Here is a 144,179-nt window from a genome sequence, read left to right as displayed (position 1 = left end):
GTCTTTGCATACAGGCTGTGATAAATCCCCCCCCCCATTTTGTATGATATATACATATTCCTCTTTTAACCACATCCTAAGCACACATCTCAAATATTAAATATTGTACAAGTATCCACCATACAAGTGTACACCTAGATACACATGTATACGCATTCCCTACAGTTAAACACAACACATTTTCACTAGAGATGAGCGAGCACTAAAATGCTTGGGTGCTCGTTATTCGGTACAAACTTTTCCCAATGCTCGAGTGCTCGTACCGAATAACGAGCCCCATTAAAGTCAATGGGAGACCCGAGCATTTTTTCACTAACACAACACATTAAAAGAACAGTAAATAATAACACATTCCACATGTTTCCAGATGTTTTAATTGTAAGAATACATTAAAAAAACGCTATTCTTCACTTTACAGGTGTTCGCGCGTGTCTCCTGCTAAGTTCAGAGATGTGCGCCGAGCAATGTGAAGAATAGAATAAAAACTGTGAAACCACAAGCATTTAAGTGCAGAACACATTCAAATAACAATATTCTTTACATTCCAGATGTTCGTGCACATCTCCGAACTTAGCGGGAGACACGCGCGAACACCTGCAAAGTGAAGAATAGTGTTTTTTTTATGTATTCTTACAATTAAAACGTCTGGAAACATGTGTTATGTGTTAAAGAACAGTGTAAACACTGTTCTTCACTGTCTTTTATTAATTTAATGCTTGAACTCGAGCCGACGAGATACTTGTCAGAGTAACGAGCCAGTCCGAGTATGCTAATACTCAACCGAGCAGTATACTCGGACGAGTATACTCGCTCATCTCTAATTTTCACTCTTTACTTGCACATGTGCACATTGAAAAGCTGTACTGTATATTCATTTTACATGCATAAACAAATTAGTGGGAGGCATAGGTTCCAAATGTTTACAAATCGATTACTTTATTCATTTTACATGCAAATTCAGATTACTCAGTTATATACACATGCATTACATTTATATACAATCTTCATGAACATTTACATATTCTACATGAATACACATATATATTCAGCTTTTATTCACACTAAATACTACCTGTACATAAACATTCCAAATACAACCTTACACTACATACACATCTACATTCCACATGCATACATATTAGACACAGATATATATAGTACATTCATACTCAAGTAAAAGACAATACTTAACTTTCTTCCACAATGGATTTTGTAGCTTATGTCTTCACTGTTGGGCAGTAGTTAAGGCAATTATAGTAGATGTTTAGCTGGGGAATAGAGGGTCAAAGCAACAGCTGAAGGAGGGGGTTAAACAATTAGATTGAAAAGATGAAGGGGGGACATGGAAGTAAGTATATGGGGGGATATATCACATAAGTATACAGATGGGGGGCAGGGGTTAAAACATTGAAGTAACCAGCTAGGGATTGAGGATCACAGGATTGAGCAGCTGGAGGTGGACACAGGTGGAAAAGGAAGTGGACAAGTAAATAATATTCAAGAAAGAGCTACTAATGAGGTTAGGAGAGGCTGAGTACAGTAGAGATGAGGAAGTAGCTTGCAGGAAACTGTTGCATAACCTTCCTTTCTTCTGGCTATGTTCTTTTTCCTGTGTCTTTCTTTCACCCTTTCCTTCCTGTCACTGCCGACTGTATAACAATTTCATCAGAACAGTTATGGAGAGTGAGTTAGACTGGATTGTGAGGATAGTGAGGAGCCTGTTGTGAAGCAAGAGTGCTAGCTGTATTTAAGTGTGCAGTTTGCTTAGAGTGCTCACAATCTTCATTAATCTGGCACCCCCTAAATTGCTTGAAAGTGTGGACCAATTTTTGGTGCACTTTGTTAATGCTGCAAAATTGTGGCACAGACAGAATTGTAGTGCACGTCGCAAACTCCAACTAAGCACTAACATGCCCCTTTAGGTGCACATTTTTTCTGTCTTGTTGGATACAGTGCAGCCGTGACACAAAATTGGCGCAGACATTTTATAAATACATTTGCAAGCAGTTTGATTGTTCTTTTCAGTGCAAAGTCAAACAGAAAACTGTCTCAAACACTTTAGTGTCTCTAACCATACATATCCCAATTCATCCACTCTTGTTGATCACTACAAATAAAATGACATTGTTTTTTCCTGACTAACAAGTAAAATACAAGTGCCAGAGACAACACACATGAATCCAACTGTTTCTGAACAGAATCTACATCTGGCTGTAATGGCTCGCTGGATATTATGGTATAACCAGTTAAACAGCTGCAATGACTGTCCATCTGTGCAAAGTGCATCAAAATAAGTGTATGGAAGATTTATGTCTCGTGTCACATACAATCTAAGAAAGAATCCTTTATCCCGAGTGCTTTTTTATTGAAATATGTCAGATCTGGACTAACCTCAATGTGACAATTGTTTTGTTTATTGATGCCTCATTATTTCTAAGATAAAATTGGAAGAAAAATATAGTGCATTAATAAGAATAATTTAATTAATAATTAAAATTGAAATAGCACAAACACAATTTCATGTTTACTTCTGCAACTTATAAACAAATGTAAATTATGAGATTTTACAACAGCTAAAGTGTTACTGAAAATGCTTTTCAATGTATCATGCAATTTAGATCAATTTTAGTTTAAAACAAGAAAGCAATGAGCTCCTGGTAAAGCAAGAACAAAAATCTGCTGCATTTTTAAGACAAATGTAGCCAAACCATCTATTAATATAGTAATATGTGCAGCCATTATGGAGCTTATTTACTAAGGTCCCGCGACCGCATTTCCGTCGAGTTTTCCAATGTTTTCACACTGGGGATTGTGTCGCATGCCGGCTTTCACGCCACAAAAATCGGCCGACGGACGATCTGATGGATTCAGACAACGGCAGGATTTAATATTTAAAATTGTGTCGCAAGCCAAGCACTTACATGCAATGGGAAGAAGAAGGTGAGCTCCGGCGGACCTAATCGGGGAAGCAACAGATGCAGGATATCAGGCGCACGCTGACAGTGAATCGCGGCAGTTGTTCATTCTCGTCGGGGAACGCACCACGGGGATCGCGCCCGGACAGGTAAGTAAATCTGCCCCTATGTTCAGCCCCAGAAGACAAAGAAATTTTTGAGAAGTGATCAAGAGACATAAGTTCTTGATGGAAAACTATGGTCTCTTCAAACAACTGGACAGTGGGGATGACAGGTTCCGTACTCCTACTTATCTCACATTGATGAAGCCTAAAAATAGGTCATGAGTATCTACATCCTTTCCACAATTATTAACCATGTTGTAGTGGCCATCTATACTACCAAAAAGAGCATTGAGCATGGATGTTCAGTTTTAAACAGTGAATACTTGAGAACGATAATAAGTAACTCTATACATTCCATAATTATATGACCTTGAGGAAGAACAAAAAATACATGGTTATCTAGAATTTTACACAGACTATCAATACAAAGGTAATGTTTATATGTTGGTGTCATATAGAATGCAATGCTTGAAAAAACATATTTCACTTAAATTAAAACAAAATATTGTATATAATATCAGTCCAAACACATATTTTTCAATAACACAATGCAGAGAGCAGAAGTTTAGGAAGCAGTAAACTTTGGCTTCACTTGCTTTAACAAAAATGATGAGGTTATAACTGACATTTTATAATTTTCAGTTAGATATTTGGAGATAGACAAACAATGCCTTAATGTAATGCAAAGGAATGTATTTTGAACATGAGTATTGGCTTAAGGGACTATATTATGTTTTTGTGCCAAGAAATAAAAAACACAGTCGATCTTCTGCCAGAGGCATGGGAAGAAATATGATTCAAGCGTTACCGGAATTGAGGGTGAATGAAATTATTATAATATCTTTATGAAAAAACTAAATAGTATTTCATTTTATTGTCGGTTTCATGGATAAATTTGGCTAGAGGCCTGCCTGGTATTAAAATACAAACTTGAGAAATGTGTATTGTTTTATGGATTATTTCACACCAAATATTTCTTTAGTCTGAGAGAAGAGGTGTAGTTGTTAAACTTAAGCTTGGCTACAATTTGGAGTCTCCACCCTCAACTTGTCTTCACCCTCAACTTTTATTGTACAACAACATTAAGTTAACTAAAAATCCAAAATGTAAATTTAACAAAAATTTTGACTTGAAGTTAAAAGAAAATATATTTACCACAACTTCACTTATTTTGTTGTACTTGGTTTAGGATTTTTGAAAATTAACAGCTTGTAGAACTTCCCTTGAACTTTGAACAAACTATTGGTTCTGGTACCTGAACTTGAACCAAATCCCAATCGATAGGGGTTTGAAATCAATAGGGACCCAAAATATATAACAAAAAATGGCTGTAAAATTAAGGTAATAAGGTGTAAAAGGATGGGAAATGGGAGTAATAACAGGGCAAATGGGGTGAGGAATGTGTCATGAGGACACTAGATAGAGCAAGCAAAGAACCTTTTTTTTACCAGCAAGCGGATAGTGCACATGGGGTATTTATCAGAGTATGATTTGCTCTGAGCGAGCTGGACAGATCTCTAAGAGTGTAAGTATTTTAACTCTTGCTGGTTCAGAGCAAAGTTTGCAGAGAGAGGGGTGAGGTAATTTCAATCAGAAGTTCAGCCAATAGAGCACTGTCAGACTGTCGACTGCAATCAACCAGATGAAATTCAATGAAATGAAATGTTCTCAGCCCGTTAAAACAAACTGTGGAAGACCCTGACATAGATGTAACACAAGGTACTTAAAATAATAACATAAAATAAAAAATCTAAATAAATAAATAAATACATAAAAAAAAATAAAAAAATTGGTATGGGTATACATACGCAGGTACTGTCACTGCACTATAAAACGGTATGAGTATACATACAGTTAACATCACTGCATTATAAAAACAGTATAAGTATACACATGCAGCTCATGTTACTCCGCTAAAAGATGATTTAGGTATATACATGCAGTAACTGCTACTTCGCAATTAATGTCACTGCACTATCTGCACTAAAAGACAGTATGAGTCAATGGCAGATCTTCATATAGGCGGCATGGGTGGGAGCGTGGGGGTTTTTTTGTTTCCAAAGGGGCCCATGCCTTTCCATAACTGGGACCTATATGAAGATCGCTGCGGCTAGGGACACTTAATAAACCACTGGTATGATTATACACACAGTTACTGTCAGTATTATAGTAGTTATATTCATGTACATAGGAGGCAGTAGTATAGTAGGTCTTTTTTTTGTCATTGGAGCAGTACCGTATTATATTAGTTATATTCTTGTACATAGGGGCAGTATTATAGTAGTTATACTCATGTACATAGGAGGCAGTAGTATAGTAGTTCTTTTTTTATATTCTTTTATGTAGGTAACAGTATTTAGAAGTCATATTCTTATAAATAGAAGCCATAGTATAGTATTATAGAATGCACACCGGATGCAGGTTACGGAACGCATGCATTTCAATGAAAACACATGCTATCAGGCCATGAACCACCCCGGGTTGTTTGCATTCTCCACGTAAAAGAAATGGAAATGCCATGTGTATCTGCATCCTCCCATATTAAATTCAAGTAACTTCACATCCAAAAAGTTCGTAGTTCTTTAGGCCACATTTAGATGATGCATTTTAGATGTGTTTTCATTGGCTTTTGAAACACAGTGCAAGTACATCAAGAATAAAACATCTTTGACATGCATTTTCTCACTCCAAAATGAATGTGTTTCATGACTGCTACCTGCAGACTTGACTGATGACTGGTGCCTGTGTATAGAGAGAGACGAAGGAGCACAGACATTTGAAGGGTTGTGCAGCAGCCATTGGGCACAGGCTGCTCTTCATATATAGGAAGAGCCTCTGCTTCTGGGTTGACTGTCAAATAATCCAGTGATGTCACATCAGCTCCTTGTCCGTGACAGTTGGACAGCCAAGAAAGAGCAATGTAGAGCCTCTGCCCTCTCAGAGATTGTGTGAAGTGCTTTGTCAGCAATTCACCACAGCACAGTGGCCAGATGGGTCTGGCAGTGCTGAATCTACCTGATTATGTACTTTAAGACACAGACACTTTTAGCAAGACTTTTTCTTCTTTCTAAGAAGTGTAACTTATAGTCCTATAAGTAGAGTAGGTATGCATTCAGAAAAACAATTGCATCACACCAAAGGGCAGGGCTGGGTTTTTGTAACCTTAGACACATTTGTATTACTTCAAACCAATGATTAATTGGCTTTCTTCTCCACAGAATATATCAGTGTGATCCTTCCCTAATAAACCAAGTTCCCTTGCTGCGCAGGGCATAAGACGTGTCTAAAAACATAATAAATGCAGTCCAGATAAGTCAGTAATAAGTCAGTTTTTTGGTGGTGAATCTGCTCCAAGCTTAAAGTGTAATACAAATTCAGAGCACCAGTTTGTTTAGAGAATCACACCTGCATAGGAGAATTATTTACTTACAGAAAACCCTGCAGTCCATTTGGATACATTAAATAGACCTCTAGGTATGGCCTTCATCCATATAAACTGCTAAGGAGACTGCATTAACACATAAACTACGGTCATACTCTCTCTGCAGTCACTGGGATCACAACGTTGGAGAACATTTCGTGATTAGTCATATAAGCCATATTTTTTTATGTTTCAGGAATTCTAAATGAATGTTCTGTTTTGCCACTGGGGTGATTTAAATGTAGTCAAGTGACAACTTGTGAAATTAAAACAATCTGTATCCAACATTTTCCCTGTGAACATTTTCCCTGTGAACCTAGAGTTGGGCCGGTATCCAATAAGATGTTCTCTATTGTCAAGTCCATTAACAAACTTCAGACCATAGGAAATGTTACTTTATCTGCTGTATTTAAAGGGAACAGAAGACAGTTTTTAGTGACATTATTTACTTACATGAGAGGATATTCTCCTTGTGGGAATATCCACCAATCTATCATTTATCACCGATGTACATGGTGTACATAATTTTATTTATGGCAAGGAGGTTTGGCTTCACTAACTTCTTATAGTATCTTGAATGTTTACTAAACCGGTAATACACTAATGCGATGTATTAAATGGATGATTTTTCATCATTATGGGGCAGATTTATCAAGCTGTCTGAAAGTCAGAATATTTCTAGTTGCCCATGGCAACCAATCACAGCTCAGCTTTCATTTTACCAGTGCTCATGAATATTTTAAAGGGGAGCTGTGATTGGTTGCCATGGACAACTAGAAATATTCTGATTTTCAGACACTTGATAAATCTGCCCCTATGTGTGTGTTTTAGGAGGCTGTACATGTTTGTTGCATCTACTGGACATTTTATCTAACTTTCTGCATACCATTTGCCTTGAAATTGCCTTTGTTGCAATTGTTCTTGCAATATAAATGGAAAAATTATTTACTAGTGCTATAAAAATTAAGGGAAAGTTGGTTGGGGCTTTATAAATTTAAAGAGTCATGTTAATGACCCTATAGAACTCTGCTTTATATCTCCAATAGGCTTGATTAAAAATCAGCTTATTTACCCCTTACATCTGCAGCACAGAACATTGCTAATTAACTCTCAGTGCCGTACATATATGATATAGAGCCACTAGAAGTCCAGCACATCACTGGAACTGAAAAGGCACTGTCAGCCATAAGAGGTCAACTGTAGCTAACAGCTGACACCTCAATATAACAACCACAAAGAAAGAGTGATCTGATTGCAACTTTTAACCCATTTAGTGCAGCAGTCAACTGAGTACCTGCAACAGGCAAGATCTTACAATCTCTAGCTAAGCTTATGTCTCTTTATTGGCTGACTGTTAGAATACCCGGCAATACATCAGTATTGCTGTAAATTGTCATGAACAAGCAATTTGATCATAGTAAGACTAATAAAACAGACCTGTACAATTAAATTAAGTCATTAATGAACCCATACGATCAACACTGTAAAAAAAAATAAGTAAAAATTGGAAAAAGTATTATTTTTACATATCTCGTCCCACAGAAGATGCAATAAAAAATGACTAAAGAAATATATCTACTCCAGGATGATACTGGTATAAAGTACAATGTGTCCCACAAAATTCAAGCCCTAAACCAGCTCATTGCAAAAACTATAGATTTTTCCAAACCTTAAGATTTATTCTGCAAATTTAGTAAAATATAAGAAAAAATGATATGGTGTATATGGTAAATATGGTATTGCTGGTATTATAATATTATAATGTCATAAATCAATTGCCATCAATTGTCAAAAATCAATAAATCCCCCACAAAAAAGTTAACAATTTTTCACTAAAAAAGGCATTGTCATCCCAAAGTAGCGTAATGGAAGAAAAAGAGCTCTTACATGGGCATATTAAGAGAGAAACAAATATTTCATATCTAACAAGAGTGTAAAAACTGCTTAATCCTATAGGGAAAAACTGGCTGCAGGGTCCTCCATCACTTAGCAGTAAAAATAGTATATTTTTCAAAGATCAATAAAAACAAAAATCCCTCAAAAAGTAAATTTTGAAATCTCCTTGAAAATCCATAAAATTGCTGTTCAATTTGTAAGCCATCTTACATTGTCATAAAATATAGACATTTTAAAAATATTACGATGGCTTACCATATTTTTTGGGCTATAAGGCGCACCGGACTATAAGGCACAGCTCTAATAAATGCCTGCTAAGACATCTAGGTTCACATATAAGGCGCACTGGAGTATAAGGCGCAGGATCAAATGCAGTACCTAAAAATGACCAGCAGGTGGCAGACATGTGCACAGTTCAAGCCAGCTACACTTCCCGGGAAACTTGTCTTCAGCGTGTCAGAGAGCTCCGATCTCAGAGGTATGGGCTGCTGGGGGTTAATGCAGGGTGATGCAGCAGGGGTTAAGTGGTCTCCCTCTGCCCCTTCTCCTTCCCTCCTCAGCCAGGGTATTATTCCTGTGGGGTTCCCTGTGGCTCCTTCTCTTTCCCCTGTTACAGGGCTGTCAGTATGGGGGATTGTTTACTGATGATGATGATGATTGCCTCGTGGTCGGCACTATGGCGGCTCCGGTCTAACCGTGCTAGGGGAGGGCAGGATGGGCACAATGTTAGTTGTGATGCCAGGGCACTTCAGGAGCTAGGGACCCTGTATACTGTGTGGGAAGGTGCAGGAAATTTCTGGGGATGGAGCTATTAGACACTGGTAAATGTACAGTACATCTTGTCTGTAGTACATTTCTGTATAAGTTCATATATAAGGCGCACCGGCCTATAAGGCGCACCTTTGATTTCTGAGAAAATTAAAGGATTTTTGGTGTGCCTTATAGGCCGAAAAATACGGTATATTGTTAAGCTATCATACTTGTTTTCTGTTTAAAAGAATCAATGAAAAAAATTATTGAAAAACATAAAGAACAGCTGCATGCTTCTGACAAATGTTTATATGTAAAATAAACATAAAGTTACAAAATTAAATTTTTTTGTTTATTTCTAAACATAGGTTATAGAAATTTTGACAATTAATCAATTCATGAAACAGATTTTGGTGCAGAAAATCCACCACGTAATATAGTAACATTAAAGTGAATGTGATTTGGAAAAAAATCATATATACAATGTGTTATAAAATAAAATAATGATCATTTTACTTTTCTTGTGCTTTCTCACAGATTTTTGCATGTTTTTTTCCCACATTGAAGTTTATGGGAGAGTGAAAACCTGCATCATTGTGCAGTTTCCATGCAGAATTCTCAGTCATAAGGGATGGGAAAAAAGAGGAAAAAAATGCATGAGGAAAATCTGTATATAAAAATGCAGGTATTTGATGCAGATTTTGCACATGACAATCTTTAACATGTGCAGATAGACTAACACACAGTTTTTACCTATATTTTAAAACCAAAATAAGAAGAAAGTGGATTTATCAAATGTGTCTGTGTCTGATATTTATGCCTACTCTGTAAAGGAGCACTTTTGAGACTTTTTTGAGACATTTTTTAAAACTTTGAATTTCATAAATTAGGAAAAACATCTGGATTCCTAAGTTAAATAAGGCGAGCTTGGCTAAAAATTCATGTGTTGCTTACTTTTGGAAATTCTCAAAAAAGTCTCAAAAAAAGATGGTACAAATACATACTGGAGCCAAAAAAGTTGCAAAAAAAGATGATAAATGTTTTAAGCTAGCATTTGCGATTATTTCATGGCTCCTACGCCACTGATGAGGCCCTGATATATACCCCCCATTGTATAGGGAAAAAAAATAGCAAAACTTGGAAATGCAATGGAGCATAAACGCTATCATAGGGCTATCATAACTCGGAACCGGGATAAAAATCTGATGTATCAATATTTGGTCAATATTTACATTCAGACATGATAAAAGAAACAAACATCTATTTTATTAGCAAATTTTAGTGGCAAAAACAAAAATCAATGGGGGAGATTCATCTTTTCACTTTGTCTAGCTACTTTTTTGTCTAGTTTATCAGTCTAATTTGTCTTAGGTGGATTCTCCTTGTATTCTCTTGTTTCCTTAATTTCGATTTATTGACTTGTTATTACAAAGGATAAAGTTTATGAAGTAAAAATCATGGCTCTTAGCATACTACTTTTTTGGGTCTTTCTTTAACAAAGGGCAATGTGAACAATAAGCAGGTTATTACCCTCATTACTTAAGGGATAGCTGACAAGAAAAAAAAACATGATGAATACACAATTTTGGACCTGACCTTCTATTTCCAATGAACCAAAAAAAAAAAAAACGAACTTTTAAACTAAATAGACTTCTCCATGTCACAGAGCAGTATTGCCTTGTGCCAAGATTAAAGACACTTTCTGGGAAGTCAGGAAAAAAAATATTCTTTATAAATGACAGGCCAACAGAAAAAGCATTTATTAACAGTTGGTTAAAAGCAAATGTATCCCACCCTCTTTTGTGGCCCAGTCAAGTGTGACCCTTTTTTCATATGGTAGTCTGGAGATATTCACAACAATAACCTGTCTATAAGGTCTAACCTGTAGGCTGGGAACAAGAATATGTCTGTTTTCTCAGTATTTAATTTCTACCACAGAGCCCTAACATGAGACAGTAAATTTTCTACCAAAGGCCAGTTCAGAATGGGAGTATTTGTGCTATTTGTGTCCAATACTGGTTGGAACAAAATCAAAATTCTTGTTTTGTTCCCACTGATTTAATTCTCATCTTCTGCTTGTTCTTAGGAAATAAATATGGTTGGGAGCACTCTCCAGGGCTAGGAGGCATGAAGGTCTCTGAGACAAGCTGGTGGGAACAAGATTCCAACTTTATAAATATGAATTATTGTTAGTATTTATTTCATGGTAAATTTAAACATAGCAACTTGAAAGCGCATAACTATGATGAATGCAACTATGTCAATTTATCAGATGGAATTCAGCACAGATTAAAATAAATGGTTGGCATATTAAACGGAGTTATTCTGTATTTTACCATCTACATAATTTAGAGAAATTCAATTGATTTGAAAAATGTTTCATAAAAAAGTCCTACCATTGGAATTTCTTAGAGTGCATAAGTTTAGTTAGTGAGAGGTAAATATGGATTTAGGAATATATTTTCTATTTACAACTTTATCTACATTTTCAGGCCTGTTATTAAGTGAAAGAGATTTTTTTCTGTACTTTGATTTTGACCATTCATAATTACATTACATTACAGGAAAGAGTTTTACTCTGCTTGAGGCTACCCCAAGTTATAAGGTAGACCAGGATAAAGAGCAAAGCACAGAGTTTACAAGCAACAATAGAATCCAAGCAACAAATTCCAGCCTATTCCTGTTTCACAAACTGGGCCCATGTCAAAATTCTAATATGGCAGTTTTTTGGAATAAAAAAGAATATAAAACTACAATTTCTGACCCATGCCATAGAAATTGAGACCTTTCAGCCTTTTTGGCATATGTTTGCCTTTTAAAAAGAGTGTGTACTGCAGATTGGGGAACAGGTCAGATCAGGACTGGGACACCTTATCCAGGAAAACTTGATATAACCTTCACCTGTAAAGTGGCACAGATAATGGCTGAACTCTACACCAGCCCAGGAGTGGCATAGAATTCTGTCACACAAGTGCAGCACCATAATTACTAAGGTCAGAACCTCTTTGGAACTCAGGCATGTTGCATACCTACTGTACACAGACTTTATACATTGGCTTCTTTTTGATGCAGTTTTTTGTAAACCCAGAAGTAGGTTCAGCTGGAAGTACACGTCCTTCCTTAATTTACATTTATTTAGAATCCTCTTTTGACTCTTTTGTATGTACAGGCGGTCCCCTACTGAGGAACACTCGACTTACATATGACCCCTAGTTACAAACGGACCACTGGATATTGGTAATTTATTGCACTTTAGTCCCAGGATACAATAATCAGCTATAACAGTTATCAAAGGTGTCTGTAATGAAGCTTTATTGTTAATCCTGATTCTTATGACAACCCAACATTTTTAAAATGCAATTGTCACAGAGGCCAAAAAAGTTCTGGCTGGGATTACAATGATAAAATATACAGTTCTGACTTACATACAAATTCAACTTAAGAACAAACCTACAGACCCTATCTTGTATGTAACCCAGGGACTGCCTGTATAAAATTTGTTTAGAAAATGCCATCCAAGCAGCAGCATTTGTGAAACCACCCTAATAAATAATGAGTGGACCCTTAAAATAATTTCCACTAGTGGTCCCAATGATCTCCTGTTTTACATTTGAATATAAGACTATTTTGGTTGCTGTATTAAGAACAAATGGTTTATTTTAATTAACTATTGAATTCACAGGACACACAGGAGCAAAGAGAAAACCTAAACCCCATCAATTCATGCCAGAAAATAGGACTTTTACTGTATTCAGAAACAATATATACATAGATGTTTTCATTGTGTCTTTTCTAACCAAAAAGCAGTAATGTTATTTACTCAAGTGTGTAATTATGTGCAGGCCAAACAGCCAGTATATAAGCAAATGGAGAAACTCAGCTGCACATAATTGTTTACTACACTGTAGTAAATGTCTGCAGTATGTATAAAAGGAATAAACTGATATGATTATTTATGCCAACCATGAGTTGTATAGATATGTGTCCACATGTCTACATTTCTCATACAGTAAATGTTATTCCTATGTTTAATCTGATAAACAGATGGCACGAGAGCCTTTAGAATTCAGAAGGTAGGAGGTCCACATGAATCATAGAGCGACATAGAAACATTTCTCATGTTCAGAGATGAAGTAGGGAAAATGTTTCACTGTATAGTAAAAATCACCTCCTGTACCAATAATAGGGCAGTTTAGCGGTCTTTAAAAGGGGCAGAAAATAATGAGTTGAATGAGGTAAAATAAAACTACCCCAGTTTTTCACATTTGAGAGTGCTGCCATTTTTATGCAATATTTTACCTATTGGACTTTATCTGGGAAAAGAATTAGGGATGGCACCCTGATAACCTTATATGAACCCGGACTGTGCTGCTTTTTGTTTCTGTTATACAGTATACAGGTAGTCTCTGACTCACAAATGTATCCAAGTTACAGATGGGCCTCACAGGCATCTGTGACCTCTGTCAAAGTATACTTGTTCTGTATATTCAATCTAACAACAAACCTATATGCCCTATCTGATTTCTATAATACCAATGGAGGTATATAGGACAAAAAGTCAATCCACAATCACAGACCAGAAAGCTGCTTGTTGGGAATAAAATATCAACAATCTTTATTAACACATTACAGCAATCAAGACAACAATAAAAAGTTATTTAAAAGATTCCACAAAACACAAAATAAAGAGTGTGGTGGTGGTCCAAAACAAGTCAACATAAACCTATCTGATTGGTATTCCCTATCTGATTTCTAACCCTGGACTGCCTGTATATATACATATATATGTCCTGTAACAGTTAAATTGAAACAACGATAAAGCAAGTATATGAAAACAACGTGAAATGCTTACGTGCATGTTCCTACTTATATGTAATGGTGTTAAACAAAGGCCTCACAAAGATCTTCTTAAAGTGATTTTACAGCTGACTTTAAAAAAGTGGTAATATTATGTTTGTGTCCACAGCCAATCACTGGCTGATTATGTACAGGGAGATCCTGAGGCCAGACCACATGTGACCACATAATAAAATGCCACTACTCTCGGTCTGGCAAAGACTAAAATGGCAAAGACAGTTCTAAAGTCTTATTCATGTCGAAGGTGAGTTTTTTTAGTTTTCCAAGTGCCAGTTTTCTGTCAGACTTTGCACATTCTCTAGTGGAAACTGTTTGCACAGGTATTTAAGAAGTTTCTGCACCACTATTGTGTCGCATGCAACCATTTTGTGGGGCAGCTGCACAAGGCATCATGCAACACAAATTCCGGTGCTCAGTCGGACCGTGCGCCAGAGTTAACATGCAAAGTCTGTTGCACGCCCAATGATAAAGGTGCACCACAAAAAAGTTGGTGAACTCTGTCGGGCAAGTTCAGGGAAGCGCCAGATTCATGATTTCTGGTGCACGTTTTTAATGAATCTGGCACACCGAGCATTATACATGGGCAGAGCACTTTTAGTGCAGTTTTCTACATTCTTAGTAAATGTTCCCTCATGTATTCTTGCACTTTCCAGATGAAGCGGGAGAGATTTATTATGTCTTCTCTGCCAGGAAACTGGTGTATAAGATACATAAATCTCCCCATCTCCAACACTTCATTGGAGTATTCTGCTTTGCACATCATTTGAGCATGATGGGGCGGAGAATAGGCCAGACAGGAGGCAGGCAGGAGACTATAGTTCAAATATTCTCTAGGACAGACTTGGTCTAAACATGGCCGAGATTGCACCAGGATCACTAAGAGGCACCTGGATCTACTAAGTACGTATGAGATGCTGAAAGGAATTTAAGACTGGCTTATGAAATGCTAATCTTAATAAATTCCCTCAAGTGTGTTTTAAACCAAAAACTATTCCAAAACTGTTAAGATCCAAAATGTTGTATTCATGGCATTTTCTTTGATGCAGTACAATGTTTAAGTAACAACTACTTTGAATTAATATTCGTGTTCTGGTTGGATCACAGATGTTAAAAAGCTTCCAGCCTAGCAGGTGCTTTACCACCAGGCTTGTAATACTTGGTTATTTTATCAATTTAACTTTGTGGATTGTCTATATACTGCTTTGAACTTACCTAAATCTTACTAAAGGATCTTGAGCATGATCGTGCATGTTTAGATGGCCTATGGTCAAAAACTAATTTCCATATTAAAACATATATAAACAGAAATAACACCCGAAACACTGTGATTTTTGTTTTCTAACAGAAATAGATATGGGTGGGAGGGAATTGTAATTGTAATTCAATAGATGTGATATGTCATGTTTTGTTTTTGTATTTGGATTAAATAAACATTAAAAATAAAAGGAGGACAATCACATTTATGGAATATCTGGAATTGGAGATAACTCAATCATTAGGCCGGATTGATCATAAGGTGGGATCTTACTTGAGTTAAAGCAGTACAGTGATTTATGTTTTTTGTCTGTCAGATTTTTTTAAAGTGGCTTAGACAGCCTGATAAATGTTATGTCTGCAGCGGATCTGCAGGTTTTTGGTTAAAACGTTGAAGCAACTTCCTAGATTTTTCTTATGCTGCTGAGGGTTCGAAGTGATTTTGCCCCTCAAGTTTTGAAAAGTCACACTTCAGAAATATCTGGCTTCACATATAAGTATAGAGTAAATTGTATGAAAAGAGAAATGTAAAGTGGGTTGGCAAAAAGTCTCAAAATAGGAGACAATTGTGTGACACTTTGAAAACAGAAAACTATTGAAACTTTAATAGTATACCCCCACTAAGTTAAATTCAGGGGGCATTGCTAACTGGCAGTGATGATAGGTTGAGATGGCAGTTGGGTGGTTAGCAATGGCCCAAAAATTTTCATCCCAGAACAAGTATTGGGACAGGTTTAGAAGCCTTCCTGACAGGCATAATAGAAGAACATATGTGTCTCAGAGTTTATAAGAGAGTACATGAACATCTAGAAGTTATGGTTCTTTGAAGGTTGTAATCAATACTGAAAAACTATAGAACGAAGACAGATGATAACGGCACTACCAGCAACTATTTCAAGTAGATCAATATATGGCACATCCACTAGGTAGCTCCTAAGCAGGTGTCGTGAGTTTCAGGTAATAATGGTGCTCAAGTCCCAATGTAGCATAGTTCATATGTAGAAAAACAAAGTTATTCTGGAAAGGACGGCACTCACCAATATCCTGTTTCAAACTTCTTCAACTTTATTGCAGAACAAGTAATAGTCACAAAACAAACGGATAAGCAAGGGAGGGAGTGGGGGGATGATGCGCAGCTCGCGCTTCTCCCGGAATTCGTGCATAGTGATTAAAACCTTGAGGGGGGTATTTATTACAGCTTAACAAATGGCGCGACACACCTGTAAGCGTGTTGTGTCGTAGGGTGAATTTTTTGCTGAGTATTGCTTGTTCTGCAATAAAGAAGAAGAAGTTTGAAACAGGATATCAGTGAGTGCCGTCCTTTCCAGAATATCTTTGTTTTTCTACAATACTGAAAAACAATTGCTGTGTCAGGAAGGCCAAAACTGGTTACTTTAATAAAGGGTTGTCAGTGTACCAGATTAAAGTAATTTTTTTATTTTAGCGAAAAATCAGTTTTAATATCTATACAAATTAGCCCTTGTTGTGCAACAATGACTAGGCTATGGCTGTTGTTACCCCCTTTTCTTTTTATGCAACCCATTACCAAGGAGCACCAGCTTTTGTACAATACTATATGTCTTGCAGAAACAAGGCGCATAAATAAGAAAAAATATTCACCAGCAAATATGGCACTCATTGAGAAGGTAACTATATGAATGGATTTTTCTCTTACATGACAGAAGGTTAATAGAAGAGGTGTTTCTGGAAAACTTAAAATACATCTACCAGCAAGATGAAAGATTGTAAACCAAGCACAGTGTCATAGGTGTTAATGAAGCTTGGAGGCCCTCAGGCTCATTTGTAGAATTTTAAAAGCTTTTTTTTTGTAAAAAACCAGGAGCAGTAGCTAAAAGAAGAACAGATACTGCCAGAGGGGGCATACACCAGTATGTCAGTGTGCTTGGTTTGCAATCCTTCATTCTGATAGCAGACGTCCTTTAAAAAATACCCTACCCTGCTTTTTTGAACTGCCCAAGGGCCATAACTATATGGTGGCCAAAACCAGAAGCAGATGTCCCTATCTAATGTGTAGTGGTCATGCAGAGTTACTGCAGACTTGACTCCCAATGAAATGAGTTGAGTCTCCAGTAACGCCACATAGCCAACATTTGCAGAGCCAAAAAATGGCTGAAAATGGTCGAAAACAAGGTATATTTATCAATGCATAAATCAAATGGGATCCCATCCATTCCTTCCTCATAGTGGAATCAAAGAATAAATGATTACCCAGACCTCTTTGTACCCGTGGGATTTTCAGAAGTCAGACAGCAGGTATATGAATGAGTACAAGTGACTCTTAGCCAACAGGTGAGAATGGAGTCCTATAATAAAGTTCTTGTTGGTTTAGTTGGAGACCAGACATCTGCTTCCTCTTCAATGCCAGAGTACTTGTATTTCAATGGTTTGCTCCTTTCTTCTTTGTACACATAGCGTGTTTCCTTTTCAATTGAAATATAATTTTGAAACTGAAATAGTAATGTGAGTAAACAGATAAACAAAAGAGGCCATGAGGCAGCTGTCAGAAATGAATGCAAGGTGCTGTTCAAAAAACAAAGAGGCCAGTCATACATGCAGGAGTTGAGATTAACCCATCAAATACCTTTATTTGAGTAAAAGGTAAAAAAAACTTAAAGTAAAAAGCTACAATTAAAACAAAGGAAATAAGGAAATTTGTGAACTTAACGTAGAATGCAGTTTAATCTCAATCTATGGTTGAAAACTAAAAAAACAAAAGGTTGATATATAATTACCACTTGTACTTAGTTTGAGCAATTCCCCAGTATCCCTCCTCCATGCATCAATGGTCACAGTCATACATAGAAAAGGAGGAGGGAAGACACTTAGGTCAAAAAACACAGGTTAGTAAGTGCGCGCTACCCCTATGACTAGAATGGAGATGTGGACTCTGAATAGTAGAAATTATTTTATTATTTTTTCAATAGCGGACGGCACGTTTCAAGGACGTATTGTCCTCTTCATCAGGTCCTTTAACATAATACACTATTTATATCATTACCCCCCCTCTCCATTTTGTTTAATGTCTTTTTAGTGTATTATGTTAAAGGACCTGATGAAGAGGACAATACGTCCTTGAAATGCGTCGTCCGCTATTGAAAAAATAATAAAATAATTTATACTATTCAGAGTCCACCTCTCCATTCTAGTCATAGGGGTAGCGCGCACTTACTAACCTGTGTTTTTTGACCTAAGTGTCTTCCCTCCTTCTTTGCATTGGATCACAGGATCTCCTTTGTGCCACAGGGTATGCTGCAGCCCCCCACACCTTTCTTCCCCCCACACCCTCTCTCTAAAACCACAGACCCCTCTACTTGCAATATGATCAGACAATCTACCTTTAGGCGCCATGTGTCTCCCTCTTTTCCTAATACATAGAAAAGGACACACTGTGGCTGAAAAGGTTGCAGAATAAAAGCAGCCTAAGGTTAAGATAGGATAAAAATTTAATAATCCCATGTGGGGAAATTGTGTTTGCTACAGTATATGCAACACAAACATCATATAACATTTATATATATATTAAATAATTTATTTGTATTCTTTCAGTGGCCAAGGACCCAGCTACCCACCAGTCGGAACAAACAGTTCCTACATTCAGGGCCGGATTATAAGGGGATAACTGGAAAGCGTGCCCTGGGGCCCCCACCAAATGTGAGTGATTTAGTTGTCCCACCAAATCTCCCACAGTACATTTGAATCAGGCTTCCCACCAAAATGTGGGCGATTCAGGCGGTTGCATGACAATGTACAATTATAAGCTACTTCTTTAATAAAACACTTCAGTAAAATATTTGTTAGATGAAAGTTGCATATATAGCATTTAATGCATTGTATTCTCATCATATAAAGGAATTGCCAAACCAATCAGTGGCTGAGGTTGTTTATCACCACTATACCACTATATAGTGTATACCCAGACAGTCTGTGGGATGTAGATCCTATAATTTTATTATAATGTGACTGGTACATTTTGACTGTATTTGCACAAGCAATACATTTGTTCTTGAAATTTCTGCAAGTAATAATCTGATTTCTCTAAATGCAGCATCCACATTCGCATCTGTAAATATTTACATAAATTAGACGCAGATAAAATATCCTTATTTTTATAATGCAACGTGAGGAGTGAGCTGTATTTGAAGATTGACTACAAGTAGATATGTTGAGCCATGCACATTCCCCCCAAATGGTAGACTATTTTCTCATAAAAGTATACCTGCAACATGCAATTGTTTTTCTCAAATTCAGAATGAATGGGGGCTAAAGTACATTGAATTTACTATCTAAGTAGTATCAAATGAAGGTTAGAGATACATTTTATTTCTAAGTAGTAGTTCATTTGTATATTTTTTATCCTATGGGTAATAGCTGTAGAATAACGTCACATAAATTACCAATATTAATGCTATAACTGTTCTAATGTCCTCTCTCTAAATTTTAAGAACCCAAAACAAAATACATAAAAATTTAGGTGTAAAGCAAAAACCAGGTGAAATGCCCATCACTCTTTTGGAAATAGTAATTATGATTTTTTTCCATTTACATTATGAAAAAAATTATCCTCTACTTAGGAAATAATAGGAAATATTGCACAGATTTTGGTTATTTTATCTTCAAATTTCTTAGCAACCAACATAGACAAAGTAAAACTGCAAAATCAGCGGATAATCCTCCTGTACAATGAGACATCAGTGTCCCTAAAGGAAAGTCTGCATAATTAGATCATAAAACTAATGTTGTAATATGTTGACATTTACATGAAATAAAATTTATGACTTGGTAACGTGTGTATCTTATTTGGAAAGGATTTTCAGAATGCAGATTGAAACACTTCAGCTAATCCTGCTCCACAAGTAATAGATTTGTAGCCAAGGTGATTACTTGTACTTACCAGAATCTGATATAAAACAGGTGGTAGGAGCATAACATTCTTATGCTCTCACAGTCACTTCCTCGTGTTTTGGATTCAATCATAAATATCCTGTTTATCTGTTTATCTAATAAGTCCTGATCATTAACCGCTTAATGACTTTTGTATTTGTGTTTCCATTTTTCACTCCCCATACCTTTTATATTTGTCCATATACAGAGTTTATAAGGCTTGTCTTCTGTGTAACAAATTGTACTTGCTATTGACAGCTTTAAATATTCCATGCCATGTACTTGGAAGTGGGAAAAAATTCCAAATGTATGGAAATTGACAAGAAAAATGTATTTCAGCCATTTTTCTGTGGGTTCTCTATTTACAACTTTCACCGTTTGCTTCAAATAACAACTGTCCTTTATTCTTTGGGTTGGTACAATCACTGTGATACCAAATTAATATAGGTATTATTATGTTTTAAAAGATTTTTAAAAAATTAAAACCTTTGGTACCTTTTGTAAAACCTTTTTGTGTTGTTATGTTCTGACGCCAGAAACCTTTTCATACGTCAGTGTATGGAGTTGTGTTAGGTGTCATTTTGCTGGGCAAGATGATATTTTCATTGCTACCATTTTGGAGACTGTACAACCTTTTGATCTCTTTTTATTCAAATCTTTATGAAATTCAAAATGGTGAAATAGTGGTAGTATGGACATTTATACACAATTTTCTGTTACAGAGTTCACTGGCAAGAATAACCGCTTTTATAATGTGATAGACTGGGCACTTAGGGACACATGGATAATTAATATGTTTATGATTTTTTTTTTATATTTAGTGGGTGAATTAAACTTTTAGGTTTTTATATACCATACTCGAGTATAAGCCGACCAAAGTATAAGCCGAGGCCCCTAATTTTAACACAAAAACCTGGTAAAACCTATTTTTTTTACTCGAGTATAAGCCGAGCTTGTGGTTTCAGCACTTTTTTTGTGCTGAAAAACTAGGCTTATACTCAAGTATAAGGGGCAGCAATTGAATCCAAGAAGGTGGCATGCTGAGGTAAAGTATATATGCATTCATGGAACAACTGTTCTTATATATGAGCTGAAAGACAAAAGTAAACTTTGTTTTAATTTTTTATAATAATCATAATAAAAAAAAAAGTGAAGCAGGCTGCACCAGGTGCCTTCTTTTCAGTGCAGTGTTAGACAAAAAAACTGAAGCAGTCATTTTAATATATCTGGGCCAATGTTTGTTTGGTAAAACATCTATAATAATCTTTTTTTTTACATCGCAAATTTTGGTGGAAATAAATCACAAATTTCACTCCTGCCAAGTTTACCACCTAAGACCTGTTGAGCTATTAAGCCCTTTTTTGAGAATTTTTTAAAAGTCACAGAAAAACATGCCAAAAGCAAACTGCTCAAAAATGTGTGACTTTTTTGCACTAAAATTGAAGATAAATAAATTGATAAATCTCTGCCAAAGTGTGTTGATAATTCGTACACCAGAATTTAGTTCACACTGGGAAATTTAAACCCTATATGGAGATTTTTCTAGATAATTTTTTTTCATATTTTCTTCTCTGAATGTAAACAAGAAGGTTCTTATTCACTGCTGGAAAATAAAATTTATGTTTGAATCATCAGTTCTTGTAACCATAGGCATGACATTTGCTGTACAATTGTACTGGGAAACTGGATTCAGATGCATGTTTCCTTATATTTCATCCAGCCAAACAATAACTCAGTTTAGGATGATGAAGGACAATCTCACCCAACCAGTCAGTATCCTGTTATTTGGAAAGTCTTTGCTTTGTTGATTCCTTCACTAATTTGCATCTTTTTCAATGTTCACCTTTTCCATGGAGCATTGGTGTTAAATATGGTTCTAAAAGTCACGTTGATCAACTAAATAGAAAAACAGAATCATGGCCTGCATCAACCTCTACATATGTACTCAATGCACCACCTGGTTAGCCAATAAAGGCACCTTGCCAACGCAAATAAGGTTACAGGTACTGTTGCATATTAAATTAAATATTAAAATACACTGTTGGGATTTTATTTAAAACAATATGCTCAATAAAGTAGTTTATTCTAACTTCTTTTTTAATTTTTACAAGATGCCTGGTAATTTTTGCTGTTGCAGTCCTCTAAGCATCTGTTTAGTAACAGTGAATAATGGCAGCCTAAGATCCGAATGCCAATGCAGAATTTGTGTGTTTGGTTCCAAGCCATATATATTCATTTCTTATTGAATGAATTCCACACACATCTGCACCACAGAAAAGAAGGAACCTAAGAGACCTATTCAAAGGACAGAGCACTTCCCAGCAGCAGGATGGAGGAGCTTTGGGAATATGAACTTCAGTCCATTTCACTTGGCATTATTATGAAGCTTTATCAAATTTCTGTTATTCTGTCATTTCTCATCTTTCCAGCTTTACCAGTAAATATTATGCTGTGTCTTAAAGCAAGTTAGATTTCCTCCATAAATTCTTCTTCATTCTTGCACTTCTAAAAAGGAAATTAAAAGATTCCTCCTAAATCATGCAGAGATTGGACCAAAATGATAATAGAGGATATATTTTAGAGGGAGCATTTTCTAAGGCTTTTTTAAGTGATATCTTTCTATTGCTAGTAAATGGTGCAATTCCAGCTACTGGAGTCTTTGACATATTTTAAGTTTAGATCCAGCTAAAGTGAAAATCAACTCTTTAAATTTTTGTATCCAGCAAATGCAGAATTTAATTTAGCTGGACTCTCTGAAAACTACTGTGCTGACTTGAGGAGGAAACAGAGTAGGAGGAGGAGGAGGCAACTGGAGGCAAGGAGTGCTGTCCGATGTTCCTGGGAAAAGGCAGAATGTGAGCCAAAACACTTCCTTGTTTTTTGCTTTTTAACTATTGTTACAATTTTTTCATTATATTTTATATCCCGACCTGGACACAGCTAAAATTAGCATTTATTTCATATTGTTATATGTATGTTTCAATTTATTAAGTAATTGTACTATACACATTTTCATGTGCTTTCTGAAAAACAGCACCTTTCAGTTGTAAGCTGAAATAAGGAATAATACACTGCAATATAGAAGTTCTTCAAGGCAGTACCTTCTATCCAAATCAATATTAGAACTAAAGAAATCAAGTAAAACATTTAACAGGGTTTAAAAAAAGTGCTTGGTCAAATGCTATTGAAAGTGTAAGGGTAGTAAGAAATAGATAATACAAAGTTTAAGCCAACAAATAATTGTTGGAGACTATTCAACATTCTCATCCTATCTAAAATAAAAACCGCCAAATAAAGAACTTGCAATAAAGAATCTGCTCAGACGTACAGTACTATCAACAAACAAAGCAGATGTTTGTAAAGCTGCCCAAAAACTAGAAATGTTCTTGGAATTATGGTTTTTAGGAAGAATCAAAAAAAGGGAGGGGCCGAACTGCTCTGGAAGTGGAAAGTTCTAAAACTTTCAAGAATCTTTAGTTTTTTATAAGTTTTGTTTAAAATGTAGTTGGGGCATCATTGTGGCTCAGTTGTTATTTGTTGTCCTATTGACCACATCAGCATACAATAGGGCACATCTACTGAAAAAGTGCAAACTGCACCATGTTCTATGCCTATGCATGCAGAGTGCGCCAGGTGTGAAAAAAGCTGGATCATCATTGGAGCTCCTGTTCTGGCCGAACAATTCTTCCTGGTTAAAAGGCCCTGGAGTAAAACTACAATAACATTCAGAATTTCTCCTTTATACTTTATTAGTGTCCTTGGGATGCTGATATGATTGACATTTTTAACATAACAACAGCAAGGAGCAATAAGTTACATTTTTTAAATTACCGTGTTGGCACTTTGTGATCAATAAGTTTTGTTGTATTTTGGCCACTTGGCCTCTAAAAGGTTCTCCATGACTGTTCTAGGATGTTATGAGGCCTAGAACTTTATGTGCGTTTTTTCTCATTTTTATGAAAATCAAATTTTTCTCAAATCAGCTTTCAAGTGAATTTAAATGCCTAAAAAGCAGCAAAACCCCATAAATTACACCACTAAAGAAACTACACACCTCTACGTATGTAAAACAACTTATTTTAAATCTATTAACCTTTTAAGTGTTCCACAGGGGTCTGATTTAGAAACTTTTGAATTTTTGGGGAAAATACAAGGCCATTTTTCTAATGAATTAAATGCTGAAATGCTCTGCAAAGTTTTATGCCAAATTCCTCCCGAGTGTACCTATACTCTATATGTGGTGGTAAACTGCTTTATGGGCAGATGGCAGGGGATGGAATAAAAGCAGCGCCATTTACAGCAGATTATGCATTGCCACATTGTACAGGCTATAACATTTCATAGCCCCCAGTTATGTCCTCTGCACATCCCACAGTAATGTCCTCCGCACACCCCACAGTAATTTTTTCCATACAGCCCCCAGTAATGTCCTCCATACAGCCCCCAGTAATGTGCACCACAGACCTTATCAATGTGCCCCACACAGCCCCTAAGCAATGTGCCCCACACAGCCCCCCAGCAATGTGCCCCACACAGCCCCCCAGCAATGTGCCCCACACAGCCCCCCCAGCAATGTTCCCAACATAGCCCCCAGCAATGCGCCCCACACAGGCCTCCATCAATGTGCCTTACACAGCTTTCAGCACTATGCCCCATAAAGCCCCCCAGAAATGTGCCCCACACAGGTCCCCAGCAATGTGCCACACACAGCCTCCCAGCAATGTGCCCCACACAGCCCCCCAGCAATGTGCCCTACACAGCCCCCAGGCAATGTGCCCCACACAGCCTCCCAGCAATGTGCCTTACATAGCCTTCAGCACTATGCCCCACACAGCCTCCCAGGCAATGTGCCCCACACAGCCTCCCATCAATATGTCCCACACTGCCCCCCAGTAATGTGCCCCACACAGCCCCCATCAATATGCCCCACACAGCCCCTCAGCAATATGCATCACACTGCCCCCCAGTAATGTGCCACACACAGCCCCCAGCAATGTACCTCCCACACACAGTCCTTAATAAAAAGTAATTATACTCACCTCAGTCTTCCCTTCCTCTACTTGACATGTACAGCTGGATCACCTGGCATCTCCAGCTCCCGGCAGCTTTAGTGAGTGTCACTGTCTCCTGCTCTCTTTAGTGGAGAATGGAACTGATGCATCCATTCTCCACTACAGTTCTCAACACTATCTACGCCCTGGGTACACAGATAGTGATGAGAGTGAGGGAGATGCCCGGACAGCAGGACAAGTGTCCTGCTGATCTGGGGAGAGTCGTGACTCTAGGCAAAAGATCACGGGCATGGGAGCAAAGATCTGTCCCTTTATTTAGAGACTTTCTGAAGCATTAGTAGCCTATGTTAAACCCTTGTAACCAGTACTCCATTTGCCAACAAGTTTAGTACCTCTTTTAGAGCATACAAAGGTTGTTGGTAATAGCTAAAATCCACTGCAGTACCTTTCCCAGCCAACCAAATAAAACAGGTGCAGCCACATTTAACATAGTTTTATCTTTATTTTAGTAAACATAACTTTCAAGCTTTGGCTATTAACCTCTTTAAGGTTTAAGCCTCTATCCATCTTTACATTTAGATATGTCCCCTCCTGCATTCCACTTCTACTTTTTTATTTTTCCATCTACCCAGCCGAATGAGGGCTTGGTATGTGTGGGACAAGTTTACTTCCTAGTGGCAGCATTTAATAATATTTATTTATTAAATAATGATAATATTCCATGTAATGTACTAGAAATCTGGAAAATATATGATGGAATTCCAATGTGCTAATATGGCTTAAGGGGGTGGGCTACTAATTAATAATAATCTGTATTTATATAGCGCCAACATATTCAGCAGAACTTTACAAATCATAAGGGACATATACAAATATAATATTACATTACAGAGTACAAACAGTCATATGGAACAATAGGAGTGAGGGCCCTGCCCGCAAAGGCTTACAGTCTGTGAGAATTGTTAATATTATACATGCAGAAGTATATCAAAGATGAATATAAAGATCACTCACACTAATGTAGAAGGTTGTTAGTAGCAGTAGGATTGTGAAAAGATCAGTCCCTCCCCTCAGCTCTGAGTGAGTGCTAAACTAGGCCTCCAGTCAGATATTATTGCTATCACTTACAGGATTAATTCACTTGGCCTGATTTGGGAGATAAAGGAATTTGCCCTTAAGGGGAGGTAAACAGTTTTTACCTATGTGGTGTTTTCCCCTTAGTCTTGATTAACTCTGTAGGATTACAAACTAAAGTGTACAGTAGATTATGGTTACATCTTTACATATTTACAATGAAAACTAAAGAGCAAGTAAAATGTATTTAAAGATCCATGTACACAACAAAATGAACAACCTTATCTTTTTTTTCATCTATAAATACATTTTGTTGGATCCTATCACTAAATACTTGAAATGATAAATTTCACTTTTAATAGAAAATGAACATACGTGTAATATTAATAAAAATGATAATCCTCATTGAGTGACAGGTATACAGTAATGCAGGTGAAAGATGGACACATCAAGGGCAGCTTAGTATTGAACATAGATTGTAGTTCTTTGTGACCTTGAGTTTATCCTCCTACCTAGCCTGGCTGCAGGCATCACTAAAGTCTGTACAAACTAAAGCAAATAGATAATTTGACGGTGGCTTTTTACAGTGTTCTTGCAGAAATGTATATTTAAGTGCACTCTTTTCATTAAAATGTGCATAAAGAGACACATACAGTATATAAAGACATGCAGCACATACACACACACAGCACACATACCATACATACACACACACATACACCATATACACACACACACCCCATATACACTCAAACAGCACATGCACACAGCACACACACACTCAGACAGCATATACACATAACACACACCATATACATACTCATAGTGCACTCACACCATATATATTCACAGTGCACACGCACAAACTCACAGAACATACACAAACAGCATATTTAATCTCACAGCACAAATATAGAGAGACTTGCTTGTATCTTTAGTAGGCCGTCTTGAGGGTGTCTGTGGTTTTGGGCAGTCAACTGGCTGTGGCATCAGGCGGGCAGTGTGTGGGATTGGGTTGGCAGGCAGTGCGTGGCATTGGGTGAGTGGGTGAACCATGGCATAGGACTGGTGGGCTACGGGCAAGTGGACTCGCTTGTCGTGTCAGAGGATGGACAGGCTGTGGCAGTAGTCGTGGCTGCAGGCGTAGCAGCAAGTGGGTGGGCCATGGCAGCGATGGGAGGGCTGTGCTCATTGAATAGATATCACACCATGGCACCACAGTGCACCAAGTCCTGCTTCTATACTGGAAATTAAATGTTTTTTTCACAGACCTGTTGCTTCTAACAAACTTCCAAAGTATGCATACACACATCTTAATAACTGCTGCATAACAAGATCTGTAGCTTTGTATGGTCAAAAGTCAGACAGAAAACTGGTGCAAACACTATAATAATGTGGGCCATTGTATTAACAATAGCATAGTCTTGTGCCTTTGCACATCAAGAAATGTAGTATTGAAGTCTTATATTCTGTGTTGCTCAAACACAAGGTAATGCAATAAGCTAGGCTCGGCTCATGAAGACATAAAACTGTAAGTGACTGGCAGCAGCAATGTATCTCGCTTTGGGTTTGGCATCTTTCATTGAAAGATTAATCTGACCACACTGTAATGTAAGAAATTATCCTGTCATTGAGTGTTGACGCCTTCTTAGAGAGTTCTTCCACATCTATTAGTAGCAAATCAAGGAAGGAAAAATACATCCTCTGTGTTTAGGTGTTGAGTGATGAATTGCTAAATCTCTGAAAACCTCTTGATATATCTATTTTAACTGTTGTAAAGTGACATTTATTGAAAATTTACTAAACCAAGTGAGCTGTGTCCAATTTACTCAATGCACGCTCCTGTTCATCCTTCATGTTAGAAATATCTGCTGCTTTCACCACCATCATTTTAAATAGTCATGGGCAATTACTGAAGGCCTTTTTCCATACATCTCCTTACCTGACACATCTATTAGTAAGGGTACCATTCGCAGCAGAATTAATCATGTAATAAGGTTTCTAGAGCATGACTTCATATTGTTCAGCAAAGTTCATGCCACGGTTTCCATATCTTCTGGATGACAGACAATATGTACATAATTATCTTTGTGTGCTTGGGATGATTATTAGTGCGACGTAGCTTCATTATTAGGTTTTTGGTAAATAAAGACTTAACTTATATACTCGTGTATAAGCCGAGTTTTTCGGCACAAAATAATGTGCTGAAAAACCTCACCCCGGCTTATAAATGAGCCAATTAAAAAAAATAAACTTAATGCTCACCCTCCGGCGCCCTGATCTTTGACACAGCTCCCGATTCTTGGCGTGGGTCCCGGCGGCTCCTCTTCTCTCTTCTTTCTTCTCTATTTCTTCTCTTTGCTGTAATAGCCAGCACTGTTGCGTCCCTGCGATCTGACGGCCGGCGCACACTATGATGACATCATCAGTGTCGACAACAACGCATCATAGTGTGCGCTGGCCGGCAGATCGCATGGAAGAGGAGCCGTTCCCAGCATCCGGGTGAGTGAGTATCACCGGAGGGTGAGTATTAAGTTTATTTTTTTTATGTGCTTGGCATACAGGGTGCTAGCTGGCTATATACTACATGGGGCTGGCTGTATACTACAGGGGGTTGGCTGGCTGTATACTATATTGTGCTGGCTGTACACTACTTTGTGCTGGCTGCATACTACATGGTGCTGGCTATATATTACAGGGGGCTGGCAGGCTGTATACCACAGCTTATATTCGGGTTGGCTTATACTCGAGTATACGGTGACCACAATGAGGTATTTTGACATTGCCATAGTCAACCATTTTTAACATCTTTGGCCAAGACATTGTCTGTCCCCCTCATTTAGTCACTTAAGGACATCAAGGATCACCCCTAGTTACTTACTAAAGAAGATCCCGGCACTTATCAACTAGATGCAAACAGATTTTATTGTAAGTACAACTTACAACATGCTGGGCAGGGTCACAAAGAGATGGGAACGCGTTTTCGGCTCAACACACGAGCCTTTGTCAACCACATTTTATCTCCGGACATAACAAACTTAAATACAAAATGACAAACTAAGTCCTGCCCACTGACGTCACATCCTACCGGAATCCTCCGTGGTGTGACGTCGTGGCTTCAGGTATTTTCTTCATTCTGGTTGCGCTTCTGAAAGAGAGATAAAAACAAAGTAAACTACACATATGAGCAAAGCTAACAAAAGGTAAAAGGATCTAGATTAAATTACATATGGTGATCATGAGAAAAGACTTAAATCGTAATCGCGATTTAACCCTCGCGGTTCCAAGGTCCCCAGAGTGTGTATCCAGTACGCCTCACGGCGACGGAGAAGATTTTTAATATTTCCTCCTCTTCGGGGAGTTTCGATCTGCTCGATCACTTGAAATTTCAGCTGGGATATGGAATGTTTTCTCTCATGGAAGTGGTACGGGATGGGTAATAGCCTATTGTTGCATCTGATTGTCGATTTGTGTTTGTTGATACGGGTTTTGACAGGTTGTATTGTTTCTCCTATGTATAGATACCCACAGGGGCATTTGATAGAATAAATCACATTTTGTGAATTGCACGTATAATATCCCTGTATCTTAAAAGGCTGTCCAGTGTGAGGATGATATAGTGTATCTCCACGGAGTACGTTGGTACACTCGGAGCAGTTCATGCATGGAAATGTGCCTTTCTTCTGTGTCGCTAGGAATATTTGTTTAGGTAATCTTTGTGTGCTACCTGTGTCAGCTCGTACCAATTTGTTATGTAAGTTTGGAGCTTTTTTATTACAAATTAAGGGTGAATTCTGAAACTCCTCCACGTCAGGATATGATGTACGAAGTATGTGCCAGTGTTTCCTGACTATGGTGTCAATGTTACTATTTAGGGGATGAAACTGGTGACTAAAAGTGATCCTTTTTTGCGCTTGTACCCTAGGTCTAGTGGTACCTGCAACTGCTGAGCCTCTCGCCTCCTTCAATAGATGCATAGGATAACCTCTGTCACGGAACCTAGACTCCATCTCATCTAATCTCTCTTTCCTCGTATTTCCATCTGATACAATTCTACAGACCTTTTGGAACTGAGATTTGGGCACAGATTTCTTAGTAGCATAAGGATGATTGCTACGATAGTGTAAAACACTATTCCTATCTGTAGTTTTCCTGTAGAGGTCTGTACCCAACGTTCCATCTATTCTTTTATAGACCACTGTATCCAAAAAGCTGATACTATCGGTATTACTAGTCATGGTGAACTGTAATTCGCTACGTCTTTGAATTTAGATGTTCAAGAAAGACCTCCAGGGTCCCCTGTGGCCCCGCCCACACGCAAAACACATCGTCAATGAAGCGACGCCATATTTTGACATACTCAGAAAAGAGGGGGTGAGTATACACATATTCCTCTTCAAAAGCCACCATGTAACAGTTTGCGTAGGGCGGGGCCACATTGGACCCCATCGCTGTCCCTCTCTTTTGCAGGTAGTAATTGTCCTCTACGAGGAAGTAGTTTTCAGACAGGACAACCTCAAGAAGTTCCAATAAGAACGATTTAACTTCCAAAGACATGGAGGGATCACAACTAAGTATTTTGTCCACTGCTTGGATGCCCAACCTATGTTCAATTGATGTTCAAATCTCAGTTCCAAAGGGTCTGTAGAATTGTATCAGATGGAAATACGAGGAAAGAGAGATTAGATGAGATGGAGTCTAGGTTCCGTGACAGAGGTTATCCTATGCATCTATTGAAGGAGGCGAGAGGCTCAGCAGTTGCAGGTACCACTAGACCTAGGGTACAAGCGCAAAAAAGGATCACTTTTAGTCACCAGTTTCATCCCCTAAATAGTAACATTGACACCATAGTCAGGAAACACTGGCACATACTTCGTACATCATATCCTGACGTGGAGGAGTTTCAGAATTCACCCTTAATTTGTAATAAAAAAGCTCAAAACTTACATAACAAATTGGTACGAGCTGACACAGGTAGCACACAAAGATTACCTAAACAAATATTCCTAGCGACACAGAAGAAAGGCACATTTCCATGCCTGAACTGCTCCGAGTGTACCAACGTACTCCGTGGAGATACACTATATCATCCTCACACTGGACAGCCTTTTAAGATACAGGGATATTATACATGCAACTCACAAAATGTGATTTATTCTATCAAATGCCCCTGTGGGTATCTATACATAGGAGAAACAATACAACCTGTCAAAACCCGTATCAACAAACACAAATCGACAAACAGATGCAACAATAGGCTATTACCCATCCCGTACCACTTCCATGAGAGAAAACATTCCATATCCCAGCTGAAATTTCAAGTGATCGAGCAGATCGAAACTCCCCGAAGAAGAGGAAATATTAAAAATCTTCTCCGTCGCCGTGAGGCGTACTGGATACACACTCTGGGGACCTTGGAACCGCGAGGGTTAAATCGCGATTACGATTTAAGTCTTTTCTCATGATCACCATATGTAATTTAATCTAGATCCTTTTACCTTTTGTTAGCTTTGCTCATATGTGTAGTTTACTTTGTTTTTATCTCTCTTTCAGAAGCGCAACCAGAATGAGGAAAATACCTGAAGCCACGACGTCACACCACGGAGGATTCCGGTAGGATGTGACGTCAGTGGGCAGGACTTAGTTTGTCATTTTGTATTTAAGTTTGTTATGTCCGGAGATAAAATGTGGTTGACAAAGGCTCGTGTGTTGAGCCGAAAACGCGTTCCCATCTCTTTGTGACCCTGCCCAGCATGTTGTAAGTTGTACTTACAATAAAATCTGTTTGCATCTAGTTGACGAGTGCCGGGATCTTCTTTAGTATTTATCCAGGCGCAAGCCCTACCCGAAGCACCGTCCCTATACGGAGTGCCGTCCACTTGCTATTTTACTCCGTTCATCTACGGATCGAGCACCTGTACTTTAAATGTCTACTACAACGCTTGCTTTTAGCGAGGATGAAGCTGCCAATATCGTATCGCAGGTGACCAATTCAACAGATTTCCTCAATATACCACAAGAAACCTTCAAGAAGAGGGATTGGGAGAGGGATCTGAAAAAACTTACTGCCTTTGAGTTACACTTGGTGACATTAGAGGAGTTCCACAAAGCGAGTCGTATTCCTCGAGGTTTGAGGATTAATCTGCGACCTACCCTCTTTGCTGAGGATGAAGATTTCCGCAACAATTTTGAGAAAATACTGAATAAGTGCTCTCTGGACTTGATTGTGCTAACAATATCACGCCTCCAGAAGGGGATTGAGGAACTTCGTACTAAAGTGGAAGCAACACAACAACAGCTGCAGGACTGTTTGAAAGCAGAAGATTTTTCCTCATTAAAATCCTCAGTGGACACCCTGATAGCCAAATACCGAAAAGAAACGGAAGACGTCAAGAGAAATAAGTATCTACGAGACTTGGAGGATTATAGACTCAACAGAGTCTATAAATGGCGCGACTTCTCCGGCTGGCAATTTGGCGCAACGAGACCTGGAAGACGGAACGACCAACGTTCTTCAAGTTCCAGCAGCGACCGCAGTACCAACCAAGGGAGACGTCGCCCTTTTCACAAGGGTGGATACAGGGAACCCCCAGGAAGACCCGTCGCAGGGGCAGACACCACCGCAGGAACTGCCAACCTAACATCGAGGATTCCAACAGTGACGGCACCTCCTCCACAGCCACCGCTCACTCGATCTCAGGTACTGTACCCAGTCTAGTAATTAATATTTCTTCTAAGAACTTGGATCCAGCCCAGTTGAGTCTATTACAAAAAGGACTGTCCTTCAGCCCGGTTGGAAAATATGACTCGTTTCTGATGGACTTGGACCTACAAAAGTTCTTCAGAAATGTTAGACTAAAAGCATACTTTGCTGATTCTACAAATGTCGATGTTGTTACTGTACCTTTGAATGTTACTTGCTCTGATACAGTGCGTCCTCTGAGACTGAGTGACCTTGAATTAAGAAATAAAAGTTCATTCAATCCCCCCAAAAGGTTCCACCCAGTGGAGACCTTCATTGAAGTGGTTAAAAGGGATGTTGCTATTACCAACCAACGCCTCAAATTAGGTGATTTTGATATCTCCAACAATCTTACGGGAGATGAATACAGGGCTCTTAAGTCCCTTTGGTCAGACAAGGAGATAATTTTGAAGCCAGCTGACAAAGGCGGGGCCATTGTCATTATGGACAGGGGAGCCTATAATAATGAAATAAAACGTCAACTGTCTGACCAAGCGACTTATGAGAAATTATCATCCAATCCTACTGCCCGGATTAAAAACAAACTTCTTTCTCTGGTCAATATGGCCGAACAAAAGGGGCTGATTGACAACAATATGGCTAGGTTTCTAATCAACCATGACCCTGTCATACCTGTTTTATACATTTTACCAAAGGTCCATAAGACCTTGGTCAACCCCCCGGGGAGACCAATAGTGGCCTCCACTAACTCTCTCCTGACACCGCCTTCTAAGGTACTAGAAAGAATATTAACACCCTATGTGAATAAGACTGCCTCGTTTTTGCTAGACACGACATCGTTCCTCAATGTGATTGGAAACCTAGATGATATCGCACCCACTGCCCTACTTTTCACAATCGATGTGGTCAGCTTATACACATCAATTGAACATAGGTTGGGCATCCAAGCAGTGGACAAAATACTTAGTTGTGATCCCTCCATGTCTTTGGAAGTTAAATCGTTCTTATTGGAACTTCTTGAGGTTGTCCTGTCTGAAAACTACTTCCTCGTAGAGGACAATTACTACCTGCAAAAGAGAGGGACAGCGATGGGGTCCAATGTGGCCCCGCCCTACGCAAACTGTTACATGGTGGCTTTTGAAGAGGAATATGTGTATACTCACCCCCTCTTTTCTGAGTATGTCAAAATATGGCGTCGCTTCATTGACGATGTGTTTTGCGTGTGGGCGGGGCCACAGGGGACCCTGGAGGTCTTTCTTGGACATCTAAATTCTAGATGTAGCGAATTACAGTTCACCATGACCAGTAATACCGATAGTATCAGCTTTTTGGATACAGTGGTCTATAAAAGAATAGATGGAACGTTGGGTACAGACCTCTACAGGAAAACTACAGATAGGAATAGTGTTTTACACTATCGTAGCAATCATCCTTATGCTACTAAGAAATCTGTGCCCAAATCTCAGTTCCAAAGGGTCTGTAGAATTGTATCAGATGGAAATACGAGGAAAGAGAGATTAGATGAGATGGAGTCTAGGTTCCGTGACAGAGGTTATCCTATGCATCTATTGAAGGAGGCGAGAGGCTCAGCAGTTGCAGGTAGCACTAGACCTAGGGTACAAGCGCAAAAAAGGATCACTTTTAGTCATCAGTTTCATCCCCTAAATAGTAACATTGACACCATAGTCAGGAAACACTGGCACATACTTCGTACATCATATCCTGACGTGGAGGAGTTTCAGAATTCACCCTTAATTTGTAATAAAAAAGCTCCAAACTTACATAACAAATTGGTACGAGCTGACACAGGTAGCACACAAAGATTACCTAAACAAATATTCCTAGCGACACAGAAGAAAGGCACATTTCCATGCCTGAACTGCTCCGAGTGTACCAACGTACTCCGTGGAGATACACTATATCATCCTCACACTGGACAGCCTTTTAAGATACAGGGATATTATACGTGCAATTCACAAAATGTGATTTATTCTATCAAATGCCCCTGTGGGTATCTATACATAGGAGAAACAATACAACCTGTCAAAACCCGTATCAACAAACACAAATCGACAATCAGATGCAACAATAGGCTATTACCCATCCCGTACCACTTCCATGAGAGAAAACATTCCATATCCCAGCTGAAATTTCAAGTGATCGAGCAGATCGAAACTCCCCGAAGAGGAGGAAATATTAAAAATCTTCTCCGTCGCCGTGAGGCGTACTGGATACACACTCTGGGGACCTTGGAACCGCGAGGGTTAAATCGCGATTACGATTTAAGTCTTTTCTCATGATCACCATATGTAATTTAATCTAGATCCTTTTACCTTTTGTTAGCTTTGCTCATATGTGTAGTTTACTTTGTTTTTATCTCTCTTTCAGAAGCGCAACCAGAATGAGGAAAATACCTGAAGCCACGACGTCACACCGCGGAGGATTCCGGTAGGATGTGACGTCAGTGGGCAGGACTTAGTTTGTCATTTTGTATTTAAGTTTGTTATGTCCGGAGATAAAATGTGGTTGCAAAGGCTCGTGTGTTGAGCCGAAAACGCGTTCCCATCTCTTTGTGACCCTGCCCAGCATGTTGTAAGTTGTACTTACAATAAAATCTGTTTGCATCTAGTTGACGAGTGCCGGGATCTTCTTTAGTATTTATCCAGGAGCAAGCCCTACCCGGAGCACCGTCCCTATACGGAGTGCCGTCCACTTGCTATTTCACCCCTAGTTACTAACGGAGCTTTCTGCCCACTGTGACCTCTGGTGAAGCTCCATGGATGCTTTTCTTTAGTCCCAGGCTGCAATGATCAGCTGTAAGGTTTATGTAATGAAGTTTTATTGGTAATCCTTGACAGAAACAATTGTCAAAGGAACACAATTCTTTTTTGTCTGAAGCTACTATTATATAGTATACTTGTTCTAACCTACATACAAATTCAACTTAAGAACAAACCTGAAGAACCTATTTTGCTTGTAATTTGGGGACTGTCTGTATATTGCAATTTTGAAAAACTGTAACAGTCAATGTGGATTAAGATTTATAGGATTGCAACTTATTTGTTTACCAGTAATTTGTTCAGTAAATAGTTGTATAACCAGAAACCTTTTTTTGTGTCTACAACACACAATAACTGCACTGCTCTTCTCTCTCACCTTGGGTTTACTTCTACCCTCCCACATAAATTGGATGCCCTCACAAAAAGGTTCCTCTTTCCATTTGGTTCCATTTGTATTTGTACTTGCATTTTTCTTGTCTTAGAACTCTTTCATACAAAGTATAAAAATGGCCTTATGCTACCGGTACCTTAACGTTTTCAAACAGGTAGCATATGGCCACATTCATTTCAATGGGCAATAAAGCGATCTATTTACATGGCTGCATTGTCCACCATTCCATACTGTACCATGAGTAAAACATTTTCGTAAGCCCCATAGAATTCTATGGGAATGTTTAATATATACATGCAGTATCCAGAAGATTAGAATTAGCATTCTCTCAACCAGCCAATAGTAAACCATCCATCAACCAGCCATCATTTTCAGCCCACCGTATTTTATACAGGTTTGCCCAAGGTATGGATACAGTGCCATATGTGCACATGTGGATGAAAAACGTCACATATATACATTCATACAGCACAGAAATACAGAACTGGAGAAATCATATGTTTATTTGAAAGAGACCTTACTATAATGTATGTGAACCCCTTATTGATTGACTTCAAAATTTTGTCACAAGCCAAGCATTGACATGCACCAGGAGGAAGATGGTGAACTCCGACGGACCTGAGCGGGGGAGCGACACATGCAAGATATGGGATGCACAATCTTAGTGAATCGCGCCAGACTGCCTGATCGTCGGATCTCGTGAACTCAAGTGGCCGGGTAAGTAAATTTTTTGTTTATTATATCTATATGTATTTGTTTATGTTTGTAAATATGTTTATATTTGTAATTGCTTGAAATATTAATATATCCAAATGAGAGACCCATACTGAATATATTATCTGAGTACCTTGGATATTTGGATAATTTTTCTAATTTCCTATGCAGCACTTCCAACCCAGATCTTGTTTGATGGATGGGTAATGGAAGGTTTATCCTGTGGGAAATGTTAGAAATACTATTTGACACAGCAACAGGTAGATAGAACTGGTAAACACACTCATAAACAAACACCTTTTGTCAGTGTACACTTTTTAGGATGTATAGCCTTTTTGGTTTTTACATGTTTTATCTAATAAATAATCTTTTTAAATATAACCTTAAAATAGATTCACATGGATTTTGACATGTATAAAACAGTCTAATATATTTCCACTACCTTTCCTAAGTGTAGACAATTTTTTTTTTTTTTAAGTCTTATACCCACAAAAAATATCATCTTTTTAACTCCTTTTTCAGATTTTGCCTTTCTGGTCCTACTTCTCTAATTCCTTTACTTTTCAAGTTACCAAGCAATATATGACAGCTTGTTTTCTGCAAGACCAATTATACTTCCTAGTGGCACCATTTAATATTCCTTGCAATATACCGATAAGCAGGAATAAAATTATAAATGCAGTAAAATTGGCTGAAAAACAGTTTATGTCTTTTACTTTGCGGTCTAAATTACATCCCCCCTTTATTCTTCAGTGCGATCACAGAGATAGTATTGTTTTAATAAAAACCATATGAAAAACAAATTCTGTATTGCCACATTCTAACATCCATAGCTTATTTCTACTTTGATGGACACAGCTATTTGTTATATGTAATTGTTTTCTGGGCACAATGACGTTTTCATTGATACCAGGTTTGGAAATATGGCAAGTTTTGATCACTTTTAAATACATTTTTTATGGGAGTCCAAATGGCGAAAAGCAAGTATTTAAATGTTTTTTTTTTCCATTACAGGTTTTAGTGCCTACGGGGATAACTTTTGTATGTTGATAGATGTGCATTGTTGGATGCAAGGATATGTGACATATTTAGAATTATGTTTGTTTATTTGTTACTTTATTAATTTTTTTTTTTTTTTTTTTACATATTGTTTCACTATTCTTTAGGCCTCCTGGGGATATATATGTATTATATTACCAATATGCCGAACAGAGTTTTGTAGTTATCTACAATGACGGAGGGATAATGCTGGGTCCTATAGTTCTCCACACTGACGCCAAGCTCTCTTACTTCCTCACTTCCTCACTCTTTTACCACCTTTCTCTGCTTTGCCTAGCTTAGCCATTATCTTAGTACAGAATACATGCCTTCTATTAATCTTACATGTATGCCAGTATATTTAAAAAAAAACATTAAAATGTTTGTAAAAAAATGCCCTTAAACAAGGTATTGGCCAGAAGGTGATATAGTGGCACACAATACTTACAACAGAATATACTGAAGCCATTAGTTTTAAAGTTTACCATATACTGCATTCATATGGCATTATATTATATGCAGTGGATATTACGGTAACTTGTGAACTGAACATGCTACTTTTATTCGGTATTTCTTATAAACTATTCACATATAGTAACATTTTCACTGAATAAAATAAGGAATTTAGTGAGTTTCATCAGAATCATATGAAATATGCTTCCAACTTGAATCTGTAATTGGGATTTGTGTTCTCACAAAATAATAGCAGCAACTTTATAAAATATATAATTTCTTAGACAAAATCGCCCACTGCTCCAGCAGTCCCTGAACCTTGGAGAAATTGATTACCATATCAGTATATGAATGTTGCAGCTACTCACTAGAGTCAGTAAACAGGGGCGGATTAAGACTGCCATAGGCATTGAGCTATACGAATATTATAGCCCCTACAAATCTGGAGTTCACTTCCTACATGTGGTACTAGAATGAATCAGGGAAATGAGTATGTGTCCTTTCTTCCATCTTTCAATTGATGGTTTGAGGATCTTTGGAGGATCTTCATTTCAGGACCTGAAATCGCTCTTTGTATTGAGAGGAACAATGTACAATGTACAATTGAGATGAACAATGTACAAGGATTTCATGGGTGCAGGACCTCCTGAGTGTAAAATTTGGTGGGTGGTTTGGGTGACCTTGGGCCACCTAGAAGTCTTGGGTCCCAGGCTACAGCCCAAAGCATCTATATTATAATCCACTGCTGCCAGTAACCACATACCTTAAGCTACCTGCACATGCAACTTGTGCAATATCCATCCACAAACATCAGACCCATTGATCCAATGACAGTAGAAAATGACTGCCCGAGTTGGCTCAAAAGTGGGTCTGTGTGAGACCATTGAAGCAGAGTGGAAAAGTGCTATTTAACGAAACTATAGCCTCCATGTGGCCTAAATGCACAATTGTGTCACATTCTCAGAGTGTAAATAAAACTCCTAAAGAAGAAAACTGGTGAAAATAAAAAGAAAAAAAGTAAGTTTTAAGAATGGTAACTGTACTTCAGCCTTAAAGTGAAAACGTACTACAAGTTTGGCTCAAAGTTCAAAACTTTTATGGTAATACAATATGTCAGATAATGAATGTGGTGGGTTGTGACACTTAATCATGTTCCTTCTGGGAAATATCTTATATATGTTATCCAACGTGTATTAAATCTTAACAACGTAGCAATTTTTCTTGCCTTTTGTACACATATCATTCTCAAGTTGAGAGAACAAAGTTGCACAATGCGGCAAAGCATGCTGGCTTTGTATGTTTTTTTCTCAACTGAGGTATGTTTAGGGATTATGGGAGTATTATATAAAATTTTGGCAGCAGATAATAAACCGCACGCTGAGGCTCCAAGGATGCTGTATTAGGAGCTGCCAATTTAGTGTGAGCTTGCTGAATGACATGTAATCTGTGAGCGATGGGTTTATATAGGAGAAGTAAAAAAAGGCTGTATGCAATGCTCAGTGTGATACAGTGTTGAGTGCTTTAATTTTTCTGATCCTGTGCTATGCTAATAAGGGCAAAATATGCTAATAAGGGCAAAATATAAGTAGAACAGATCCCAAAAAGCTATAGGGACATATTACAATGTAACACAATAAAGACTTTAATATACAAGAGGATCTCTGTAAATGGCTACAGCCTGTCACAACAGCCTGCTGAAGCTATAAATTGCTGTAGAATCAGAAACGGTTTGAGTACAAGGAAAAGAAACAGACTTAAGCTACTTTTTTCCTTATCTCTTAGTTAGGCCCAGGGCGGATTCTAGCAAATTTGCTGCCTGAGGCCAATATTAAAATGCTGCCCCCCCCCCCACACCTGTTCCATTGCCCGCTCCCTGTTCAGTAAATGCTGAAAACTTTACTAACAATTAACATCCCCACAGACAGGCTCATTGACACTGTGTGACTGACTACAGGTTCTGAGTCATTAGTAGCATCTAGTACAGTGATGGCTAACCTATGACACGCGTGTCAGTGCTGACACGCGTAGCCATTTTCACTGACACACGGCTGCCTGAGAGTTAAGTTTCATCCTACATGACCAGGTGCAGTAGCCGGGAGGCTGAGAGATTGCACTGAGCTTCCAGCACTCCCCCTCTTCCTCCTCCCCCAGACTGGCCCCTCCCCATGTGTGAGCTGTGCCTAGTGTCTCAGGTCAGCACAGGTATCAGCATGGGGCACAGCAGGAGAGGTGACCCGGCTTTACACCCAGGAGGCTCCTCTGCAGCTCCTGATAGTTGTGGTGGGGGGAAGATGGCAGCACAGTCAGAGGTCACATCGCTGCTGCCTTGTATGATGTCCCAGCAGCTGCCACCTCTACACTGACCATCTCCACAGCAGGGGAAAGGGAGGACAACAACTCTTATCATATAGTAAGTAAGGTCAGTGCACTGTATGATAGAAGGCAGTCATCAGGGCTTGTGTGTCAGTTGTGTGATGTACAAGCCCTGAAATAATCGCAATGCCTTGCAAATTGCCAGACATTGCGATTATTTTGCTCCTCACACCTTATCCATGCCAAGAGGGCGTGAGGGAGATGCAGACAGCGGTGCCTGCGCCCTCGCTATAACCTGTGAACTTTCATGACAGAAAGTTCACAGGTTACTAAGCATTTCCACACCTGTCTGATTGTAACCGATCTATTACAATGTGCGATTTGCACATAGTAATAGATGATTGGGAAAATACCCATATACTGGAATACTGTTGTATGGCAGTACATGGTAGGATCAATCAGACAACCTAGGGTTAAAGTACCCTAGAAGTTAAATAGTATACATATTTGTTATTTAAACTATAAATATCACAAAATTATGTTTTTTTGTCAAGGTGACACACCACCCGAGTTATGCTTGGTTTGTTTGGAGAATTTTGACACACCAAGCTCAAAAGGTTGCCCATCACTGATCTAGTACCTTATAGATGACAATCTCTTCCATCAGGAGGTCTTTATTCCGGGTTCTCCCATCCATGATGTATCACGGCTGAATTCACAGCCAGATACCTTCAGCTCCATGCAGCACATCTCCACCCGGCGTCCCTAAAACTACCACAGTCACTTACAGTATAAAGTCTGCTGGAGAACAACACTGAACACCTAAATATTATATACCCCTCACAACACAAGTGACCGCATGCTATCCCACATTTAAAACATCCCTTCATTATATATAAATATTCTACTGGAATTATAGCATGCACAGCACACCAATCAATATACAACACCCCTAATTTATTAAATACAGCCCCCCCCCAAAAAAAAAAAATTTGGTTTACATGATGCAAAGTATTATATTATATCCTATAACTAATATCGGTATTAATATTCAGTGCTGCCCTGACCAATGTATATATAGAGCCCCCCCCCCAAATGAATATGTACTGTATGTATATATATGATTTATTTATTTTTATAAAGCCCTGCTCTAATATATATTAAAGGCCTTGTTATTAACCCCCTCCCCAATTAAATTATATACGGCTCCCATATTCATCCCCCCAGCTTAGTAATATACTGTATCCCATAAACAGCCCCCCGAGCTTAGTAATATACTGTAGCCCATAAACAGCCCCCCAGCTTAGTAATATACTGTATCCCATATACAGCCCCCCAGCTTAGTAATATACTGTATCCCATATACAGCCTCTCCAGTATAAGAAGAATTTGGCCCAAATATAAACATACACAGCCCCCCCACTCCCAATATAAGAATAATGTGGCCCCATATAAATATATACAGCCCCCCCCACCCCCAGTATAAGAATAATGTGGCCCCATATAAATATATACACCCCCCACTTCCAGTATAAGTATAATGTGGCCCCATATAAATATATACAGCCCACCCACACCCAGTATAAGAATAATGTGGCCCCATATAAATATATACAGCCCCCCCACACCCAGTATAAGAATAATGTGGCCCCATATAAATATATACAGCCCCCTCACCCCCGGTATAAGAATAATATGGCCCCATATAAATATATATAGCCCCCCCACCCCCAGTATAAGAATAATGTGGCACCATATAAATATATACAGCCCCCTCCCCCAGTATAAGAATAATGTGGCCCCATATAAAAATATACAGCCCCCCACTTCCAGTATAAGAATAATGTGGCCCCATATAAATATATACAGCCCACCCCCAGTATAAGAAGAATGTGTCCCCATATAACTATATATACAGCCCCCCACCCCCAGTATAAGAAGAATGTGGCCCCATATAAATATACACAGCCCCCTCACCCCCATTATATACAAGCCTCCAACCCCCTATCCCATTATATTAGTATTTGGCCCTTACATATATTTAATTAAAAAGTTTCTATGAAAAATAATAAAACTCATACTTACCTCGAGGCTCCTGTCGGCTCCACTCAGAGACACAGGGGGGTGTGACGTCACCACCCGCCCCCTGTCTTCCTGCATACTATGGAGCGACACCAGCAGCCTTAAAGGCGGTGCGATGCTCCAAATGTAAATCGCACCTGTGTCTTAAAGCAATTTAACGGTGGTGCCCAAATCGTCCACACTAGAGTGGCAAAATGCCGCTCTTAAAGGGCTCCGCATTCTGCCGTCCGAGGCAAGATTTTCATCTTGCCTCAAGGCAGATATGGCCCTGACTAGCCCTCCAGCAGGATAATCAACCCAATCCCCACATACCCCGGCCAAAAAAAAAGTTTATTGCTTTTCCATCATCTACAGTGGGTAAAGAGATTTTCAAACCTTACTCTCAAGGTATATTTACAAGCATTTTGCAGGTGGTGACCGTGGCTGGTGGAGAGTGGGCCGATGTAGGGGGTTTCTGTTCTCACACCAGCGCAGTCGCTAATGCCGCTGAGTTTTTCACTAAAGCTGCCAAATGTGAAAGCCCGGAGCTTCCCAATGTATCTGGACGTGCTGGATTCTCGACTAGGCTATTATACGCCATCAAATGAGCCATTATGTATAACATATTATGAATGTGACTTGCCCCATTCAGAAAGACATTGTCAAAAACAGCTTTAAAAGTTTGTTTAAAAAAGTATATTAACATATTGTAAAGGAGATTGGCCAGTATTTAGTACTAGGAGCTTACTCTCGACATAGGCTATCAATACTTTATCATGGGAGACCAGCACCTAACACTGATTCAGCCTGTAAACATGAGACATGCAGCCAGAAGCAGTAGACTTCATGTCCCTGTAATGGCAGAATATATGAATGCAGACACGCTTCACATTCACTTTCAATGAAAGCTGAAGCTACCGTTGTATTTTATATGTGATACAGGTACACTGATCTACATGGAGATCTTCTATTGCCTGAATCCTCAACATATAGTCACGCTTCAGGGCAGGCTACAGGTGGAAATTTCCCAATACACAAGCTCCACCCCGTTCACTCTCTTCCCATAAACCAATCACAGAGGAAAAAGCATCCAGGCTTCTCTCCTCATCTTGCCCCACTAGCTGCATCAGTGAACCCATCACACCTTGTACAGTCCCTCTCTTTCTCTCTTCTGGTGTATTTCCCTCCTCTTAAAAAAAAAAACTCCATAGACCTATGTAGTGCTGTAAACTCCTCTCCAAAACTGTAACACCTCTTTTACTCTTGTCTAACCTTGTCTGTTATGCAGGGCCAGATTATAGGAGGGGCTCCTGGGGCTCTAGCCCCAGGGCCCCCACCACTTTCACTTTTTAAGGGGCCCCCACCAGTTTCCAACAGTCAACGTCTCATCCTAGGGGTCTAGGATGTCAGCTTTTGTCAGTGAGACACAGCTGCCATCGCTAGGGGAGTTCACCGATGCACTGTTTTGGTGGCAGCAGGTCATGATGGGACGCTGGCAGCAAGTGATGACGACATGCCGTTGGCGTCAGATCACTACATGCTGCTGTGTCTTCAAGGGCCGGCTGCCTGAAGAGTGAGGAAGAGCCTGCAGCGGCGTGGGATCACTGGAAGGGAGGTGAGGTAAGTATGAAGTTTATTATTTTGTAACCATTTTCTACAGGGGACTGGCAGATAAATTCGACAGGGGGCTGATGGCTGTATACTACAGGGGTCTGCAGGCTATATACTACAGGGGTCTGGCAGGCTACATACTACAGGGGTCTGGCAGGCTACATACTACAGCGGGCTGGCAGGCTACATACTACAGTGGGCTGGTAGGCTATAAACTACAGGGGGCTGGTAGGCTATAAACTACAGGGGGCTGGCAGGCTATATACTACAGGGGGCAGGCAGGCTATATACTTCCAAAAAACATTGTTGGAAGGGCCCCCACCAGTTTACGCCCAGGGGCCCCCACCACCTTTAATCCGGCCCTGCTGTTATTTCTCCATTAACTTTCTCCTTACAATCTGGTTTCTGAACTAAGCATTCCATTGAAACTGCTCTTTCTACAGTTTCCAATAATATCGCAGCCAGATCAAAAGGTCATTTATTCATTCCTCATTCTTCTGGATTCTCTGGGACATTTGTCACATTGGGGCAGATTCGCTCGATGTGCGGATTATCTCTGGGTAGGTGAATTGTGTTCCCCCCATATAGGTTTCCACTCACCTTTCTGTGTTGTGCAGGTGGCACAACACACTTAGTGGTCAAATAGTGGTAGGAAGAGATGCTGCCGCGGGGAGTCTCTCTCAGTAAGAATACTGTCAGAGCTGAAGAAACCTTAAAGGATTCCAATCTTGGTATCAATTTGATACTCCCGTATTCCCGGCAAGGATCGGGTGCTGTCACCTCCAGTTTCAACATTTTTTTATTTATAGTAAGAACTTGTTTACAAACATGAACTTAAAATTAAAATTAAAATTAAAATGTCCAGAATACGCGTTTCAGATCCGGAACGGATCCTTCATCAGTTGCATATGCACAGTTGCATATTTCAGATTCGGAACAGATCCTTCATCAATATGCAACTGTTGAAGGATTCGGAACGGATGTATGAAGTGTCTCTATAATGTTGCAACGACTATAAGTAGGAAATGCTCTATATATTCCAAGCCTCAGGGTTTATAATATGTAAAAAAAATATTATACTTGTTTTGGTGAAATCTGAAATTCATGTGAGTAAAGATTCTCAAAATTCTATTGTTCAACTTATTTTGGAGAAACTATAATATAAGAGGAACTCATTTCTCTCAAATCCACTAAAATATTCATTCTGCTTAATGTTATCTGACTAGTAAAAAGAGTCAGAAACACTTGATTCACATTGTGGATCCTGACAGGAGCTAGCCAACCTTTACTAATGTGTAATGTAAGGAGAGTAAACATTTAATCTTACATTTAACATTATTATTAGTTATTTATACTTTATAACATATTTTATGTAGTTTTTTGGTCCTTGAGGCCTCATGCACACTACAGTATGTGGGAACTTGATCCAGGCCACACAAATTGTGGCCAGATCACAGTGTCCATAGATGTCTATGGCACCCGCTCATGGTGTGGCTAGCACACATTGGGGCACATTTACTAAGGGTCGCGGATCGCACTTTTGTCAGACTGTTCAACTTTTTTCGGATTGCACGGCTTGGACAGTTATTTAATAGGTGTCTGTGCTGGGATTGTGTCTCACGCGATTGTTTTTTGGCGCAACGGCAATGGCTTCCATGCAACATAAATTGGGAGGCGTGCTGTCGGACAATCCCACTGATTCAGCCTGAGCGTGGGATTTAACTTTCAAATTTCAAGCTAATGCACTTACATGCGCCACAAAAAAGAAGATGAACTCTGTCGGACCCGAGCGGGGAAGTGACACATGCAGGATATCGGGCGCACGATCCTAGTGAATAGCGGCAGAGTGCATTATTGCCGGACAATGCACTTTTGGTAAACTCCAGCGGATGGGTAAGTAAATCTACCATGAGTTAGGGTTGCATGGAAAGGTGTAAAGAAAGATCTGTAGATGCACTCCATGTAAGAAAACAAAGAGGTATGTTGGTATTTTTAATCCTTAAAACACTACATATGAAATATACAATTACAGAGCAGGTGGAAATCATCAGATACATATAGTTTTATGAGAAATAATATATAATTTATCAATGAAAACTACAATTATTTTGGGTTTAGCAATCCAGTGGGAGTTTTTACAAGGGAGACTGTAAATCACTGTGTAGGCCCACCCACCAACTTTCCAAGCACAAAATAAATCACATTTTTAATAGATAATTCATTTTTCTTTGAAATGTGGTTTTTAACACAATGCCCTATTTTAGAGAACTGCACATGCAAGCTATACAAAAAAGCATGTACCCATTGATTGTCAAAAGGGGGAAACTGCTACTATATTATATATCAGAATGCCCTTATAAAGTGATGCTAGTAGCAAGTGTTAAGGATATGTTGCCCCTATGCATCATATTTACTGCATTTAAATTGTTTGTCATCCTGTAAGGATTTGGTAGTAAAAAATAAATGAATTCTGTTAAAATATATTTTAAGGGTTTTCACATTAAATGTGCTTGTAAGAAAAGGGATCCATCACTGAAAACAGAACACAGCAGGACTGAAACCTTAACCAGGTTTCCAGTTTCAATGGATTAGGTTCAAATCCTTTTTGTGGAATTTACATTGGTTTATGCAGGTGGACTTTCCTTTCTTTCTTTGGTCAAAGAAATGTAACCTTTGTCTAGAGCTAAAGCTCAGAGTCACAGGCAGTGACCTGAAATTGATGCTATTACTATGAACAGACCCTCTAGACAATGTCTCAATTTGACATATTCCTGTTGGAAACCCTTCTTTCGCATGCCTCAGATATTGATGTCCTTCATATATCTATGTTTATGTTTCTTTAAATTTTTATAGAAAAACTAAAAATTCACCTGATAACATTTGCATAAAGCTCATAGTCCGACATCAATAAATAACTAAAAAAACATAGAAAGGTATAATAATCTGACCCAGGGATAACCAGGAAGAATTATACTGGTCTCTATCTTTCATCTTTGAATTAAAGTTTTTCCCTTTTCTTACTTCATTTGAGACTAAATCACATGACATCCATATGTGTTGGTTTTCTGTTCTAGTTCTCATGACATAGTAATTGATAAGAATATTACAAAAAATTAGGCCAACCGTAAATCTTGACGGGATAATAAGTATGTACCCATTAGGAGCTTCATAGTGCAAAATGTTAGTTTCACACAGTAGTTATACCTCAAGTCATAGACCTCATATTTACATTGAAATTATCTTAGATACCCAGGTAACCCTATAACGATATACCGTAAAGGGGTATTCCCCTTAGAATACCATGATGCCCCTGCAGAAGACAATGCAGAGGAAATGTTTGGCTGGCTGTGGCCCCTGCTATTGACCTCTGGCCAATCATGGCACAGATTCCAACTCCCACAGCAGCAGCAGCAGCAGCAAACAATGGGGCAGATTTATCAAGCTGTCTGAAAGTCAGAATATTCCTAGTTGGCAATGGGCAGTTCCCATGGCAACCAATTACAGCTCAGCCTGCATTTTACCATTGCTCATGAATTTTCTAAAGGGGAGCTGTGATTGATAAATCTGCCCCAATGGCTCCTGACATACGTACACACACATACACTCAGCTTTATATAATAAATAAATATATATATATATATATATATATATATATATATATTGAGAAAGGTGGTAACACACCGAAACGTCGCCACTTTTGGAATTAACTCTTCTTCACTTTTACCTGCTTGGATTTGGAGTGCTGCTTCATTTTTTGGAATATATATATATATATATATATATATATATATAATGTTTATTATTTTATAGAGTGTTCCACAGTGTACATAACATTGGCATACAATGGCCCACATTTATTAAAGTGTCTGCGCCAGTTTTCTGTTTTTACACTGAAAAGAACAGGGAAACTGCTTGGACATGTATTTATAAAGTGTCTGCTCCAGTTTTGTGTCATGGCTGTACTGTGTCCGACACGAAAGAAAAAGTGTGCACATAAAGGGGTGTGTTAGTGCTCAGTCGGACCATGCACCGCATTTATTACTGATGTGAGCCCTAATTCTGCAACATGAATTAAGTGCACCAAAAGATGGAGACCACTCCCAAAGCAGTGCAGATGGCACCACAGATTCATGAAGAACGTGCACCACAATTCATGAATAAGGAGCACCCTGCACACTCCACAGGCAAACTGCACATAGTACAGACTGCACTGTTTTTGATAAATGTGCCTAAATAGAAAGGGAGGAACTATACCTGGGGGCTTGTAATAAATAACTTATCTTAATCTTCATGCTTAGACTTCCTCATATTACATTTCTTGTGATCTTCAATGGCAGCGACCAGGGACACACAATCTCTTACTTGTAGTCCCAAAATTAGATGCCCATCTGCTTATGTTTTACAGTTCATATAAAAGAAGTTGAAATATTGTACCAGAACAAGTGCCATGGGATAAGCTGAGAGGAAGCGCACTCATAGATATCTTCTCAATAGATAAGAACGCTGCGGAAATAGCAACTCATATAAGTTCATAGAGTGTAATATAACGGACTTTCTCCAGAAATACGTGATAAAGCGGATAGTGGTTGCTCTTAGAGAAACTTACCAACCACTCCAGCCGATAACACAATTAGAAGCTTACATCTCCAGGACCATGCCCATTAAAGGGAGAGTGGCCTGGATCTATCGCACACTGACTAATGAGACACAAGGTAGGAAACCAAAATACATCCAGCAGTGGGAACAGGAGTTAGGTGAAGAGTTCTCGGAGTCGGACACAAAGCCCATATTAGGCAACTCTCTGGGTGCATCAGAATCCAAGAGAATTCTTTTAAATTACTATCTAGGTGGTACAAAACTTCAAGTTTTCTGCATAGGATCAACCCTGAGATATCGCCGATATGCTGGAGATGTAAGAGAGAGGAGGGCTCATACATGCATATATGGTGGGAGTGCTTCTGGGAAATAGAGGACATCTGTCGCTTATGTATACCTAGAGCCCCTGCCTAGTTCTGTTTTGGCTACCGACGGAGCTCTTCCAGCCAAAAAGAGACAACCTGCTGTTGTCAGGCAGACTATTAATTCCAGCATTCTGGAAACAAGATTAAACCCCCTCCCTAGAAACTTGGAAAAATAAAGTTGGTGAAATCTTCTGCCTGGAGGAACTGGTGGCCTGGGACAGAGGAAATAGGGAAACATTTTTGAAGATCGGAGCCCATGGAGAGCTTATGCACAGAGTAAATGACTGAAGTGAAGAGAGACCTAATAATCCCCTTCCCCATTTACTTGCTACAAAATCCCCCTCCCCCCATCCAGGCTCCAGCTATATGTTAGGTGCCGCAGTACCTCATAATACACACATTTTCTGCTGCAGAACCTTGTAATATAAAGTTTGTCTGCTGCAGAACATCACAATAAACACTTTACCTGCTGCAGAGCCTCATAATACAGACGTTATCTGCTGCATAACTTCAGAATGTACACAAGCTGCTGCAGAACATCACAATATACACTTTACCTGCTGCAGAACATCACAATATACACTTTTGCTGCTGCAGAACATCACAATATACACTTTTGCTGCTGCAGAAAATCACAGTACAAACTTTAGTTGCTTGGGGGGTTTCATAATACATAAAAATGCTGCTGATTTTCCACACAGGAATTCTTCAACATTTCTGTCCAGAGTGGATATATCCTTCTTCTCACAGATGAAAGATCCTTTCCAGCATATCCTAGAAATATGTCATTACATTATAGGGTCATCCTGTATAGTATGCACAAAAGGCTGTCCATTATAGGGTCCAGTTTTATCAGTGTTAATAGTTTCCCTTATCTTCTTTGGTTACAGAAATACAGAAAGTGATTGGACGGTTTTTCATTCTTCTGTTATTTATGGTAGAACAAAAGGATCCTTCTGTCATGTTTTTGTTAATTATACAAAAACTATAAAAAACAATTCAAGCCAAATTCATGTGTTTTTGTTAATTATAGCAGCGAAAATTACTGCCATTTTAAGCAAAGGAACAGGAGGATGGAGAACGGAATTCTCCCCTACATACATAAATAATACCATTACAAACATATCTATGGATTGTGCATAATCCAGGTTGCAGAAAGTTATGTGGTGGCAGAGGGGATACACAAATAGCCCCAGCTTGTTCTTCCTGTGTTGCTGGAACCCAGAACTCTCTTCTGCTACCCTTCCAGCATGAGGGAAAAGAAAGCAGAGGGATAGAGGATACTCTGTAACTGCAAAAGTACCCATAGTGCCCAGAGCTCCAGGTCAGCCGGGTGGGGCCCCCCTACAGCACAAAAGCCAGGAGCACATTGTTACTCCTGTCTTGTATCTGTCTTGAGTGCTGTATCAGGGGGTCCACGACAGGAAGAAGGGAAAGATATTGAACAGTGACAAATGTGGGTCCCCCTTTTCTTGTGGGCCCAGCCACGGGCACATCCCCTGCAACGGCAATTGTTACTCCCCTTTTCACACCATACACTGCTAAACTAAATCTTGTCCTATATTCAGGATATTACTATTACTCTCCATTACTGTTGAAATGATTAGGTAAATGTTTTAATATACAGGCAGTCCCCGGGTTACATACAAGATAGGGTCTGTAGATTTGTTCTTAAGTTGCGTTTGTATGTAAGTCGGAACTGTATATTGTATCATTGTAATCCCAGCGAGAACTTTTTTGGTCTCTGTGACAATTGGATTTTAAAAATGTTGGGTTGTCATAAAAATCAATATTAACACTAAAGCTTAATTACAGACACCTTTGATAACTGTTATAGCTGATTATTGTAGCCTAGGACTAAAGTACAATAAATTACCAATATCCAGGAGTTAGTTTGTAACTAGGGGCCGTATGTAAGTCGAATGTTCTAAAGTAGGGGACCGCCTGTATATATATATTGTATTATATATTCTACTTTCTGTCCTACTTGTGAAAGTGAAGGACCTTGGAAACAATATTCTCGGTGCATTCCTTCAGGATATAACTACTGTTGATAAATGGTGTATTAAACAAAAACTGGATTGTTCATAAAATGTTACAGCATGTAGCAATGAAATGTCTGAAGCAGTGGGATCCAAAATTGAGTGGGATGCAAAACTATGAACTGTCCAGATTGGATGACACTAAAGAGCTTAAACATTGGGATACACAAGCAGCCCAGATATAGAGTACATAAGTACACCAAACATAAAGAAGATTGACACTATTCTACAATTATGTAGCAAATATGAATCAAATAAGCAAGGGTTGCCTTCAGAAAGATGCAGCCATTGGAGTCACAATGAGGTCCCTATATACATAATGTAACTATTTCTTTGTTGATATGTAAAGCTTGGTTCAAATAATGTTATATGTGTCCGCCAGGGGAGCACCCAGCATATAAGTTCAATGTATCAATAGACACTGAAAGATGGAAGCATCCGTTTTGCCTCCAACTGCTCTGTAGATGTCACATCCAGAAGAAACAGCAGCAGACTGCATTTATCCATCCTACTTCCAGCTGGAGAACGCAGTATATAATCAGCGGAGACTATAATGACCTACGGGGGACAGATACAACTATATTGCATCCATTTTGTTCCCCAGCTGAGCGTTAACTCTGGATGTTTCCCATATAGGACTGTTATATCATGCAGGAGACACCCAAAACATCATCTGCAGCAGAGAATAATTGGCTGCTGCAGAGTTTTGCTACTCCTCTCAATGTTTGGGACAAGTTCCGAACCGAAAGACGTGTCCCACTGAAGCCATCTGTTATAAGGATATGTTGTGCATCTTTACAATGGAGGGGGAAAAGCACAATGTAAATCTAGTCAGTTGTACACCTTGTTCTATGCTCTAGGTGTATTTTTTTTTACTTTTTAGGTGTATTATTGATATGATAGAAATATTATTCCTTGTCTGCAGCAATTATGACCTATGCCATCTATTGGTGATATATATTAAACATTTGATGCCTGACAAAAGAAAAAATGGATCATAGTTCTTCTATATTCAATTAAAAAATAGGGATGAAAACTGCTGAAAACTAAAAGAGTTTTCCTTTTCCTCAAAACAACTGAGGAAATGTACAGGGTACATGTGGATTAATTGTTATCCTTAATGGTTGCTTTCCGACGGTGGTCAAGAGGGCTTCAGATTCATCTATGGTTTTCAGGGTAGTGAATGGATCGATGAGTGCTTACCTAGGGGTGTAGGACCTAGATTAATTTCCAATAAGCAATAGTCACATTTGATATTGAATGATATCTATAAAATGTGTAACATCAGAAATTTCAATTACCACTACAATCCAGCAATCTATCACAGTGCATTGGTCATGTCTCTAAATATTTATTAGTGTTACTAAAATATCTATGTTATGTGTCATTTCATTGTCGACTGATCTTATAAAATCACAATCTTTCTGCATTCATGGGCCATTATGTATCTTTTTTTATCAATAAATGAGTGTGTATATTCTACACTTTCTTAGTTATTGAGCCTTCTATGGTAATTGATATCCTGCAGAGGTATTCTATGGAGAAGACAGAAGCAGATGCAAAGAACAGAAGGAAATCTGATGAATCCATTGAGAAGGCAGGGTTATTGTGTGAGACTGGATGGATGAGAGATTCCTTATTGATAAGCAGCCATGTGCTATAGAAGTACAAAGCAGACAGAACATGCAGATGTTTCAGTGGCAGAAAGTAACATTTGAAAACAAAGCTAGAGCTAAGCTACATACATCTTCCCTAAATGTCAGGAAATCTGCTATATTATATTTTGTTTGTTTTTTAGAAAAATTCATTTTGTATGAAACAGTCCGTGTGTGATGCTTTAATGCAGATAGGTGCCTCCACATGGATTTTATCAGCTTCTAATGAAACCCACAGCAATTTTCTGTATACACAAAAATGCTGTATGTTAAGCTTGCAGCCAGCAAGTAATTTAGAAAGGACAATATTCAAGTTTTTTCCTTTTATGGTTGATTTTTCATTCAATCTGGAAAAATTATAGTAGCATGCAAACAAAGCAACAGACTGGCGATGCTGGATGCTCCCAGAGCAATGCTTTCCTGCTGTGAGAAAGAGTTTACATGTTCAGCTGGTTTGAATTATATTCTTCTAAATGTTTTAAAGCTTCTTTTTTATTATATCTACTTTTTTGTCATAAAAATGGAGAATAAAAGGATGTAAAGGTGTGCAAAGCGAACATGCCTACAGGTAACAGCATACAGAATACCCTAGTGGGGCCCTATAGCAAAATTTAGTATGGCGACCCTACTACATAATGACAAGTTCAACAGTACATTTTAAAATGGGTTAGACAATAAACACCATCATGTTAGAGAACATAGATAATCAATGCAGGGATGTCAAAGTACATAAATAATCAACAGAGTGATGTCATAGTACAGGGATGATATACACAGTGATGTCACAGTACACAGATAATACACACAGTTATATTGCAGTACAGTGATAAAACACAATGTAATTTCACAGTTACACAAAAATAGAGTGATCTCTACATATAGTGATAGTGATAAAGAGAGAGATATATATCATAGTAAAGGAGTGATGCACGTATTGATTCCATATTACTAAGATAATGCACACCAAGTGGGTCATTTATCAATTTAGGTGCAAGGGTGGCGCTGAAAGTATGCTTTTCAGTGTGATATAAGTTTTGTGGCACAAGGGATTAATGATTTGGCACACAAACCAATATATTAAGAACTATCTCCATGTTCATGAAGGTGCAATAGAACTCTGTAGACCAGCTTTTAGCTGATCTAATTATGCGACAAAAATTGAGCCACAAAACCAGGGGGAAAAGTAAAAGAGCTGGAAGACACAATTTTGCGCCCAAAAACAGTTGTGAGTGTCGGAAAACAACCAAAGTTGTGGCCTGGATACTTCATAAATTATGCAGAAGAGTAGCAGTTTTCTGTTTGAAAGGCAATGATAAATACTCCACATGAGTTTAGGAGTATTGGAAAAAGTATTATGCTGCAGTGAAGGTATAATTGCTACAGTTCTGTAAGAAAACTAAGCGAAATTTTGCGTTCCACCTTCATTAAAAAATGTTCCCTATATCTAAGCTGATATGTCCCCTTAGTGTCTTCTTTATGCATGCTACCCTAGGAATGCCCACAGGCCCTGCCTCTATTTTCTAACCCCACTGCCAATACAAAAACAATAATCATTTTTATAAGTTTTTGGTTGTCCATGACCGGATCCAAGTCTGACACGTATGCTAAATTTAATTTAATTCTTCATAGTTTCCCAAAAAGTAACTATGGTAAGCAGTTTTCCATAGTCTGTGAGTATTAAGTGTACTATAGTCAGAACATATATTGGCCAATATATTAATCCACAGTTATGCCACAGTTGAGGTAATAAAAACCTAAGATATTAAAAAATAACTGAAGGAATAAATGCTTTTATAAAATTAAAGGGTGGATAGGAGGGATCCATATCAACTAAGATTCATATAATCACATTATAAGATATGTAAGCTGGGGTACAGTAACCCTGCAATGTAGGTATTACTGTAAGTTACGAATGTGAGGAAATTGGAGGAAGTGAAAATAGAGTGTTATACTCTGGTTTTATTTCGGTGATTTTCTCTTTGTAAAGAATTTAGAAGCTCTTATATCCCCCTGTAATTCTTTATTCTTATAAAAAGGGGAAACCTTAGTACTTTCTAAAGATAATATACACTCTCCTCTGATATACTCTTAGGAGAAAGGTAGTTCTAAGAGTAACTTCTGTAACTTCTTCCAGTGTCAGCTGGAAGCATGGACAGATGATTCATCGCATCTCATTCCATCATTCCAGACATCATTTCCCAAACTTTCAATTTTCTGTGTGACAAAGCCTGTGAGTAACATATAAGTAACATAAAAGAGTAAGGACATGTCTCACACCTATGACTCAGCAAGGCAATACACATAGGTCACACAATTTTATAACTTATATTACTAATGAATTTTTCTCAAGAGAAAAAATTCCATTGTGATAGACATGAATTTTAACATGCTTGATCATTTATTATTAGGAGAGAAAAAGGGTTCTTCTCCTGTTCTTTTTAAAAACATGCGATCTGCCGAATCAAGCAAAACATTAAAAAGTGTATTATTGAAATATGTAACTCAAGGCCTGACTGCTCTATTTACAAACATTATAAATCAATGAATTGTTAGCAATAATTATACAAAATATGATGTTTTGTATGACTTTGCCATATTTTACATGTTAGCACACATTTCATACTTTTTTGTTTTCTGTATAATGGGCGTGATAAAACTGGAAGAGTTTCACCACTAGGAAATCCATGTACACAGTACACGTCCCCAAGTACTGATCATCAGGACTGCAGCTGCAAATATTGTAGGACACTTCATAAATCTGTTACAGTTCAAGCTGTAGGAAATCATCTATGACAGGTCTAGCGTGTTGTATGTGTGATATTATTTTGTCAGAATGTTGACATAAAGCCATATATACCCACAGTTCAGTGAATATCGCCATTACTCCATTTGTTGTCCTTGAAACATCAGCCCTATTTTATATTAGAAATGTAGCGTGTCAGTTATTAAACACTTAGTAGCAAGTTAAGGCTTACGAACCTTTTTCAGATTACGGCTAGACCAGGGATTATCTGATCGCAGTAAATCCATCCTTAAAAATACCCTACAATCAGCTGTTACAGCTGCAGGGAGGCTCTGGCTGGTTACAGCAGTAGAAATCTAGAATTAGATAAATGCCATTCAAATGAACGTGACGCTTTCGACATACACAACCTACTGTAGGTTACAGGTTCCTTTTTTCAGCTATCTCTTCAGAAGAAAAAGAAAACTTGTGCACTCACCCAAACTGTGAATATCTTTTTATTCAAGCCATACACGGAGCAAAATTATGCCAGACACCAGTGAACAACGGACCGTTTTGCGCTGCCTGCGCTTCTTCGGGTTCCTTTTTTCAGCTATATACTGAATACGAAAAAGCAACTTCCACTTCCAAAGCTCTTCTAATACCAATGAGTTTTGAATGAGGTTTTTGCAAAAATCATTAGTTTTTTATGAAGTTTTGCCCAGGTTTTTCAGCCTCCCATTGGTATTGAAACAAAATTTTCAAATATGCAAGGACTTCACACAGAATACTTCAGAATCCTTTTTTTTAATTTGAGAAAAATAAAAATTTCCTTTGAAATTAATTGGAGACCTTATGCTTGCATGTGTGAACATGATCATTACTGGCGTACATGATCTAGAAGTACCATTAAACGGAAGCTTCTAATTAATCAATGCCTGGCTTTCAGACAGACATGCCAGTAAGTCTCTTCCAAAAGGAATAGACACCCAACCCTAGGGACTATAGGGGACATTTATTTTTGGCTATGTGTCCTTTTTATGGTGGATGTTTTTTTTACATTTTATGGCCATATGCGCCATATTTATTATATGTCGGCACCGCAATTTAACTTCTTTTCCAATACTCACGCCTTTTTTTGGTCACACAATTTTGGCGCAGCTTTTGAATCCGGACAATTTTTTATGCACTTACACTCAATGGACACCGAGAGTGAGAGAGGGAGAGTAAGGGAGAGAAGGAGAAAGACATTGTTATAAGAAAACTGAGAACTGTACCCACTCAGTTGTTGCTATTTTATACCATGAAAGATACTCTGTTATAGGAAAACAGCTTGAATACTTCAATGGCCTATATATAAATAACGATTATTATTAATATTATTATTATTTTTATTAGTATGTTCTTAAACATGACATCTCAGAATAAAACATAATAATTTTTTTTTTTTTTTTTTTACAATCACATAAAAATATAGGTAGATATTGCAGGATCTTTGATTTCAAACAAATGTATAGCTATATAATACCGGCATTTATAAAGGCTTCACATTAATATACAGAGAACGCTGTCATCATCAATATAATGCACATTTGAGCTGTACGTGTTTAGACTTCTGTGTTATCTTTATGTCATGTTACATGCTGCTATCCCAATGGCAGCAGACGAGTGAAAGCTACCATTTACTTCCCACAGGGCCTCTTATCTCGAGCACGTCAGAATAGGGTTTTAAGCGGAGGGTGCCATTCACGAGACCAGACAACGATGCTATAAATACGCAGTGAGAAATGAAGACTGCAGAAGGCTCTGGCACATTGCACACTGTAGTAATTCTATAATGAATATACTCCAGAAGGACAGAAAGAGGAAAAGACACAGGGAAGATAATAAAACACAGGCTACAGGGAAAATAACTGAGTCTTGTTCTAATTGTCTTTTTGTCCTTGAAGAGTGGGTGTTCATCTGTCTGGCTTGTAATAGTGGGTGGATTTGGCTCTGGTTGCCCAGACACTTTAATGCCTTCTTTTACATGTTATGCACTAGGGGGCGAAAACACACCAAGCTGATATCTACAATTAGAGTGATGTATGTATTTAGGAGGTATGAAATCACAAGAACACCATTTCAAGAATAAAGAAATATATCTCTTACAAATAGCATCTTGAGTATTTATATGGCTTAAAGACTGGTAGATATTTGCATTCAGTAAAATGTTGTATTATCCTGATTATTATAGACTATAGACCATTAGGCCAGCTACACTTTTCAATGAAACTGTGTGCTGACTGCAATAACATTGATAACTATAAAGCCCAGCAACCCCACTATAATGCAAAACAATGTAGAATAGCAGAAACATTAAAGTGGTATTCTCATCTAGGCATTGGCATTTTATTTAATTTATCATATATATATATATATATATATATATATATATATATATATATATATATATGTCACTTCTGTCATGTTATAATGAACACTGAATACAAGTGGTCAGGTAGGACTCAACAGTGTTTGTCTGGCCATTGCTACAAGATTGTGGAGGTGGATGTTTTCTGAAATAATGTTTTCGAAGAAATGTATATATGGTAGATTAATTTAAATAAATGTGAATACCAAACTGGGAACATCCATTTAAGTTAGAGCTGTTTTCATAAGCTGTCACTTAAATGTCAGGATTGGTACATGTTGTTCTTTAAATTCCATTTGAAATGCAAATGCTTTTATATTAAAATCTAAGATCTATGACCTGGTTGTCTGATATAATCATCGAGTTTAGACAACATATTTTAGGTTACAAGTTAATGGAGAACCTCAACTACCCACCTCTCTAAACCAGGTTAATCACAATGGATTAACAATGCTAAAACTGCCATGTTGTCCAGTGAAGCCATTATCTCCATTTCATGGTCTATTTACTAGACCTGTCTAAGGGTTCATGCCCACAACAACATAAAAAGGGTCTTTTTGTATGGATGACTTCTGAGTGCACTAAGTGTATTACTTTTTAAGGGATCAATACCAAGGGCCATTCCTTTAAAGGTCAGGGGCGTAACTTGTGGGGGTGCAGAGGGTGCGGTTGCAACCGGGCCAAAGGGGCCCATAAGGTGTCACTTTCCCATATGAAAAGACTAGTACTATAAACCATGCATTATAGTCAGGGGCCTGGCACAGACTTTGCCCTGTGGCCCATCTGCTTCTAGTTATGCCACTGTTAATGGTCCATGTGTTTGTTCTGAAAGAGAGCATGTCCTAGTCTGAACTGTTTTTTGCAGGTCATTTATAGACTAGTTAAAGCAAGATGCACATTACTGTGCGCAATATAACTGTCTGGGTGCCTGCAGGTTCCGCTCACGCTACCCATGTCCACTCAAATTGTCCAGCGCATACACGGTTCAGTTAGACATGACAGCCTCACCGCACTGTGACGGTGTACAATAGAAGTCAACGGGGATCGTCAGCTAGCTGCAATATTTGGGGCTAGCTCACAGCCTAAAATTCAGTTGTGTGCATGAGGCCTAATAGTGAAAAACGGATCCCAAACAGATGTAAAGTAGCCCTAAATCACCAACATTAATGTCTATTTTCCACAACCAAAAGTAGGCTTGGTCCATGCCTTAGATAGCATCACACAAGATAATCTGAGGATATAACACATTCATTAAATAAGACCACACTGACTTATTATAGATTTTTCAGATTACACCAGAAGTAAGACATTTTTTTCTCAAAGTGTCAGCTCGATCAAAAGACTGGAGCTCACTAGTAAGGTGTATTTTAGTATTATTATTATTATGATTTTTAGAGCACCATTAATTCCATGGAGCCGTACAATCAATAAGGGATTCATATACATTACATTAAGAAAAGAACATATGCACATGCAAAATACAAAAACTACAGTGATCAGGAAACAAATGGAAGGAGGACTTGAGGGCTCACAATCGACATACTTTGCAACTAAACCACGACTCCCCCCCACCTTCTTGCACCAACACCAGTCAACATGTCGCAACTGTTGCTCCAATATGTAGATACTGTAAAAACTATAATACATATTGAACACATAAAAACATTCATCTCATTTTTGGTTTGCGTAGACAGGTCTACCATCTGTGGCATCAGCACCACATCTATTAGTGAAAATAGGGTATGTGCTACTGATACACTGGATTGGTACGGGGGGTGAATAATTGCACAAGCGAAGGCTGACATGCTTATTATGCTATGTTTTGTAATGTTATTTAGTCTATTAGTTTATCCTGTCTAAACATCAACATGTGTACATAGACCCTTAGGGCCTGTCAGTAAATATGTAATTTTGTACCACTGTGTATTTGAAGGAAAGGGTGGAGAAGAAAGTAAATGCCACTCACTCACAGCATACCTAGAAGCTATTTCTTCACGTATCATACGTAAATGTAAAATTTTACATGCTTTATAGTCAGAATCTATGTTCTAATCCATTTTCACTAGAATAATCTATTTAAAAGTGAGTATTAAAGCTCCATCATTTTCAGACACAATTTCCCATGTTTTAACTCTCTTGGGAAAATTCTTTCTGCTTGGCAGTGCGTGAGAGCGAAGATAAATGAAGGACCTGATTTACCATAATCCAATGTTATAACCTTATAGTAGCCATCACAATCATAGAAATCTCAGAACATAAATATGGAATATATGTATGATCTATGAAAAGATCTATAGTGTTGTTTGGGTATTAGACCTTCTGGTATGTGTAGGCAAGAGCTTTTGGACATAATATGGTTGTAGAAATACATCTGAATAAAAGGGGTTGTCCAACCAGCTCTTAAGGTTCCACAGTTTTTTTAAAAGAAGTTCCATTTGGGGCAGATACCCCCTTCAGTCAAACACAGCAGTGGCCACTACACAATTGGCACATCATTGCTGACATTAGTGATGGCTGCAATTGGAGAGGTCACCACTCAGGACCAGCAATTGTCTGCAGTGGTGACTTGCTCCAAATAGCATTTCATGTGACCGCAGTCAAATAGGAGCTTTAGGAGCCATCAGCAGGCTATCATAACTAGAACAGCGGAAAAGTCTATCAACTGTGGGATACCATCTCTAGAACAGAAGGCAAGCCTTTCAGCAACATCAGAAGACTACTATCACTGGAACAAAGATTAATCCCATTTCAATAATTTTAACAGAAAGCTTTTGCACTAAAGATTATGTAAGGGATTTCCATAACCAATTTATTATTCCCTGTTCCCACTAATGATCCTATTTTGGCGTATTTTTAGTTTTTTCCTGAATCCATATCTAATCTAATAATTTATCTATCTTGCTTTTTGCCTATCTATTTATCTATTTAATTTCTATCTCCCTATCTATCTGCTATCTATTATGTATCTTATCTATCTTATATTTAACTATCTATCTTTCCCTCTATCAATTGATCTTCTATTTCTCTCCTACTGTATCTATCTCTCATATCTATGTAGACAAAATGAGACTAACTAATCCGTAAAGGCAAAATAAGTGATGAGTTTATTCCATGTGCGACGTTTCGGTGGATAACCAGCTTTCTCAAGCCTTGATAATGGTGGTTATCCACAAAAACGTTGTGCATGGAATGAACTCATCACTCTTTTTTGCCTTTACGGATTGTGCTGTCTCATTTTGTCTATATATCCAAACTCCCTGTTTGGAGTTTTAGGCTTTGTGCCCCCTCCCCTTGAAATTTAGAGGTGTTTAACACTGTGTTCTGCAACCCAGCAACGGCAGCAGTGAACTATAATTATGATTATAGCAGGGAAGAAAGGACTCCATATATTAAATATCACCATGATACGCAGAGGCCGATCCTCTACATTGTGGTTGGTCCGTGAAGCCGAACACTAGATGGTCCACGATTCATGGACCAACCACAGAAGTGTGAAAGAGCCATAAGGCTGAGGGCATACACACTGCTGAATTACTGAAAGTTAGCAGCATGCTTTCTTGAGAGCTACTATTGCAAACAGAGCCCCTTTGGGCATTGCAAAGGTTGGAAGGTTAAATGCCAGTAGGAAGGTTTTGTTAGTTTTGGCTTTCAGCGTTAGCAGTTGCTTTTTTGTTGAAGCATGTGGATGAGTTTTTGCATAGTTCTGTACAACAGAACAGGTTAGAAGATAGGGATTGCACTTCACATGTAACCTTACAGGCCTGTCTTTAGAACATTATATGAAATACAGACTATAAAATACAGACTGTGTTGTATCTTGGTTTTCCATCTAAATTATGGTTATTTACAATGCACCACAATGTAGTCGTCCTACAATTTCTCCCCAGTGACTATAGTGCTGTAATACTTTGCTGGTGCGCGGTGATCTGTCTTTTTTTATATGCACCATATTACAAGACATATCAAGGATGAATCCAACCTCAGGTTCAGGAGTTTGTAATGCAGTTTTTGAAACCAAACTAGTAGCGTTTTTTTTTTTTTAAATCAGAGTACCATCTGTCCATTATGTGGTCTCGCTATTTTTAATCCACACCTGGTTTTTCCTTCAAAAACCTGAACATTTGTCCTTACCTTAAGGACAAATAAACACATACTGTAGCAGATTAGTTTCAGACATTTCTTCCAATTCATCAGAATGGCCTAACTGATCAATATGTTTACTGCAGAAACAATCCTATTGACATGTTTAGAACAGATTTTCAATCACAAAAATTTCTGCTTCACATTTCCCCTGTGTGAATTCAGCCAAAGGTAAATGCTGTTGTAATGATGATGAACAGTTAGTAATTGCCATCTGCTGGTGTAATTAAATTCCTTTAATAAATATTACAAGGTAAATGATACAAATATAATTAAATGTGCAGTTCAATGAATTATGAATCATATCTAAAATTTATGAAGCTAAAATGTGTCACCATGGCTCGTTGAACAGATGCCGAAAAATGATTGGAAATGGCATGAATCTGCTTTTGACAGTCTTAAGGACAATTCCCCTCACATATCAGCAGGAATAGTGATTTCATTGTCCTGAGATTATTCTTGATAAGCCCCTCCAGCAGTGGAGGGGTTAAGCCATTGTGAGTGGCGATTATTTGAAAACACGACTGCTGGGATGAAGCTGATAGGTTCAGACGTAATCCCAGTTTAAACTCCGCAATCACTATAGGGGGTTATTATCAGCTGTTCTTCTGCAGACGAGAAGAGGATGCGCTCAACATCTGAATGTTTATGCGGAAAACCTCTCGGTTTAACTTCTATTTCTATTGCTTAGATATTTGCTGGGTTGAATTTGGAGGATTCTTGCACTGACTGAACGGAGAGGAATAGAAGTGAAGAATGTGAAACACACCTGGTTTATGTCAGAAAGGCACTAGGACCTTGAAGAACAGTCCTGCCTTATGAGTCAGCTTTAGATCTCCAGCTCACAACTCCTGAAACCAGTGAATGAGAGGACAGACATGTGAATGGCTCAGCTGGGTTTCAAAGCACTTTGTGGACTGGGCTGTGAGAGGCTAGAAGACAACTGGATCATCCAGGATTTCATCACCTTGTGACTGTCTGAGCTACCCAAGAACAGGTGAGCATCAACCTGCATGCTCCAAAACCCACTACTTGTTACAGAAACTTTTCTATGGGGAACACTGAAACTACTTTACATTTCTGCCCTTGTTCTGCATGCCCCTGGCTTCATCACTTGCACTAGTTAGGGTCAGAAACTCCTTACCCTGAAGCTTTTGGGGGGTCTATGGACTACAATTAAGAACATGTGTAGACAGAAGTCCTATATTAGAACATTTTTGTATTCCTCTGGCTGGTGTTCTCCTTGCACTTACAGATGTAGCAGTGCTAGATTTGTTATTTAACTCTTTATAGTTCAAGTACCATAACTATTGAATTCAACACAGTAGGCTTAGAGGACCAAAAGGCAAATCCATCTTTGCTATAGGTATATTCCTGTTATATATAACTCCTATGAACAAAGGCTTCTGCGGCAGGTGTTCCTTCACCTTTTAAGCCTTGATGTTAGTGATGCTTTATTTTAGCCTAGTTTTAAGCAATATTTTGGGCTCAGTCCTGTTGCTTACATTTTAAGAACTGTCTCATCAAGAAGGTGTGGTGCAGGTTCAATGTTTCTGGTGTACTGGAAATGTTTGTGTGTATTATTAACCCCTCAATGTGTACATGAAAGTTTTTTTTTGAGAGGGGGTGAACTAGACAGTGTTATCAGAGTCTATTTGGGATAAGGGCACAGATTAAAGAGTAGTCCTGTGCATCACAATTCCCTGAAGAGTTAAGAAGCGCAGGCTATTAAGTGGTTCCTACTTTCCGTAATCTTCTTTGGTTGCCAACGTTTAGCCTGCAAAGCTGGTGGATCGAAAAGTAACTTCTTACAGGATAAATATTGGGTGTTTTCACGCCTTAAAGCGCATTACGTTAAACCTTGTGGAGTATTAGTCAATGTAAAGTCTGCCAGCTTTAGTCTACACACCAATAGTGTCCCTGTACTGTATAATCATATAAACATGTAAAGTGTACACATTTGGCAGATAGCAACTTGTAATTCTGGTTTTAGGAAGCAATGTTTACTGCAAAATACCATCTGAGAGAGTGAAGATCTGTTGCGTTTTGTAGAGTTGTTTTGTGGCCAGATGTTTCTTTAAAGTCTATGGTGCAATCAAAAATGTTTTTTGAAGGTGAAAATCTGTGCACTAGAATTATAGGATCAAAAGGTGCAAAACTAATTTTTGTGCTTTAGGGTCTCGAAATTTGTCACATTTTTACACCGTTAATTTGCTTTTCAATAGTGAGTGGGGAAGTGGGCATGGTTAACCTGGCGAGCTGATCTACGCCAGAAGCATTCAATACAAAATAAAACAAAAAAAGAATTGTCACAATGTCTGTCCAGTAGGGATGGTGTATAATATGAAATAACATCTTAGGACAGAAGTGTTTTATAAGATGCTCAATTTTATGGAGAATGTTTTTGTAAGTTACAAGTACATAGACTGCAACAAACTTACTTTGAAAACTCTCTTCATCGTTTTGTGACATTTATAACACAACATGCTCAGAGCATAGTATTTCTATAAATCTTTGTGATAAGATGGTTTAAAAGGTTGAAAAAAACTGCAAAAATTACCCAATTTAAACAAAAACTACTACATTTTGTGTGCCAAGGTATCTTTACGTGGGGTCTTGCTTGCATATGCTATCTTTTAGTTTACAGTGTAACTAATTAAACTACTTCACAAACCGTGTGGAATCGCATGAGCTTCCGAGTCCTACAGGTCAGATGAAACATAAGGCTAGTCAGTAAGATAAATAGGCTGGCAATGTTTAGTTTATTTTTATAATAAGTGAGCTGTTTCGTAGTAGTTTGCTCAGCAAGTGTGCCTATTGTATACAACACATGCCTGCAAATAACTCTTCTGTTGATGCCAAAGGCACATATCACTGCGTCCTTTTCATTTTTTTTTCTTTTTTTTTTTAATGTGAATCCGTTGCAGGCAAGAGTAACAGAGACAGCTTGGGGGATTGGATTGTTCCCATACTAACCCTGTATACCTTGCCAATAGTTGTTAACCCTGATTCTGCCAGGCATAACACAGCATCTGTCAGCAGGGGTATTATAGGTGTGTGAGCTCTTTAAAATCCAAATCAAAAATCTAAAAGACTGTACTTAGAACTGAATGAATTTATGATGGTATGAACATTTTTGAGTACAGTTTTGCTATAATTTATGGTAATATTTAGGTTTATATTATCTTAACCAATAATAAGTAAGTTTTACTTGTTTAGAGAAGGCATTATGCTCAGTGTATAGTAAAATCTAAAACTATATAGGATACGTAGCAAAGCTGAGTGTGTTGTTTTCTACAGCTCTATGAAATCTATATAGTAAAATATTTAGGTAAAAGCAGTAATTCTATTTAGATTTTTACAAGCCTTCTGTGTTGAGACATGGTTCAATTTTCCCTGTGGGAATAATCACCATGTATCCAGAAGCAGTTAAAAATACCTTGGAGCATACTTAGCTAGTTCCTGTCTAAAAAAGGGAAAAATAGATAGCTTCCTGACTCGAGGAGAGTACAGCTGGATCCAGCCCATTATCGATGTTCTTACTGTTTGAACTTGTTTACTGCATCTTTTTGTCTGTAGTTTCAGATGTTTGGGAAAATGTGAACCCATAAAAAGAATGGGTTGTCTGGATTATCTGATGGGTGCTGCATACAGATGTGTTAAGATATCATCCAATGTATAAATCTGAAACTCTAAAACTTAAATGGACAGTAAAGCGGATGGCCACTTTACCTCATGTTTTTTGTAATGTGTGGGGGGCAGGATATTAGGTATTTTACCAATATACATCTATTAAAAGTTCTGCTCAGATTTCTTGATATCTAAATTGAAGCCCCCTGTCTTTTTCCTTCTCAGCGAGACATTCCTGACTATAAAATGGCCTGGGGAGGTGGGGAGGTCATGTGATCTCCATCTGTACATGAGCAATTGCCCTGCCAGGACCTTGATCTAATATTCATAAATACTATTGTAAGGTCCTGGCAGGGTAATTGTTCATGGACAGGTATAGATCACATGATCCCCCATCTTCGTCCATTTTATGGTCTGGAATGTCTGGCTGAGGAGGAAAAGGACAATTTGCATATCAAGAAAGCAGAGCACAACTTTTAATAGATGTATATTGGTAAATTATCTAATATTCTGCCCTCTCCCCCCACACACTTACACACATTTCAAAAATATATTTACAATAATATACCAGATTATACAGTAAGTACAACTGTTGCAGTTCCTATAATTTCTGTGTTTGATTTGTTTAAAATACTATTCATTGGCCGCATGTGGCAACATAAAAGAGAATGCAGTTTGATGTGCAGGTAGCATGTTACAGAGCAGGAAGAGCTGAGCAGATTGTTATGTAGTTTTGTGGGAAAGGATTCTGTATAATTAATACTGTATATTGCAATTTATGTGAAATTTAAGGAGTCCAGTGTATGATTGGGAGACAGTGGATGAGTAAAGAGATAGCAGCCAGTCACCAATAAGAACCACTCACCAAAGAAACAGAAAAAATCAGTTGAATAAATGATAACATTTTACAGAATCTTTCCCACAATCCATAAATCAGAATTGCCTCCCCCTGCTCTATAACATACTTATAGATAACATGTTGAACATATCAGGATTTCCTTGACATGAAGAAATTTCACTTAATAGGATGTTTAGATTAGTATTGGAGATTTTAATTTTCCATTATTGGACTAGACGTAATATGAAGTTAGAATTTTTATATTATTCATTTACTTGCAACAGTATTCTAAGATAAAGGGCAAGTGAGTTCAGTGAGTTTGAACAGGCAAATTTCCCGTTTGTGAAACTGGCCTTACTTAAGTTAAATGTAATGCAAATTTAGTTTTATCCCAGTCAATGGGGAGATTCACATCACATTTATTATGTGTTTAAAAAAACTATTTTGCCTTATTCCCCAAGGGATGTGGCTTAGCTGGAAAGGAGACATGGGAGAGAGTCTTAAGTAGGTTTTTTTTATCTGGTGAAATTTGATACTGGTTGAATAAAAGGGAACCTGTCAGACACATCTTTCGTCAGTCAGTGTCAGGCTGCAACACCCCCTTCAATCCACTGTCCTTTTGTAAAAGCCCCCTTATGGCTTCTGTATCATTCATACCCCTTTCTGTGCTGCAGATTAGCAGGAGGGGTGTGCAGGGGGCAAGTTCACAAATGGACAGAGGTGAAACGGGGTGTTGCAGACTGACTCGGCTCAGCTCAGGAATACCCAGCTGACTCAGTTCACAGTAGTGAGAGAGGGGGTGTCATCTTATAATTCAAAGGAGCTGCTGACTCCTTTCAATATCAACATACAGAGCAACTAACTACAGTAAATGAGGTAGGACAAGCATAGATACTAGTATACTGTTCAGAAGCTAAATAAAAGTGTAGATAAACCTTGTGCCCTGATAATCTAAGCACATTGTCAGTCCACATCATCTCAAAGCCCAGAGGAATCATGAAGTGTCTGCTCAGCTAGTGCCCACCCACACTCCAGATTCTTACACTGATCAGTCTAGGGAGTGATAGGACCAAAAACACCAATAAAACTGACTAAAATGTTAAATTAAGGGGTTACAAATTATCTTTATTGTGTAAATATGACTAAGGGATTAAAATGTGAGAACTTTCTTTCATGGGGGAACCCCTAAAAAGGGGTTTTCCCCCGAAGGAAAGTTAGGCCCTACCCAGGGGATAGGGCTTAACTTGCTGTTCAGTGGGGGCCTCAGTGCTGAGACCCCCATAGATCCGTTGGACCCTTCGTCGCTCCTAGGACTAATGGAGCAGATGGAAGCGTGTGAGATGGTTCTGTTCGCTGAGCGCCACGCCGAGAATATATTTTTTATATTTGGATAGAATGGGCATTATGGGATGTGGTGATACCTAACATGTTTGAGTTTTACTGTTTGCTTATTTTATATGTGTTCTAAAGAAAGGGGGGGTGATTAAATTTTTCCTTTTTTTTTCTCTATTTTTTTTTGCTTTTATTTTTACTGTTATCTCAGACCCTCTAGAGTATTTGTTTAGCCTTGCAGGGTCTGATTCCTCATACTATATACTGCAATACTACTGTATCAGAAGGTTGTTAAAGATCTCTATTCATGGCAGGCCCACGAATCTCGATGGCAACTGATCAGCGCCCTTTTATAATGTCCCAGGGGGTGCAAATGGGCATCCAAGATGGCCCAACAGCAGCTCTGTTAGGTGCTGTGGTCTAGTTTGCCAACTGCACTTAACAGGTTAACTGCCAGTCCAGACAGTGGCAGTTAAAAGTGGGTGTCAGCTGTGTTTTACAACCCCCTACTGTGTTTGGAGAGAGCTAAAGGGGTTAAATTACTCCATATTCATGAAGGTGAAATAAAAAATTCTGGCGCCAACACATCATAAATATGGCACACATTGCAGAGCTGCAAAAAAATATGCCAATTGGCTGAAAGCCAATACTAAATGCCCCCCAATATGTAACGAAAAAAATAATCTCAAGATCACTTTGGTAAGTTAAAGTTTTACCCTTATAAAGTGACGCATGAATGAAGCTGAACCTTGATATACAAATTGGCTGCATCTGGAAAGGTATAATCACACTTATAGTACTTTGCATAACCCTGTACAACTACACATATTCACCTATCACGTTACTAGCCTGCTGTCGTCATACCACATATATTTTTATCCCATTCCCATTGTATGGCTTTGTACACTCATATTGTTTCATTGAACTAGACCACCTGCTAGTAGGTGACACTCATAGTCCAAAAAACTTTTACTATCGGAACAACTGGTCATTGGACTATCTGTATCTTTTTAACTGCTTTTACTAATATTGCACATTTTTTATTTTAAATACAAAAAGTAGAGCAACAGTCTCTCTACGCATGTTTAATGGCAAAATATTCGAAAGGAAGAATTACTTTTTTCTTTTTAAAGGGGAGATTCAGTATAAAACAATAAAGTGTGTAGTTCGGATACTCTTTATTGTGCACGTTGCATGTTACAGCAGAATATTGACTGGGTCGTGCATTTAATTTAGCTGCAATTGATTTTCCTCTGTACATTGATTTATAAGCCAAGGTTAGGACACATCATATGTGTATGATCTAAAGTAAATCCATTTTAATGACATTTTTCTGTACTTCCATGTCACCTAATTATACTGTTGAGATATTTAATAGTTGATCTTTTACATATACTGTATGTTTAAAAAGTAAAGTGGTGAAAATGAGCTTTTGATTCAGATCTTAACAAAATTATCCCAACCCACTGATTTATTCAGGGTATCCAAACCATCATATTGGTGTGTGTTGCTTCTGGTTTTATGCAAAGTTAAACATGCTCCATATCAACATGTGTAGTCCTTTGTTCTGACTGTTCTGGTTCATTTCCCTCTCGCTGTGTACAACATATACATACTCAGTTTAACCAAATCTATATGAGAGTCAAGGAGCTGCTCAACAAACCTTCTGCCAAAAGTTAATAAAAGTGAAACAGAAACTACTAGAAGGTTGGGGAAGTGGTAAAATAAAGTATGAGGGTCCATTAACTGTCACAACCAATCGCTGGACTCAGATGTCACATGAGCAAGAACAGTGATTGCTGATGACAATGAATTGTGTTATGGTCATAGGACCCAGACACTTTCCGATTTGGCCGTAACCTTAAACAAAGGAAATGGAGGCTTTACTGATGTTTACCTAGGACATTGCAACTTGAACTGAGTTTCAGTACCGCATGCAGCATAGGTCTGCTGCTGTTTCTGGAAAGAAAGTCTAGCTCTTTAAATTTTAGATCTGCCATATAGCCATAATGATGTATAAAGTGTGGTTGGTCTATTGATTCTAAATACTAATACATTAATGAAAGTTCAGTATGAAGACTTGTTTCAGAATTTTAGGCAGATTACATCAATATCAACTTTTTGGCCTTGCATCATAGTTGAAGTTCATATGTAGACAATTAATTCCAGACACTTCTGCCACTTTTCCAGTCACGTACAGTAAACCCATATTCTTGCTGCCGAAAATAAAGCTCAATGTATGTTTAATGTATGTAAACTATTTTCAGATGTAGAAATGTCTGTGACACATCTGCCTACTACCTTTTATTCATCTAGTCAAGGCAGTAGTATCATGAAAGTGTACACTTCTGTATTTTACCCTATACCTAAATATTCTGTATTATTGGCTCTGGTGAAGATTTGAGGACCAGTGGTTGAATGCTTACATACACATTGTGTGCATTAACCTAAGCAATATCTGACAAATTAGAAGAAGGATATTTTCTGGTACTGTATACAGGCAGTCCGTGGGTTACGTACAAGATGGGGTCCGGAGGTTTGTTCTTAAGTTGAATTTGTATGGAAGTCAAAACTGTATATTTTATAATTGAAGATCCAGACAAAAAAAATTTTGGCCCCAGTGACAATTGGAGTTTAAAAATTTTTTGCTGTAATGGGACCAAGGATTATCAATAAAGCTTCATTACAGACATTTTACAGCGGATTATTGCAATCTGGGACTATAGTAAAGCATTCAGAAAGCTTCACTAGAGGTCAGAGGGGTCTGTCTGTAACTATGGGTTGTCTGTAAGTCGAGTGTCCTTAAGTAGTTTTACTACTTAACAGATAAATACAAAGGAATATAAAAATGCTTTAATAACATTATTGGTTGTATACCATGTATTAACATTAGCAGTACTGGGAGCACCTCGACGTGGATCATGGTACATGCAACATACTGACTATAAAAGATTTATCATCACTCCATGTGTGTCTAAATTACTACATCTGTTTAGCATCTGTGCAATGAAATATGAACACAGGCGGTAGACCCTCCAATTCCTGTCAGGGTATCCGAGAAGATGTTCATAGATGTAGCTGCAATCCATCTCTCCTCCTCTTCCAATTTGGCTCCTACTTATGTACATGTTAATGCCTATGTAAAAATAAAGGGGAAACGGTACCTCCTGTTGATAATACTTGGACTGAGTGGAACTGTTTTTGCCCTGATGAGCTAAAAAGTTATTCAATGCTGGGGGAGGTTATTTGTTGTGCTTGTCTATATTTTGTTAAGAGATTTTCCTTATTGGCTTTCTGTTTTTTTCCTTGCTGCAGCTTGTTGGCCATATTTCTGAAGTGTCAGCCCCACAATAATGGTCCTTTTTCAAGACTTGCACCTTTTTTTAAAATTTTTGCTAGCTCAATTTGAGTGCAGCTTAGTAAACCTTCTCTTGCGCTTCTCGGTTTTCAACAATTTTTGGCACACAAATAGATGAGCTAAAAAATGGTCTATGAAGTTCTTTTTCCTCTTAATGAATGTGGGGACCAGTCAGAACCCTTAGTCGTCTGCCAATTCATCAAACCCTTGTGGCAAAATATTACATCTCAGAGTAAATTTCTGCATTTGTGCTCCAAAACATGGACCATGCACCACAATTGATAAATGACCCCATAGTATCTCATTTTTGTGACAACTGAAGCCTGTTGCTCACAAACGTGTTTGGTCCAACAAACTCACTCCTTGTGATTTCAGGATTTCCCAGACTGAGCCTAGATGGCGGGTTACTGTAACAAACAATAACTGATCCTTTTGTAGTATAGTATGTAATGGTTTATACCAACGAAAAAGTGTATTGTTTTGGTAGAAATTTTAGAAATTTCCATTTAATTAAATATTTTTTTTCCATGCTGACCTTAAGTGTTCCACTTTAGATATCAGCAATGTTGGCAGGTATATGTGTGTCTATGTCAAATACATATGCAACAGGTTCATTCAAAGCAAATTAGATAAAGCCATGTAGTAATATTTCCCATCATTTACATTGTCATGTGTCGTGGACTGGTCAAACTGTAGACAGGCAGTGACATAAACAACGAGTCAAAGTGACACATTAGCTTTTTATCTACTTTGTACAAGATTCCAATGGGCTTTGGCCTTTGTATTATTACATATAGCACACTCATATTGTTGTTCTGGAGTCAGCCCTTATAAGCTGTTTTATTCCCGTCAGTAGAAGTACTACCACATTTCCATATAACCAACCCTGTGATAGGGACACCAGTCACATATAACATTCCCATATATTCCAAAGCTCTTAGAAGATCGGGAACGCTTCTCCATAGTTTGGAATGCCAGCTGCAGATAAAGATCCAGTTCCATAGTATGTCTTTAATTCCCTGTATCTCAGAACAACAAAATATTAGATTCTCTTCTGTAATCTGATACCAGAACCATAGTTCTTAGTGCTATTAAGCCCAATATACGGGCAACTAATAATAATAATAAACTTTATGTAGCGCTTTACAATTGCAATGATTACACCACTCAGTCCTCTCTGGTCAACTCTGTCAAAGCTGAGGGGCTGGAGGGGGAGAAATAATTTAGATACAACTATATCTTTGGCTTTGTACCAGCTAGACATGGCATTTATCAAGAACTTTAGGAAATTATTGTTAACAAACATATTGCATATATGTTATTGTATCTGTTTAAAAAAAAAGAAAACTAAATAAAAATTACTTTAAAAAAAAACAAAGGTGGTAATTGCATTGGAATTGGATCTTTATCTGCATCACGCATTCCGAACTAGGAATTTACCTGCCCATATCTCTGGTTTTGTAGATCACAGAACTACATACCAGTGTGATTTAAAAGATAGAATTCTCCTCTTTAATCCATTACCAGAACCCTTGATCTAACTGCTATCGAACCCAAAACATAGGTGTCTAAATTGATACCCTCCCTGCAGTCTCTCAGCCTGACTTCGCTTTGGCAAAAGTTTTCTGCTCATTTTTACTTGACTAAGAGAAGATCTTTTTTTATAGCTAAATTTGGAAAATTCTAGAAAGGATATATCATAGCCTACCTCAAGGTGCTGACAGTTTAGTGAGGTATTAGAAGGTGGCCGGTTCCCTGCTGTATGTAAGCTCAAGCTTAGCACATCTTTGCCAGGAGGCAAATGCATAATAGTAGTGTATGTTCATGTTCATCTGAAAAAAAAAAAAAAGTTCATAGATGCTTGGGAGAAAACTTAGATTTTAGCTCCTATTCATCCGAATGTCGTCCTACTGTAAAACGGATGTATTGTGGTGATTAATGGCTTTATAAAAGTGATGCTACTGTACAATGCATCCACCTCCGGGCAGTGTCAGTGGTTTCATGCGTCACTTTAGGCATTTCCTCACTATAATACTACTTTAATTGTCCCATTGTGGTTACTGCAAATTGGTTATCAGCAATACAAAATAATTATTTTACTATGACATGAAAATTGAATCTTATGGCTTCTGTTTCTTCGTGATGACTAAACCTAGTTCTATACCGGTGGATATAAAATGTTTGTAGGGAGCTGTGCATACTGCATTACAGATACAACTAGAAATGGTGAAATATGTCCACAGGTGGAATAAAGGGAAGGAACAGCACAATGTCCGATGTGTGGCTGCATTAGAAGAGTATGTCTGACATGTGGCTATAGTAGTAGTCAATGTATGTTACACTATTTTATGTCATTTAAAGGGAACCTGTCACCAGGAGACCCATTTTTAGCACTCCCCCAGTCCCCACAGAGCATAGTACATATGCTGCCAAAGTGTTTTTGTATTAAAAATTGGTTTTACAGAAAAAAATATATCTTATATTGTACCGTTCATTACCATCTACTGTGTGACTAGGCAGTTGCCAAAAGGGAGGGTCTGGTAAGGAGCAGTTCCCCCCACCCTTGGGAAATTGCTTCTCCATGTGACCTTTTCAAATATATGAAAACACCCATCACTGAGCTGAACGACGACCCCTGCTCCTCTACAGCCAATCCCGAGTGAGGGGAGTTATTCATATATTTGAAAAGGTCATATGTTTCCCAAGGGTGGGGGGGGGGACTGCACCTTTCCAGCCCCTCCCTTTTGGCAACTGCCTAGTCACACAGCAGATTCTAATGAAAGGTACAATATAACATATCTTTTTTTCTGTAAAACCAATTTTTAATACAAAAACACTTTGGCAGCGTATGTACTATGTGTCACACACAGGCTGCAGTTGCCCCCTTCTTGGACTCACCTCATGCTGCTGACAGCAAGACAGGTAATGTGAATTAATCTTCTATAAACTATTGAAATGATTCAGAATGCTGACAAAGACACCCAGCATCGCATAGGCTATTGGAACCTGCCACCAGCTAAAAATCACATTCCTTGTGACAGATTCACTTTCAGTATTTTCAGTATTTTATGAGAATAAAATGTAAAAGAAAAGTAGGTTCCTAGAGATTTGCAATCTCACAATGTTTAGCCATTTTAGGAATATGTTAATTATTCCTGTATAAATCTTCTGTAAACTTGAATATCTTGAAAATAAATTACCAAATATACTCGAGTATAAGCCTAGTTTTTCAGCACAAAAAATGTGCTGAAAAACCAAACTCGGCTTATACTTGAGTAAAAAAAATATAGGTTTTACCAGGTTTTTATGGTAAAATTAGGGGCCTCGGCTTATACTTGGGTCGGCTTATACTCAAGAATATACGGTAGTTGTATAGTAAATGAACAGCAGAGGTGCAATGCCATCATTTTCTTTTGAAGCTCATTACAGGTTTATGACCCACCAATCTACAGAGTACCCTGGTAACATTGCAAGGGAGATGAAGCAAAAATATGCCAGATTAGGTGGTGTAAAATATTGTGCAATCACAGAGGAAACGCCCATTTAATTTGTAACACGGTCACGTTGCAGTGAGGCCGCCATGACGCCCATCCCTCCCAGCTCTCCCAGGCTGTAATTTGCTGCAAAAGGGGAAGATTGTCTGAATATGTGCAGCCCATGGGAAAGGACTAGTGATGAGCGAGTATACTCGTCCGAGCTTGATGCTCGGTCGAGTATTAGCATACTCGGACCGGCTCGTTGCTCGGACGAGTATTTGCCCTGCTCGATAACGAGCATTTAATAAAAAAAAAAAGAAGTGAAGAACAATAAAAAAATACAATTAAAACATTTAATTTAATCGTTTAATTGAAGAAAACAGTGAAATAGCACGCGTGTCTCCGGAGCAGATCGCAGATGTCCCGGAGACACGCGTGCAGAACGGTGTTCTCCGCAATAGTATTTGAAGAACAATATGTGTGAAGAACAACTTGCAGATGTTTACAAACATCTGCAAGTTGTTCTCTACACATATTGTTCTTCAAATACTATTGTGGAGAACACCGTTCTGCACGCGTGTCTCCGGAACAGATCGCAGATGTTCCCGAACATCTGCAATCTGTTCTGCACTGTGTTATTTCACTGTGCTCGGTCAGTTTGTCATTTTACTGAAAAATGCTCGGGTCTCCCATTGATTTCAATGGGGCTCGTTACTCGAAACGAGCACTCGAGCATCGGGAAATGTTCGGTTCGAGTAACGAGCACCCGAGCATTTTAGTGCTCGCTCATCTCTAGAAAGGACCCATATATTGATCAATTCCATGGACTTAACACATAGCACAGGACAGGAGATCTTGCATCATACAGAAATGTGATGCAAGAACTTCTGGTCTGCCGGCCAAATTACAGTGGGATTAAAAGGGGGAGAGGTGTGGCACATAGCAAGAAATTGAAATTTGTATGCCAGAAAACTGTCGTGCAAGCCATAGTAGAAAACCCCCATGGAGACTCATGGGGGGGGGGGTGCAAGAGAAGTAGCAAATGTTAAAACTAGAGCAAAAGATGTAAGCTTTTATTCAGGAAATAACATGGTCAGTACGTACACAGTCAGATTAAAAATAGTTGGTAAAGGTTTTTGGTAGAAGGCTCTGTTCTTCTTTAAGACAGCTTAAACTTGCTTGTTGTAAAATATTGTGTAAAATATTCGACAAAGAATTAATGTAGGATTTAATGATTTCATAGTTTTTTTCTTTTACTTGATCTTGGAATTTTTAAAAATGTATCAGTACTGTATATTAAATCCAGAATGTTTATCTAATGTGACTGATTTCTGTATTTTCTACAAAGTAAAAAAAAAAAGGTACTTATTGCAGGGGATTTATTAGCCTCTGCCATTCCCGCTGCATCTATTAGGAGGCTCTGGCCTTCTGCTAAATCCGCCACTTGGGAAGACCACCTTCATGCCAGTACAAGGTGTACAAGCCCTGATAATTCTACACCATCACTTGTAGAGTGATATTCCATTTAATTTAATTGCAGTGACGGATATTTTTTTCTGATATGCATGGATTTCCAATGAATTTTGAATTGTATGGAATAGTTTATGATAGGCTATTATAGTGATATAGATTCCACCAGAACCCCTCAGTGCTGCAGCTTCACAGGCTGTTACAGCGTGCAAGGAGCATACACCCACTGTGGAAGGAAGGAGGCCAAATATTAGATATGAGTCAGTGCCCATGGTCATAAGGGAATTTGATGGTAGATTTAAAGAAACGCTGACATAACTAACCATAGATGTAGTGTCTTCAAAGAAGCTATTACAAGTAGATTTTATTTGGTATGCACATGGCACCTCATGAAATTGTAACAATTCTACCCTGATGAACATCATAGAGAAATGGTACCAATTGTTTACTTAAAAAATATATATACCCATGATAAACCAGGGACCAGGACTGTGGTAATCTTCTTATATTTGTTATCCATGGCCTCCTTCCTCCGTGCTAAAGCTTCACAGACCTCATGTCTCAACCTCCCCCCTCTATTCCCTCAGCACTTTTTAATGAAATCATTTAAGCAGTTCACACACAGTACAAAAAAAAAATATTCAGTAGGCAGTATGACTAAGGAGATGCCAAGCATGTACAGATTTTCCTATATTTTACGGCTTTAGGAAAAAAAACACCTTTTTGAGAAAAACTCATTTGATTATGTATCGCTATATTCTAAAAGTTGTAACTTTGTTATTCCTTAAATTCCCTTGGAACAATTTTTTTGTATATACAGGCGGTCCCCTACTTAAGGACACCCGACTTACAGACAACTCATAGTTACAGACGGACCCCTCTGCCCACTGTGACCTCTGGTGAAGCTCTCTGGAGGCTTTACTATAGTCCCAGACTGCAATGTCCAGCTGTAAGGTGTCTGTAATGAAGCTTTATTGATAATCCTTGGTCCAATTACATCAAAAAAAATTTTAACTCCAATTGTCACTTGGGCAAAAATATACAATTCCGACTTACATACAAATTCAACTTAAGAACAAACCTACAGAACCTATCTTATACGTAACCCGGGGACTGCCTGTACAACTTTTTGATTTTTGGTTTCATGAAATCTTTTTATAACAAGCATTCAAATTAGCATTTTTTTTAATGCCATTCTCATTATGGTTATAATAACATAATATCTGCGTAGCCAAGGTCACTATGAATGCAACAATACCCATTTTGTGCTTTTTTTTTTAAATAAATGTATTCTATTTTCTATCCCACTATGTAGGGTGATTTATGGGGTTTTTTTCAATTTATAATTTGTTTAACTTTAAATCTTTATTTTTACTTTTTTTTTTACTGACCCACTAGGCTACTTACACTGCGATTACCTTAACACTGTACTGCAATGTGCTGTATATGTCAGTAAAGCATTGACAGTTTGCCTACTAGGATGAGTCCTAATAGGCGCCTATTGTACATGACAGTAACAGAACTATTGTTGTGACCTCCAGTTACCATGGCAACACGCAGTACTCTGGCAGTGGGCTGGGGGACTGTTGTGGGGTCACAGAGGGAAACCTGTTTGTGTTTGATTGTGGCTGTTAAGGGTTTAGTTGCATGGAACAATCTCCAGGATGGGCATATTAAGCAGCAGAGACAAGGCTCTGTATCACTCTCGGTCTCCTGCTGCTGATTGGGGTGACTCTCTCACAGTGCAGCCCGATTATTAGGACAAGCATATTTGTCCTTTGGCCTTAACATGTTGAGGATGATATAATTTTCATGGGTAACAAAAATATAAAGCTAAAAATTAAAACAAAACATTTATCAGTGTTATAAGGTAAGAGTGAGTTAGAATAGACAGCCTTTTCCTGCACCAGGTTTATCATTGTGTCCGATAGTTGATGATAAATCTGTGATAAAAAATAAAGACTATCTAGTCATACTTTGCATTTCATATTAGTTGGCTTGGGCCATGCCAGAAAGCTGCACCAAAATTCTAGTACATTAGCATTAATTTTTGTGCATTGACAAACTATGACAGAATTGTGTTGTAAACAGGTTGATAAAGTTGGTCCTTATTTCTAGAAGGAAGTTGCAAATTTTTTTATTTTTTTTTTTATTCTTCAATGTGAAGAGGGGTAACAGGAACATATGAAACACAGGAATAAACCAATGTGGTTAACTTGTACTGTAAGGTGAGCAATAAATGAGAAGAATAATACATTTAAGTTACTAAAACACAAAAGTAGCAATGAGGCATTACAGAATTATAAGGAGAAAAATAAATCTTGTAAAAAAACAAAGGCAGCAAAAATAGAAACTGAAAGAAAAATTGTCATGGAAAGTAATAATAATTCAAAATTATTTTACAAATATATAAATAGTAAAAAACTAAAAATGCAGAGTGTGGGCCCCCTGAGGAATAAATGGGGGTCATGGTGTAGGAGATGAGGAAATGGCCAATCTGTTGAATGTCTCCTTCTCAACTATCTTTGCCCAAGAAAGTCCCATGGGAAATCACATGATGAGGAATTATGTAAATTCTCCATTGAATCTCCTAAAGTAGACAAATCCCCAGGCCCTGATGGCATACACCCCTGGTACTGAGTTATATACTGTGTTAGACCATTATTTCTAATATTTGTTGATTAATGAAGGACTGGTTCTGTTCCACAGGGCTGGTTCATAGCAAATGTGGTGCAAATATTTAAAAAAGGGTCAGAAAGTGATCCTGGAAACTACAGACCTGTGAATCTAACATTGGTTGTTGGAAAAATAATTGAGGGGTTTATTAGAGATGCTGTCTTGGAGTATCTCACTGTGTATAACCTTATAACCCAGCATCAGCATGGGTTTGTGAGGGATCGGTCCTGTCAGATTAATCTGATCAGCTTCTATGAGGAAGTAAGTTCTAGATTGGACCTGGGGAGGCTGTTGATCTTGTATAGCTGGACTTTTCTAAGACCTTTGACACAGTGCTGCATAAAACGCTGGGACTAGGGGTGAATCTTTGTATTTGGGTAAGCAAATGACTTAGAAATAGAAAACAAAACAAAGGGTTGTCATTCATGATGTCAGTATTGGGGCCACTTTTTAAAATATTTTTATTAATTACCTCTTACAAATTCTACTTTGTAAATCCTCTATCTTTGCAGATGATAGTAAGCTCTGTAAAGTAATTGTACAGAGGAGGATAGTATAACATTACAGAGTGATTTGTGGAAACTAAAGGCCTGGGCTGACAAATGGCAGATGTAGATAAATATAAGATTATGCATTTGGGTTGAGGAAATGAAAATTATAGTTATGTGGTAAAAGAGGAAATTCTTGATAAAACTGAAGGAGAAAAAGACATGGGGTTATCTGCGGATAGTAAACTCAATTTTATTGATCAAAGCCAGACATCTGCTGCTAAAGCAAATAAAGTTATGGGATGTATCAAGAGATGAATAGACCCCCCCAGATGAAGCGAGGTGTGCGAAACACGTGTCGAGGTTGGAACTTACTACTACTGGTCGGTATTTGTACCTATATTGCTACAGGTCCCCTATGTGTGCTTTATCTCTCTTCTTTTCCACTTTATGCTATATCCTCCACCCATGTGGGTTTGAGAAGGGGTTATGTAAACTCATTTCAGAGTGGTCAATTACTGTGTGCTCATAGGGGAACCACTGATTATTACCAGGGTACTATCTGCCTTTTTACCTGTTGTTGCTCCAATGTATTGGTTTTATTCTATATGCAGTTTACATAATAAAGATTACTTGTATACTTTACTTTGTGTTATGAATTACTCGTGGTAGATTAGGTTTTCCTTTTCGGTGTATTATTCAGTTAAGATAAAAGACGACTGAATGGAGACCTCATTACAATGTACAAATGCCTGAAAGGTCAGTACAAGGATCTCTCCAAAGATCCTTTTTATACCTAGGCCATTGCCATAGACAAAGGCAATGAGACTACTGAACTCTCTGTCACAAGATCTTGTAATAGCTGATAATTTGAACATGTTCAGAAGGGGTCTGGATGCCATTTTAGAGAGCAATAATATAACATTGTATGAGAATAGAACCTTTTGTTAGTAGTTTCTGTTGATACAGGGAGTTATTCTGAACACCATATTAGCGGTCGGGAAGGAATTTTTACCTGCTTTGGGCCAAATGGCATCATCCTTGCAGGTTTTTTGCCTTCTTCTGTATTAACACAATATAATGTAAAGGTTGAACTTTATGGACAGGTGTCTTTTTCTAACCTCTTTTTACTATGAAATAACTTCTAATCATGCACAGAAAAGTCTTTATAAATATTTGAGAGCATTCAAAAGTGACATGGAAGATTCAGGTTGCCCAATGTAAAGGGATTTTTTTTCCAGCAGATTGAACCTACATTTGTTGGATTACCTAGGTGTTTTCCAGCTTGTAAGCCACCACTTATATTTACACACACAATAAAATACCTTGTACATGTCTTATTCTTAATAAACTGTTTAAAAAGTATACAAAATAATCTAGTTAACCAATGCTGGCATCAACCAGCATACTCTATATATGTATATAATTACGACACCTTCTTATGATGTCATGAATCCTATAACTAGGCTTACACACAGTGAATTATCGTACATATTGCTAGTTGAGTCAAAATGCTATAACTCATTAGTCTATGCACAGAAAATTTGGTCTAAAGCCTTTTTTGCATGTTTTTTATTTCCAAGCTGCTACATTAAAAAGATTATGTGGATAGACTGCACGTAGCTCTGTCTTCTTTATTTTGTCCATTGGGCTTAGAGGTTTCCAAGAGTATTATCATATAAAATCTATTAAAGCAATTTGTAATTCATGACCGGATTCTAAACACAATTACCTCTGGACCATGCATCACCACAGAGCATAAGCAGTCTAGCCTCCTTACTACGTTCTTTCCAGCATTGGGTAAACTGTCTTTGATTCCTTGTATAGTCATTTACTTCAGTGTTATAATATTTTATTCTTATCCAATAGCAATGTTCTGCACAGCATGAAATCTCATATTCACATCATGCTGCTGGCTATTGAGTACAACTAAAAGTATGTTACTTGTAATCCAAACCTTTTATTCATTATTGGGACCATGTTTCTCAAATGTATTTGTATGAGTGATAAAATAGTGGCTATGCTGTTTTTAGTAAAAAAATTGTAAGCGCCATAACATATCAATTCTTTAGCATCTTGTCATGGTAATGAATAATTAAGAGCATACATGAACGTTAACTAGCTGTTAGAATTCCCCTTATAAATAGAGTGAAATGTGCCTAAGTACCCCAGCACAGTCCCGTCAGAACTGAGTGGCAGATTTTGTTGGGTCACCCCTTACCAGGAAACACACATAGAAACACATTCATAGAAAATTGGTAGTAGTGCAGTACATGAACAAACTAGACACATGGTGCAGTATTCTGTTTTCAGAATATTCTTTTTTACATCTCCCTATATTATGTGGGTACTAAACGGTTAAAGCAGAAAACCTTGTAGTAAAGAACAAGACCATCAAAATGCAGAAGCCCTGTAAATACCTCAGACTTGGCTGAAACTGGAAGACATTCAGCACAAGCACTAACACATTCTCTTCCTCAATAAACCTTACTCAATTGGCTTACCTCATAAAGCAGGTCATGGATAACACAGTTGAGGTTATGGGGAATATTTTCTATACACAGTCAATGGTAAATAGGTCAATGCAATAGGTCAACCCGGATGAAGAACCAAGAGCCTTCCACATGGCTTCCCAATCTCTCAATTTGTTGGTCGTCCCTAACCAGTAAATAAAGTTGCATTGACCAGATTAGTGAGACCGATACAAGTAATAGGGGGGCACAGACGCCATGCACAAATGGGTTGTTTTGAAAATCAAATAAAACCACAAAACCGGGAAACCAAAAACAAAATGTAGAATTCATAAAATGACACTTTATTAGATTAGTTAAAATAAATCCATTTAGAAAGATAACATACACAGAAAAGGTCCACCAATAAATCACTATAAGCTTGTATAGAAGGTTTAGTCCTCAGTACTAGTCAAGGGATTTGCTTACAAACAAGTATTGCACATTACCCAGAGTTATAACAGAGGACAGGGAACACACGTACAAGTATATACAGACCAAAGGTGGACACCATTTGTCACGTGTTTCGCCTTGCTTTATCAGGGGTATGACAAAAATGCAAGATACAAGACAAGCTGATTCTCTCCTCTAATCCTACTAGTGCTGTCAGGATAAATTTTTAAATTCTGTTTAAAATAATCTAAACCTAGAAATCACTGCTTCTCCTGCTCCATTACATCTGTCTTTCATATGGAGAGCCATACACTAAATTACCTAAAAAGGTCTTTATTTTTTTACACATATATTATATGTCCATGATCAATTTTACAGTAGTTAATTTGTAAAATTCTTTTTGTCCACCACATTTTGAAAATTTTCTTGTATTACAAATTAATCTACAATCTCGATTTCTTTTTTTTATAATCCACATTGTTATATTTTTCTGTTGCACATAAGTCACTGCATTCTGTATAATTCCATGCAATTTCATAATAACAGGTTACAGAATAGTCAAAGACTAACTAAAGAAATCATGTAAAGCGTAATAATCCATGTAGTTAATGACCAATACAGTGAGATTTGGAACCACCCAAAAACAATTAGTAAGGAAAGTTTTTAAAAGATGCTGATTATCTGGTCATTCTATACCTAGGCCTTATTGACAGATTTTGAAGAGGATATTCTCCAAGAATAAGCCGTAAATTGATTTTAACAAGATGCGCCCAATTTACTTGAAATTGATTTTAAGTATTTCATTTCTGACAGGAACTGGCATGCACATATTCATTTGTTTGTCCTCCTATACTATGTTATGAATTATACTATACATCAAAGCATTCCTAGATCTGGAGCACATTTTAACATATTCGCTGGTACATCTAATAGTGGTAATTTCTAGAACAGGAGAATATAGTTATCTCATTAATACATATTTTTTCAAAGGGGCTTCTCTCTTGTCACCTTACTATAACCCTATGAAAGCACCTGTTAAATTTAAGGAAGCCTTCAAGTATATGTTCTTTGTGGCACCAACTCTCTGTTTTTTGTCTTGTGTTTTAACTGCCATTTTACAAAATTTGATTCCACTATATAAAAAATTATTAAAGGGGTATTCCAGGAATCGGCATAATTCATATACAAGTGGGCACTCAAAATATAAGCCAACGTGTAAATAGTTGTTATTTAAAAGTTTGCTCCCCTTAGCAGAAAATGCTGGTGACATAGACTGTAATGAAGAATTAAAATGCTACCGGCCCTTTATTCAGTCCGTTAATTTCCTCCGCGCGGTCCGTCGCAGAAAAGAAGATGGCCGCTGGTCACATGTCCACATCACATGTCCTGTACCTGCCTGGGCAGGTCATGTCATCACCACTACGTTTGGCTGTTGTCGGTTGGTTGAAGTGCCTCCAGTATGGTCAGTGTTGTGGTGATGGCAGTTACACATCGTTACTATGGTAACAGAGCAAGAAAACCTGTTACATCATCACTGTTAGCAGAGCATAAGTGGAAAGAGGAGTTAGTGAGAACTAAAGGATCATGGAACTTGTAGTTTCCAGTGGCGGCCATCTTAGTGATAACTCCACCTACTTTAGAGAGGCCATAAATTTTGTAAATCATAAAATCATATTATTTTAGCTCTGTTTTGTGACTAATGACATTGAGTAATGTTGTATTCATTTATTTATATCATCAAGGGTTTTTGTGTCAGACGTTCATATTCCCGGAATACCCCTTTAAATACTGGTTTAATCTTTGAAACCCCCCTGGTGGCAGGGTTTGATTACTTGTCTCTGCTTCCAGTTCCAGGGACGTGGCAGTCTCCCAGTCTTTTCCACAGCCAGACGTGTCAGGCGTCACAAGACCAGAGATGGTGGCTGCAGCTAGCAGAGCTGAGGATTTAGAGACTGCCACATTGCTGGTACTGGCAAAAGGAGCCGGGTAAGTATTCTTATTGTTGATGAAGAGGAATATGTGGAACTCACCGATCGGTTTGTTGACATTATTTCCTATGTGCAGCACACAGGTTAAAGGGCAGACCGCGCAAGGCGATGAACCATTACGTGAAATAATGTAGACTACACATATGAAATAAAGTCTACAAACCAATCCAGTGAGTTCCACACTATTCCACTTCATCGACTTTGGTCGTCTGCTTATGCAGAGCATGTTCGTTCCAGCACTTCTTTGCTTTTGCAAGGTGGTGACAGAGTATCATATTTTTTTTCATACCCCAGGTATACTTTTTATTTCAGCTACTCCTGTGAAGGAGTAGCTCAAGGAGATTTTCCAGGATTGCTTGGAAAAAGAAATATTTATCAACATGCACATGTATTTGGTCTTTGAGCGAATTGCTTGGGTACATTGAAGTCAAAATATGTAATTCACATGTGTATGTAGAGTTTTTTTTTTCCTTTTAAAAACATTCAGCTCTAGGTACAATGAATGATTTGCAAACAACTGATAAATGATTGATGAATTGAAGCAAAATAAAGATCCAGATGGCCATTTCCTATAGAGTGATCTGTGCTTTTACTTATTGTTGCTGGAGAGTGTTATTAGAGAGACAGCAATGTCCTTCCCAACAGTATAAATGGCAGTACAATTAAGTTTTTAGTGCAGCTTGGTCAATGAAGATCGACAAAAACAATTGTTGATCTCCTTCATTTACATTGACCCCTTGTCATTACAAATAATTTGAAATGAACAATGAGCGGCAAACATTGGATATTGTACATGGACCTTCAGAATATTGTCATATTTATCAGCACCTAGTGCTTTAATAAATATAAGCAGCATAGTTTAAATATATTAAGTCTATTTACCTTATATACTCGAGTATAAGCCTAGTTTTTCAACACAAAATTTGTGCTCATAAACCCTAACTCGGCTTATACTCGAGTCAACTAAAAAAAATAAAGTCAAAACTCACATTTCTGACATCATCTGACATCATAGGTCCTCTTCTGTCTGAGACAGAAGAGGACCTATGGGGGACGTCGGAAAGATGAGTACAGTGTTATTTTTTTTCCTGCTACAGGGACTGGGCAGGCTGTATGCTACAGGGGCTGGGCAGGCTGTATGCTACAGGGGCTGGCAGACTGGGAGGCTGTAACCAATGCATTTCCCACCCTCGGCTTATACTCGAGTCAATAGGTTTTCCCAGTTTTTGCCTTGAAATTAAGGGTTTCGGCTTATACTCGGGTCGGCTTATACTCGAGTATATACGGTAGATATTTTTTTTATATAGTTCTGTAGCATTTCCATACTTTTGTCCAAATAATATACTGTGACTCTGTTTTAAGAATATCTGCCAAGTCAGAAAAGTGCATGACGTGCTTAAATGCACCCAAGCAATTTTCTCACAGGACAAATACATGCACAGAAACAAATACGTGACATTAATAATATAATCCCAGGATTGAAAGCATAATAAACTCTTCTGACACAGCATATATGAAAAAATACATTTGTGCAAATCCTTTATCTACAAATATGTTCTAAAAAGATTAAACTAATATCTAGTATTTCTTATGTATAAGAGCCTTTTAAAGGGGATTTATATCATTTGCAATATTTACGGATGGAAGAAATTTTCTACTGTTACAGTTGACATCAGCCTCCCAAGGTTTTTTTTACCTTCCTATGGATCAACATTTTATAGGTTGTGTTTCTAGAATTCAGCCTTGTATGATACTATGAATTTTACAATGCATGCACTTCACTATAGACACATTGGTTAACATTAAGCTATGTATGTTTGAGATTAACCAATCAGTTAATTTTTTACCTCAAAACTGATGGCATGCCTTCATGCAGCTGTGGTTTAGGGTTCCAAATAGTATTACCTTAACTGTTTTCTATGAAACTTCCTCAGGTTCCAGGTGATAAAGGCAGTGGAGGTCCGATCAGGGGTGAAACTAACCTCTCTGCTGCCTGAGGTGTGATGTAGAATGCACCCTCTCTTCCCCATCCAATAGTAATATATCAAGATATTTTTTAGTACGTTAGTTCTACATGTAGTGTTTCACTACTGTACTGATAACGGATGAGAAAAGACCTTATTTTAATTTAAGGTCGTGCTTTGTAACAGGTAACTGTACCCCTGATGCTGTATATCTTGCTGCAGGTGGTGCTGCCCAAGGGAAGAAGCTCAACTCGCCTCATGGCTGGTGCATCCCTAGGTCTGCTGACTCAAGTCTGCTCTAGAAAACAGAGTTGTGTGATCTGTGCTTATAAAGAAAAGGTCAACATACTCAATTGCTTTACTGTGCATGCTTTGAACATTGGCACAGGTGCAGTAAAGAAAGGCACAATGATCTCTGCTTCGCTATACACAGTGAGCATATAAAGGGGGTTCTAGCAGACATATGTCACCAACCCCCTGCCAAATTTATTACCTGCAATCTCATGTAGTCTGCAACACAAGTCAGGTAAAATGGTTTTGAACCCTAAACCACAGGTGCATGAAGGCATTCTGGTGGTCCAGGAATCTCAGAAACTACTGACAGTTTCCCTTTAAGGCATGCAAAACCCAAAGCACTCCAGAACCCAAAGATTTAAAGTAGGGAGAACTAGCAATTGGCTTATGGGCAGCACGGTGGCTCAGTGGTTAGCACTACAGCCTTGCAGCACTGGGGTCCTGGGTTCAAGTCCCATCCAGGTCAACATCTGCAAAGAGTTTGTATGTTCTCTGCATATTTGTGCGGGTTCCTCCCACATTCCCAAAACATACCGATAGGTTGATTTAGATTCTGAGCCCCATGGACTGATTTGGTAAGCTCTATGTAGCACTGCTTGACCTGTCTGCGCTATATAAATAAAGGAATTATTTATTATTATTATTATTATTATGACTTTCAAAATCCTCAGCAGCAGATATCAAGGGGATGAATGAGATGCTCTTGAAACAATGTGTCCTACATTATTTTGTTCCTTTAAAGTTTTTAGTAATAATATGGCTTACCTGGACTTTAAGAACTATTCAAACATTTTAACAAAAAGTCATTTTTGATTTCCAATAGTAGGTTTTTTAAAATGTACTGTACATGCTGTGCATTTTTATTACTTGTTTTCGGTTCTAGTGTCTCCTGTGGAATGTACAATTCTGTTCATATGCAGATGACACAAAACTATCTCTTTGGGTAATGGTGCATGAACAAATGTATATTATGTATGGCTATATATTTTATGACTGCATTGCGTGACACAGTCTTATGAATATTGAAAAAAAAAAAGCTTGGATATGATGCCAAGAACTGTAGACAAGATGAGGATCTGAGTTAATGAATAGATGTCTTTGTTGCTGTGAACTTTGGGAATCAAATACTATAGCACAGCAATAGGATTTAGCTAATAGGTATTTGATGTGACCCCTAAATTCCCTACTATTGAATGGTCTGTGCATTGTGATAAGGTCAAAGCTAGAAAATAGAAGAATAAAGTCTAAGGACTAATTCCATTGGGTAATTACTGGATTAGAACTTTGATTCAATGCTTTATTTCATACTTTAAATCCAGCACATAGTAGATGTTTTATTAAAGATAAACTCTTTATAATGTTGAAGTTGTGGACTTTTTAATTAAAATGACATAGTTTTTCCTTCCTTCCTTTTAGGCCTCTTGAAGGGCCTTATGGAAATACTGAGATGGCTGACCAAAGGCTATTGCTAGGCCACCGAAAGTTATAGAACCCAAAAGTTGATGCTATAGGTGTAATAGTGGAGGGGGTTTTATGTTGGATTCCCATAGTCCCTTTTACTGCAGCATTCAATGGGTTAAACAAGTATGTTTTTAAACATGTCTGCATATATGTCACCAATTGGTTACTTATATAAATGTAGTCATGAAATCTCTTCTACTTAACGTAACCATACATTTTGAAAACAAAATAAATAAAGTCACGACGGATGAAGAAAAATGTAAAAACTGTGACCGGTATAATTCCTTTTTTTTAAACTTGTATCTGAACTTGTGATCCTGAATTCCTATTACATAATAAAAAAAAATTGAAAAATTGAAAAATTAAGAACCTGTCATGGGTTTGGTTAGAATGCCTTAATATTATGTTGAATTAAAAATTGGAATTGCAACACCCCTGCCAACGCATAGGCAGGCTGGTAGTTGTGAATAGCACCCTCCTCAGGTGAGGGAGATTGATAACCTCTCTAGGAAGGTTCTGGATTATGAGTATTATGTAATTGCAGCTGTAGATAGTGTCTGAAAAGGCAACAGTTAAATTGGTGTAAGTAATTATCCAATGATGTGGCTGTATTGTTAGCTGGAGTTTGATTGGAAAGGTGTGACTACTTGTCCAGGGGGAACACATGGTTTTGTCTTAGGAGTCATTCAGAGTGAAGAGAGAGACAGTGTGTGCAGCACAACTTCAGTGCTGCCACAGATACTAATCGCAGGAATTTATAGTGCCTCAGGCCTACTGCCTGACACTAAGGATGAGTCAGGAGACTCTAGCCCAGAGCTGCAGCTTCCACAATTTGGACATTGCTTCATCTCAACTATCCCTGCCTGAATCTACTATCAGGCTTGTGCCTTAAGTTGATTTGCACAATGTTGTCTCCATCTGATCCCTGAATATGGCTGCTAACCACCAAGGTCTTCCCCATCCATTACCCAGGGACTCATCCTACAGACACTCAGGGGTACAGTACATCAGCATCTCCCTCCTTATTTCTTGCACATAACACCTGCTGGAGACCTGCCAGGCTGTAGGTCAGCCCTCTGGTCCCCATACTAAGCACCGTGACAACAGCGTGCCTTGGGCCCTAGTCCGATATTCTGGGCCCTGGCTGCCTCCAGGCCCACAAGAAAAGGCTCGGCTCCAGTGGGGATGTTGCAGAATCTTTTAACCAAATAGGATTGAATCTTAAAACTTTTGACTATAAAACCACAAATGGTGTTTTCATACGTTTGTGAGAGTAGTAAGAAGCATCAAGACTGTGAAAAGCTAATTTTTAATCCAGGTTTGCAGCTCTTGCAAGTGCTCTGGGAACGTCTTTCAGACTGAATTTTTATGTTTTTTGTAATTAACTGTACCATAGCCCCTTTGCTCTGAGTGACTACTACATCTCCTACTAATAACAGAGATGAGGGTGTATGGAGCAGCACAGTGCGGACAGAAGGAAGTTCTTCAGGCTGATAGACATGCCCAGTGCCCTTTGAAGAGCTGCAAAACTGAATTATAATTTTACTGTCCTGTCATGACTAACATACAAAAAGGTATGATTACCCAGCTCTGCACTAAGACTGTCTTCAGCTTCGTATGGTCAAATCTGTCAGTGTGAGCATCAATATTTTTTGTGTAAATAATGTAATTTATAGATTAGTAGTGCACACAATACCATTCAGCCACTTTACTTTCAGTGCAGCAAACTCACTTCAAAAGTTCAGTGAGGATCTCTGAATGATCCAGTGTTGTCCTCAATGAATGATGATGATAAATATAATCCACCTGTGTGTAATCAAGTCTCTGTATAAATACACCTGATCTGTGATAGTCTCAGGGTTCTGTTTAAAGTGCAGAGAGCGTCATGAAGACCAAGGAACACACCAGACAGGTACCTGATATTGTTGTGGAAAGGTTTAAAGCCGGATTTGGATACAAAAAGATTCCACAAACTTTAAACATCCCAAGGAGCACTGTGCAAGAGATCATATTGAAATGGAAGGAGTATCAGACTACCAAGACCTGGCTGTCCCTCTAAACTTTCATCTCGAACAATGAGAAGACTGATCAGAAATACAGCCAAAAGGCCTATGATCACTCTGGATGAGCTGGAGAGATCTGTAGCTGTGGTGGGAAAGTCGGTCCATAGGATCACTATCGGTCCTACATTGCACAAATCTGGCCTTTAAGGAAGAGTGGCAAAAAGAAAGCCATTTCTCAAAGATATCGATAAAGAGTTGTTTAAAGTTTGCCACAAGCCACCTGGAAAACACACCAAACACGTGGAAGAAGGTGCTCTGGTCAGATGAAACTAAAATCAAACTTTTTGGCCACAATGTGAAATGAGATGTTTGGCATAAAAGCAACACAGCTCATCACCCTGAACACACCATCCCCATTGTTAAACATGGTTGTGGCAGCATCATAGTTTGGGCTTTTCTTCAGCAGGGACAGGAAAGATGGTTAAAATTGATGGGAAGATTGATGGAGCCAAATACAGGACCATTCTGGAAGAAAACCTGAGACTGGGGTGGAGATTTATCTTCACATAAGTCAATGATCCCAAACATAAAGAAAAATCTGCAATGGAATGGTTCACAAATAAGCATATCCAGGCGTGGAATGAATGTCCAGACCTGATTCCAATCGAGAATCTGTGGAAAGAGCCAAAAACTGCTGTTCACAAACAATCTCCATCCAACCTCACTGAGCTCGAGCTGTTTTCCTAGGAAAAATGAGCAAGAATTCAAGTCTCTCGGTGTGCAAAGATGATCGAGACATACCTCAAATAACTTGCAGCTGTAATCGCAGCAAAAGGTGGCGCTACAAAGTATTAACTTAAAGGGCCGAATAATATTGCATGTCCCACTTTTCAGTTTATTATATTTACAAAACTTTCAAATTTCCAATAAAGTTTGAAGCCTGAAATGTGGCAAAAGGTAGAAAAGTTCAAGGGGACGAATACTTTCGCAAGGCAATATATATATATATATATATATATTGAGACATGGTAATCATGTACAGTTTGATATGTCAAGTAATGACAAATGGTTCCAGAGACACAAATAGCACAAATGTGGACCAGTTCTGACCAGGAATGTATGGCCTTTGTTACCACCTTCTTTCATATCAGCCCATCTATTATGGATACACATGATTGTTAGAGGTCTAATTAGGAAATCTATTTTTAGCTTACATGACAAACAGATACCGTAATATAATAGACAAGATAAGGCAGAGTTATAGGGGTGTGAGATTAGGTTAGGTGACAAGATTCCATTGCAAACTTTTGTCTGAAGGTGTTATCTCATGCAGAAGAAAATGACAGAATCTCATTAATATATGCATGGCTCTCTGAAAAGTTATTTCATCTTAAAACACATCAGTGTTCCCATATTAAGAGAGATTAGATGAAGATGATTGGAAATAACCACAGGCCATAGAGAAAAGGGGAAATGAAATGTTCCTATCCTGTTCGTGCACGCAACATGAAGTTCTCCTATCCTCAAAGTGGTGATAATGATGTCAAAGCTATGTTATTATGCTTTAGTGCCAGATGAGAAATTCCAATATTCAACTGTGAATACATTACAGTTTTGTTACACTATGGACATATTATCTCATAATATCTATACAATCTCTACACTAGATGTTTGGTTAATTGTTAGATCTTGTAAATGAGGTTATGTGACCACTGCTATTCGATATTCGATGTCATTATCAAAACTGATGTAACTCTTACAACTGTGAAAGATCTTGTTCACACTGGTGCTCTATTTTTTTCATATGGCACAGTATTGCACGCTGCAATGCTCATTACCAAATGAGAAAAACATTTGCTGATAATTGACCTAATTTATCAAAACTGTCTTTAGGTAAGAAATATATATTTATATCGACAGGATTTGGGGTTGCTGGGTTATTGGCAATGACATAGACTGCAAGGTTAGCAGTCCAAATGTTAGGGTTTTTTTTCCACCATAACAGAGGTATTTAAACGCAGCACAGAAACGGTTTTAGAGGTGTCGTGGGTTTGGATGGGTTTTCAGGCTATGTTTGAAGGTTTTGTAACTGGAAGACAGTTTGATACAATACATTTTGGTAGGATGTTCCAGATTATGGCGGATGCACAGGAGAGGTCCTAAAGATGGCTGTAAGAAGAATAAATAGAAGGAGAGTGAACAGAAGGTCTTGAGAGGAACATATATTACACATTGTATCAAATCACCTGATTAAGTCAGATATATAGAGCAGACTGGTTGTAGACAGGCTTAAGGATGGATTGAAGAACTGCTTGAGAAAAACATTTTGTTGTACCTAGCAACCAATCACAGCTTTGCATAGAAAACCAAAATCTGAGCTTCGATAAATTGCAAGGGTGGTGATGCATTTTACTGTTACTTTTGAAGTACACTTTCAATAGTCCACATCTGAAGTGTATTGTGACCAAAAATATTGAAAGGGCTGAAAGATACCAGAATATTATTTATAAAGCAATTCTGCATCCATCATCTGCAAATAAAAATGTTATGGTGGTTTTTGTGGTTTCACAGAAATATGTCACAAAAATAGCCTCTACTTGGCTTAGCTCTTCTGGCTTTGGTTAAAAAACTGCAGAAATTTACCACAGAAATCTGCCACTTTTGGAAGGTTTGAACAAACATTGATGTAAAATGTTAACCAATCAAAAGTTAAATAGACACACACACAAAGTTTAAGCATGATGAAAAGATTTGCACCCTTTCTATCTTTTTAAAATCTCTCCAGATTTTTCTTGGACCTATCCTCCATAAAACTTAAAGGAAATTTACTCTAGTGCCCACCACACTGGTTGTTTTCTTTTTCAAATCTGGGGGAAGGTCAACTCTGCTTACAAATATCAGTGCAAGATATTAAGCAAAAATTACTGTGCAAATGTTCCTATTCTTTTTAAATATAACGATTACTTTGGCTCAAAAAGTGGTACCCAGAAGGAATTTTCAAGATCACAAAACACTAGGTCTTCTAGAAAACATTTGGATAGCAAATAAAAAAATGTATAAACTAATAGAAATAAATGCCTTTTACACATCATTTGCTCTATTCTGTAGAATTCCTTAGATTAGTTTATTATAGACATTGTTTGTTTGATTTGTGCCAATGTGATTCCAGCTCCGCATCCTGTAATAATTTCTGTAATCATTATTGCCCATTAACATTAGCAATGGTAATACAACATATCTTAGGTAAATAGAAGAATGTTTCTATATATATGATGCCTTTCATTGGCTTTCACTCTAATTTAGGTATGTTTTAATATTATTTCTGTTATTTAGAAATGGAATATATTCACTGCTTCATATTAAAATGCACAAAAAAGCAGTATACGATAAAAAAATATAGCAAGTCGTTCCCATTCACTTCAATAGAGCTGAGTTACAATACAAAACACAACTTATTGTCAGCTATGGTGCTATTTTTTTTTTAAGTGCTCATTCATTTTATTTTTACTGTTGCAAAACCCATTTAAATTGTAAAGATCTATTTAAGAACAATTTACACATAATAACAGCACCAATTCAACAATTGTTCTAAGTACAAGTTCTACAAGGAGCAAACCAGTCCCTTAAGTTCCAGAGCAATAACATCACAAAACAAATTTGTCCAAGGAGCTTCAAGGTGCTCTCCAACTCTAGCCCTTCTTGCGAGCAAGATTTGGCATGTTCTGAAATTTTATATTGAAGGCCTGTTTACATTTTGACCTTTTATGAGCAGAACTATTCAAAAAATAAATTATTTTAAATAGAACATGGTCTGGACTACGTAGTTCAGCTGTGGATATGAAAAAGGTGCATGGAAAGCTGGTTATCTACTCTCTGGAGAAAGTCTGCTGCTGTGGCATAGATTCCCTTCTGTGTGATACAGAAATGCACAAGAGAAACTGAAGACAGAGATATTCCCCTGGCTTTAACAGGGCTGCATCAAGCCTTTCTGCTTTCAAATTGTGCCCCCCATACACTGCCTCTATTTACAGGGCATATACACACACATATATACCTAACATTTACACAGTAGGATTGAGACCAGCATTTTGTTGGTGCCAATTTCATAATTATTTTAGGAAGGGGCCAAGAGCTTAAAATATAAGCAGATAAGTGTTGGTGCATGCTAATAAAGATTTAAAAACACTATCATCAGATCTGAATTAGATATTTTCTTGCTTATTTCAAATGTATTGAAGTACTTCTTAACTGATAAAATAGATTATCTATTGATCTAGTTATAGAACTAGATCTACAATCTGAGTGAATGTACAGTGCTAATAGTTTTGGCTGCAGTCAACCTTCACAAAGAAATGAACATATAGAGCCTATGATGATGAAGCGCTCCGAAAATGCAGACATGTCTGGGACAGGTTTTGCCAGCATGCTCTGCGGTTCTCAGACGCATCTACTTTATACGGACATATCCAATGCCATGCTCTAAACAGCCAACAAAGACTTCTGCTTCTGTCCACTGTGTATTTAACAACCAACGCAAACCAAATTTCATTTAATCCAGGTGGCGGTTGTCCGCCAGGGGTCTATTATTGATGGCCAATTCTTTCACAAACAAACAAAAAAAAACTCTTCTAAACATTTATATTGTGAAAGGAGATACTTCTTAGTTTTACCAATCTGCAAGGACAGCGCTCACATGTGTATAATTATTTAATGATCTAGTGAATTCTTATACAATGTCATCCAAAAAGATGCAACCGCACCTTCATCCATTGTCTATAAAGCTCTGGGTGCAAAAAGATTCAAATATAAATGTTAAGCTGAATTCATCTCAGATGGCTTTACCTTTAAAACATGAATACATGACACTAATTCAGTTTGACACCTAAGCCTAGAGCCAAAATAAAAGGCATTGTTAAGGTGAAGGTAGTTTAAAGACGCCCAGTGTTGTGGTGCATTACTATACTGTAGACCAAATTGGTTAGACGACAATTTACATAAGCCCATCTATGTGGTGTTAATATTGTGGCTGTGTAGAAATTCTTTATTCAAAATTGTAAGATTTAAAAGGACATTTCTGGTATATTTTGTGGTAAGGTGAATTTTAAAAACGTAAAAGTAACGGCTAGCGTGTTACTGTTTTAATTTTTTAATTTTAATATAACTTCCTCTTATGTTTCATTATTGAAATAGGCCTATCAGTAATACTGTAGTACTAACCACAAAAAAGATATATTTATAAGATTAACGGAATTCCTTCTACTACTATAAAGTTGTCTGAAAAAGTATTTCTTAATGCTTGTTAAAACTGTAAATTATTTTGTAATCCTGCTAAAAACTGATTTCTTAAACTTTTGGATGTTTGTCACACTGAAACATTTCAGATTGCCAAACAAATTTTATATATAACATAATGTTATATTTGTTTACATACACTCACCGGCCACTTTATTAGGTACACCATGCTAGTAACGGGTTGGACCCCCTTTTGCCTTCAGAACTGCCTCAATTCTTCGTGGCATAGATTCAACAAGGTGCTGGAAGCATTCCTCAGAGATTTTGGTCCATATTGACATGATGGCATCACACAGTTGCCGCAGATTTGTCAGCAGCCTGAACCATTGATAAAAGGAAGGATGGATCCATGCTTTCATGTTGACGCCAAATTCTGACCCTACCATCCGAATGTCACAGCAGAAAGTGAGACTCATCAGACCAGGCAACGTTTTTCCAATCTTCTACTGTCCAATTTCGATGAGCTTGTGCAAATTGTAGCCTCAGTTTCTTGTTCTTAGCTGAAAGGAGTGGCACCCGGTGTGGTCTTCTGCTGCTGTAGCCCATCTGCCTCAAAGTTAGACGTACTGTGCATTCAGAGATGCTCTTCTGCCTACCTTGGTTGTAACGGGTGGCGATTTGAGTCACTGTTGCCTTTCTATCAGCTCAAACCAGTCTGCCCATTCTCCTCTGACCTCTGGCATCAACAAGGCATTTCCGCCCACAGAACTGCTGCTCACTGGATGTTTTTTCTTTTTCGGACCATTCTCTGTAAACCCTAGAGATGGTTGTGCGTGAAAATCCCAGTAGATCAGCAGTCTCTGAAATACTCAGACCAGCCCTTCTGGCACCAACAACCATGCCACGTTCAAAGGCACTCAAATCACCTTTCTTCCCCATACTGATGCTCAGTTTGAACTGCAGGAGATTGTCTTGACCATGTCTACATTCCTAAATGCACTGAGTTGCCGCCATGTGATTGGCTGATTAGAAATTAATTGTTAACGAGCAGTTGGACAGTTGTACCTAATAAAGTGGCCGGTGAGTGTATATAGACAATGTTATGCAACAATGACATATTTGAAGGTGGTTTCCAGGGCCTGCAGGGAACTGCAGTAACCCGGCTTGGCCACTGTATGATTTATTAACTGTGTGTTTCCAACGCCATACACAATGGGGGAGATTCATTAAGACTGGTGTTTATTGATCCTCAATGTTTCTCTCTGATGAACATAGGCATCTGGCCCTCAAAAATTTGCCTGTTGGAAAGGCCTGTACTGTGGCTGAGGGATGAGTGGAGGATGCATGCAGCAGAGCATTAACTTACTTAGATTTCCTATAGAAGTCGGTATGTAAAAAAAAACATCTTTGTCAACTTTATCAATCTTGATATCCAAAAAGTCATCCAAGGATCTACTATATGTACATGTCAGCCTGATGTAAAAATCATTCGCATTTAAATGCCTCCTTTTCATATTTTTGTTTGGCCCATACTACTATGTTGACCCCTTGACTGCTGCTTTATATACTACATCATCATAAGTCTGAAGTTCACATAAAGCCCTTCATTCCATAGAGATTAAAATATTGGCACATCTTTCACCTACTAGACACCTTAAATCTTTGGCCACCAGCCTAGTGAATATTTCTACTTGTAGACACAACAACAAGGGGGGAAAGGATGTGGATTTTGTAATGACCATTTGTGGGCACCTACCTTGTACCTTGTTCTTGTAGTAACAGCACTACTGATTAGCCACCAGCGACTTTATTTTGGCTAACCTGCAGCAAAGTGTGCCCTGGGGCAGTTCTTTCAAGCTTTTTCTAGACATAGGAAACTGTGCTGGATGCAGAAAAAGTGTCTAAAATCTGTATACAGGGGCATATATACTAACATTTTTGAACATTAGACAAGACAAAGTTCATCCTATACTGCTCCAGATCCATCACCATAATGCTCATGATAGATTTGGCCATATCCACATTCACTGAAGCCCCACCGCTTTGAGAACAGGCCAAATCCCTTTTTAGTACAGGTCTCGGAACTATACAACTCTTCTACTTTTTATAAAATTCTGGAGCGTTTTCCTTAAATTATTTTGTGAGCAAGTGTGTATGTATAAGTTATAGCTGCTGAAAACTAAGGCTGGGATACCTAGCTACACATGGATATAATTTAATTGAACAAAACAGGACCAGTTGTCACAAGCTTAACCATGTGCCATGTTAACTTCTTAGCGTCTAATCCATTTATTGTCACTTAGTATAGTCCCATCTATAATTTAACCCTGTTATCTGTAAAGATGAATCACTTCTGAGTCGCCTAGAGTGTCAACATTGCAGTACATGTACCTTCATGTATTGTTATCAATCAGATAGGAAGCTGTTTATTTGCTTGGTAATATAGACTCCTGTTCCAGCATAATGTGGGCTTGGGCAGCAATAAGTGATGCTACAACATTTTCATCTCTTGAGGTACTTTATATTTAAGGGCTAAGCATGGTGACAAGCTGCAGACTTTTTATATTGGTACCACTAGTAAGTAATCTGCTATGTTCCTAACATCAGCCAGGATCTGTGTTGTTAACAATTGCAAATATTGTTGGTGCTGTTTTTTTTATTTGTGTTAAATACTGGATTCGCCTGCTTTTTTTCTCAAAAGTATTTTTGTGTAATTACTGGAAAACTGAGTACACTTAATTCTTCTTTAATAATAGTTACAGAACAATGTACAAGCAAATGATGCTCTGCTTTCTTACACCAGTCCGAAAATCTCTCCGTACTACTATTCAGTAACATGCTGTGACAAGCTATGGAAATGTCATACGGCATGGTTTAAGAAAACTCCCAATTGCTCAACCACTTGTTTGACCAGACTGATCACTTGTTTCTATTGTAATGCAATTGAATAGAGAACACAATTTCATAGCAGCTAAATATTGTATAGCAGTATCTGGGAATGACAATGTGAAGTCAGCCAATATGCGTGCCTTGTTTTTAGTAGACAGCATTGACCATTGTATTATATATGCTTTACTATGTGGGTCTGTGATGATGTGACCAGGGTGACCAGGGGGAGGGGAGGCCTGCTGGTAATTCACCACCATAAATTAACCTAATTGAGCCAGTTTGTTGACAAAACCAGCATGTGGCTGGGCTTCAAAGACCTATACAGACAAACCGACTGCAGGCCTCACCCCCCCTCGCCTCCCCAGTCGCAAACAAAGAGCCATTAAAACTTTCACATCACCAGGATGTATAGAGACAGTTATGAAGTTATGGTCCGTCTCACCAGAACACCAAATACATTTTTGGATCCGTTATTCTCCATAAATCATAACAACCCATTGTTCATTGCTCTAGGATACTCAGATCCAGAGATATCAATATCTCTGGATAGGACCATAGCAAATGGGTCAGGTTTGGTATCAATGCGATCCTGGGATTCACCCGGATCCAATGATACCAGAACCATGACCCCAGGACCTTCCCATGGGGTAGCTGTGGCTTCTACAGGGTTCTGGATGTAATATCAGGTAGGAGGGACCATTAACCCCACCTTAGGGTGGACAGAGGTGTGTCCACACCTGATATAATCGGGCACCATTGAAGGGGCCGGCGTCTTTTGTCCTGGGGGAAACTAACATCAACTAAGCGCAGGGAAGATCTAAAAGTGTGGACTATCCATCCCCATTAGGCCACACCCAAAGGTAACTAACTAATTAACCAAACTGCTTAGACTTGTAGTGCTGCCCGTGTAATTTGTACTCTGTTTACTGTATATACCTATTGTGTGTACTGTATTGTCTAGTGTGCCCTTAAGGCAATTAAATATAAAATCTAATCTGTGTTGCTCTTTTATCTCGATCACGAATCTTACGTCCGGGTTTCTCGCTTATATACATGCTACCGGGTTGGTTCCTCACCCTATATAATCCCGTTACGGACCGGGCTTATATTAAAGGAGAACTGGTGGCAGCATAAGGCTGATAATATTCTGTCTCACTGCGGCTAGTGAGAGGGATCTTATAGCCATTCAGGGATTTGATTTAGGGTTGTGCCATATCCGGAAGTTGTGTGGACAACTTTAAATCACTTCCTGCGCCTCTCAGAACCCGTGCGTTCTGGGAGTGTCTGTAAAAGGATAACTGAGTGACCTTACGTACCCTTCAGGGGTCCGGAACGTTGCGGTTTCCTTCACATTGGTGGCAAGCGGTGGGATAATCGAGATAATAGTGTTTGATTGTGTAATCCATACTCTCAAATACTAAAGATTGCCAACAGCAGCGTTTGTGTTGGGATCTTAAGACCAATTCAGCACTAGACACAAGCAGAGTGCAATTACAGTAAGGTGTGAGGTACATCAAGTTGCAGTTCTTTGTTAGTTACCAACAGCTGTGATAATGGCCGGTAGGAACAAAGGCAGGAAGAATGCTGCCAGTGCTGTGGACATTACAGAGGACGATGCAGTACCGCAGTTGGACCAGGAGGAGGTGGGGGGCGCTATTGTTCAAGGCGAGGGGGAGCTCTGCCCAGACTCCCCAAGGAGCCAGTCGCCAGTGGTCAGTCCCACATTGGACCGCCCACTGCCCGCCCACCCACATGGTCTGATGGGCTCGGCGGCCATCTTGCAAGCTGCCTTGTCCAGTTTACAGGCGGGGAACCATGCTGCATACGAGACCCTCATGGCTGCTGCAGAGCGGCGAGAGCGAATGGAAGCAGAGGCGGCAGAAAGGCGAGAGCGAGCAGAGGCCGCAGAAAGGCAACGGGAGCGTGAACACCAGCTACAGATGCTCCAGCTACAACAGTCTGCTCCTGCTAGTCCAGTGTTGCCGGAGAACCATGTCCCAAAGCTGCGGACTGAGGACTTCCCCCTGCTGGATAAGGGTACTGACTTGGACACTTTTTTGCTGGCTTTTGAAAAAACTTGCCAACAGTACCATGTGCCTGTGGACCAATGGGTTCGGTACCTTACCCCTCGTCTCAGAGGGAAGGCCCTTGAAATATTCGGCTATTTGTCTAGCGAGACCACCCTGACTTATGAGGATATCAAGCAGGCTCTGGTCCATCAGTACAACCTAACCCCTGAGAATTACCGGAAGAAGCTCCGGAGTTTGCAGCGGGGGTCTGCTGACAGCTGGACTGATCACATGAGGGCTCTTCTCCGAGCAGTGGACCAGTGGACCTCAGGACTGGGACTTACCACCTTCCAGCAGCTGAAGCAGCTAATCGCCATCGAGCAGTTTTTGTGGAATTGCCCGGAGGAATTACAGCAGCACCTTCGTGACCGGAAACCCAAAGATGCTTTGGAAACAGCTGGCCTGGCAGATGAATACAGCAACAACCGGACGCTGGAGACCAGGAGACCTGCTGGCTGGAGAGGGGGTAAGACGAACACCATCCCTCTTACCCCTGCCCCTGCACCCAAGGGGGCACCTGCCCATGCTCCCCTCTTCACATCAGTGGGCGAAAACCATCTGTGTCATTTCTGCAGACAACCAGGACACTTCAAGGCCATGTGTCCACAGCACCAGAGAGGCCCAGGACCGTCCCTGACACCATCTCCTGTTTTGTTTGTGGGTGGGGGTGGTGGGAGGTCCCCTGATAATTTGCAGCCCGTCACCATAGGCCAGGCTAGGGCCATGGGACTGAGAGACACTGGTGCTGGGTTGACCCTCGTACGGCCTGAACTGGTGTCCCCACAGGATTTGATACCTGGGAAAACACTCACGGTTTCTGGAATTGGAGGAACAGAACCAGCACTGCCCATTGCCAAGGTGTATTTGGACTGGGGTGCGGGGAGGGGCATGAGGGAGGTGGGCGTGTCACCTGACCTTCCTGTGAGTGTTCTGCTGGGAACAGACTTGGGCCGACTAGTGTCACAGTATGTGACCCCAGAATCATCAGGGACTGATCGCTCAGACAGCATTATGCAGCCGGCCGCTGTAACTGTTATTGAGATTGATTGTTATGACTCTGATGTTGATATTGTCAATGATAATACTGATGTGTGTGACCTACCTACTGCCAGGAATGTGGGGGTGGGTAGGGTCATGGGTCCCACTTTGCCCTTGGGGGAGGGGACCATCCAAGCAGAGGGTCAGGCTACTATGCGGAGTGGCCTGTCATCCTCTGGATACCTGTTGTCCTCTGACACTCCTAGAGTAGGGAGAGACAGGGGGCTAACAGCTGAGGGGGGAAAGCTTGCAGGGGAGGACGGGAAAATACCGGGACTCGTGAAGTGCCCAGGTAAGGACTCTGTGCAGAGCGTATCCCCAACCGGACTGTCTCAAGACAGGGCCTGTCCATCTGCCTTGGCGACCGGGTCAGAGGTGGAGAGGAAGTGGATGCTACCTGCGGTCACAGCGACCATCGCCGCTGGGACACGCGGTCGGAGTGTTGTAGCCCCTCGGGGGCTCGCCGACTTCCTCCCTTCTGATCAAGTGGCTGCCAGGTCAGATGGAGGTCAGGAGACAGACCCGGGGAAACTGGCAGAAGACGTGGGGGTTTCTTCTACTCTCACCACGTCGAGTCAGGGGGTTCAGGTGAGAGGGCCTGCAAGTGAGGACGGGAAGGGTCTTCCCGGCAAGGACCCACTGCAGGGCCCCTTACCAACCGGACTGTCTCAGGACAGGGTCCACCTGTCTGCCCTGGCGACTGGGTCAGAGGTGGAGAGGAAGCGGACGCTACCTGCGGTCACAGCGACCATTGCCGCTGGGACACGCAGTCGGAGCGTTGTAGCCCCTCAGGGGCTCGCCGACTTCCTTCCTTCTGATCAAGTGGCTGCCAGGTCAGATGGAGGCCAGGAGACAGATCCGGGGAAGCTGGCAGAAGATGTGGGGGTTTCTTCTACTCTCCCCACATCGAGTCAGTGGTCTCAGGAAGGAGGGCCTGACAGCGAGGACGGGAAAGTGCCGGGAGAGGTAGGTATTCACGGCAAGGACTCGCTACATGGCCCATCCCCAACTGAACTGTCTCAGGACAGGGCCCACCTGTCTACCCTGGCGACTGGGTCAGAGGCAGTGAGGAATCGGACGCTACCTGCGGTCACAGCGACCATCGCCGCTGGGCCGCGCAGCTGGAGCGTTGAAGCCCCTCGGGGGCTTGCCGACTTCCTCCCTTCTGATCAAGTGGCTGCCAGGTCAGATGGAGGCCAGGAGACAGATCCGGAGGAACTGGCAGAAGGCGTGGGGGTTTCTTCTACTCTCACCACGTCGAGTCAGTGGTCTCAGGAGGGAGGGCCTGTCAGCGAGGACGGGAAAGTGCCGGTAGAGGTAGGTCTTCACGGCAAGGACTCGCTACATGTCCCATCCCCAACTGGAATGTCACAGCACCAGGTCAGTCTGTCTGCCTTGGAGACTGGGTTGGAAGCTGAGAGGAAGCAGACACTACCTGCGGTCACGGCGACCATCGCCGCAGTGACGTGCAGGCGTAGCGTCGAGGCCCTTTGGGGGTCCACTGCCTTCCTCCCTTCCGACCAATTGGCTGCCAAGTCAGACAGAGGCCAGGAGATCGATCCTGGGAAGCCAGCAGAAGATGGGGCAGTTGCACCAATTCTTGCCACGTCCAGCCAGGAGTTTACGGTAGCGTTAGACGCTGACGCTTGCCTGAAAATTAAGGAGAAGCAGGTGGTAGAGTCTCCCTTGGACTCCGACCCCAAGCGGGCCTGGGACCAAGGGCGACTGTACCAGAGGACAATTCAGCAGGGTACACCAGAGGTATGGCCCAGTGACCCACATGCAATGGTACCCTGTCCAGTTTGGGCAGAGGAACCCATTGCGGATGTAGAGGCTTGCCAGCAGCTCCGGACGGACCAAAGGTCCCAGCTGTGGGCAACCCTTCACCCCTTCCGGGAGTTGCTCAGCAACCAAACTGGGAGGAACCCGTTAGCAGTCCATCACATGGACCCCGGGGACCAAACCCCATCCCAGTTTTCAGCATACCGGGTGTCTCCTGAGGTGCAACAGCGCCACAGCTGGGTATCTCTCAGGCTTAGAGAGGTAGTGAGTGGGCGCATGGGGAAACACAAAGGTATTACCCCTTAGCGCCCTCTATAGGAGGGAGGTGTGATGATGTGACCAGGGTGACCAGGGGGAGGGGAGGCCTGCTGGTAATTCACCACCATAAATTAACCTAATTGAGCCAGTTTGTTGACAAAACCAGCATGTGGCTGGGCTTCAAAGACCTATACAGACAAACCGACTGCAGGCCTCACCCCCCCTCGCCTCCCCAGTCGCAAACAAAGAGCCATTAAAACTTTCACATCACCAGGATGTATAGAGACAGTTATGAAGTTATGGTCCGTCTCACCAGAACACCAAATACATTTTTGGATCCGTTATTCTCCATAAATCATAACAACCCATTGTTCATTGCTCTAGGATACTCAGATCCAGAGATATCAATATCTCTGGATAGGACCATAGCAAATGGGTCAGGTTTGGTATCAATGCGATCCTGGGATTCACCCGGATCCAATGATACCAGAACCATGACCCCAGGACCTTCCCATGGGGTAGCTGTGGCTTCTACAGGGTTCTGGATGTAATATCAGGTAGGAGGGACCATTAACCCCACCTTAGGGTGGACAGAGGTGTGTCCACACCTGATATAATCGGGCACCATTGAAGGGGCCGGCGTCTTTTGTCCTGGGGGAAACTAACATCAACTAAGCGCAGGGAAGATCTAAAAGTGTGGACTATCCATCCCCATTAGGCCACACCCAAAGGTAACTAACTAATTAACCAAACTGCTTAGACTTGTAGTGCTGCCCGTGTAATTTGTACTCTGTTTACTGTATATACCTATTGTGTGTACTGTATTGTCTAGTGTGCCCTTAAGGCAATTAAATATAAAATCTAATCTGTGTTGCTCTTTTATCTCGATCACGAATCTTACGTCCGGGTTTCTCGCTTATATACATGCTACCGGGTTGGTTCCTCACCCTATATAATCCCGTTACGGACCGGGCTTATATTAAAGGAGAACTGGTGGCAGCATAAGGCTGATAATATTCTGTCTCACTGCGGCTAGTGAGAGGGATCTTATAGCCATTCAGGGATTTGATTTAGGGTTGTGCCATATCCGGAAGTTGTGTGGACAACTTTAAATCACTTCCTGCGCCTCTCAGAACCCGTGCGTTCTGGGAGTGTCTGTAAAAGGATAACTGAGTGACCTTACGTACCCTTCAGGGGTCCGGAACGTTGCGGTTTCCTTCACAGGGTCAAATATTGAAATTTAAACATTTATGCCAAAAACAGGCATGTTTTCATTTCACACCTGCTGTGCAGTGGACCAATTTCCAAAAAATGTCTTGGCTGTTTCATTAACATTGATTGCAATTTGGCTAAACCCTCTAAAACGCTTGGCTTTAACTGTAGGAACTTTTCCACAAATGCTTTAAAAGAAGATGGCTTCAAAGATTGTCCTGAGGCATCTCGCCAAGCTCTACACGCTTCTTATGTTAAAGGAGAAATACAAATAAAATTCTTTTGACATATTAGAGAAACAGCAAACCATAGGCATTTGGTGGCATATGCATACACAGTGTTTGTGTGTGTGTGTGTATATCATAGAGGTAAGTGAATCATTCAAGATTCACTTCACTGGAGTTTTCCAAATTTTTCCTAAGATTCGAATAGGGTCAGAATCCATTCGCTCCTGTATGAGTTTTTTTGAGAGCTGGAAACCCTGGTTTCTATGAGCCAAAAGAGGTACTGTACTAAATGAGGACCAAGAGGCAAAATATTTTGAGGAATGATTCCCAGGGACACCTGGAGTAGAATTATGTATTTTAGTGTTTTTTTTATCAGAATGACGGTTACACTTTAAAGCTGAAGGGGATGAGGGAGATGGCAGGGGATTTCTGATAGAAAACCCAGTCCATTACAGGCACTTTTTTGCAACTAAGCCATGAAAACAATATTTATAAAAAAGGATTGCAAATGGGAACCAGTATACAAAAAAAGGATCAAAACGTGATCCAGGAAGCTACAGACCTGTGAGTTTAACTTTGGTTGTGGGAAAAGTAATTGACGTGTTTGTTAGGCCCCTTCAACACTTGCGTTGCAGATCACGTCAGAGCCTGATCAGGGTGCGATCAGGGTTTGGTCAGTGAAAAACTGACATTTTGCATCAGAGTTCTGTCAGTTTGTTTAGTGTCTCAGTTTTTCACGCACGTTTTCAATGCAATTTCAATGCTTTTTTCACGCGCAGATAATGCGCATGAAAAGGACTCAGGACTCAGCTTTATCTTTTCTATGGCAAATGAGTGCAATGGGTTTTTGATGCATCTACACTTTGTATGGTGCATTTTTCACGCGCGTGACTTGCAAAAGTAGAGTATGCTGAGATTTAAACGCGCATTAAAAAAGCGTGAGTGTGCGTGAAAAAAGCAAGTCTGAAAAGGCCCACTCATTACAATGGGTCAGAGTGCAATGCAAGTTCAAAAGCACGCGCACCACACACGTGTGAAAAACGCAAGTGTGGAAGGGGCGTTAGAGATGCTATCTTGGAGTCTCTCACTGTACATAACCTTCAGCATGGGTTTATGAGGGATCGGTCCTATCAGACTAATCTGATCAGTTTTTATGAGGAGGTAAGTTCTAGACTGGACAAGGGGGAAGCTGTTCATATTGTATATGTGGGCTTTCAAAGGCATATGCTACAGTACCACATAAAAGATTGATACATAAAATGAGACTGAGGGAACATCTGTATGTTTGGGTCAGAAATTGGCTTCATGATAGGAAAAAGAAAGTCATTGTTAATGGAATTTTCTTAGATGGGATTGCAGTTACTATTGGGATGTCACAGAGTTCAGTGTTGGGCGCCCTCCTTTTAAATATTTTCATTATTGACCTCATAGTGGCTTTACACATTACAGTTTAAATTTTTCCAGTTGGTACCAAGCTCAGTAAAGTAATTAATACAGAGGGGGGGGGGGGTGTATAACATTACAGATGGATTTATGGAAGCTGTAGAGATGGGCGGAGAAATGGCTACTGCAGTTTAATATAGGTAAATGTATGATAATGCACAAAGTCATGGAAACAAAAATTCTGTTCTAAACAGTCAGTTACTTGGTAAACCTGCAGCTAAAAAGACTTGGGGTATTGGTGGAGTGTAAACTTAATTTTAGAGATCCTAAATTTAGTCTAATAAGTCTAATAAGGCAAATACAGTTATGGGATGTATCAAGAGAGGAATAGATTCTCATAAGGACATAGTTTTGCCCTTGTCAGACCACATATGGAGTATTGTTTACAGTTTTGGGTACCAGTGTACAAAAAGGACATAGTCAAACTGGAACTGTTGCAGAGGAGAGCAACCAAGATAATTGTGGGAATAGGTGGATTAGAATTAAATGACAGATTACAAAATTTAGGGTTACTCATTTTAGAAACGTGTTTGTTAAGAGGAAAACTCTTTTCTATGTATACATATCTGAATGGGAAGTACAGGGATCTTTCCAGAGATCTTTTTATACCAAGACAAGGGGGTATCCTCTACACCTAGAGGAGAAGAGGTTCTACCAAAGCCTTAGAGAGGGATTCTTTACTGTATGAGCAGTTAGACTGTGTAACTCTTACAACCTCTGCCACAGGAGGTGCTATGGCAGATACTTTGTACATGTTGAAGAGAGGCCTGGATGCCTTTCTTTAGAATAAAAACATCACAGGTTATGGGGAAAAATGGTGTATTCATCAATTATAAGTTGATTTCATGGCTCCTTATCTACTATGTTTCTACGATAACATTATAAGAAAAAAAATCATTCCAGTGGGTATCGTGAAGCTAAAAGATGGGAGTAAAAGATCATCAATGAACATTGTCACAGATTGTTCTTTTCTGTTCTACAAGTTTATAAAGACAAGCCCAACTGGTAGCACCCATTATTCAAGTTCTTCAAACATTTTTCTGAAGAAGCAAAAGAGAAAAAGTACAACGAGCACACACCTTAACATGGAGCTTACTGGTTCCTTTTATATGGTCGCCCTAGTTTGTTTTTTTTGTACCTTGTAAACATAAGAACGTGTGTATTTGTTATTCATAAAGTGTGAAGCAATAGAGTGTTGGTTAATGTGAGTAGCCACTATCTGCTCCAGATCAGTTTTGCAATCCTGATATGGGACATTTACCGCTTTAGGCATGCATAATTAACGTTAACTTTATATGCCTGGTTTATATGCCTGGTACACCTGTTTAAAAGAAAATCCTGGCAAAATTGTCTTTATAAAAGTAAGAACTCTACTAGCGACTGGAGGGATATTTGCTAGGCATCCCCGCAGACGAGTAGGTCCATTTGCACTGCTAGAGATTAAGTAGTGGATGTGTAATAGTGGCATTAGGGGAAATGCACACAAACTGTATGATCAGGTTTTAATGAAGAAAATCAGCTGCACAATACATTGCCTTTTAAGTCAATGAAATTTTGTAAATGTCATGTACATCGTGTTTAATTTTGTAGCATGGAAATTGACACATGGTGTGGCTTTTAAAATTCTGTTCTGTGGATTTGATATGGATTTTTTTAAAGTTAGTTACTGATCTCTAAATTCAGCAAAAGTCTGCATGAATGTTGGTTTCAATTTCTTGCATATTCTCTGAATGAAAATGTCATTAAAGGGGTATTCCGGGAATATGAACGTCTGATACAAAAATCCATAATGCTATAAATAAATGAATGTAACAAAACTTAATGTCATTAGTCATAAAATGGATCTTAAATAGTTTGATTTTATGATTCACAAAATTTTATGGCCTCTCACCAAGTTATCACCAATATGGCCGCCACTGGAAACTACAAGACCCCTGATCCTTTAGTTCTCAGTAAGTCCTCCTACCTCTTATGCTCTGCTCCCAGTGATGATGTAACAGGGTTTCTTGCACTGTTACCATAGTAATGATGTGTAACTGCCATCACCAAAACACTGGCCATACTGGATGCAGTGCAACCAACCGACTACAGCCAAACGTAGTGGTGATCACATGACCTGCCCAGGCAGGTGCAGGACATGTGATGTGGACATGTGACCAGTGGCCATCTTCTGTCCTGTGTATGCTCTGCAATGGACCGCGCGGTGGAAATTAATGGACTGATTAAAGGGCCAGTAGCATTTTCATTCTCTATTACAGTCTATGCCATCAGCATTTTTCTGCTAACAGGAGTAAAATTTTAAATAACAACTAATTACATATTAGCTTATATTTTAAGGACCCATTTATATATAAATTATGCTGATTCCTGGAATACCCCTTTAAGCTTGGATAACTAAGATCCTGGTTAAACTGCAGTAGAAAAGACAGAATATGTTTAACTGGAAGCTCCCTACCACTTTCAATTAAATATTACTGTGACTGTACTCCCCATTAGTCCATTAGTGTAATCTTCTGTGGGACAGTAAATGGCTCCATTTGATGGAAGGCCATGATAACCTTCTGTTGTATTATTTATAGGAAATGTATATAAGATCAACAGGAGAATCATTTGATAAGAAATATCACAAAATATACAATTCATTTTTATTAAATGTATTGTCTGTAATAAAATAAACCCTATTGAGTTTTATTAGTTTGTATACAACAACCACTGGTTTACATTCTAGCAAATCAATTGATACATATCAAAAGAGAACACACAGTAAACTAATTCATGAACATAAATTGACAACACAATAAAATAAATAAAACACTTAATAACTGGTTGCATTTGTATTTTCATTATTTTGATACATCGTGGGGTAAAAGTGAAAAATATGAAAAATACTTGAATATAAGCCTAGTTTTTCAGCACAAAAAATGTGCTGAAAACCCAAACTTGGCTTATACTCGAGTCAAAAAAATATATCGAACCTCACCTTTCCGGCTTCCCCCGCTGCTGGCTATATACCGGGGCAGATGCTGGCTATATACTGGGGGATATGGGCTGGCAGGCTATATACTGGGGGGCAGGTACTGGCTATACACTATGGGGCAGGGTCCGGCAGGCTATATAATGGGGAGGCTGTGACCAATGCATTTCCCACCCTTGGCTTATACTCGAGTCAATGGGTTTTCCCAGGTTTTTGTGGGAAAATTAGGGGCCTCGGCTTATACTTGGGTCGGCTCACACTCGAGTATATACGGTAGTATTGAGTATCCTCTAGATGTTAGAGATGCTGATCTGATCAATACTACACGTGTGGTGGCCCAGCAGAGGCATTAACTCACTGTGGAAGATGGTGTTTTGCTCTACTGTAAGAATTGTCAGTACTTAACTACTCCCTCCTTCCTGGGGTACACAAATGTGTCATATTCTCTGTATGGAAAGATACAGTATAGCTAAATGTCGGAAGTCTCTGAACCTTCATTCTATAAGATAAACCATCCAAGGGGTACAGTACAATGACCTAGTGCAGTGATGACGAACCTTTTAGACACAGAGTGCCCAAACTACAACCAAAACCTACTTTTATGTCGCAAAGTGCCAACATGACAATTTAAAGGGGTATTCCAGGAATCAGCATAATTCATAAACAAATGGGCACTCAAAATATAAGCTAATGTGTTATTAGTTGTTATTTAGAATTTTGCTCTCTGTAGCAGAAGATGCTGGTGACATAGACTGTAATGAAGAAGGGCTACTGGCCCTTTAATCAATCCGTTAATTTCCTCCACGCGGTCCGTTGAAGATCATACATAGGACAGAAGATGGCCGCTGGTCACATGTCCACATCACATGTCCTGCACCTGCCTGGGCACGTCATGTGATCACCACTATGTTTGGCTGTAGTCGGTTGGTTGCAGTGCATCCAGTATGGCCAGTGTTGTGGTGATGGCAGTTACACATCATTACTATGGTAACAGAGCAAGAAAACCTGTTACATCATCACTGGGAGCAGAGCATAAGAGGTAGGAGGACTTACTGAGAACTAAAGCATCATGGAACTTGTAGTTTCCAGTGGCGGCCATCTTAGTGATAACTCCACCTACTTTAGAGAGGCCATAAATTTTGTAAATCATAAAATAGAACTATTTAAGCTCCGTTTTGTGACTAATGACATTGAGTTTTGTTATATTCATTTATTTATATCATCATCGGTTTTTGTGTCAGACGTTCATATTCCCGGAATACCCCTTTAAGCAGTAACCTATTGATCCCAACTGTATCATAAGTCTTAATCGTATTTGCGTTCTGAGGACACCAATACAATAGAAAGAAAATTTTGATTGTAGCTTCCTTCCAGGGTCCCCTGAAGAGGAAGAAACTTTGACTCATGTCTAGCAAATTCTGTGCTGGGGTAAAGGCCTGGGTGCCCACAGAAAGGGCTCTGAGTGCCACCTCTGGCACCCGTGCCATAGGTTCGCCACCACTGACCTAGTGGAACAAGTAATGGCAAACAAGAACTGACATTCTTTGTGCTCATAACCTTAACTGGGCTCACTAGTCCACCTTTATGAATGTAAAACATCACCCTCACTCTCACTGACACAGTATCATAGTAAATATGGTTAGGAGGAGACATCAGTCAATCAAGTCCAACCTATTAAATTAAACCATGTTGATCCAGAAGAAGGCAAAATCCCTGCAAGGCTGATGCTAAGTGGGCCAAAACATTCCTTCCCGGACCCTAATACCAGGGCCATCAATAGGTCATCCCCTCCTTTCATATAAGTGGAGAAAGTGACACACCACATAGATCTCATTCTATATAGAATATCTATAGAAATATATTTTCTTTTATATATGATATGATTGGATGTGCAAAGCTGGAAGTGCTTTTAAATGCAAGGGCTATGTTCTTTGTTTCTCTTTGTTCCCTATTTCTTAGGTACCCCCTTCCCTTGTTACTGTTAGTTGTCCTCATTATGTTGGTTAAGCAGTTATGCTAAAACCCTTATCTATATACAAAAATCAACTAAATAAAAGTAAAAACAGCAAATAAGGGGGCACATAGGAGGCCGCTTTTCTTTATACCCTTCATTTATGAATGAGTTGAATACCTGCACAGGCTGAATCCCTTTTAATTTTATGCTTTGTATTATTTTATATCCCATGACCATTTTCAAAATAAAATAATAAAAGTTGTGTTTTAATATTATCATCCAAACATTTTCCTTTCCCTCTTTTACTATTTCTCATTCCATTTCCATATGGAAAGAATACTAGATAGTTCCCTCTTGTTCTGTCTGAATGTGTTGGTCACAGAGGTTTGTCATAGTTATACGAAGGAACGTTAGTGGAATCTAGGGAATCTGCAGAAAAAATGCGAAATCTAAAAGTAGATACAAAATACACTGGGAATAGGTTCTTATCACGTAAAAATGATTCATGTGTCTTCAGCAGTTCTTACTGATCACAAGATCAAGATTTAATTAAAAGGAACTTCTCATATTGTACATGTAGACCTACTGCTGGCAACATGTTATACATGAAGGATGATAGATATACCTCCCCCCCCCAAAAGAAAAATAAGATGTAAGTTATTTCATTCTCAGACATGCTTGTCAATCACTTATTAGGGCCATCCATCAATCTGCAAACATCTTTAATTGCTGTTAGTTTTCTCACATATCTGTACAAATAATAATTAAATTGGCTCCTATGTTTTGGCAGGGATTTCATTGCTGGTGTACAAACTGTGTGTTTTTCCTCTCTAGTTGTGTAACATACACGCTTGTTGAACATTCTTCTAGTTTTGTAAAACTATTTAACTTTTATAGCGTTACACGACCTCCCAAAAGCTTTGGAATACTTTTCGAAGTAAACCTAATGCATTTGATTTGCATACTTTGTGGTGAGGCATTCTTTTCTCAAAATAAATGTTAGTTAGTTTTAGCTATTGACAATGTTTACTTTCTTTTTTTCAGTTCTTTTAGGTTTATTCCCTTATGTTTTGTACATTGTTATACAGCTTTTTTCTATGGGTGATGCAATTTACTATATGCATGGGGGTATAAAGCTCTGCTTATTTTAGTAATTTAGATTGAAACAGTGTAGGTCACACTGGGTGTAGTTGCTGCTGGTTGGCTGGTTTTACTTGTTGGGGTGTAACAGACTGCAATGTAGAGTAGCAATAAGGTATATAAGGTTATTCCAAATGCAGCACAAAGTGCACTGCAATGTGGGTTTTCAGTATACAGTATGTGATTATTGCTGCAGGTTTTACTCGGAGCTTTCAGCCTTTACAATGGTGGAAGTAGAGGGAAACCTTTGGTCACACCTACCTGTGCTCCGCTTTATAAGCCACCTCTTTTTCCAGAGTTTGTTTCACAGTGATATTTTAGCAAAATCTAATTAGCAAAATAGAAATTCAGAAGCATATGTGTCACTGGGGCTTAAAGGGAACCTCTCACCACTAGAGATGAGCGAGTATACTCGTCCGAGTACACTGCTCGGTCGAGTATTAGCATACTCGGACCGGCTCGTTACTCGGACGAGTATCTCGGCTGCTCGAAATCGAGCATTAAATTAATAAAATAAAGTGAAGGAAAGTATTTTTATTGAAAAATAAAATATTTCACATGTTTCCAGATGTTTTAATTGTTAGAATACTTTGAATAAACGCTATTCTTCACTTTCCAGGTGTTTGCGCTTGTCTCCCGCTAAGTTTGGAGATGTGCACGAACATCTGGAATGTGAAGAATAGTGTTCTTTCAATGTGTTCTGCAATTAAATGCTCCTGTGTTCACTGTTTTCACTGTTTTTATTCTATTCTTCACATTGCAGGTGTTAGCGCGTGTCTTCCGATAATGTCGGAGATGTGCGCGCACATCAGCAATGTGAAGAATAGAATAAAAACATTAAAAACTGTGAAAAAAACGAACATTTAAGTGCAGAGAACATTCAAATAACACTATTCTACATTGCTGATGTGCACGCACATCTAACTTAGCGGGAGACACGCGCAAACATCTGTAAAGTGAAGAATACTGTTTTTTCAATGTATTCTAACAATTAAAACATCTGGAAACATGTGGAATATTTTATTATGCACTGTTCTTTTAATGTTCTATTTTATGAAAAAAATGCTCGTTATTCAGTACGAGCACTCGCGCATTGGGAAAAGTTTGTACCGAATAACAAGCAGCCAAGCATTTGAGTGCTCGCTCATCTCTACTCACCACATTTTCACAAATAGGACTTCAGGCCTCCTACTTCAGTCCCAGGCCACATAGGACGTGTTGTGATCACTGCTTTTTTAAAACAATATATCCTTGGCTGTCTGTTACTACAGGTGGAATGGGAAGGCGTAAACAGAGCTGGAATATACGGGACCTTCTGCAGTGGGCTCTGAGATTCTTCTGTTCATGGGAAGCTACAATGACATCACATTTTTCTCTTTCTTTCTGCAAAATTGGTATCCTCAGGATCCCAATATGATTGAAAGCTGCAACAAAGTAGGGAGCAATAAGTTACTAATCAAATTGCCCTCTTGGCACAAAAAAGTTGCTATATAGAACCCATATTAGATCAGTATGTTTTATAATAATAAAAATAATAATAATCTTATATAGGGCCATCATATTCCATAGCCCTTTATCTTATTTGTAAATGTCCCCCCATAATTTGTAAAGGCCCTGCTTGTAAGAGTTTGCAATTTTTCAGGATTGTAAGAAAGAATTTTTTTTCTTTTACCTAGTGCTGTGCTTGGCTAACAAAAACAAGACAAGATACTGTGCAAATCTTTTAATTTCTTTATGATAATATTAGTTATAAATTATTAAGTATGATTATTTATGTGACACAAAGTGGCTCCGAAATTATTTCAACTTGCTGCAGTCTTGTGTCGTTTCCAGCGCCCCAGTGCCTATGTTTTACAATTGTCTTGGATAGTCCTCTTTTCTCACTCATTGGTTTTATCTTCAAAAGATTAAAGATAAGAGGCTGCTCACATTGCTTTGTTGTCCGGATAAGCACAACACACAATTTGCTCACAATATTATTTGTCCATTTCTGAGTACCATACTTTGTGGTAGGTTGATCTGCTAGGTAAGCATTTTTTTGTATCTTTGAAGAATCAAGCTTCCCTTTTCCATTTCTGGACGCAAGAAAATCCCAGACTCCCCAACAGATTTAAAACTTTATTTATTGAATACATAATGCTAATAAACAATGCAGGGATTGGACTGCAGATGATTTCTTACAAAGCCGTGCTTCCAGCTTGAAATCACTAAAAGTATCCTAGGATATATAGCATCTTCATTGACCTTCTAACTCATACGGCCATTGATCAAGTTGGTTCATTCATAAATAAAGTTCTTGCATGTTTATAACTCATACTTACATCTGCTTTGTGCCAGTTGAAGTGCATACACCTCATTTCGCTTTGCATATGTGCCCAAAGTCAAGAGCATAAACAGTGAAGCAAGAGTTCCTGATTTGGCCTTATCCAACAATGCTTAAAAAACCTACCATGAGGAATCTGCTTGCCTCTGCCCTATTCTGAAATGTAATAATCCTGGACCCTAACATAACATGTTAAAAATTTTATTTTTGTTTTACGTAAGTTAACTGTAGAGGCTACTGGTGTCTGTACCAGTTTGGCTGGGCACTGGGAGATAAGGCCCCCCAGGTAACCTCTGCATTTACATATTCCTAAAATAAAGTTTTTGTCAAGTTAGGTTTGGTTCCAGGATTATTACATTTCAAAAGAGGGCAGAGGAAGGCAGGAGGAATCTACCATCAGATACACTTCTGATAGTAGATTATTCATGGTAGATTTCCTTTAAACCCATTGGTGTATAGTTGTAAGTGCATACTCAAGTAAGCGAACCCATTCCACTTTCCTGTATGTCATTTCCAGATGCACAGAGTAGATTTGGGATTCTAAACAACAGCTAAAAGCATTTGCTTTCAAACTACCTCCCAGGTTCCCTTAATGTTTCATTTTTCTTCCAATGTCTATATCCACTATAACTGTTGAAATAAAGAACACGGGGATATAAACATTCTTCTGCATTGTATGGCATTCTCATTTCATCTGACCAGAAACTTGCTAAATGCAAATTTTAGTTGTTATCACAAAGAAAGTCTTAACAGCAATGTAGAAGTGACATGTTCCCACTATTCAGTGATTATTTACAGTGATATCGTTGTGAAGACTACTTCTCTGGTTTTGTATTCATTCCAGCAGACAGATCATTTCATAAAACTCTGTAGAAATGTGTACTTATAAGGAGAGATGGTATATGTGACTGTATTTGTCAAACATATTAGCAAGGCTTTGTGTTGCTGTGTGCCTCAACATGTCTGTTCCTGGCTCCACTTACTGACAATTTCACATATATAAAATATTTGTATTGTTTTATCACATACCAAAGACCTGGTTAAGTTCTTAATCTCAGAACTAAATATTGCTTTAAAAATGTTCTACTCTTCATGAGGTGTCTCTTGTCTACAAGATGATTTCTGGGTGTGATGGGGAGAACCTTGCACTACCTTACATGAGGTCACGAGAGGAGGAATTGGGTGAGAAATTTACAAAAGAGCAGTAGGACGATTCCCTCCTCCTAACACATAAATGTTCGGTGTCTGGTAAAATTCAGGAGACCATTTTCAAGATCCTCACTGGGTGGTATAGGACCCCTTTTCAGCTAAACTGTATGTTTCCTTTTGTTTCCCCTATCTGCTGGCTTTGTCGGTCGTCTAGGGTTTCTATGCTACACGTCTGGTGGAACTGTGGGTTGGTAGCATCTATTTGGAACGCTATTTAGGATCTTTATAGGAGGATTTGTGGAACCACTGCGGACCTATCCCCGGCTATTGCCCTGCTGTCCATGGGGCCAGGAAGCCTCAAAAATATCAAAAGAGGATTATTTTGACACTTCCTAGTAGCAATGAGATTGGTGGTCCCTAGGTTATGGAAATCCTCCTCTCCGTCCACTAAGTTAAAGCGGTTGTCCCATGTCAGCAAGTAAATGTTATTGTTTGTACTATTAAAAGTTATACAACTTTCCAATATACTTTCTGCATCAATTCCTCATGGTTTTCTGGATCCCTGCTTGCTGTCACTCTATAGAAAGCTTCTGTGTTTATTTTCGGTGACCATGGTCACACAGGGTTGCGCTCGTTCTATCACACAGCTCTGATTACTCTCTGTGATACTAACGAGCCATGCACACTAAAACATAGAATTATTGTGCCATGTTGATTAACATCTTAGTGCTAGTATGGCGCTGAGTCAATGCCGGTTCAGCTCTGCACCGAAGCTGAGCCGGCATCGGGAATGGCAGGCTGTCAGCGGTAATGTACCGCTGACATCCTCGAGTAACACTCATGGTCCTGAGCTCATGGTTGTGAGCTCTGAGCATGGGTGTTAACCCTTAGAATGCAGTGCTCAGCACAACCATATACTATGAAGATCTCAGGGGTTAACAATCTTCGTAAAAGCTGTTTTTGATAGTTTTGAGGGTGTAGATTTGAAAGTGTGTTGATATATAGGGGGCAACTAATTTAGGTGGTAAAGCTATCTATATTTTAACATTTTAAAATGTAAAACTTATCAGCCAAAATTTATTTATTTAAAATGAAGTACAACATGTTACAAAAAAACAATCGTAAAATCACTTTAAAAGTGAAAATGTTCAAAAGTTATGCCCTTATAAAGAGACGCATGTCAGAATAAAAATGGGGCTGAGCCTTCAGCTATAAACTAGGTACGTCCTGAAGGAGTTAATTGTCCCAAATCTGACAATGTTTTCCTACTCATTTATAGCTAAATATTGGCACTATCAGTCACACGTTTAAAAGAAAGACACAAAAAGTGCAAAACCCCTTATCTTTGAAAACTATGAAATTGCAATTATAGTTGCACCAAACTTAATCCTGTTTTCAGCGTATTTTATTCAAGGAAACTGATCTATCTAGGGTATTTGATACCTTTTTAGAGCCCTCTTTCTCTTTAGTAATAATTTAAAAACTAACAAGAAAATCTCAACCTACAGTATAGTAAGATTCAATCTGCATAGAATATAATTGGGTAATTGATTCCCTTTGTTTTGTTGGAAGTGCAGGGCTCCGGTCCAAGAGCTTTCTGCTGTAATTACACCCAGAAAAGTTATTTTCTATAAACCACAGGGTATGTTGTGGTGATTAGAAAACTGTCCTTAAGTGGAAATAACCTTTTACATGTTCATTTGTCATGTGTATGGATGGTGAACCTCTTTGGAAACCACCATGCCAGAACATAAGAGAATCATATTGTTCTACTGCTATACTATCCCCGATAGCATGTGTGTGCCAGTATTGATTTTGGCAAAGCCCTACAGTGTATGTACAGTGCTGAAGCAACAAAATCTTGAGTCTGGTATTAATATAATGAATGAAATAATTTTCAAACAGATCAAAACTGGACAGAAGAAAGTGCCTAAGATTATTTATTTTTGTCTAATCTTAACATGCAGATTTGGTCAGGCATTATATTTACTCTCCACATTAAGTGACATCTGTGGCAAACCTGAAATAATATTCACAGACTCTGCAAATACTGTAACTCTTCCAAATATGAATGTGGCCACCATTGTATTTAGGATTCAAAAGCATGGCCTTTTCTGTTTTGAACCTTTTTTACAGCTTTCTTATACATATTATTTTAAAGGATTCTGCAACATATACAAATCAGGCACTTATGTATCTGTAAGTGGCAGCCCCAGCAACAAGCCTAACCGAGATGAAACTGTACAGACGAGAGCTTTTTCTTAAATACCACCCGGCTTTGTAGCCACTTTCTCTCTGCCAACTCTGCCTTTGACCCGAATGAGCTACATAAAAATTTATGCACTTCATAATGAAACTTTCTCTCCCCTATCCAGGCACATTTCAGGGCAGCTTTCTGCTGTGATGGAGTGCTATAGAGGACTTTTAAGGAGGCCAGGACATTTAAGGCAGCAGTAGAAATTATAGACGCTGAAAAGAACAAAGTATCTTAATTAGCAGGACTTAACCCATGCCAATTAGTAGACCATTATTCAGCTGCTGACATGAGATGAACTCAAAATTATTTAGTCACATCCAGTGTCCACACACGTCTCTCCTGAGATATTACACCCCTACTGTAGGGAGATGAGTGTTGGTTGCATTATACAGCATACAGTGGCTTCTGACAACCGCAATCCCTGTCTGCATTGTATTTAATTTATTTTTTGTGAGGGTTTTTTTTTTTTTTTGTTTTTGTTTTTTTTAGTGGCAGACTACACTTGGTATACCATTTTTGTTTCACAATATGAATGCATATTAGATAAATGCCTCAATTTTTTTTAAAGCTAAAAAGTTAAAACTATATGTTTAATTGAAACCTACTCTTTTGGAGTATTACTCAATCCTTCTAAAGCGTAAAGTAATGGGAACCTGTCAAACAAAGCAAACTATATGAAGCTCAGTAAATTGGGCAAATATTGATAGGACCACAGATTTGAAAGAGAACATAAGCTGCTTAACCAGAGGTACCAAGAGGTGGCCCCTAAATTTCTGGTAGAAATGGCCACTCCCAATAATATTCTGATGTTAGGGAATCCCTTAAATAAATACATTTTTATTCAAATGTGTTAAATAATTAACCATGAGGATCTCAGGTTTTCACTTTTGCAATGTGAGTATTTGATACGCATTCAATAAAAAATATGATGATAGTTTGCAAATTTTTTTCTCATTGTAATCCATTTCCCATTGCCTAATAATACATGCCTAAATCATTTTAAGACTCACTACTTGCAGCCAGCCCTCAATAAAAGCTGCTAAACTAGCTCTTCATTGTAAGACAAAACCACAAATATTCACATGGCTTTCCAGAACTCTGTAGACATAGCTGTGATAGACACGTGGCTGGACTATGCAGATTCATTTGCAATGCTGTCAATTAAAAATCTGTATCAGTAGCAGGCATGAGGCTTGGACTGTTTTTTAGAGGTTGGATACATTTAGTGTTCATTTAGTTGTAATATGTCTTTTTACAATATACAAATTTGAAATGATTTGTCAATTTTTATATAACTGCAACAGTAACTTAATTGAATACTGCATTTGTGCTGAGAACTCACTGTGTATAAATGGGGTTTGTCTATGATTAAGGATACTGTAGTACGGCGGGCATACATTGGCGCTGCAGAGAGGAGCAGGGGATGAGCGTCCCTCTCCATAGGCATATACAGCGAACCGGGCCGTATCACGTAGAAAGATAGGACATGTCCTATCTTGCTACGGAGCGGTACGGTGCCGCACGTGTGCTGCACCGTACCGCTCCCCTATGGTGCCATGAGTCCATAGAAGTGTATGGGGGACGTATATCGGCCGTATATACGTCGGCCGTATATACGTCCCCCATACACGTGTGTGTGTGTGTGTGTTTGTGTGTGACTGTAGCATAACACCTACAGATAGCATCCATAGGGATGTCAAAAAAATGTAATATGTCCTGGGTTGCAAGAGACCTCCACAGGCTTGCAAATCATTTTAGAAAGTCAGATGGAGCCTTGCTACATTATGTTTTACTGATAACAAAAGATAAGGGTACCCAATGGTTGCATTCTGGTTCGACCACTAAAAAATAAAATATTATTTCCCGGTCACTCTGCAGGAACACAAATGCACACATCGGGACCACTCATATCTACCTACAACTCTGTTTGATTTTGAAAAATCAGTGCCACCTTTCTGTAAAAATATTTGCAACTGATGGAAATTGGCCTGCATGTTGTTTCCGATCCCATGGACTGTACACACGGTCTATCTTGTGGGCTGGTACTGTAACAGTTAATAGTTAACAATAAACAGTTTGTGTGCATCAAGTCTTAGATGTCTATTTTATCTGCGTTCTTAAAAATGAGAGAAAAATAAGATGCTTCCACAGTAAATGGGGTTCCATACTTCAAGACCTTCATATACTGAAGATGAGCCCAAACCTTATATCTGCAATTTAAAACATTGTGCTGGTGGAAATAAAAAACTTTGTTGTATATATAAATTAAAGAAAAATGCTTCTTTCTGCTAAGATCAGACTCCTTTTCAATTTGTGTTTATTAACGCAGTATTCTATGGACTCTGGAGGTTAAAGGGGAAGTAATTAGAACTTAGAACTGGTGCTGTTTATAGAGAGATAGCAGAAATCTTATTCCCCCCCCCCCCTCTCGATAGACTTCTGTGTACTTTTTTAAAAAAAAGAGCTGACTGAGAAGAAGGAAAGCAATATAAGAAACACTGGAGGGATCATAAGTCATCCAATCCATATATTTTCTTTCTGTCTGCAGCTACTTTTATATCACTGCTTTAAGTATTGAAGTAGATTTGGTGACCACTGTCCTGAGAAAATAAAGAAAGCCCTTTTTAGAATCACTTTGTTTTGCATTTTCCAGCTGACATAGGACTGAAAGGTGTCACCTGAAAACATCCTATTTTTCTATGTTACTCATATTTTTTTTTTTCAGAATTTGGTAATGATTTTTATAAATGTTTCCATGTGTAAATTTATTAAGTACTATATCCTACAACTCTCACTCTGAGCTTCTGAAAAGCCTCACAAACAAACCCCTCTCTAAAACCTTTCTTTTAAAATTTGTGCTTAAAATTGGCTTTGACAATGAATTTACATGTCACGGTCAAACCTAACCTTGACCCATAAATGGTGACAAATTATGGTGAGATGGTTTTAATTAGTCAAAACAAACATTATTAACACATTGCCTTTGTTAAATAAATAGTGCATATAGGAAGCTGCAATGCCATTTCTTCTGTTGGAAATAGTGATGACATGTTTACACAGTGATTGTTTGGTATCCTGTACCACGAAATATAGTAGCTGTTAGAGCTCATCTTTTTTCCCCTCTGAATTGGGCCCCAGCAATTGCAATTTTCCAATATTTAAAACTATGAATGTTTCCAGAGTTCTAAAAACTTTAAAAACTTAAAGTAGTAACATAAATACATAATATTATCTAACAAAAAAAATGGTGCAATAAGATACGTTACTAAAAATGCCTATAGCTCACTTGCTCAGGACTAGTTATGTTAGTCCATACTTCACACATATTTAGTTGCTCATAATGAAACTGAAAAAAGGGAATGTTTTTAAAAATAGAATGGTGGAAGAAATGTTTGTACAAATTTAACACTATGACACTAAGAGAAAAACTTTGACTAAAAGGCTTGTTAAGGGGTTCAATTGTTGAAAAAAAACACAACCAAATGAATACAGACCTATTTGGCAGTTCTCACTCAATTTCCTCCTCTTTGGATACTTGACATCTGTCAGTGTTTGACATACCTCAGTGATACTTAATTGAGAGTTCTGTGTTAATGGTAAATGAACTGGAGGAAACAGTTTCCGAATTCCTATTAGACGTTTATAAACAAAAACATTAATCCCCATTGGCTATTATTAGAAACAGCATCATGTTTGGAAGTTATAAGGTCCCTTTAGCATTATAAATGTGTCTGTGTTTACACATTTATTTATATTATATTTATATATAATATATATATTATACACACTTTTAAAATGTGTGATATCAGAGTAGTATACTTTAAAGTAATCCTGATGTTTCTTTGAGAGCATGATAAATCGCTAACCCTTGGAGTTTTCTGCACCTGTTTGTTCTTGTGCCACCAACACTTTAACCCCTACGGGACACAGCATCTTTTGGCCTAAAGGACGCGGACCCATTTTTCAAATCTGACCTGTGTCACTATAAGTGGTTATAGCTTTGGAACGCTATGAGAAATCCAGGGGATTTTGAGATTGTTTTCTCGTGACACATTGTACTTCAAATTAGTTTAAAAATTTGGATGAAATCTTTTGCGTTTAGTTATGAAAAAAAACAAAATTTGGCAAAAAATTGGAAAAATTCTATATTTTCAACGTTCTAAATTCTCTACTTTTGATGCAGATAGTCATAGCACCCAAATAAATTCATAACTTACATTTCCCAAATGTCTGCTTTATGTTGGCATGGTTTTTTTAAGATTCCACATATTTTACTAGAATGTTATGAGGCTCAGAATTTAGGTATCATTTTTCACATTTTTTGTAAAATCACCAAAACCCGTATTTAGATGGACCTGCTCAACTTCTAATTGACACTGAGAGGCCTAAATAATAGCTAGACTCATAAATTACCCCATTGTGGAAACTACACCCCTCAACGTATGAAAAACCACTTTTAAGAAGTTTGTTAACCCTTTAGGTGTTTTATAGGGGTTAAAACAAAACGGAGGTGCAGTCTGAAAATTGTAATATTTTTTCACAATACACTCATTTTGGGTGGAAAATTAAACATTTACAATGGATTAAATGAAAAAAGGCTCCACAAAGTTTGTTACCCAATTTCTCCCGAGTACACGGATACTCTATATGTGGTGGTAACCTGCTGTATGGGCGCACGCCTGGGCATAGGAGGGAAGGAGGCGCCATCCAGATCCGATTTGCTATGTCACATTGTACAGGCTATAATTTTTTTCTTTTTTTATTGAGGACCTATAGGGGCTTATTTCTTTTGCCACATGAGATGCACTTTTCTGGTACATAATTTTGGGGCATCTATAGCTAATTGGTGAGATTTAATTAAAGCTTTGTTGGTGGAGGAAATGAAAATCGTCAATTTTTAGGAACATTTTTATGTGTTTTTTTTTGGCCGTTAACCATACCATAAAAATAGTATATTATTTTTATTCTATGGGTCGCCACGATTACAAAAATACTTCATTTATATATATTTTTTATTTTTTCCCATTTTTACTGAATAAAAAGTAATTTGGCAAAATTGTTGTTAATTTTAGCATCACCGTCTTTCATATGCATAACTTTTTTATTTTTCACCTCACAAATCTGTTTAAGGGCTTATTTTTTGCGAGAAGGATTGTTCTTTTTAGTGGTCTTATTTTAGATTGCGTAACTTTTTAAAATCACTTTTTAGAGCATTTTTAAAGGGCATTAATAAAAAATCATCTTTTTTTCAGAGAGAGTTTTTTGAGGTTGTTTTTTACGGGGTTCACTTTGCGGATCTAATAACGATTCTGTTTTATTATGCAGATTGTTACGGACACAGGGATACCAAATATGTGGGGGTTTTGTGTATTTTATTCAATTGTACTGAATAAAAACTAATTTGGAGAAAATCTTATTCATTTTAGCATCACCATCTATTCATATGCATAACTTTTTTATATTTTGGCTGACAAATCTGGTTAGGGGCTTATTTTTTGCGAGAACAGTTGTTCTTTTTAGTGGGCTTATTTTAGAGTGCATAAAATTTTTTAAATCACTTTTTAGAGCATTTTTTATAGGGTATTAATTAAAAATTATCTTTTTTTCGGAACTTTTTTGCGTTTTTTTCCTCCGGCGTTTACCGTGCGGGTCCAGTAATGATTCTGTTTTATTATGCAGATTGTTACGGACGCGGCAATACCAAACATGCGAGGGTTTTTTGTGTTTTTATGTTTTTTATACTTTATTAAGTGTTTTTATGGGAAAGTGACATTTTAGGGGCTTATATTTTTATGTATTTATTTTTTATTTATTATAATGTGTAGTGTTAAGTGTTTTTGCATAATTTTACTTCTACATACTTGAACTTAAACCAGTGATACTCTGATCACTGGTTTAAGTTCAATACACTGCTCTACAATACTATTTTATTGTAGAGCAGTGTAAACTGTCTAAGCATGCTTGCGCATGCTCAGACAGTTTACAGCCAGACCCGGAAGGGTTCTGGCTGCCATGGAAACCGGGCAGCTCCGGGGCACATGCCAGTCCTCGGAGCTGCCCAGGAGAGGATCGGATCCCCCGGTAAGCGGCACGGGGGATCCGATCCATAGGGGGAAGACCCTTACACGCCGCGGTCATGCTTGACCGCGGCGTGTAAGGGGTTAACACCCGCGATCGGAGTCGGCTCCGATCGCGGGTGTTAGCGCAGGCTGTCAGCTGTACTAGACAGCTGACAGCCGCTGCTTCTGGTACCGGCTCCGTTCGTGAGCCGGTGCCAGAAGCAGGACGTTATAGTGCGTCCTGGTGCGCTAAGTATCTAGCCACCGGGACGTACTATAACGTCCTGGTGCGCCTAGGGGTTAAAGGCTCTTAACCACTGTAAACCAGACAGCCTCGCTGATGGCATGGAAAGAGAATAAATGTGTTTTCAATTATTATTAGTGTAATAGCTTTCACTTGCATTGGCTCTGTGATTACAATCTGATTCCTGTGCTAACAGTCTAATCTCTAAATATTCTTAACATTTGTAATTTCCAACTTGAGATATTGAAAGGTTTAGGCACATTTGAGAAGATATTTGAAATTACCCCAGAACATTTTAAAGAAAACCTGGCACCAGTGACCCCACACAAACCGCACACATTACCTTTTTGATGTCTTCATACATTTTCCACTGATGCTGCTATAACATGAGATCAGAGCCACCACTCTTATTGATGTCCTCTGTTATGTTACAATCATGAAGGCGGGGAGCTGCAGTATTCAGTCAAGCTTTTCCACCCTTATCACCGCTGATACCACTAGGGGACTTTTAATGATCTAGCAGGGGCAGATCCCACACAGCCACCTCCTCCGCACCCCTCCCTCAGGGATTCTCTTCATCCTTGTGACTGTTTGCTGTAGCTCCCTGCCTCTATGACTGAAACCAGGAACAATAAGTCTTTTTTTGAAGAACAGTGGCTCTAATCCCATTGATGGGTGCATAGGTGGAACATGCATAGAGGCATCTAGAATGTACCGTGGGGTGTGTGGGGGGGGGGGGGTGTTGCTGACAATTTCTCATTAAATTAAACATTTAGCAATTACCGTAGTTTTTTATAAGGCACACCATCAATAAATGCCTGCTAAAACATTTAGGGTCATATATAAGGCACACTGGTTTATAATGCGCACCTGATTATAAGGATGAATGACCAGCAGGTGGCAGACCTGTGCTCAGTTCAATGCAGTTGCAGTTCCAGTGCACATGTGTCTCCAGTGCACAGAGCTCGAATTTCAGAGGTATGGGCTGTTAGAAAGTTAATGTTTCAAGGGTGATGCTGCAGGGGTTACGCTGTCTCCCTCTGCCCCTTCTCTTTCCCTCCTCAGACAGGGTGTTAGTCCTGTGGTGTTCCCTGTGGCTCCCTCTTTCCCCTGGTACAGGGCTGGCAGGTATAGAGGTAAAATGGCACTGGTGGTACTGCCGAACCTGCCAGTGTGGGGTATTGTGCCCAGTGTACAGTGTGGGCTGGTGCAGGATATTGCTGGCTTGGAGCTCTTAAACACTTTTAAACATTATACAGTACATGTTTTATGTAAGTACGGTTCATATATAAGGCGCACTGGACTATAAGGCGCACCTTTGATTTCTGAGAAAATCAAAGGATTTTTTGTGTGCCTTATAATCTGAAAAATAAGGTATGCTAAATTTTCTGTCTACAGCTTCTTAAATATAATAGTGTACTCATGCGTTACTCTGTTCCCTGGAAGAATGTTATTTAATAATACTATCCTTATTTTTTTTAGGTACTTTGCAAAGATGTAGGTGCTAATTGTTAGTGAAAGTAATTCTGATTTATATGATAATGTTTTGTATGTTACATGGCATATTTAGTTATACTTTATCAGGTGTGTGCATCAGTATAGGTAGAAAAGAGTCAGTGGTAGAAATGGTTACACAACATAAGGAAATGCTAACAAGTTTCATCAAGACTCAATGTGGTACTAAATGTTGAGATCTGGCAACAGAATGAGACATTGGATAATGCTGACTGTTCTCGCTTCCAATAAAAACAGGAGCCTGATATCAGATCATTTCCTCTGGCTCCAAAGCAAAAACTTTCTGGAGAGCAAATGTAAGTCTCCATCAGTGAGGAAAGCATTCTTGGAAAATTGTATTTGTATTGCAAGAGGTTGATGATCTTTCATTACTCAATAGTGTGATTCCACATGGACGCTTTCACGCGCCAAAAAACTTTAGAAAACGTTGTGCCTTTAAATGAACAAGCTGTAAGCAATTCAGATAATGTTCAATATACAGTATTATATGTTTAAATAATTGTCTGTATTTTATGTGAAGAGATATAAAACAATTAGTTTTACCATTGTCTTGCTTCCTATTTTGTAGACCTGTATAGAGTTTCCGTATAGTATTTTACACTTTTTAAAATGGTCTTTCAGGCTTGTTAATTTTATGTTTAATACCTTTTGTTTTTTTATGTCAACAGCAAAGCACCTGCAAGACACCTCTTGGTACAGATGGTATGCTGGGCCTCAATTTAGCCCAGTGTTTGGTTGGAATAAAGGCCTCTTGGATAGAGCAGCTTTGTACACTCTACACCCAAAGGTAGGAAATGTGACATGTTTTGTTTTTTACACACACACAATATAACCAAGTGCCAATACACCCAGAAGCAGCCAGAGCTACAGAGGCTTACTAGAGACTTTCCCATGTATGTTAAAAATTTTACAGCATAGAGATACAATATATACACATTTCAACCAAAAATAGTAACTTGGAATAGTCTAGAAAACTAACAAGTTCTCTGCCAGGGGGGAAAGGGAGAGTGCGAGTCCGGTAACTGTATCTATTGGTGTTTCTGCAGCTTCTCCTGCATAAATGGAAAACATGCACACCAAAATATAAAGAGATATTGAATATACTAATTTAATGTTTTCTCAAAAATTTAGAATGGTAGCCAATTTTTCCCAATACTATACATATCTCTATCAAAATGATTGTCACACAATAGGGAATTATTTTATAATGTTCACTTTGAGTTTAAAGAAAAAAAAATCAGTTTGATTTTCAAACAAACTTTAAACTCAAAACAAAAAATTAAAACAAAATTCTTTTAACATTTGTCATTTTTAACTAGATGGCACTAGAAAAAAAAACACTCAAAATTCCCTAAAAATGACATGAAAGTTTTTAAAGGCTTTCTCATGAAGGGGTTAATATATGTAGTCAATATGGCTACAAAATGGTCTAAAACTTGTATGCATAAATGGATAGATATATAGTTCCTTGCAAAAGCATTCATCCCCCTTGAACTTTTCTACCTTTTGCCACATTTCAGGCTTTAAACATAAAGATATAAAATTGTAATTTTTTGGTGAAGAATCAACAAGTGGGACACAATTGTGAAGTGGAACGAAATGTATTGGATATTTAAATCTTTTGTAAAAAACAAACTGAAAAGTGAAGTGTGTAATATTATTCGTCACCTTAGGTCAATACTTTGTAGCTTCTGCTGTGATTACAGCTGCAAGTCGCTTGAGGTATGTCTCTATAAGTTTTCGAGAGACTGAAATTCTTGCCTATTCTTCCTTGCAAACCACTCCAGCTCTGTGAGGTTAGATGGAGAACGTTTGTGAACAGCAGTTTTCAGCTCTTTCCACGTATTTAGGTCTGTACTTGGCCATTCTAGCACCTGGATACATTTATTTGTGAACCTTCCATTGTAGATTTTGCTTTATGTTTGGGATCGTTGTCTTGTTGGAAGATAAATCTGCTTCCCAGTCTCAGGTCTTTTGCAGACTCCAACAGGTTTTCTTCCAGATTGGTGCTGTATTTGGCTCTTTCCATCATCTCATCAATGCTAACCATCTTCCTGTGCCCCCGGACTGAAAAGCAGTCCCAAACCATGATGCTGCCACCACCATGTTTGACAGTGTGTACAGGGTGATGAGCTGTGTTGCTTTTATGCCAAACATATTGTTTGGAATTGTGGTCAAAAAGTTCGATTTTCATCTGATCAGAGCACCTTCTTCCACATGTTTTTATGGATATCTTTGAGAAATGACATTCTTCTTGCGACTCTTCCAGCCAGATTTGTGCAGTGTACAACTGATTGTCCTGTCACCTCAGGAGACTGATCAGAGATGCAGCCAAGAGCCCCATGATCACTGTGGATGAATTGCATGGAGGAATGGGCCAACATACCAGTGTGTGCCAACCTTGTGAATACTTACAGAAAATGTTTGACCTCGGTCATTGCCAAGGATATATTGAGATGAACTTTTGTTACTGACCAAATACTTATTTTCCGCCATTATTTTCAAATGTGCATTTGCCAAATGCAATGTTTTGAGAAATTCAATAGTGGCCAGGAAGGTAGTTCAATAAATAAGGTGGGTCTTGAAATATCTTTTTCTATAGAACCACCCAGGGTTTACCCAAATCAGGCACTGTAGGCTGTTTATCCTTTGCCACTATAGGACTTATTCTAAACACACACAAGTAAGGATACCAGTGACAGGAATGAACAGGGAGCCAAGAAGTTTTTAGTTTGATTTGTTTTAACAATAAACTACATTTGCCCCCTATGTTTAAAAAGCCCCACTTTAAATAATAGCACCTGGACAAAATTTTTACTTTAAGCATTCAGTTTTTTATTTCTTGTAAAAATCTAAAAGCTTACAGTATTACCATATATACTCAAGTATAAGCCTAGTTTTTCTGCACAAAAAAATATACTGAAAACCCAAACTCGGCTAGGACCAGCATAACAAAGGCTACCATCAGCAACACACTAAGCACTAGGAACTAAGATCCTCAGTGTAGTCATTTCCCCCTGCTTAAGCCAGTACAGATCTGGGGCATCTAAAGAATGTCACAGGGTCAGATAAAACCAAAGTAGAACTGTTTGGTAGAATCAGTTGGTCCTAGCTTTTCTCACCGTTTTTGTGATTATCAAGGGAGATTATCCGTGGTCTTGTAGGTCTTCAATTATCTTATTACTGTTCCCACTGTTGATTTCTTCACACAAAGCTCCTAGCCTATTGCAGATTCAGTCTTCCCAGCCTGGTAAAGGTCTACATATGTGTATTTTGTATCCTTCAACAGCTCTTTGGCCATCACCACAGTGGACTTTGCAGTGTGTCTGTTAAAGGTTGTGGTCAGGTGTCTTTTATACTCATAACAAGTTCAAATATGAGCCATAACTACAGTTAATGAGTAAAGGACAGAGGAGCATATTAAAGAGGTTACAGGTCTGTGAGAGCCAGAAATCTTGCTTCTTTGTCAGTGACCAAATACTTATTTTCCACCACAATTTGCAAATAAATTCTTTTAAAATCAGACAACAAGATTTTCTGGATTTTTTTTTTCACATTTTGTTTTTCATAGTTAAAGTCGAGCTATGATTTCAATTACAAACCTCTCTCATATTTTTTAGTGGAAGAACTTGCACAATTGGTGGCTGCCTAAATACTTTTTTTCTTACTTTATATTGGATGTAGATCCCATGTGATGTAGAATCCAGTCTCTAGATCTAGATAATGTTTCCCTTCTGCTATGCAACCATGAGTTCTTGCAAGCCTACTGTATTTACTATGAGTTTGTGTGCACTTAGCTGTAAAGCAGAATAAAAATAGTTTATGTACAGTATGTCTGTATGTGTCTTACATAACACATGTAGTACACAATTTCACTTTGCTTAAATGACTGTTCCTGTGAGAGCTGTTCTGGATTAAACACTAGAATATTCCAGGTATTTCCAAGCAGGAGAAAAGGGAGTGTTTGATGTGCTATATAAAATAGGCCACGCTTTGATATGTTGGCCTCTATAATCGCTTCCTCATGACAAATCGGTCACTTGTTAACTTTAACTAGGATAAAGCTAAAACACACATATGAAGCCATCTGATGTATATTACCTTGGTTATAAGGATACTAAGCAATGTATGTAGGTGGCAGTAGACATAATAATTCTTGGGAAGACAAACTTCTATAAATTTTTACAGACACTGTGATCATTTCTTCTGGTGGATTCAGGGAGAGCAGCAAGTTTATGGGATTATTAAGTTAGAATGAAAAGGAATCCGCTAATAATTGACTGACACATTTTTGATTCAATATCTTTCTCAGTATCCAATATACAATGAGTTTGTGTCATATATTGTTCAGAAAAGATTATTAACATTACTAACATCAATGACTCATTTTCATGGTTATGCCATGTAACATTAACTGATAGAATTATAACATCATGCTCATTTACAATTACTTTGCTTTTGCCTATTTATTAAGGAGAAAATAAAATTATACTTTGTAAATATTATTATTATTATTGGGACAAACAAACATGTATTTCCATTTCAACCAGTCAGGAATGACTAAGTCCTGTATAACCCTTTTTAAAGAAAGCTAGTTGGTATGATATAATTCAGTCACATCTCAAGGTAGAATTTCATTGTGGTGGAAGACTGGGGAGATTAAAATATGTGTTTTGTGCAAAAAGATATACTAGAACTAGAAATTAATTAATTTTTTTCTTCTATTTTGTAGGCTGAGAGAGTAATGTCCATGTTGTACTACACTCTGATTATAGCATTTCTGATCGGCATACAGGCTGCACCAAAGACCAAGGACCATGCCCCAGCCGGTTCGTCAACAAAGCATCGTATTCAGCATCATCATACACATCGAACTAAGTCTCTTCACCGAAATCATGGCAAAATAGAGACAAATGAACCTTCATCTTTTCACAACATTACAGTTGACCCTAAACTTTTCCGAAAGAGAAAATTTCGTTCTCCAAGGGTTTTGTTTAGCACCCAACCTCCACCATTGTCTGAGGACTTACGGAACTTGGAATACTTAGATGATGAGGAATCTCTCAATAAAACTATCAGAGCTAAAAGAACGGTGCATCCAGTGCTTCATCGTGGAGAGTATTCTGTATGCGATAGTGTCAGTATGTGGGTTGGTGAAAAAACCACAGCAACTGACATCAAGGGCAAGGAAGTAACTGTGTTGGGGGAAGTCAATATAAACAATAACGTTTTTAAGCAGTACTTTTTTGAGACTAGGTGTAGAGATCCAAAGCCGGTTTCAGGTGGATGCCGTGGGATTGATTCAAAACATTGGAACTCCTATTGTACCACCACTCATACATTTGTCAAAGCTTTGACAATGGAAGGGAAGCAAGCAGCGTGGAGGTTCATACGGATAGATACAGCTTGTGTCTGTGTGCTCAGCAGGAAGGGCCGATCATAAGTAGACACTTCTTGCTGTTCCATCTTTTCCCCACCCCTACCTCAGCCTGTAAATTATTTTAAATTATATGGACTGCATGATATATTTAAAATTTTTACTGTAAAAAAGAGACTATTTATTAAATACTTTTGAAAATGGGTTTCTTTGTAATTTTTTATGCTTTATTTTTTTGGTGGTAATATTTTTTGGTTTTCTCCATTAAATAAAGGGCATGTATATTATAATGTTTTATTATGGTAAAATTGACACAAAAAACAAAACATAATTTCTATGCTTGTATGCAAAAATACTTTTTGTGCACATACAGTATCCTGAATATTTATGATGAGATAACTTTAGATTTAATATGACATTTAAAAAAAAAAGAAGTGGCACATGATCAAACTGATCAAAATATCTTGAATAAGCAATAGTTAGGAAAGAGCAGCACTGTGAAAACAGATCTTTGTCCAGCGGTAGGGTACACGCCTCCAACGAAGCTCGCTCTAAGGTGTGTGAAAATCACAAATGAAAGCAGCACTCCAATTAAGTATTAATGGATTATTCATCAACAGTGAGGAACATACAAAGTTTCAGTCCCTCCATTGAGCACCATGATCAAATGTATATTTTGTTCACTGTTGGTGTATAAAGCATTTATACTTCATTGGAATACTGCTTCCTTGATTCCTTCATTTGTTAAAAATTCTTTTTTTAACTGGGTTCTCCAGGAAGAATAGAATTTATGACTGGGAGGGGCTTATGAAACCATAAACTTCTAATAATCAATGGCCATCATTTTTCCATGGGGTTGCCCAGTCCTGACCACAGCCATGCCTGCTACAACTGCAGTTTAGATAATATCAGGCAAGCAGCAGTTTTTTGGATGGCAATGTTGCAGCAGGAAAATGGGAGTATGATTAGTAAAAAATTTTTGTAAGCCACCCTTTATATAATTTTATTTTTAATTCCCAGACAACCCCTAAAGTTAAAATAAAAAGCCTCATTATGTTTTGCATGACTTCCAATGTGTTTACTGTAAATATTCTGTTAAAAAATAACTCCATTAGAAAACAAAATGGTTCCATGATTGTACTGCACTTATGGTTATAAATACATAGTTGGACCTGAAGTTTACATAAACTATATAAAAATACACAAATGTATGTTTTTCTTACTCTGAATGGGAAAAAACTATTCTCGTTTTTAGGTCGATTAGGATTACCAAAATTATTTATGTTTGCCAAATGGCAGAATAATAAGAGAGGGAATTTTTTAATCCATTTTTATTGCTTTCTGAAAGTCAAAAGTTTACATACACTAATACTAATACTATGCCTTTAAAAAAAATTGAGACGGCTCATATGATGATATCATGTCTTTGGAAGCTTTGGCTTTTTGGCATCATTTTAGTCAATTTGAGACATACCTATGGATGTATTTTAAGGAACATCTGAAACACATTGCTTCTTTGTGCCACATCATGGAAAATTTGAAAGAAATCAGCCAATATATCAGAAAGAGAATTGTGTACTTGCACAAGTCTGGTTCATCCTTGAGTGGAATTTCCAGTTACTTGAAGCTGCCTCATTCATATATACAAACAATTATACACATGATGGGAATCTCCTGCCATCATACCTCTCAGAAAGGAGATGGGTTATATGTCCCATAGATAAACATGCTCTGGTTCGTACTGTGCATATCAACCCAAGAACAAAAGAAAAAGACCTTGTAAAGATGCTGGTAAGAGTGTGTCATATTCCACAGTGAAATAAAAGGGGCTGAAAGGAAGAAGGCTTTACTCCAAAAGGAAATAAAACTGCACCTTAATGTTTATAAATGCACACAAGAATAAAATCTTTATTTTGGAGATGTCCTGTAATCTGACAAAACTAAAATTGAACTATTTGGCCATAATAACTGTTTGGAGGAAAAAGGGAGAAGCTTCCATGCTTGAGAACACCATCCCAACTGTGATACACATGGATGGCAGCATCATGTTGTGGGGTTGCTTATTCGCTGCAGGAGGGACTGTGGCACTTCACAAAATAGATGGTCAGGAAGTTAAAGATTGTGCACAAGTGCACATTCTTGTGGGTCTTCCAAATATACAATCCCAAAGCTTTCTGCCAAACTGGTTACAAAGTGGCTTAAGGATAACAAAGTCAATGTTTTGCAGTGCCAGTCACAGATCTCAGTCCTATTGGAAATTTATAGACAAATCTGAAAAGGCAGTTGGAAGCCAGGTGACATGGCTCAGTTACATCAGTTATGTCTGGAGGAATGGGTACAAATTTCTACGGACTATTATGAAAAGCTTGTGAAAGGATCCATAAGGCTTGTCCCAAGTAATACAGTTTAAAGGAAATCTATCACCAGCATTAAGGATAGTAAACCATGAACACCTACTTGCTAGTGTGTGCCCTATTTGGTAGCATACACTCTTCTTTTAGCTTAAAAATTATACAATTGTTTAATATATTTATCACTGTTGCTACTATAGGGAGCACTATATGTATGCTTTGTCAATGAACCGCAGAGTACACAAATTATTCATACTTGCCAAAGGCTGTTTGATGAAGTTATGATAAGAAAGGGATAAGTATTGTGCACTTGTTCTTCTAAATGAATAGGAACAAGTTTTGAAAATTGAGGAAACTGCACATGGTGATTTGTAAAGCTCAATAGAACATGATGGCGCTATATAAAGATCATTATTATTATGGTACTACGCTGATCTGGTTACTGAAGGTTAAGCAGTAGATATGTCTGAAAAACGAATTGAGTATGAGAAACTGTGTCAGCCAGAGCCAACATTAGTTTTCGCATAGCTGGAGAGAGCCTTTGACAAAAATTCCAATGATGCCTTATTTCATACTATCATACTTCTTTGTAGCCTGAGATCCAGCCTGATATATCTATTAGCTCTACTTATTAAATTATCTTCTCTTGATGTTGGCAGGCACTTCCTGTTTGTGACATCAGCTAAGGGCACTGGAGGCCAGAGCACCTCCCTCACTTCCCATAATGCTGAGTTCTCCTCTCTATCTCTAGCAGCCTAGCTAATATTGACACAGAATCTCAGGCTAAGGGATTTCCTCAATGTTACTGATGTGCAACACATATGTGACCCTAACCTGATAAGATGTAAAACTGATAATTAACAGAGAAACGGATGCAATAAGATAATGAATGTATATTGGAAAAATGCTAGTTTTAAACATACCCCAAGCAAATCCCACGAACACCCCTAAAGAAACGCAGAACATGATAATAATATATATATTTTTCTTCTTTTCAGCATATTATTTATTAGTTTTTTCCCTTGACTATGCACCAACAGTTACTATAGAAGCACACATTATTTCTCTGAGGGAAAATACCACCCATGTGAACACAATAATATCAGATTTCAGTTTAGAAACCTACTGACTACATATATTAGAGAAAATACCAACACAGGCCCTGTGATTGACTTTTATCATGTGCCTCTGGCAGTTCTCATGTGTAGGGAATAACAGGTTATGCAAGCATTAGCTTTGGTCTTTATATAAGGTGTCATCCATCTATGTTTTCAAAACCTCAGCCAGGCTTCAAAAATATCCTCTAAATAAATCACAATGAATAAACCTAGGTCTTGTCTAAACTGTCATTTATGGAAAAAATGAAAGCTTTATCCCATCTGATCAGTAAGATCTTACAAAATGAAAAGTATTATCTGAGTCTGTGGTACCCAGGTTCTGGCCTGAATGTCCAAACCAACCCCCAGCTACCAACTACCTTGTCTGAGGTTGATTCATATTGAAATGTAAAAACAATAAAATACATGAAAACATGATATATACATGTCATGGTTTTTCTGCAAAGGTAATCACCATAAGGATAATTTTATTTTATTTTGTATGGATCCTGAACTCATATTCATATTCAAAGCTGTTATTGACAGCATCTGTGATACAGAGGGACAACTGACACTGTATGAAAGTGCCTGGTTTAAAAAATTAGACATCCAAGAATGCTATGATTGACCAGGACAAGTTCTGTGAATTCAGGAATATTTACAGAGTTTTTATTGTTTTCATAGTTAATCTGCAAAGAGTACTGGCTCACTTTAGATTTACACTCACGCTGCCGCATGGGGGATGTATATACAGCCAACGTATATATACAGCCAATATACGCCCCCCATAGACGGCAATGGGCGCACGGCGCCCTACGGGAACGGCACTGTATCGCTCTGCTCCCCGTGAAAAGATAGAACATGTCCTATGCGCTCACCTCCTCCTCCTCACCCCGCACTCTGCCGTGTGCCCGCCGTGCTACGGTACGGAGGGCAACGGCTGTGTGAATCCAGCCTTAGATATATTATTTCATATTTGACTCAAAATACATATGGATCTAAAAGAGTCAATTCAATCGACTGATATAAATGGTAGCCATAGTATACAGGGTAAATATGCTTGTTATAAGCTGGGAGTAATGTTATTAGGCAGTCACAAAAAATACTTCCTCAGGTAGGGGGATGGTCCAAGGAGGACATCCAAGGAGGGACTAGTAGGAGACTCGGGCAGAAGGGGTATTGTAAGATTAGTAAATGTTGAATATTTTAACCCATTCTGGAAAGAACATGATAGGTTTTATATTTGAATCCATTTTAATGCTCTGTTTACAACTGATTTGACTACCAGATAAGACAACCAATCTCAACAATGCTAAAGTAAAGAAATTTTATTGTAATTAGTAAAACTTCTCTCAAATACCAAAAGTGTCAAAAAGCATTTAGCTTCATACTAGCTATTGCCCCTTCTTGATGTAGTATGTTTGCAAGCAATACTTTATATTTCTGGATGGGATTTTATAAGCACCCATATGTATGTAATGCAGTAAAGATAAAGCGTAATTTATTTTACATCAATTAGGTTTTTTACATTGTTTTGGTATTCTACTACTTTTTGAAGAACAAGGTATGTTGTGGCCAAACTCAAGCAATAACAGTTAAGATGCAGACATATTAGGTCGTCAAATGATGTGTTGGATTTAGAATTACAATAGATTACTATGTAGGCAACAGGCATGGCATACTAGAATAGCCTTTAATAATGCAGGATCATTCTCTCATTTTATGAACGTAGTCATGTGTTGTCCGACCTCAGATGTATTGTAGTGTAAGTATAAAATTATATAATTTATAACACATAATGAATTAGTATAAGTCTGTCCAAGACTTTAAGCACAACAAAAGACAGGAATACACCCACTTTGTATCAATTTCACAAGATTTTGGCTTTAATTGTTTAATCAAGCTATAATTAATGAACCTGAAAATTTTACTGCTTGGAAACACATATTTTCCAGACTGTTTACAACTAGTGTTATGCTTTAGATCTTGATGACGTTCATATAAACTCCAAAGTTTGGTTGAAGGCTTTGGCTCAAGTGCAGTGTTCTCTATACAGAGACATGCCTCATCGTGTTCTCAAGACAAATAGTTAAGGGCAATTATCATTAAGGGATTATAGGGTTTCCCAAAGCAAGTTTGACATCAATGGAAGATGGTTAATTTCCACCCAAATATACAAAATACAAGCTGAGATGACTTGGACAATGTGTTTCTATGTAGGCATGCAGTACACAAACTTTGGTTGTGCAGTTAAAAAATAATTTTCATATACTATAACAGGGATAGTGTTCATTTTTCGGATCGGCTGTTCCAAGTGTGAATATTGGAATTATCATAATATTGGATCATAAAGTGCCTTGCAATCTTGAAATCTCAAATCCTGAATTTAACTGGTGGTTAAACTATCTGCTATGATGTCCTAGATGCTGTTAACTCTTACTCTTTATTTCAAACTTAGTTTAAAGCACTTTATATGATGGAAATAACATGGAAAACTCCCTAATAGCTGCAGGAGCCCCTGTGTATCTCTTGAATTCACTTTTACTTGCCATCTCCCCCCCCCCCAAAATTTCAATGGGCAGCCAGTTTGTGCTTGTCTCTCTCCAACTCCTCTTTATTCTCCTTTACTATAAAGTACAGATGGAGAAAGATTTAACTTCACATCCTAACTCAACTTTTTAATGACTTTTTAATTTGATTTGTAAAATTAATTGTGATGGTAAAACTATCTGTCTCAAAGGAGAAAATATTTAAAATGATACATTTTTCAAAAACTTTGCCATATTTTAGTTTTTTTTAATGAAAGCAAAACAATTCAACCAACATTTTATCACTAGCATGAAGTACAACAAATCAGGAAAAAATCTTAAAATCCCAAAGCAAGTGTTTTATTTTCACATTTCAGTGACATGGCATAAATTAAGCCTTAGCATAGACATAAACAAAACAAACCCTGCCCACTTGGGAACTGACTAATACAATAGCATTATCATTAGAATATCATTTCTGTATAAGAAGTACAGTAAGGTATGCAGGCCTTCTCTTTTTCAGTTAAAGGTAATAAATGTTTATTAAAGGTCCTAGGGACTAGGATGTGACAAGGGTCATACATACATATATCATGATATCCTAAATAACAGGAGATGCTATTTAATCCCAAAGCCTCTAAGAATGACAATAAGATGACTACTAATCCTGCCCTATAGTACACAACAAATCAGGAGCAGTGGTAACTGTCCACCATGAGTCGGTCAGGTCTGTAGGTTTTTTAGTTACTGACTGGATCGGTGTAAAAATATGGAGAACAAGAGGAAAATTCTTGTATAATTTAATGAGTTACATAGACTGCCCCCCCCACTACAAACATTCAAATGTAACCTGAAAAACCACCTGTTTTAAATTGGCAACAATACACAATAACCCTACTGTTTCTTTTTACCCTACCATACATACATATACATTCACTCTGTGTTTTGTATGTTATAGTCTTCTGCATTTGTATTTGAACTTCTTTAGAATATATGCTACTGTGGAATAAAAATGTTCTATAATGTTCTACATAGCATTAATGAAAGTAATGACTAGAGATGAGCGAGCACTAAAATGCTCGGGTACTCGTTATTCGAGACAAACTTTTCCCGATGCTCGAGTGCTCGTTTCGAGTAACGAGCCCCATTGAAGTCAATGGGAGACTCGAGCATTTTTCAAGGGGACCAAGGCTCTGCACAGGGAAGCTTGGCCAAACACCTGGGAACCTCAGAAAAGGATGGAAACACCACGGAAATGGACAGGAAACAGCAGGGGCAGCATGCATGGATGCCTCTGAGGCTGCTTAAATGCACCATTATGCCAAAATTATGGCCAACAGCATGGCCATGACAGAGTGACAGAATGAAGCTAGATAGCATCTAAAACATCCAATAATTGACCCTGACACTATAGGGGACGGCATGCAGAGGCAGCGGCAGCAGCGGAAGGCTAGAGAGTGGCATGGCGACATACCCTAAATGGACTCAGGCTTCAAACCAATGGGTAGCAGAGAGGAACCAAAGGAGGTGAGCAAGAAGCGCTCAAATAATATTGGTACATGATAAAAGTTTGCCAGTATATTTTGTGGATTACACAGCAGGGTGGCGACAAAGTTAACATGGAAGCCATGAAAACAATCCAAAATTCTGCCTGACACAGCTCGTTTGATAAGGGGACGATGTATGGAGGCAGTGAACTAGTAGTAGATTAAAGGTGCTGCAGTTAAAACTATGTTAGTTGGTTCTTGGCATGGAGCTGGCGCTCCGCTGCCAGGCGAGCTTTCGCCAATCCAAGCCCCTGTCTCTAGGCTACTCCCCAAACAGCACTTCTAAGAACCTTTCGGATAAGATCAAGTGTAGTAGCGTTCTTATAAGTTTGGGATATGGCGGGTGAGGGGAATGTAAACATCTGCGCAAGAAGCGCTGAAATAATATCCGTAAATGAAAAAAGTTTTCCAGTATATTTTGTGGCTTACACAGCAGGGTGGCGACAAAGTTAACAAGTTTGATGTGGAATGCCCTGCAATAGCTCTTGGGCGGTGTGCCTTTTATCACCTAGGCTCAGCAGTTTGAGCACCGCCTGCTGTCGCTAAGCAACGGCACTGCTGCTGTGCCTAGAGCTACCGACTGATGGCGCCATGCCCACGGATGGTAATTCGGAGGAGGAGGAGGTGGAGGAGGGGTGGGAGGATTTGGAGGTATAGTAGGCCCTTGAGACCTGGACCGAGGTAGGCCCCGCAATCCTCTGCGTCGGCAGTATATGACCAGCCCCAGGGTCAGACTCGGTCCCAGCCTGCACCAAGTTAAGTGTAGTAGCGTTCTTATAAGTTTGGGATATGGCGGGTGAGGGGAATGTAAACAGATGCGCAAGAAGCGCATGATGCGCATGGAGCTGGCGCTCCGCTGCTAGGCGAGCTTTCGCCAATCCAAGCCCCTGTCTCTAGGCTACTCCCCAAACAGCACTTCTAAGAACCTTTTGTATAAGATCAAGTGTAGTAGCGTTCTTATAAGTTTAGGATATGGCGGGTGAGGGGAATGTAAACAGATGCGCAAGAAGCGCTGAAATAATATCCGTAAATGGTAAAAGTTTGCCAGTGTATTTTGTGGATAACACAGCAGGGTGGCGACAAAGTTAACAACTTTGATGTGGAATCCATGAAAACAACCCAAATTTCGGCCTGACAAACCTCGTTTGATAAAGGGACGATGTATGGAGGCAGCTATATGGACGACTTTTGGAGGTAGCAATGGAGACAACGTGTGGAGGCTGCTATGGAGACAATTCAATTTGGATAGTGCCTGTATGTGGCAGTCCAAAAAATGTTTCAAACCAGAGGAGCAGGTAGGTGGCCCTCCAGAAAAATGGAATAGATTGAGTGCCTGTATGTGGCAGTCCAAAAAATGTTTCAAACCAGAGGAGCAGGTAGGTGGCCCTCCAGAAAAATGGAATAGATTGAGTGCCTGTATGTGGCAGTCCAAAAAAGTTTTCAAACCAGAGGAGCAGGTAGGTGGCCCTCCAGAAAAATGGAATAGATTGAGTGCCTGTATGTGGCAGTCCAAAAAAGTTTTTAAACCAGAGGAGCAGGTAGGTGGCCCTCCAGAAAAATGGAATAGATTGAGTGCCTGTATGTGGCAGTCCCAAAAAATTGTTTAAAACAGAGGACCGGAAAGGTGGCCCTCCAGAAAAATTGAATAGATTGAGTGCCTGTATGTGGCACTCCCAAAAATTGTTTAAAACAGAGGACCGTGTCGGTGGCCCTCCAGAAAAATTAAATGCATAAAGTACTATACCTAGAGCCAGTGGGCCCTGTCAAAAAACAGCCAGTTTCCTCTGCTTTACTGTAGAAAGAGGAGGAGAAGGAGGAAAATGAGGAGGAGGAGGAGTGGATAAATTATTCAGGTTGAGCTTCCTTCACCTGCTGGAGATTTGAAATTAGGAGAAATCCATGCTTTATTCATCTTGATAAGCGTCAGCCTGTCAGCGCTGTCAGTCGACAGGCGTGTACGCTTATCGGTGATGATTCCACCAGCTGCACTGAAAACCCGCTCTGACAAGACGCTAGCGGCAGGGCAGGCAAGAACCTCCAAGGCGTAGAGCGCCAGTTCGTGCCACATGTCCAGCTTTGAAACCCAGTAGTTGTAGGGAGCTGTGTGATCATTTAGGACGATGGTATGGTCAGCTACGTACTCCCTCACCATCTTTCTGTAAAGATCAGCCCTACTCTGCCGAGACTGGGGACAGGTGACAGTGTCTTGCTGGGGTGACATAAAGCTGGCAAAAGCCTTGTAAAGCGTACCCTTGCCAGTGCTGGACAAGCTGCCTGCTCGCCTACTCTCCCTCGCTACTTGTCCCGCAGAACTACGCACTCTGCCGCTAGCGCTGTCAGAAGGGAAATACTGTTTCAGCTTGTGCACCAGGGCCTGCTGGTATTCATGCATTCTCACACTCCTTTCCTCTCCAGGGATGAGAGTGGAAAGATTTTGCTTGTACCGTGGGTCCAGGAGAGTGAACACCCAGTAATCGGTGCTGGAATAAATTCTTTGAACGCGAGGGTCACGGGATAGGCAGCCTAGCATGAAATCTGCCATATGCGCCAGAGTACCAACGCGTAAGAATTCACTCCCCTCACTGGCCTGACTGTCCATTTCCTCCTCCTCCAACTCCTCTTCTTCTGCCCATACACGCTCAACAGTGTAGGACTCAACAATGGTCCCCTCTTGTGTCTCGCCAACATTCTCCTCCTCTTCCTCCTCATCCTCCTCCACCTCCACCTCCTCCGATATGCGCTGAGAAACAGACCTAAGGGTGCTTTGGCTATCAACAAGGGAATCTTCTTCCCCTGTCTCTTGTGAGGAGCGCAAAGCTTCCGACTTCATGCTGACCAGAGAGTTTTTCAACAGGCCAAGCAGCGGGATGGTGAGGCTGATGATGGCGGCATCGCCACTGACCATCTGTGTTGACTCCTCAAAGTTACTCAGCACCTGACAGATATCAGACATCCACGTCCACTCCTCATTGTAGACTTGAGGAAGCTGACTGACCTGACTACCAGTTCTGGTGGAAGTTGACATCTGGCAGTCTACAATCGCTCGGCGCTGCTGGTAAACTCTGGATAACATGGTCAGTGTTGAATTCCCCCTCGTGGGCACGTCGCACAACAGTCGGTGAGCGGGCAGTTGGAGGCGGCGCTGCGCTGCCCTGAGAGTGGCAGCATCTGTGCTGGACTTCCTGAAATGCGCACAGATGCGGCGCACCTTCGTGAGCAAATCAGACAGATTGGGGTATGTCTTGAGGAAACGCTGAACTATCAGATTTAACACATGGGCCAGGCATGGCACATGTGTCAGTCTGCCGAGTTGCAGAGCCGCCACCAGGTTACGGCCGTTGTCACACACAACCATGCCTGGCTTCAGGTTCAGCGGTGCCAGCCACAGATCAGTCTGCGCCGTGATGCCCTGTAATAGTTCTTGGGCGGTGTGCCTTTTATCGCCTAGGCTCAGCAGTTTGAGCACCGCCTGCTGTCGCTTAGCGACGGCACTGCTGCTGTGCCTAGAGCTACCGACTGATGGCGCCATGCCCACGGATGGTCGTTCGGAGGAGGAGGTGGAGGAGGGGTGGGAGGAGGAGGAGGCATAGTAGGCCTCAAACACCTGGACCGAGGTAGGCCCCGCAATCCTCGGCGTCGGCAGTATATGACCAGCCGCAGGGTCACACTCGGTCCCAGCCTCCACCAAGTTAACCCAATGTGCCGTCAGAGATATATAGTGGCCCTGCCCGGCAGCACTCGTCCACGTGTCCGTGGTCAGGTGGACCTTGTCAGAAACGGCGTTGGTCAGGGCACGGATTATGTTGTCTGACACGTGCTGGTGCAGGGCTGGGACGGCACATCGGGAAAAGTAGTGGCGGCTGGGGACCGAATACCGAGGGGCGGCCGCCGCCATGAGGCTGCGAAAGGCCTCGGTCTCTACTAGCCTATAGGGCAGCATCTCCAGGCTTAGCAATCTGGAGATGTGCACATTAAGGGCTTGGGCGTGCGGGTGGGTTGCACTATATTTGCGTTTCCGCTCCAGCGTCTGGGGTATGGAGAGCTGAACGCTGGTGGATGCTGTGGAGGATCGTGGAGGTGACGATGGGGTTTTTGTGGCAGGGTCCTGGGCAGGGGGCTGACTATCAGCTGACACAGGGGAAGGAGCAGTGGTGTGCACGGCCAGAGGTGAACGCGCTTGTTGCCACTGAGTGGGGTGTTTAGCATTCATATGCCTGCGCATACTGGTGGTAGTTAAGCTAGTAGTGGTGGAACCCCTGCTGATCCTGGTTTGGCAAATGTGGCACACCACAGTCCGTCGGTCATCCGGTGTTTCCTTAAAGAACCTCCAGACTTCTGAAAATCTAGCCCTCGCCGCAGGAGCCCTCGCCACGGGAGCTTCACTAGTTGACACATTTGGCGCTGATGCACCAGCTCTGGCCCTGCCTCTCCGTCTGGCCCCACCACTGCCTCTTCCAACCTGTTCTGGTCGAGGACTCTCCTCCGTCTCAGAAGCACTGTGTTCACCCGGCCTCTCAACCCAGCTTGGGTCTGTCACCTCATCATCCTCCGATCCCTCAGTCTGCTCCCCCCTCGGACTTCCTGCCCTGACAACAACTTCCCCACTGTCTGACAACCGTGTCTCCTCATCGTCGGACACCTCTTTACACACTTCTTCCACTACGTCAACAAGGTCATCATCACCCACAGACTGCGACTGGTGGAAAACCTGGGCATCGGAAAATTGCTCATCAGCAACCGGACAAGTGGTTTGTGACTGTGGGAAGGGTCCAGAAAACAGTTCCTCAGAGTATGCCGGTTCAAATGGCAAATTTTGCTGGGAGGGGGCAGACTGGGGGGGAGGAGGCTGAGGTGCAGGAGCTGGAGGAGTGCCGATTTCGGTGACATGGGTGGACTGCGTGGAAGACTGACTGGTGGACAAATTGCTCGAAGCATTGTCGGCAATCCACGACATCACCTGTTCGCACTGTTCTGGCCTCAACAGTGCTCTACCACGATTCCCAGTAACTTCAGACATGAACCTAGGGAGTGTAGCTCTGCGGCGTTCCCCTGCTCCCTCATAAGCAGGTGGTGTCTCACCCCGCCCAGGACCACGGCCTTTTTTTTTTTTTTTTTTTTTTTTTGTGTTTTTTAGTTTTTAAAACCAAACGATGCTATCCTATTGCTATGGCTATTTTCTAGCCAAGTATTACAGCACACTACTATGCCAGATGAGATGACGCTGAGTTATGAAAAAAATAAACGTAAAATAAAAAGAAACTGGCAGACTGTGCCTAATTGAAATACAACCCCGGGCCCTAATAAATTTTCCCACTTCGGTCTTTGCGATGGATATGTGCGTCACTAAAACACAGTGGTCGCAAGTCTGACTCCAAATTGCTCCCAATTTGATAGTAGATGCACTGCAGCAAGTACAGCCACCAGCAGATCAACCAGAAATCAAATATATAT

At 39.1% G+C, this 144,179-nt stretch overlaps 1 protein-coding gene across 2 annotated transcripts; it reads left to right on the top strand.

The window, feature by feature from the left end:
• The first annotated feature begins 62,779 nt into the window (after positions 1-62,779).
• Positions 62,780-131,405, top strand: NGF (nerve growth factor). Of its 2 annotated transcripts, none has more exons than XM_072133131.1 (3): positions 62,780-63,179; positions 126,497-126,615; positions 130,561-131,405. In XM_072133131.1, the coding sequence occupies exon 3, from the start codon at positions 130,573-130,575 to the stop codon at positions 131,269-131,271; it is 699 nt and encodes a 232-aa protein (XP_071989232.1). In that variant the 5' UTR covers positions 62,780-63,179; positions 126,497-126,615; positions 130,561-130,572; the 3' UTR covers positions 131,272-131,405. The 2 variants fall into 2 exon arrangements, with proteins under 2 accessions (XP_071989232.1, XP_071989231.1); XM_072133130.1 differs by lacking the exon at positions 62,780-63,179 and adding an exon at positions 89,527-89,634.
• Positions 131,406-144,179: the final 12,774 nt, after the last annotated feature.

The sequence above is a fragment of the Engystomops pustulosus genome, chromosome 2 (assembly GCF_040894005.1).
Source record: "Engystomops pustulosus chromosome 2, aEngPut4.maternal, whole genome shotgun sequence".
Lineage (NCBI taxonomy): Eukaryota > Metazoa > Chordata > Amphibia > Anura > Leptodactylidae > Engystomops > Engystomops pustulosus.
Note: the sequence above shows the minus strand (reverse complement) of the source record. Positions and strands in the feature narration are given on the sequence as shown.

Excerpts from the sequence above, each read along its gene's own strand:
- NGF (XM_072133130.1), top strand. Across the intron at positions 126,616-130,560 it reads TGTACACTCTACACCCAAAG|GCTGAGAGAGTAATGTCCAT; the intron begins GTAGGAAATGTG and ends TCTATTTTGTAG.